Source organism: Struthio camelus, chromosome W (assembly GCF_040807025.1).
Source record: "Struthio camelus isolate bStrCam1 chromosome W, bStrCam1.hap1, whole genome shotgun sequence".
In the NCBI taxonomy this organism is placed as follows: domain Eukaryota; kingdom Metazoa; phylum Chordata; class Aves; order Struthioniformes; family Struthionidae; genus Struthio; species Struthio camelus.
The window spans coordinates 4,922,573-5,066,751 of NC_090981.1; the positions used below are offsets into that span (position 1 = coordinate 4,922,573).

General features: G+C 41.0%; 3 protein-coding genes across 9 annotated transcripts; 1 reads left to right on the forward strand and 2 right to left on the reverse strand.

Annotated features, from left to right (window-relative positions):
* Positions 1-1,644: 1,644 nt before the first annotated feature.
* LOC104147628 (carnosine N-methyltransferase) lies at positions 1,645-27,327 on the reverse strand. 4 transcript variants are annotated; one of them, XM_009680394.2, is made up of 8 exons: positions 26,921-27,327; positions 24,302-24,497; positions 23,107-23,270; positions 13,206-13,346; positions 7,836-8,014; positions 6,128-6,241; positions 5,073-5,176; positions 1,645-4,800 (listed from the first exon to the last, which is right to left on the reverse strand). In XM_009680394.2, exons 1-8 carry the CDS (start codon positions 27,232-27,234, stop codon positions 4,699-4,701), a joined length of 1,314 nt encoding a protein of 437 aa, XP_009678689.2. In that variant the 5' UTR covers positions 27,235-27,327; the 3' UTR covers positions 1,645-4,698. The 4 variants fall into 4 exon arrangements, 3 of the variants coding, with proteins under 3 accessions (XP_009678689.2, XP_068782281.1, XP_068782280.1); XR_011137567.1 differs by having other exon boundaries at positions 1,657-4,800; positions 6,132-6,241; XM_068926180.1 differs by lacking the exon at positions 6,128-6,241 and having other exon boundaries at positions 1,650-4,800.
* A 3,185-nt stretch (positions 27,328-30,512) lies between these two features.
* Positions 30,513-35,233, reverse strand: LOC138064307 (nicotinamide riboside kinase 1-like). Of its 2 annotated transcripts, none has more exons than XM_068926185.1 (4): positions 34,998-35,233; positions 33,951-34,041; positions 33,227-33,276; positions 30,513-31,794 (listed from the first exon to the last, which is right to left on the reverse strand). In XM_068926185.1, the coding sequence occupies exons 1-4, from the start codon at positions 35,231-35,233 to the stop codon at positions 31,791-31,793; spliced, it is 381 nt and encodes a 126-aa protein (XP_068782286.1). In that variant the 3' UTR covers positions 30,513-31,790. The 2 variants fall into 2 exon arrangements, with proteins under 2 accessions (XP_068782286.1, XP_068782287.1); XM_068926186.1 differs by lacking the exon at positions 34,998-35,233 and adding an exon at positions 34,508-34,882.
* Positions 34,640-59,547, forward strand: LOC104147627 (osteoclast-stimulating factor 1). Of its 3 annotated transcripts, none has more exons than XM_068926182.1 (10): positions 34,640-34,950; positions 45,240-45,286; positions 45,922-45,972; positions 46,054-46,117; positions 53,744-53,797; positions 54,253-54,360; positions 54,820-54,869; positions 54,972-55,050; positions 55,531-55,629; positions 58,523-59,547. In XM_068926182.1, exons 1-10 carry the CDS (start codon positions 34,917-34,919, stop codon positions 58,579-58,581), a joined length of 645 nt encoding a protein of 214 aa, XP_068782283.1. In that variant the 5' UTR covers positions 34,640-34,916; the 3' UTR covers positions 58,582-59,547. The 3 variants fall into 3 exon arrangements, with proteins under 3 accessions (XP_068782283.1, XP_068782285.1, XP_068782284.1); XM_068926184.1 differs by having other exon boundaries at positions 34,709-34,950; positions 45,245-45,286; XM_068926183.1 differs by lacking the exon at positions 34,640-34,950 and adding an exon at positions 34,965-35,369 and having other exon boundaries at positions 45,245-45,286.
* The last annotated feature ends 84,632 nt before the right edge of the window (positions 59,548-144,179 follow it).

Genomic DNA, 144,179 nt, shown 5'->3' on the forward strand with positions numbered 1-144,179 from the left:
CCTGGCTTTTACAACTCACTGTATCAAATCCTTTACTTTTAGTTAAAGGATCCAAGTGGGAGAAAAAGTGAGTTTACATGTATATCAAACTTCTATGTAGGTATGAAATTTAACTTAGCATTTTACTTTTGCAAAACTAAAACTTTCTTGGCACCGCTATTTTGTTTTCTGACCCATTATGTAAAATAGGGTCAAGGCCAGGGAGCTCGTACACTGTTTCGAGTTAATCAGAAACGAAGAATCAACTGTGCATTACAGTACCTCCTAATGATTAAATGACCCATCTTCTTCCCCTAACCATCCTCTTCACTAGACCTTTTGTTTAATCAGAGCTCCAGCATTGTTACTAATTACTCATCTCAAACAAAACGTAAAGGGAGAAAGCTATCCCGCATCATCAGCCTCGCCTTCAACCTCCAACAACAGAGACACAACCAACACGAACTGTTTAAACTCCCACCAACAACTGGACGGGGGTGCGGCTGAGGAGAGACTAAACTAAGATAGCCTCCAGACAGGCTACTTCCCTTCAATTTTTCCTACCGAGAAAAAAAAATAAAAGCGGCTAAACACGTTAGATCGTTTGCACGATGACTAGAAAAGCGCTAAGGAGGCCTACAGCGGTCACATAGGGGCCACAGCAGGGCCTCCCCAAGAGCAGGCCCCCCGGAGTCGGACGGGGGAGGCCCCTCAGCCCGACGGGCCCCCCAGGTGAAGGCGAACCTCGTCCGTTACCGCGCCGAGGTTGCATCCCCTCACCAGCCCGCCTCCAACACCACGCTGCCCCAGCTGTCCTTTTACCTCGGCTGCTGCCCGCTCCTTGCTGCGGCCCCCAGCGCCTCCCGGCGCCGCCCACTCACCCTGCGGCGCCGCCAGCCCCCCGCGGCGCCACCGGCCCGCCGCCTCGCTCTGCTCCGCCCAGGGACTGCCGCTACACAACCTAGGCCGCTTCCCCGGCGGCGCTTCAGTCTCCTCCAGCTTCCACTTCAGGGCGGCGCTCACCGCCTCAGCCCGGGGGCGTCGCTCAGGCGCGGGGGCGCGGGGCGATAGCAGCAGCGGTTCGGGCAGGTAGCGTTTGAAAGGCACGTGACACACCAACGGCTCCACACGCCGCTTAGCCATGGAGGAGCCCGGCCTGCGCGGCCCCCGGAGGCACAGGCCCAGCGGCGCCGCGGGGACGGCGCATGCGTGGCGCTTCCGGGCGGGGCAGAGCAGGGCACGGGCTGGACTGGGCGCGGCGCCCCACCCGCCCCTGGGCTCAGCGAGGCCGCCGCTGCCGCTAGCGCCACCTGCAAGCGGCGGGAACGCGGCGGCCTAAAGAGCAGGCTCCGGCTCGCGGGGAGAAGGCGCAGCTGCGCGTTGCTGGGGAAGCCACCGCAGGGCCGAGCGGCCCCAGCCCTCGCCCTGGAGTCTGCACGACCACGCTGCGCCTCATGGGAAACGCGGGCGCTAGGTGGCGGAGACGCTGCCACGGGGTCCCCCACCTCCCTCCCTGACGGACACCTCTCTTTAAGGGGGCTGCTGAGCACAGCACACCCCTACTACCCCCTCTTGGCAGCTGCAGCCTTCCCCATTTTCCTCAAAGTTGGAAACGCCTCACTTTGAGCAACTTCTGGTATTTAAAAAACAAACAAACACACCCCCACGCTGATGGTTCCACGAGACACTTAATCCGTTTATTCAACCAAACACTTAAGGTAATTGCTGATGGTAATCAGTCACTTTCAACGCAACAGTCAATTACAGAGCAAGTTGAAAAAAAGCACATAGAGAATACTTCAGCAAAATTTGCTTGCTAAAGAGTTAAGGAAACAAGAATTAAAAAAAAAAAACACAAAAAAACCCTTAAGTGATAAAAATCAACGATGAGGCTCGGAAGTCATACTGCAAACTTTAATATCCATGAAAAATCAAGTCCATTAGACACATTAAAAATAGAAGAAAATTCACACCGAGACATGAAACTTTCAACTCCTATCTTCATAACTGATTTTAGAATGTACTATATATAAATAAAAATACAGGATCAACTTTACATTTGTCAAACTTGCTCCATATGAAGAAGTATTACACTGCAGATTATACAGCATTTTATATTTTACACTCAATACCACATACAGTTTAATAGTGACCTAAGTTGTCTTGGCTTCAGCTGATAAACAAGTTGTGCATTTTTTTTTTTTGCATTTTTACAATTGAGGAAGAGAAGAATGCAATCACACTGAATAATACACATTTATCTCTGTCCATAAAAATACAAATGATGAATTTTAAGAACTCATAAAATAAGACTACAGGTAAAACACTAAAGTCATACAACTCATTCACAAGATTATTCTGCTTTCAACTTTTAACGCAACCATTACAAAAGGAAAGCATCAGGGAAAATTTGAAGTGTATTTTCTAAATTGAAAATAGAAGCACATCACTATATACCTGACATAAGTCAATAAGAACATATTTTCCAAAAGCAAAGCAAAAAAAAAAAGGCACTTTCAACAATGTGGGGTAGTGAAGAATAAAACCAAGAGAACAAAAGATACTGAGATTCAGCCAATGAAAAAAGTTCAATGGTTTATTTGAAAAAAACAATAGCACCCACATTTCAAGAGCAACTACAGGCTGCTTAAAAGAGGCAGACATTGGGCAACATTACAGATGTAACTACTCAGCAACTGCATAATCAACATTTACCTAACCTTGTCTTATTTCAAGGAGCTTGAAAATTGAATAAAATGCTAATCACTTTTTATCTAAGAAAAAAATCAGAATGAAGGCAAAGAATCACAAAGTTCATAGAAAAAAATTGAAGTAGTACAATATGGAAATCAAAGCAACAGAAGACTTTTGAGGTTTACAAGGGCTTATTTTTATATCTATTTATTATAATGGCAGTGTTTCAGCTTTAAATAGGTCTTTCTTGGAGTAGGGTAAAACTTTGACTGTTCATTTATGGAGCTAAATCTTGGTGGTGCATCTTTAGGAAGAGGAGACAGTTCAAAGATGACTATTTTAAGTAAAGCTCTAATGAGAACGTCTGTGGTCCAGAAGCCTTTATCCCTGATAAGGATTCTGAGCAGAAAACAGCACAGTACTGAAACATCCACAGGCACTCTCTCTTATACAGTGTTGAGACTATAACAAAGGTAAAGTTGTGTTTTTTCCCCTCCATGCAAACTTTCAATTAAAAAAAAAAAAAAAGGGGGGGTGAGGAGCGGCACGATTTTCCTACCTTAACAGGAAAAAAACCCAAAAGCTTATAATGGATATAGCCCCTATTAAAAAGATGCGATTAAGCCATCACCATGAAAAAGGGACTATAAATAACTGAGAACAAGTGAGGTTGTTTGAAAAAGGATGAAAGTGGTACTTAAGTTAACCATCATATTAATATAAACAAAAACCAAATGGCTAATATGACACCTCCTCTCAGCACAGTAATTATTAACTAATGTTTTCTTATGTATGTAACTTCTAAGTGACAGAAGCCTCGATCTCTCTTGTATAATGCCAGGTTTTGTAGATTAAATATCCACCTAAACCTTATTTGCCAGGAAAAAAAATAGGATAAGGAAGCAAGAGGTAGATTTTACAGTAACATGGGTAAACTGCCTTGAAGTTACAACCAAATTATCTACCAACTGGCCTGCACATGCCAACTCAGACAAAGAGGTGTTTTGGTTACAGTACATCTTGTTTACATGTAACTTTTTGCATGGGGGGGGGGAGGGGAGGAGAAAAAAGGATTTCCTTTCTCCCACCACCTGTTCATAGCATGGATAATTCAGCTATGCTACTAAAAAAAAAAAAAGAAGAGCTCAAAGTATAACAGGACTTTCTGTTGTTTAATTATCTTAAAAATATATATATTTTTTGCTTCCACATCTTTGACTTAAGCGATAGGCAGGTGACTCAAACCCAATATATTTTAAGTCTGCAAAGCATCCAATATTTCAGTTTCAATACCAACAGATTAATCACAATTGGTGTTAATCCTGAACTGAGGTTAGTTTACTGCTCCTCTGACATGTTCTTCACTTCGTATTCTGCTTTCACATAGTATTTCAAGTTGCCTACAGATTTTGTGTTTTAATTACATTTTTAACAGTCAGATTTGAAGATTAGCATTTGTACAATAGTCTAGTTTGTTCCTATTTCCAGTTCCATAGAAAATGCTGTAACAGTTCTGATGGTTATTATATTTTTCAAGAAATATTTTACTGCTTTTCAATCATTTCAGACTTCATAATTTATTTAGAAATACTCCCTTAAACTGTGACACAGCTAGTACAATAAGTACCTCTATGCATTCCTAACATCACAAAAATAGAAAAGAAAAAAATATAAATTTATGAAAATTGAGGCAGTATATGTGGAAAATGAGCATGGTTAGGGCAAACATTACATTTTATACTCATATATTTTTGTTTGTTTGTTTTTTTAATGCATTCCAAAGCACAAAGACAGCATATATGAACATTTCCCCCTCCTTTTTCATTAGTGTAGTACAAATATGCATGGCATAGTATGTGTCTGGATAGCAATAGAGATATTAAGAAAATAGACACTATCTAAATCCTAATTAGGAATAAGAAGGCACCACTGATTTGAGGTTGTGTCCAGACATCACCCAGTCAGTTTTGTTTTCAATTTCAGCAGTCGAGCCAACATTTTTTTGATTAACCTATTCAAACCACTTTATTCTGGTTTTCTCACGACAAACAACACACATTCATAGTAGTATTTCATCATGGAGAGTTCATTCACAGTGTATGTTGATAATACAGATTCTTTCTCTACCTGAAAATAAAAAGCAGAGAAAGTGTTTTGAAGACTTCTACAGACACTGTAGAAGTTTCTCTCAGTCAGAGAGAAATTGCTATATACCTAATACCAACAGATTTCAATGCTTTTTTACTCACCTTTTTTTAAATGAGAAAAGTAAAAATTTGTACAATTATAAGTATTTAACTCTTCTAAACATTATTGCTCTGTGCCATTAAGCTAAAGTACATTTAGGTTTGTATGAAGGAATTTGCCCATTCTATACCAATACTGCACATTCTTCTTACCTCGATATGGAATCCATACTGCAGTATAACATTTTTTATATCCTCATAGCTTAATTCTATAGAAAGTTCATTTGCCAAGTTTTCAAAGTGGTAAAGGAGAGGACCTAGAGTATAAGGAAAGAATGGAAAGGGATGTCAAAAAACAAAAAAAACCCACCCAAAACACTTGTTTAGAATCAGAAGTACATACTGAAAGTGCTAAGAATGCTAATATTCAGGCCCACTACATTCAAATACAGACAAAAAATACATATTTCTATCACTCAAATATGCTTTTTATAATGGATTTCAGAATCAATGTAAAATTAAAACAAATTGGTTCAACTGATATTGAACAACGAAGTCTCATTTCCTACCAAATCGTGTCTTCTGTCTCTTAAATTTTCTTCCCTTTCATTATTGTAGAATCATAGCTGCCTCTACCGAATCGGAGGCAGGACATGCTGTGGGCTCTACAAGAGCTATGTTCACATTTTGCGACTGGCCAGGACAGGTGTAGTGACTGACCAACTACTATACAAAATGTTTGATGTCTGAGGGTTTTTTTTCCTGCCTTTCCCTCACCATGGCAGAAATTTTAAGTCTCTCTTCCTTTGAGCCAAAGCATCCATAAATTTTATCCTTGAAATCAACTCCCGCTTACAAGCGTAGTACCAAATAGATGACAGATAAAGATAATAGAAAGGATGTATTTACAGACAGAACAAGTTTTATTTCCTTAGAAAGCCAGCAAAAAAAATACAGGACGCTACATTTGTCAAACTTAAGTAACAAATTTGCGATGCATGATTTCAAAACATGGCACTGGGCAGCTTTGATTCCATATATAAAAATCACGTGACATTGACTTGACAGTAACTTAACAAAAATAACCATTTGGACATATTGAACAATCCTGAGATGATTTGCAAGCCATAATTTTTTTTTAAAAAGCAGCTCTATAGAGTTTTCAGCACAGACACTTTCACTCCTATAACTCTTTTCAGGTACTAGGGGCCTGTTATGTGAGGAAACAGAACTTGGGGGTAGGGGGAAGACGGGTTGGTCACACTTGCCTACATTTATCCATATTCCTCCAGGCTTTAGTATTTTCCATATTGTATCAATATAATCAATAACGTTATGTGCTGTATCTATGAAAAAGCAGGTTGCTATGCAGTCCCATGTATCTGCACAAAAAGAACATATTATACAGAGATCAGTTTCAATGTTTCTCCCCCTGTAAAAATTTAACACCAATATTTGTTGTTACACTTAGGCTTTCCTTCAACTAATAAGGAAAATTGAACACTTTTCATGTTTACCAGAAACTAGTTGTGTTTTATGTAAATGATGGGCAGTAAGTTTGATTTTGTGGGGTGTGCATATATATACATATAGGCCCAAATGTGCTAATACTCATCTGTTTTTATGAGCTTCACTACCAGAACTGTTAAAAATATAAATGCAAAAATACCCAGTGACTTTGGGCCTCTCCAGTTACATTAAAACCTAGAACAACACAGGTCTGTACATTAAAGCATATTTTTAAAATTATATAACTTCAAAGCATTTTATCCAGTATCTGGATGTTTCTCCAGATGTTTTTTACTAGTGTATTTAACAAGCAAGATCTTTCAAGGACTTTCTTCTAAAGTATGAATCTCCCCATTTTTTGTCTAAACATGCATCTTTAAAATTGCAAAAGTCTAAGTTCTCTAAACTTAAAAAAATCTAAATTTATCACCAGCATCAGATAGCCTAATACAAGACAGATTAACCTGTAGAAAATTGAGCAATTATAAGGAAGGCATCCTCCAACAAAACATCTAGAAATTTAGCTGCACAAAGAAAAGGCTGAACGAAAGCAATTTAAGAAAGCAGTTTAATTCTGGTGAAAATAACTATGGGTCCAATAAGGACAGAGAGGTGGAAGCAGAAAACAGAACTTGTAGTTTTCTGTTCGATTCAATACTGTGTGTGTGGGGGGGGGGGGGGGAGAATGACCCCCTCCCCCTCCCCCCCCCCCCCCCCGAAATAGGCATACTCCATGTTTCTTAGTATTTGCTCTATTAGGATCAGAAGTGTTAAGGGTAAGTGCTATCCTTTGATCAAAAGCCTAAATATGTAATTGGTAGAGTAAGCGCTAAAGGAGGTAATCTTCTGCAGATTAATTCAACATTAGGTTAGTCATTAAAGATTACTTAATAGCTGCAATGAAGACCGCATGACTAATCTGGTATCACCAGGGAAAATAAGCGTATTTGTACTGACTGGAATGTCTCAATCTTTAATAATTACCATCCCCATAACGTGCCCCCGAATTACCTGCTACTGGCATTCAATAAGCATGTATTTGTTTCATTTGTAATTTACTACTACTGAAACAGTTGGGTATGTTTTTACAACAGAAAATACTCATCTTTATATTTCTTGCACTAAAGAAGAGAATGGACTCTCCATTCCACACTGTTCACCTGTTTAACATCACTTTTCTTAATCAAGTAAACCTTTTCCTAATTTTCCTGTTGTATTTATTTTGAAAGAGACTACTGCAATAATGTATTATTTTATAACTAAAAAGAAAAGAAAGCTTTTTTTTTTTTTAAAAGTTAAAAAAAAATCTTGCTACAGTTCGAAATGATCACAAATAGAGTGGAACTAAGCCTGTGATCGTTAAGCAAAAAAAGTACTTAGTTCCACTCTATTTGTGATCATTTCTTCTTATCTTATAGCTAATGCACTGAAGATACGTGGAAAGACTAAATATTTGCATTTACTCACTGCACTCAGAGTAAATTTCTTGAAAATCCCCTGCTGTCATAGAGAAGTTTGCACCAGAGGGAAGACTGTGAGGGTCAACATCAGGGAAATAAATTGGTCGTATCTGATCAGCAGATCTTCTGTTATTGCTAAACTGATGAATCCAGGGATAAAGTTTACATGAGTTAACTTCAGAGCATCTGCAAAATATGGAAGTTGGAACAACTCAGTTTCACTTAGCTATTCATGTATTATCTAAAAATGTAGATATCTTGATTATGAAACAATGCACAAAAAGACTTTCACCAACATCCATGATTTTGTCGATAAAGTTAATGCTACAGCTAGAAGCTTTCTAAAGCATTTTTATCTAGTTCATGACCCATCAATTTATGAACTGATCAAACAAAACTAAACAACTTCACACTCTAACATATAAAACTATCACTACTCAATAACTGCCCTTTTTTTTCCATTTTAAAATTTTCTTTTCCTCCTTTTCACCACTTTCCCCAACTTACTTTTCACTGAAAAGAAAGAAAGCTTACAAGATTCTTTCTGTGAGATGGACAAAATTTGTGATTCAGTAAATTCAGTAAAGCTAATAAGCCTTTCTGGATTGTCTTTTTTTTTTTTTTTAATTAAAAAGAAAAAAAAAGGAGCAACAATAGTTTCATGCTTGTCGTGAATTTTCTTGGAAATATTGTACTTATTCTAGGTTCTTCTGCCTTTTCTGAACCATAATCATAGGGGTTTTGAAGCACAGCAAAACAAAAGCATTTTTCAGATGCTAAATTAAAGAATGTATTTAACTTTCAAAATCTTTTTGTAAAGGTGTAGAAGTTTTGCACTAGATGTCTCTTAAGTTATTAAGATCTGAAGTGTTGCAATTATGCAAAGTAAACATGTCTTAAAATCTGTGGATTGGCATGACAAACTAAGTGAACTCTAAAAAGTGATGAAATGGTATTTAAAGTAAATAAGAGTAAATAAAAAAGTTTTCCTCAGTCCTGCAAACTTAATTTGTAACTTAAGAAAAGGAAAAAGCTTTCTCCCCCCATGCATCACCAAATTCTGCAGTCAAGCCCACTAACCAAAGCCATGATATACATGCATAACTAAATATTCAGGGATAACAGAGGACATTTGTTCTATAAAATACGTATCAACAAACACCTTTTAAACTGTAAGCAATTTACCAGTTTACATAAAATGCACTGTTTTGGCTTGTGGATAAAAAACATCTAAGGCAAAAATCTTTGAAATAAAAATTTTGACCTTGATGTCATGTTTATATTTTTAGTTTTCTCAGTAAAAACAATCAACTGTGTATGAACAGCAGTATACTGAGCTCATCAATTGTCTCCATATATAATGGACATATAAATATCAGACATATACAATCTCAACAGTCATAAAGAAAATAAACAGGGAACAAATCCTGATAACATGGGCATAATTTCCTTCAAGCAAGACATTTCTACTTGGGCTGACTTCATAAAATAACAAAAAATAATAATAATAAAGGGTCTATCAAATGTTTGTGTTAACCATTTCAGCGTTCTCCATGTGTTCACAGTCAATTCGTATTATCCTTAGAACACTTCTGTAAAACAATGAAGTTTTCAGACAAGCAAGGCAAAGAAACTAAGAGACCTGAGCAGATTGCAAAGGAAATCTTTTCTGAGCCTATCAGTGAACACGTACCTTCCAGTACTTATTTTTCTTCTCATTTTTGAGCACAAATTATTTACATGTAGACTTCTAGACAGTTCCAGCACAATTCCCCATTTACTATAGAAGAATGACCTTGCTCCATATTCAAGTTTGAAAAGCTTCTCTTTCCACCTTCCCTCATTTATACCTCAAAACTAAATACCACAGTCCTTTACAATTACCATTCTTCCAACAAAAGATGCATGATATAGTTTAGGTTAAAAATATCTAACATCTTTAACTAAGAGTATGAGGCACTTCACTTCTAACGAGGCAGTACCATTTACTGTGCAACGCAGTCTGAAAAGCTAATTCTGGAAGAGACTGTTAGGTCAAATCTTGTGAACATTGATTTCAAGATAAAATGCTTAATTGTTTTCATCCGAAGGCATTAATCAATATGCAAAAAGTACAACTAAGCAATCTTCTCAAGGTGTCAAGATTTATCTACAATGGCATTCCTTCAGGAAAGTAGAGATTAGCCAACCGTCAGTGCGACATACTCCAAAGCACTTTAAACCACTCCTACTCGTTTAGGTGCAAAGTGTTTTTATACTACTTCAACTCAATTTCCTCAAATATTCATAAGTGGGACTACTGCTTCTACTGAAGGGCTGTTGTGCTGAGGCTACTGAGCCTGCTCTGAACCTCCAGCTGCAAAACAAAGCAAGTCAGCAACTAGCTGCACACTAGATCAATCCTGTTGCACAGTGGAAAAATGAGACCATGTAAGAGCCCATGTCTCCGCCACATAGATATCACCCTGATGTTTTCCCTCCTATCAGATGTCATAGGGATGTAATGCATGTCCTGTGGCTCTAGACCACTTGAAAATTTTGGTATGCTTCCCAGAGGCAGAAAGACTGCTTATGATTTTTTTTTTTTTTTTTTTTTTTTTTTTTTTTTACAGTTCTTGCTCTTCCAAAGCACGTGAAAAATGAAGTACATCTGCACATCACCAGTGCTCACCTCTGCCATCTGTCATTATATCCAGGACTCTTCTAAACACAATAAAAATACACCAGCAATGCAAAAACCTTACCGTAAAAGAAAAAGCTGAATCTCCTATTTAAGGATTGCAGCAGCTTTTGAGCCGTTATAGCTTAACTCTCCAGAGCCACTTTGTTTTGGAATTGAAGCTTCCTCAATGGAATAATGCACTTTAACCAATATAGTTTTCAAAGCTGAGTTGATTCCTTTCAATTTTTCAGTGACCATAGTTACGCCCTGATGCACTTGTGTTCACTACATACCATGCTTTGAAATTTTATCCACAGCAAAGTAGATTCTCAATTTAAGAAAGTTCTTTCACATGTGTTAAAACCAGCAGATATCACTTTGTATACAGATTTAAGTCACTGTATCAAATCCAGAGGGCCCACTTTATTAGTGGGCTTGGTATTCAAGACAGTATTTTCTATCTCCCTAAAAAAAAATTAAGGTCATAGAAAGAAGGCAGATCAAAACTGCAAGCGTACACTAACAAAATACTCATGCCATTATCAGCTGAAAACAAAAACTAATTAGGAACTATACCATGCTGATTAAATATGAAATCATTTTTTGAAAATTTTATTCAGCTTTATAGTTTAACTTTTTTTTTTTTTTTAAAGTATCACTGAAATCACTAAAATAAACTAGCATTTCATTCAAAGTTATTTTCCTTGTTCCAACATGGAAAGACCTAGGCACCAACTCTATCCTCTTTCTGGATAAATTAAGAGGGAAAGAGGAAAGGAACTGTAGCTAAAGACTTATTTGCAAAATCCTCTTTTCTTACCACACAGTTGCTTAACTGATATCTTCAACTCATATTGATCATTGTTGTTTCTTTCAACTCCCTTGTTCAGGAAGGCAAACATGCCCATTTCAGACAGCTAACTGGGAACAGCCATTTAGGCCCGAAGTGAAAAGTCCCCAAAAGTCCCTACAACCTCCTTAATAGACATCCAAGCCTACAGTTATGTCTGCACCTCAACTGAACTGACTGAAATTCAGAGTCAAGTTAGCAGTGTTCTCTTCCTCCTAATACCACAACTTGTAATTGATAACTTGCCCAGGAAAGATGAAGGTTACAACAGGTGAGCAACATGCAATTTGACTGTCTAAAATTAAATACTGTTAGCAAATCTAACACATATACATCTCTTTGCTAAATATATTTTATACTAATAGGAAACATCACATGAATGTTAGATGCTAAGATTTATGAATATTAGAGTAAGTTCTAGACTCAAAGATTTTCAGGTGAATTCCACATATGGCCTAAAGATTCCGCATTTAAGACAAAAACATATTATCATAAGTAATTAAGGGTGAAGTTATACTTTCTGGTTTGAATCAATGTGACAGCTAATCAGTGCTACCAAACAGGGGAAGTGAATACTTTTATACTGCTCTGAATCAATTTAAAAGTTCCAAAGAGCATACCAGCCAACAAGGCTGTACAGTTAGGAATGAGAAGCACATGATCTCCTCCTATCTGTAGCTGCAAGGCATTAGATTAGCTCAACTGTAATATGCAATTTCACCACCAATGACAGTCATTTATGAATGATGTAAGGAAAAGGAGCAAATAAATCTCTACCAAATATCTGTTTTCATTACAGTGACCACTGCTGTCATATTCAGACATTCAGCAGTCACGAGAAACAATGTTGTCCCCTTGTTCTGTATTAGAATTTTAAGTAATAATAGATTTTGTATCATCTTCTGGTTCCCATGCCTAGCATGAGGGAAACAGGCCATAAACAGGGCTCCAAAGCACCATGAAAATATAGAGTATATAGGCCAGTATTTTAGGTGTTTTTACAAAGGGCTTATAATTTCAGATTGAAAAATCAGGGAACTCGCAAAATCTGTTTCTTTGAACTTGGTTTAAAAGAAGAGGGCAGGAAGGGGCAGGAAAAAGAAGAAATATCTTTGATACTTGTCCACTAAGTCTTCCCACTCCCATTCTTACAAGAACAACTGCATTTTACTGCCTTCTTCCTTCTCTAACAAATTCATTTAGCAATAATTTCCAGCACAAGTGACAATGCCGAACACAAAAACATCACTCTAAATTAAACCTATACAGTGAAACTTACATTACTGTCTTGCATTCAAATTTAGTACCTGAGTGCAATTGCAGAACTATTAATTTTATAATTTTAGCTGTTATTCAGTGACAAGACTTGCTTAGGAAGCAGTGTAGCATGTTTGGTTGGCTGCTTTCTACATAGAAACAGTGTCTTAAATTTTAATTCGGAATGTAACATTTTCATGAATTGGTTTCCTCTGTTAGTAATCATCATCATCAAGTATCATGCATATATTAATTAACCCATCTTTGACACCTGTGAGGTAGGTGTGCATTTTATAGAAATAGATTTGAAATAAAAATATAATTTATTCAAGATTATGCAGGAAATGTGTGGCAGAGTCCAGACAATCTTAAGTCTCATAACTGAAAAGGCATGCTTGCTACTATAAACTTAATAACTTACCCATAAGACTCATAACACTCCCCTCCTCCAATTATTCCACTTATATTAAAAAAAAAAGTTCTATGAAGTGGTTACCTGTATTAGGACTTAAAACTCAAGAATAGATTTATATTCATTCAAGTTTTTCTCATTAATAATTTTGCCTCCCTGTAGGTGTCAACCAGCAAGTAAAACATAAGCTATATACCTGTTGAGTACAAAGTTAGAAGAAAAGAGCATAAAGAGGCTCCATTCATTTCCTTGGCAAGCATAACCGAGCATAGCTATTTCCCACGCCAATCTACCTAGCCCAGCACCAGGTACCAGGATATTAACTTTGGAGAAATCCCTGCAACAAAACAAAAATAATAGTTAAGTCTTTATCTGATACCTCTTAACAAAATGTAAAGAGGTCCAGTCAAACATTTTCCCCCATATAATTAGATGTTATAATGTACTTCCTGTATTTTTAAAGGCAAACTGAGCCAGTTTTGATCAATTAATTGTATAGTCAAAAAAACCAAACACATACAGAAAAATGACTCATCAAAAGAATATGTGCACAGAATAAAAGTACTTACACCTATGCAATCCTTATAGTGCATCATTAACAAAATATTTTTTCTAATAACTTTAAAAGCTGAAGTGATTTGCAGAAAGAACGAACATGAGCACATATCACCATTTATTCTTCTGTGATACCCACTGATAATCAGTAAATATTCTAGAAATCAGAAATGCAGTTCTTGCTTACATCGCTTTATACTTGTCAAAATATTTGTTTATTTCTTACATCAGAAACACAAAGCAGGTGAAATTTCTATGAGCTGATAATGAACAATTCAGACTACAAAAAATTAGAGAGTCAACTTTTCAGCAACTATGGGTTTTGATTCCACTCAAGCACATAAACAACATTGGATTTCCTAAAGCAAAGTACAGTGCAGCTCTCTGCCCTTCACTTCTCATAACTAGACATCAAGTTGAAGACTACAGGAAGATGTCCAGCAGTGTTCAGTTACTGAGAGATTTAGACCAACTTATCTTTGGCTCACCTGTAGAGGTCTGATAGCCTCTTCACGCAGGAAAGATGGAACAGTCTAACTGAACTCTTCTGGGGCTATGTTTACCTTACTATACCTTCCTTCTGTTTCTGTAAAATAGGGCATTTAACATCACAGGCATGACATACTGTGAGGAGTCAATAATATGGGAGCTTTAAATTCTACCTATTCTCTACAAAAATTCTTGACCATGCTCTCTATTTAAATTCCATTTTATCATCCCAGATACACAGTGGTAGCAAAGGGTTAAAAGCTCTGCTAGAGACTTCTTATAAGCGCTTCTGACCTCTTCAAGTGATGGAGATGATCTGAGGCACTGCTTCTATTTTTACCAACAAGGAAACCTTTGCAAGTGACCCTCCAAAGTCATTCGAACAAAGACAATTCTGACAGTGGAGAAGCCAAAGGCTCTCCATTTATGAAAATATTACACACATTAATTAGCCTTGTGTCAAGATTCTCAGTGCATCTTTGTCCTCAATGAAGCTGTTCAGTACCAAAACAACCTGTGTCTAATATCACATACTGACATCACAACAGGCTTTATATTTGGAATATATTTTTATATTTGTCAGTCTTGACTGATACTAATGCTTCAGGCATGATTTGCTGCTAAACTCTCAAAGATTGAGGAAATCTCCATTCCTTTTCCATGGGACACAATCTACTTCACAAACCAATGTTTCTCTCTTTTATGGCAATGCTAAAATTGCCAATGAGAAACGCTTGCTATAACTTGCTTATATCCAGGATCTTGACTTATTGTGATAAGTGGTTGGACAACTTGCTGCAGAATTAGCTGTACAGAGCATGTCAGATACTAGGAATTTCTCGGAAGACTTGCTCTGGTGGGAGATGCCCCACGTTTGAGCAGCAAAAAGCTGTGAATTAACCTCTCCCAGCTTCCAAGTCCAGCAATTAATAAACAGAAGAATTAAGAATCTTAAAACATTCTACTCTTCCAGGTAGAAAAGGTAATATATACATATTCTAACTAACCAGTATGGTTGCATCACAATACAATTAAACCTGGCAGTGTAGGGCTTTTCATTTCATGATGCATACAAGAGAAGAGACCCATTCACATACAGGACAAACACAAATGGGAATCTTCGCTCTCAAAAGGAAAACACCTCCACACCAAACTGAAAATATGTATCATCTAAAAAGGAATTATGCCAAATAACAAAAGATTTTAAGAGGATAACACATAAGTTTGCAAGATACAGTACAGGATTTTAATCTCAACTAAATGTTTATTGCCATTTAGACCTCTATACTCCTTGCCGTGGGAAGCAAAAGGGTGAACGCGGCACAGATGCTGACTCAAAGGACAAGGCTATTCATAAGAATCTGGTCTTGCACATGCAGTCAAATGGAACCACCCAAAGTCACATGCATATGAAGAATGTAAGCACTTACGTATTTTAATATTCTCCAATAATTTTCCAGTTTTCAGTCCTGGACAGAACTTTCTAATTTCATATATCAAAAAAGCAAGGGTGAACATTCAGTCCTCCCTCCCTTTCCCAGTACACCTTCAAAGGCAAAACATCCGTGAATGAATTTAATACATACATGCAACTAAACGAAGGAAGTCACAATCTGCATTTAAAAAAAAAAAAAAAAAAAAAAAGGAGCAAGAGTGTGCACGCAAAACTTCTGAAAAGCAGTATTTCTAAAGATCATTAACCAAACACAGGAGAGAGAAAGTACTGGCAACCTATATATAGTTTTGTATTCTTTTCTAAAGGCCACACAAACTAACAAAGTGATTTAAGAGTGTCTTTTGGTTTGTGGCTTAACCACTTAATTGGTGAAGCTTCCCAAATTGAAAACCAAAGTTTTTTCATTCCTAATTTGGATTCCTTTCGAATTATAATTTCAGATTCTTTATTCTTTGATTAACAGGAAGTAGGAAAACAGCACTTTATTATTATTTAAAAGCACTTCTGTGAAACAAGAATTTACTTTTCTTTACCTCTCTTCTACAAGGAAGGCCAGAAGAAAGAATAATGAGCCAGCCAAAAAGTCCCACTGAAAAAAAAGGAAAGAGATGAATTCAAGGGAAAACTATTTGCCTAATATAAATTTTGAAAATAGGAACCCGAGAGGAGGGGGGTCCAAATCACTTGCTGGGAGAAATTAAAAGAACCTCAATCATGCAGCTGTTTATTAGCAGTGGTGTAACTATTCACCATTACTGCAACCATAGTTCCACCTCATCTATTTATTTCTTTACAATTTATCTTTATTTATGAAATATTTCAACTAGTTCTATGCAGATTTTTGCAACCCTATGTGGACACTTACATTTTACAATAACAGTGGCTTTAAAAACCGTACACCAATTCTAAGATGTCACGTGCTGATCAGAAAAGATACTCTTATATGAATAACCTACTGACAAGGAGCTATATAGGTATAACCAGTGTTCTAAATCTGCACCCTTGTTCATACTGACACAAGATAAAGCTTCATACAAGCGAGCTGATTTTAAGTTGTTTGCAATTGGCTTATATCTTTTTATTCACAAAAAATGTGGAAAAAGTTTATTTTAATTGCACTTTCCTCTGCAACTTTATTACAGGATTGAAGTCTGTCCGGAAATTTGTTAGCGATTTAATTCCTGTCTATCCTCTTTACATCAGTTGCCAGGGACTTGCACTGGCCATCAACTTCATTTCAGCATCTAGAGCACTGCTAATAGAACACAAAAATATATTCAAATCTCTGAATCCACTAACACGGACACTTGCCTTCCAAAATGGTACAAGACCATTTCTGTCATCTAAAATCAGAGAAATTAGGTATCTAGCAAACTCGCTGTGCAACAAGCAGGTAGGTACATGAACTTAGCTGTAACATCAAACTACATGTTAAAATCAGCTGAAAGAAGAGTCGGGAATCAGAATCGCTAAAAACTTTAAATTGCATAAAAATTGCTTTTTAATGGCTAAACAGTCATGAGTCAATTTAGGAGGCTAGAAAAACCCATTTTCCTATGGTAGATACATAATAGTAGCAGAAGCAGAGACAATTAAAGAAACTCCATCAGCCCCTAATAACAACCAAAGGTTATCTTCAATGAAATTATCCTTAAACTAGCAAGCAGCAGAAGCATTTCTAAGCCACAGATCAGAAGCGCTCTGGTACTGGTTAGGAACATAAATGGGCATTATGCTTAACCCCAGTACATCACATATTTTGAATATGAACATCTGCGGGGCATAAGGGGAGAAATATTGGCCTATTAACATCATAGGTATAGGGAAGAGGGCTAATGCATTGTTTGGGATAAATTATGTACATGCTGCTGCCTTTTAAAGAGACAGTGGATGAATATCATCAGAAATGCTACTAAAATTTGTCATGCCATTATTGTATCACATTTTTCACTTTTGATATATTTTCAATTTTTAAAAGCTTAATGCCATTACTGAAGACTTTAACATGCTATCAATTTTTCAAGGAAAAGTTATACACAATAAATATAAACTTCATATTTTATGCCCACTGAGTTTTAAGAGAAAAATCTGTAGGTGCTTCAGTCAAAATAAAAATATAATGGTGTGTGATCATAGATAAACTTCATTTTCATAAACTAAACATTGCAATTCAACATTATTTACTGATACAAACCTCTCAGAAGAGAGGTACCACACTGCATTTGTTGTTGTTACTAGAAGCATGTAAATTCAAAAATTAAACATTATATAAGTGGTAATGCATCTCTTCCAGCACTGCTTTTTTTTTTTTTTTTTAAAAAGCAAAGGCAACTACTTCAAGAGGTTCTTATATTGCCATGAAACAGTATACATCAGAAAAATACTCTCCGTACATAGACCACCGGTGGACACACTGTGGAACTTGTCGACGTATCCTTTCCTGATGTCTTATCTCTGTAACATTCATAAATTTAGATAGTGAACAGACCCAATTTTCAGTATGGTAATTTTAATTATTTTACTATTATCCTATTTTCAGTAACATGCTTTAAAATATAACTGCTTTTTAAATAAAGTAACGAAGACAACTAAAAAGTGCAATCAGTTGAAGAGCAATTCTTCTGCAAACTGCGTAGTTTAGGTTTATATACTTCCATTTCAGGACCTGCAAAGCCTTCAATGGACTGGAACAACACTGAAGACATCACTTGCTGATAAATTCAGTGTTTTGGAGGAAATAAACTCTAGGAGGACAAACACATTTTATATCAAGTTAAAAAAAAATTCTATGAAACAGAAGCTTTAAAGTCACTATAAATGTGACTCAGCACATGCAAAAAGTATAGCCAAACTCAGCCTTAAAATGAGTGAGATAAATTTTTCAAATAAAAAGGAAACTAAGTACCCATCACTTCTTTTGGGCAATACTGAAAATATAGTCAATTGCTGTACTGGGGTTAGATTTAAATTTCTAATGATAGAGGGTTCCATAGGCCAAGGCAACGAACAAAGAAAAAGCTTGAAGAAAATACCTAAAGTTACTGATTTTTGGTCATGGAATGATATTAGCTAAGTTAAAGGTTTAACATCTCTTTGGTTCCTTTTGGATGAAAAATTTGATCTTTATGTCCTTTCAGATAAATAGAAAGGGTAATAGAAGTAAAAGAAAATTAAGGAAGAGAAGGAAGAAGAGGAATTAATTAGAACAAAAAAATTATCTAGTTTAGAAAGAAATATTCACTGTAAAGCAATGCTCCTCAATACACTCAGCTAGATTTTCATTTTTTTTGTTTCTCCATAAATATGCTTAAATAGCCATGTTCAATCAAGAAATAAAATGTATCTGTGTTTCACTATTTTCTCCCACAGAAAACAGTGGTCACGCTCATTCAGACCAAAGAAATTCAGAAGGCTTGGTCAAGAAGGTGGACAATTCCAGAAATGCCAAACTGAATAATACAGAAAATCCATTGCTTCTTCAGAAAGACCTTTATCTCATGTAACTTTGTTTCAACTGCTTTGGTGATCCTACTAACAGAAAGAAAACAAAAATATATTTCTGAAGAGAAACAGGAGGTAGAAACAGCTTTTGTGTTTTTTTTTTTTATTTTTGAATGACAGTCTTGCCAAGAAACTGGACTGAAACACAAGATAACATTAGCACCTATTCACAAGACTTCTAATTTACAGCTGCTTTCCACTGTTGCTTGTTCTACATCCCAGAACTGCAAGCTTATAGAGCATTTAACGCTTTCTTTCCTATTCTTTGCATACCTACAGAACTGATGTAGGCTGATATTGCAGAAAATAGCAACAATACAATACCAGCGTGCATGGAGCTATAACAGCCACAAACATACTTGGATAGTTTCAAATTGTGACTTAAAACTTCTAATAGCAGATCATCTTTTTCAATACTTAAATTGATTGAAATACCATGCCCATATACTATTCCACAAACCTTCTATATTCCTTTTTTGACTCCAATGCATGGAAGCAATAGAAATGGTGTTAATTAGAAACTGCACAGTTCTGATGAAGCCATTAAAAATATATAGGTTGACTTGCAGTGACAGATTTAAATTTAGAATATTTATTCCTCTGTCACTTTTAATGCAGAATACATCTAGGCAAACCTGTTTTCATTACCAAATGCCAACAATACACTTTTTCCTCTAAGAATTTCATCACTGCAGGAAACTTCAGCACTTCACACTACTGAAGAGAACTCTAAAGAAATGCAAAGGTGCACTTTGAGGTTCCATACACAGGCTACCTTCCTACATGACCACCCACAGCCAGTCCTCTCTGAAGGAAACAGACTTTGCACCCACTGTATACACAACAGCCAAAATAACTTAATAATGGTCAAACTAGGCCCTGTCCATCCCTTCAAAATGAAGCAACTGATCCCCACCAAAACTTTAAAAAAGGAACCAGATTAGTGACAGCCTTCCCTGCCAGACAAGTTGTCTCCTTCCACAGGGTTGAGATGACACAGACAGTAAGTCTCATGATACATAAACAAAGAGAACAAGTACTTTTGAACTACTGTGCTTCTTGCCTCCTGAAAAGAGGAGCTTCTTGCCTACACGAAAGTAGGCAAGCCTCTGGACCCTGGCATACAGTGTGAGCTGGAGACAATAACTAACAATATATAAACAGAAAAAAGGTCTTACATAAGTGCTACCACAGCTCCATAACAAGCTTGAATATTAAACTTTTAAATAGATATGCATGCAATACACCCTTTTAAAATGCAAACATTTCACTGGACAGAAACTTAAACTCATAGTAGAGATGTCTGATGTAAACAGAGATATTCTGAGATTTCTATAAAGACGGAAAAAGAAAAAAAAAGCAACTGGTATTTCAGAACCATCACAACAGGGATAGAAGCAGTGTCATGTTTGTTGTGTCTGACGAAAACAAACAACAAAATTCCTAGTAAAAGTAGCACAAAGCTATCAACTAGAAATTCACCCAACTTGTTACCAATGTTACTTCCTAAAACCAATCTGAAGTTTTTAAAGTTTACTGATGATAAAGGTACAAGTCAAAACTTTCCAACTTCAGTCATACATCTAAGACTTTAGAAAAGTTACCTCTTCTGTAACCAAAAACTTTAAAAGCCAGCATACAAAAAAGTGAACTATTATTTTTAAGATTTAACAGATTAATTCCATACCTATGACCCCTCCTATAGATCTGCACTAGAGACACATCAGGTAACTTGTAATATATAATTCATTTTTATCTCATCTAGGGCACTATTAGCACTGAAAACCTATTAAGAATTCAAGAACAGTTAAAGTGTGAATAAGTCAATTCACACAGTATTGCTGCCTTAGGAAAATGAAGTGAAGATGCTTGGAGAATAAACCTGATTCTTGCTTCTGTTTCTTGGTTCAAATAGCTTGCTAAAAATGGGTAGGTTTTTTTAATATTACTATCTTGCAACCCTCTGCAGCTAAGGTGGTCTTCAGCTTTAGCCAGGGTAAAATACATTATTGTAATTCAGTGACATTACAAAAAGTTGGATACAAACAAGGTCTCTATCTGAAAAGAAATGTGATCTTCTCCTAGATGAACTGTAGAAAAAAATAAGACAGCACTACTTCTTCCTATAAAGAATCAGCAAGGTAGAAGTAAAAGCAGTAACTCTCCAAAAAATAATTCCTTCTGCCACATCACCTTTTGGGTTCCCTTTCACACCTTTGTTAAGCTATGAGCAGCTACAGCTGTCTGTAGTACATCTTTACAGTTACATCATTTACTGTTACACTTTTTAAGTTACAGAAGTTGAAATTTTGCATTTGGAACAGTGATTTGACCTTTGCTAGGCTCAAGAAATACATCGTATCTTACAAATTAAGGACTTGGTGAATATAAAAATAAAAATGTTGTAAGAAACATTTTGTATGACACATTGCTCTACTACTTCCAGTTTTAAATGTGTGTGAATTCACAAGCTGCTGCTCTCAGTCAGGATTTATATGTAAAAAGGCTTACAATTTTGTTCTATATATTTATAATAAGCTAGGAAAAATTACATTTAACACCACACTTGAAGAACAAAACTTAAGTTTTCTCCAGGCTTTATCCAACTTGTTTGGCCTTCAGACAGAAAGTCTTGTATCAGATATGCAACACATTGGTATCACCCATCTACAAACTAAGAACTAAAGGAGGATTTCCATGAAGTCAAAATTCAAAGCCAGTTTTAGAGACAAAGATTAAGTTTGATCAATATCATGTCTTCCAAGAGGCTCCTACCAAAAGTGTTTACATATAAACTGTAACACTTACAAAGGCAAAAAGCTTTATTTCTTGTATTTTTTCCCCTAGGATGATAACTCCTAGGGAGAGTTCTAAAGAAATAGTATCCCTTAAATGTGTAAAAACTAAACTGACTGTAGTTTTTTTTATACAACTGGAGATTCTTGAATGCCTTGTATCCAACAAGGAAAGGGCATTCAAGTTATATTTTTCAGTGTCCTGTAGAAAGCTCATTTTCAAATAAAATTTCTTAAGTGGTGCAGTAGTGTTCCACCTTGAGATAAGTTAACTCAAAGCAAAAAGGAAATCCAGCAATCTACCTGAACTTGCTATTTGACTGTATCAGAATCCACACCATGTTCTGCCATGTAGTAGTCCTCATTCACGAAAATTAAGAGATAGCTAGTAGAAGTTATTTGCAAATTAGTACAAGTGCGTTATTAGTAATCACTGAGAAAGAAACTCAAAGTAGCTTCCAGCTATATCAAACCTAAACTCTGAGATGTTGAGAGAGGAAAGTTCACAAGTGATATTAAAATAAATACAGTAATGAATAATTTTTCCTTTATCAAGTTCAAACTGCAAGATACTTTATGATAACTGGGCTGACTAAATGGCAGCATCACTAACGATAGAAATTATTGCTGTAAGAATTCTTCAACATACAAATGTTCCTCAGATTCTACCAGTATACTTCTACTTGAAGTTACATATAAAACCCTGCACTGATCACTATTTTGGTAGGGTTTCTTAACCAGGCAGTGCAGTTATAAAATTATGCACATACATCAAAAAGTTTTTTTAAGATTTGCATTGTAACATCTGTCTGAAACCAAGGCTAGGATAAGCTATAAGTGCAATAAAACTATAATGGGGAAAACGAGTATTGCCCTTCTTGGTGTAAAGAGAAAGGAGAGAAGACGACTCACATTTGCTGTCATAACCGCCTTTCCCTAATCTGCAGCACAAGCACTCTGAGTATCTGCTAACCTGCAAACTTTACCTCACTGAGCACCACTGGGTTAACTTTTAATGTGATAGTATTCAGAAGGTTGTGGAGTTATCAGGGATCCCATTATATCAAGCCACAGAAAACAAATATTTATTCCTGGCTTATTACATGTGAAGTTTATGATTCTGCTCTTATCCAATACTTTCTATTAAAAACAAACTTTCTTAATTAAACAATAAATTCCACAACATTCACAGCAATTGCTGAATTATTAAATCCAAGCTTTTTCTTACTTCCTAAAAAACTCTGTTACATTTGTGCAACAACGCACGCCCACATAAACAGTGTTTTAAGACTTAATTTTACCATCTCTCTTTTGGAAAGTTCTTTACAATTTCACTAATGATGGGCTGGTAGCAGGAATCTCTCTCAGGTTTCCCCTCTTCACTCCAGTCTCTTACAAATTGTTTCAAAGTGGATTTTAATTTATCCATGTCAAACGTTGAAGCTGGTGTAATCTTCCCTCTTCCCTGATTAAAGTGAGAAAAAAAAAAAGTTAGTGAAAATATATATCAAGTATCTTTAGTTTTGAAAAATAAAAAAAATAAAGTAGAAACAGACAAAAAGTCATGCTATTAGGGCTGTTGGTAGTTCTAGTTGATAAAGCACTTGCCTCTCACCTCTGGGATCAAGGCTCAAATCCTGCCTAGAATCCTAAATGAATCGAGTTTGGTGGTCTCAGTTCAGCCGCCAATAGGCCAGGGTTCACATCACAAAATCAGCATGTATTATGGCATAACTAAGCACAACTGGTAGTCCTTGTTTGGGAAAGGACCAGGGCTGAGCTAGTACAGAGACTGAACCTCCCACCCTGAGAGGGAGGTCCTTCTATGTCACTACTGAGGCAGCCTAGAGAAGCTCACACTGGAGCTGCCCAGAACTGTACGTAGCCTGCAGATACCAAAAACAGACTTCAATTTCCATCACTGCAAGTCTTTCAAGTTTGAGTGCAATTTTATGTGATAGAAATGCCACACTGAAAAGCAGGAAAAATAGTGCAAAAAAACACACTAAATTTTATATATGATAACGTTCAGAATTCTTGGCCAACCTAAAACTGTAATTGATTTAGGACGCCATAACATACAATAAGCTATAATAAAGCAGGCAATATCAATTATGGCCTATATAGCCAATTGAAAAAAATAAGATTAAAGCATAACCAAGGTAGAGCTAGAACTCCAGAGTAAAAAACACTGTTTTATTAAAAATGATTACTGACATTTGCCATAGATTCTCTATTAGTTTTCATAAGAGTAACTAAAAGGACTAACAACACCTTGTTTTATTAATTATCTCTGCAAGATGTGAAAATGAGAGTGAGAAAATGCAAGCAAACAGGAATTCATAAAGGAGAAAAGGTAAGAAGGACAAAAGGTAAGAATGCTGGAGGACAAAAGGTGTGGAAAAAAACAAACGCAGAAAATCTCAAAGCATGCAGAAAATCCCAAAGCATATAGAATTTAATTTTGGAGTATGAAGTAGTCCAGTTTTAACATACATCTTCTCCATATTCTTTATTTTCAAACATATGAACGCAGTCATTCACAATGGTCTGTAGTATCTGTTGATTATGATCAATGCACTTCCGAATCTTGTCAAGGTGAGGAAGGAATTGAGGGAGAAGACTCTGTTGGTTAGCTGGGAGAGATTTAAACTGCCTCTCTGTTCTGTTCACCCGTTCATGCATATTAGTTCTAGAAAGTAAAAAAATTAAGGTCTTTAGATACTTAGCAACATTACATATAATAAATAAATACAAAGAATTCACTCAAAGCTACTCCAATTACAACTATCCATTTCTTTAAACTCAAAAAGTGGTCAGACTTCATAATTTCCTACTAGGAAACAAAAGTTCTCAAGAATTTTATAGGCAAAATGATTGTTTTAAGCTCTAGTTCCACATTATTACTCTTTTAACAATATGTTATAATTTAAATACTGTTTTTACCTCATACAGTTCCATCACCAGCCACGCATTTCCAGCACAGGTGATCACTACCTCTAATACATGGATCTACAAAATGGATTCAATTAAATAACCAACCGACACACAAACCCATAAAAAATAGCCATGTTGTTTCACAAATTCAACTTAAATTGAATGAAACAGCTGAATGCTGTGGTAACCTTTGGCTACAGCAATAGTGGGATGTGGAGTGGGAATAGGGCTGTCAATCTGCTTGCATAACTGATCCAGGCTAAAAATAACTCTTTCCTTTCCCCAAAATAACAGTTCCACAGAAAAGGTGTGAAGCTACTGCCAAAGAGAAATGTCTTGTTTCTTCTGCTCTTCCTTTTCCTCTCCCAGTACAGTTCTGCCCTCTACTTTGTGACAGTTTTGGCACTCACCAGGCCTGCCACAAACCTGGTTTGACTTGTTAACCCAGCAGAAAGCTATTCAATTTTTGCTAGTTTAGCAAGTCAAGTTGGCCGAGCACAGGGTTGAAGGGGCTAGAGAGTGAGAGGCTATGAAACCAGGACAAGGAAGTAGATGATATGAATACTGCTCTTTTTGGCAACTGCAAATATTTTATCAGGTCAAGTCATACTGCAGTTTCTCAAACTCATATCAGCATACTGCAACATGGTGGTGAGAACTAGCAACCAGAGGTAGTAAGGTGCAATTGCTGTAATTTTGATCGCAACCTCAACCTACAAATTTGACTAGTTAAATGTTCTCCAACGTTATGAAAGTGCCACTGAGAAGAGCCTGTTTATTGTAATATCTACACTGGTTTTAAAAGACATTTAAGAACAAAAATCAGAGAAGGAACAGTAAGAAAAATAAACTAACTCTCTATACTAAACACAAATCAATTAGCTCTAAAGCTCAATTTTAGCTCAATTACTAAAACTGATTCTAGACTGCTTTCAAGCACTTCATTGTTGAGCATGAGGTTGACAAAGATAACAGTTTCAAAGGGTTTAAGGACAGAGGATACAATTACATCACTGACATAGCCGTAACAGACAACTTTAGTTAAATAAATACTTATATCCAACATAAAGACTTTGGTACAACCAAATTGAATTACAGAATTCAGTTTGGAAGGGACATTAGGACGTCATATAGTTGAACCTCCTGCTCAAACAACTCCCTCCCCCAACCCAAAACCCCATGATACAAAAACACTAAACAGGAGCAAGGCTCTAAATATCACCCACTCCTCCATGAACCTCACTGTTATTTAAATGTTATGGATATGCTTGTCTTACATTGCCAAAAAGAGATCAGTGCATAACAATGGTTCAGATGATACAATTTGTCAACTGAAGTATAAAAATACATAGTGAAACTGCATCCCAAGTCTGCTTCATGAACCTAATGTAATAGAAGACATTTTACCAAAATACTATCAAGGACTGGACTTCTTTCAGCCATGCCTATATGAAATTTGAAGCACTTTTCTCTTTCATTCTATGAATTCAAGTAGCAAATCAGGTTTTTTTTCTCTCTCACTTATCTCGTTCTTAAAAGGCCATCAAGCACTTTTCTCACTCAACAAACGTCTAGACAACTAAAATTGTAACAAAATGGCATCCATCGGTGCTATCAAAAAGCCTTATTTCTTCTGCAAATTAACCAGTCTTTCAAAAATTTCCCCAACAATCCAAGATTAAGTGAAACATCATTTGCATTTCTTTGCCAGTACAAACTACTATTGTATTTCGATACTTTACACATAGTGTCTATTTAACCACTTTTATCTTTAAAAAAACCAAAATCCTTCTAACCCCTCGTTTCAGGTGTTTGGTATTTTGAGGTTTTGAATTTTTTTTTTCTTTTTGGCTTCCTAGCTACCAAACAGACCGAGGCCGACTTTGTGCGTATCCAGAAACGAAAGGGGAGCAAAAATCCTTTTGCGACTCGAGCTTCTTTCCCCAGCTAAAGACAACACACCCCTGGCACAGCGCTCCCCGCGGAGAACAGGCCGACGAGACAGACACACACAGACGGGATCGGGGGAGGCAGGCGCGGGGGCGCTGTGAAGGCGCCCACGTGGACAGCGACCTCCTCACCCCAGAGGAGCGAGGCCGCTAAGACAAGGGCACATCTGAAGCGGGAGGGGCCAGGGCGGCGCAGGGCCGCGTAGGTGAGGCGACGGGGCTCGGTTACCTATAGTATCGGAAAACATTGATGATCCTCCGGAAATGCTCCCGCTCTAGCCGTTCCTCCTCCGCCTCTTCCTCAGCCCGGGCTGCCGTGGCCGTCGCCCTCGGTTCCTGCGGCTGCCGCCGCCATTGCCACTCGTCGCTTAGCGAGGCCGCCTCTCGCTCACCGCCTCCGTGCTCTCCCCGCCACGGCAGCTGCTCGCGCTCCTCCTCGTGGCTCCGTCGCGGCCCCCTGCACCTCGCTTTGGCCGGCGGGTCTCTCTCGCCGGGGGGCCGCGGCGGCAGCGCTTTGCGGGACACAGCCCACGCAGCCAACATCCCCACAACAACTGCCACCGACACACGCTCCCACTCTCGCTCACTTCCGGCGGGAAGTCGCAGGAGGCGGCCAGGCGCGCGCTCGGCACCGCCCCCCGCGCGCCAACGAGCAGGCGCGCCGCAACGCCTGCCGCCCCGCGCAGGGAGTATCGCGAGAAGACGAGGAGCGCCACAGGCGCAGAAACGAGCGCTGTCCCCGCACGGCCTGGGGGGTACTCTCCGCCTCTTTCGGCATTTCACGTGTACCCGACTGCAATCGTAGCTGCTGCTACGTCTCAGTTAATTTCGGCAAGGACAATTTGGCCAGATTAACAATAGCAAACTCCCCACCCCCCCCCTTAAAATAAGTAATAAACAGCCACCTCGGTTTTTTTTATCAGTTCCTTTGCAAATTGCTTAATTTCTTTATGTCAGCTATCACAGGCAGGGAGAGTAATTTCACTGTAGAATAGTACTAGTCCCAGTTTGTAGAAAATGGCATCTTCTTGGGGTTGTTCACAATTAGTCTGAAATGCCTTTTCAGCATATCTCAACACGTGCTTGCCAAGCTCCCCAGGAGCCCTCATGCTAAAAAAGTACAAGTTAGGCAATTAAAAACCCAGGTCTTGCTTGGCCTGCTACAGGCTCCATCTGGTTCACTACTTGTTTCTGGTAAGATACAGATCCAATCCCATGCAGTAACCAGCTATTAGCAGTAAGGCATTTAATGCTGACGAGAGGAGGGAACTGCAAAGGGAGCTCTGCAAATAATTACACACTGGGCTAAAGCTGAATTATGCTTTCTGAAAAAGAGCATGGGAACTAACTGCAGGGAGAAAAGCAAGGAGGTAAGTTATGCAATGTCTAACAATAGGTGAGTCATTATGCTTCAGATTTCTCCCCACACAAAAACCACTTTCCCCTTTCACCCTATAGGCAATCCAGAACATCCACCTCATCCTGACAAAAACATGTCTGAGCAAACACCCTCCACACATCCTGCAGCAAGTCCTCACACTCCTTTTCAATTTGCTTTGGTAACAGGCAGCTCTTACCAAAGAGGGCCTCCCTTGTAAGGATCAATCAATCCTCTCCTCAGACTGAGGACCTGAAAAGCACTACCATATACATCATTATTTTGTCAAAAGGCTGGCAGGAAATAACGGCCTTTTTGTAAACCAAGTGATATAACTGGGGAATGGAGGAAGAGAGAAGCTTTTGGGCATACCAACCTTCTAACTGGAAATAGGAGCATCAGCCTCCTAATGTAAACACTCAATTTTTTCCCCTCCTCTCTTTACTAACAGAACTACTCTTCCTTTGATGCAACTGTGGCACTGCTTCCAAAAAACATCATCTCTTCACCACTGGTTCCTGTCCTGCAGCTCTCCCCAACCGCTTTAGAGCTAGCACAAAAAAATAGGGCAGCGCAAGAGCAAGAGCCAGCTGCCAGGGCCAAACTAGATTTTTCCCCATCAGTGGTGGTGCCATCTTCAAAGCATTCTACCAACATGCAACATAAGTCTTGGAAAGAGGCAAACGCTGCAGGGGAGGTCTGTGAACTTTTATAACAGCACCTGAAATAGTTTCTGTAAGATAAGTGTAATGAACCTTTAACTTCAAGATGGACTTTGGATGCAAGTTGGAAGAACAGAACTGATGACACAGAGGAATTGAGTTCAGAATGCTCTAAAGGAAAAAGAAGATGTAAGCAGGAACAGCACTAAAGAGAATGTACTCAACTCAGAACAAACAGAAACTGAAACTAAACATTGATAAGGAGAAAAACATCTGTTACTAAATAACCTAATGTAATCAGCAACATCAAGAATGGCACTAATCAGCATTATGCATTAACCAATAGATTTGTTTAATCAACAATGATGTAACGCTAGCAAGCATATAAAAGAGGGAAAATAAAAATCGATGGGGTCCCTCTTTGGAGGCACCCAGCTCAAGCTGGTTTTTGTTACGAGTCCAACTCTTTATTCTCGACATCCCCAATTTTTTTTATTACAGTTTCTCTCCCAAAGAGACTCAGGAGAGTTCATTGTCTTTTCCCACTAAGATGAGTTGCCATAGCAACTGGCAAGAGTACGTGCAGTTTAGGCACAGCACATGAGCTGGGCCACTTTCTGCAGTCCATTCAAGGCAGGTCCATCCTGCCTGTTTCTTTTACTACACTTCATGGATCTGTTGTCCATGAATTTTCCCAGTCCCTTTTAAACCTGCTGGTACTGTCTGCCTCCTGTGGCAATAAATCCCAGAAGTTCACTATCTGCTGTGTGAAGCACCACCTTCATTTAACTGGTAGATCTGTTTCAAGAGATTGAAGAGTGCCCCCTAGATCTAGTATTGTCAGATTTGGTGAATAGTAGTTCTGCATCCACTCAACTCTTGTAAACCTTGACCATATTCCCTGTCTTCTCCTCTCCAAATTTAAGAGTCCAGCCTTTTTAGTCTCTCCTCACAAAGCAGTTGCTCGATTCCCTTGATTACATTAGTTGCCCTTCTCTTAACTCCACTATGTCTTCCCTCCAGATGCCGGAACTGCACAATACTGAAAATGTGAGTGCACCAGTTTCACATAGCAGCATAATAGTACCACCTGTCTTATTCTCAATACCTTCCATAAGATGCCCAATATTTTGATTGCTGCTCCATACTGTGCCAATGGTTTCAGAGAACCATCAAAGATAACTTCCCTGAGCTGTAACTTCCAGTTACAAGTTCAGCACCATGTACATTTAGAGAAATAATTTCAATTATTTTTCCATAGATACATAAATCTTTACTGAAGCTTATCTACCCCTGTTGCCTATAGAAGGATCTCACAAAACTAAGAAAGCAAGTTCCTTGCCACTGCCTCAACATCTGACTACTTGAGAAAGCTCAGCATCATCTGCAAGCTTGGGTGATTTCATTATTCATTCCCTCCTCTGAGTTGCTGCTAAATTTGCTGAATAAGACCACTTGGGGACTGCCAATACTAAAATTCTTCCTCCTCCTGAAAGCTGCCCATTAAGTCTTACCCTTTGCTTCCTATTTATGTTCCTCTGGAAACATCATATCACTTGAAATTGTACTCATACATTTCTCCATGTAAGAAAATACTTCCAAAGATTATCAAAAGGAGACAATAAGCCTGCAAGTTCTGTGCAGAGATGGGAGGGGAAACAACAACAACATTCCCCTTCTCCATGTATTAGCCAGTCTCTCACAGTTGCACCTCTTCCAAAGTTAAATAAAAACAAAAACACAGTTTAAAGCCAAATAATTCATCAACACATTTGAGCAAATGCAACTTGAAGTATATTTTATTGAAAAATAATTATACAAATTAGCGTTTGGAAATACTTTGTCTTAAACATAGCTTTACACAGCTCTAATCTGTTTAAGGTCTTTTTCTTTTTTTACAGTTTTAGGACTCCTATTGCTTAACAATAAAGCATTACATTTCAATCACCATGATCAGTTCAGCCAAAACATAATATGTAGTTTGCCCTTGTCTTTTAATGTATGTAGTTCAGTTTTAAAAGTCTTGTTTATCTGGCTGATAAAAATGTAAGAGGACGTTTAGAAAAAGTAAGAGCTGATTCACTGCTTATTCAACAATTGAAGCTGATTCTACTTCTTAGTTTATCTAAATATATACACAAACCATGTAAGAAAGTTAACATACATTTAGAATACCTGCTTTTTAAACACATTAATATAATTTCAACATGAGTTCTGAAAATTAACAAATAATATTTTCCTTCCTCCTCCCTTAAAGCATGTATTTATCATCTAGTACTTTATGCCATCCCAATTCTCAATCTTTCCATGATACATGTACTTAACCTTGTCAGCGATACATCTGTGTTCTCACTGACATCTTATTCCCCCATCTTTTCCAACAACTTGATTTCTCTTCAGTTTTTTTTAATATCCATTCCCAACTGCTCCAAATAATCGACAATATACAAATTACTTGAGAAACACCACGTAGGTATTTAGCAAGTCTAAATATGTTCACTTATAACATATCAGTAATAGCTTCAGTTACTGAATAAGCAATGTAACAGCTCATAACTATATAGTCTTAAAGTTACTATTGCCTTTTTTAACAACAGCACATAGCCAGTTCCTCTATACACATTTATCAATGACCTCCTCTCATATTTTTACTAGCTTCTAATCACTTTGTAATTCCCAAATACTATAGTCATTTGAAATTGCATACATCTATCTTCCAATATGCTTAATCATCAACAGAACTGCATTTTTTTCTATACAAAAATATTTGTTTATATTCTTTAAAAATGTAAGCATGCAATCAGATTTAAAGATTGGCATTTGGCTAAAGTATTACTGTTAAAAGGAATTCTAAAGAATATTGCACTGTTAATACTACTCAGCAATATGTGAGGCTTACAGAGTTAATAGTTGCTACAAATCCACTTGTGTTGTACGAACTAGTATTATGGACGTACACGTAACATCTGCTCAGTTGCCTTGCCAAGTACTACAGCATTCGGTTTTCAGTCCACACCAGAGAGAATCCAAACTTCCTACGTTATAATACTGTGACCTGCTTACCTGAAATAAATAAATAAGTACATGTCACCTATGGTGTCGTTTCTCTGCTTGCACACGATATGACTGTATATTAGAAGAAACTATCATCCCCAAAATATGTCTGCTTTCAATAATGTTTTGCCCCTCCTTCCCCTATTCTGGGTTGGGCTCCCCCTCCCCTTTTTAGTAGTGGATTCACCTATTATTTAAGAAAATCCAATTTAAATTAACTTCTTAAAAAAAGTTATAGCTTATTATGAGTTAAAGTAATAGACAAACATGTATAAGGACTGTGGCATATATATGAATAGATAGATATATAATCCATGCACAGTTTCCATACAGAAGGATTACTTTTTTGTAAGTAATGGCACATCAAACAGGACAGTATAATGCAACACCTTTACATGTCTATCTACAGACAGAAACAGAACACATCAGATAAGCACTGAATGATAGAGAGAAATGAGGCTTTCTCCTAACATAGGAGCAAATACATTTTACAGGAGAACAGGGTTTAGAAACTGATGCAAGACATATTTTTGAATAACAAATTAGAAGGCCATGACACAGTACAGATCCATAGGAGACAAATGTAAAGACATTGTAAGTTCCCAGTCAGTACTGGAATCTAGAATAGCAGCATTAAACCCAGATATTTGAACCAGAATGTCCAACTGATCCCTCTAGTTTCACATTCAAGTTTCATGATGTCTAGAAGTTGAGCCAAAAACTGCACAGCTGATGAAAATCAGTTTTCAGATAGAAGCTAAGATTCTGGCCAATATCAAGAAAGTGATACATTTTGTGGTTCCCAAGTATTGGAAGAGATTAACTAATAATAAATTGTTCATAGATATCACTTGAACCAAAGTGCTGGCCTAAAGTGGATCTGGATCTAAACGTTTAAAAGACTAAATTATCATGTTGAGCGAGTATTAACTATGAACTCCAAAACGTTGGGTCACCATGTGAGATCTGACATGAGATAAAGGTGTCAAGATTGTACCCAAATTTTGGGATGTGATCATGAAAGAGACTCAATGGTCATGACATCCCATGAGTTCATTATCCAAGTGAAAAATATCAATCACTGCACAGAAAGTGATGAGATTAAGCTTATGCCAGTGCTGCAAGCCAAGAAACTTTCAACTGAACAGTGCCACTTGCTACTGCGCCAGGTGCAAACCCAAGAAGTAGAGGAAAAGATTAAAAAAAAGAGAGAGAGAAAGAAATGAAAAGGAGAAGCACTAGCTTCAGCTATTTACTAGCTCAGCAAGTTTTCTGTTTATATTTTGGTGAACTGAGAGAAACTGAGCAACGGATCCCTCTGAAACAACCATTTGTTCACCACCTTGCTCTGAACAGAAGGGGCAGAGGGAAGAAGTATTAAAATTCTGCACAACAGACATTTCAGTACAAAGTTCACAAACAATGTATCAAAGTCACTGACCATCGTATAAGCTTAAATCCACATTGATCTGTCTCTACTTCAGACTCCAGCTGGAGAGAAGAAATGTAACGTTTTCAGGGCTGCTCTTATGAACACTTTCACAGATACATTCTCTTAAATTACAAACATATGAGTTATATACCTTTGTATCCTAAGTGATAAAATTTGTCTTCAAAATTAAACTGTTGTATACAACCATGAAAATACAATATACTTTATTTGGTCTAGAACAACAGATTCTTCAAATAATACCTCTTAAGTTCATTAGAGCTCCACTCTCTAGAAATAAGAGTGACTTCATCCTCTTTAATAAACAACTCCAATGTTAATGCAAGAGTTGCTTTTCTTTTTTAATTTGAAAAACACAGAACTACATACTGCTGCATGGATTTTCTATCTAGGATTAAGACAACAATATCATTAGCTTCATTAGCACAAAATATCTTGTAAAATGCATCCAACATACACCCCTTTATTTTAACAGAGTACCAAAGAATACAGTAAACTCCTTTTTGTTGAGTATACTCAGTCTTTTTTGGCAACTGAAAAGTTCTATTATCACAGTGCTCTCATTCTATTCCTCTTTTGCATAAAGTTAACATGATTACAAGCAGCATCCATTAAAAAAAATTTATCAATAGGAAAACTGAAAAGGGAAAAAATTGTACTAAAACTATATCTTAAGTTTACTTTTATCTATCAGGTCTTCCATCAATGCCTTTACCTTAAAGAAGTCATCCTGAGAGATTATATCACAGTTGGGAAGAATTTTCTTAAGCTTTTCTGCCAGTGTTGTTTTCCCCCCATTTGTTACACTAAATTAGAAAACACAGTAAACTCGTTATGACCATATCAGAGAATTGCTATTATCCTATTTTTACCGGCACAGCATGACAAAGCTCCAGCACATGGTAACGGCCAAAACACGCTTCCCGTTTGGCACGACCACTTCAACGCCTCCGGGGTTAATATTTACTTTTAACCACTGCTTAAAGACATCGCGGGGATGTCCCGAAGAAGCCATCCCGGCCGAATGGCTTTCACACAGGCAGAGCTCCTACCCCTTACGCGTAACTACGGAGCTGACCAAGGCGCGCCTGCCACCGGGCTTCACCGCGGAGCCAGCATGAAGCTCCTGTCACAGGCCCACGGCAGGGTCCCCCGAGACTCGCCCGCCACCCCCACGGGCACCCGCACACGCCCCTCAGACCTGGCCGCCGCGCGCACCTTCCACACAGCGCAATCCCCTCCACGCGCCACCCACCTCATCCACCCACTCACCCGCTCACGCCGCGCGAGGCGGAACGGGTCCACCGCGGCGCTGCCCCGCCCCAGCCACGCGCTCTGATTGGCCGCCTCCTCAGGCCGCGTTCCATTCCCCTCCCCCCTCCCGCGGGGGAGGGGGAGAGTGAGGAGTGGTGATGGGCGGAGCCTCGGCGCGCGCGAGTATTGGCTGTGCTCTGGCTCGCCCCGCCCCCGGCTCATGGCCGCTGGGAGGTACAGCCGGTAGCTCCCGTTCTGTCCCCTCCCCTTTTCGCCGCCGCGCACTGTTTCGGGAGCCTAGCGAAGGCTTGCGCCGCCGCCCTACACTGCACTGCGAAGCTGCCCGCAGCCCGCTGAGGTGGCCGATCACCGCCTCGACGTTTCTCTGTCTGCGCCTCGCCTGGCCTAGCCCCGCCCCGCTCCAGCCATGTCCAAGCCGCCCCCTAAACCGGTCAAGCCAGGTAAGGGAGGGGGAGAGGCCCGACCCACCGTCCTCCGGCCGCCTCACCAGCTGTGTCCCGGCCGGGCCGACAGCGCAGAGTCGCTGTGGGGTGCGGAGCAGCCCGGCGCCTCCTGACCACTTGGACGGTTTGGGAGTCGGGTCGGGGCTGTCAGTGCTAGCTCAGCCCCCGGCAGGGCCTGGTGCGCGGGAGGAGGGGGTGGGCGGTGCCTCGCCGCCATTAACCTCCGATCGACGCCGGCACTGGCGGCGCGAAGTGTCTCTTGTCGACTTAAAGCCAGCATGCTGGGGCTGATCCCGCGGAAAACGATAGTGGAGCTGCACTCGATGTGCCAGAATTAGTGTGGTGGTGGGCTGCCCCCAGAGAAAGTTCGAGAGCACCGTGGAGGCAGAGCCGTTACCGGGGCGGGGATGTGGCAGGTGCGCACCGGGGCCAGCTGCCCGTATGGGCCTTCCCTCACCGAGACCGCTGAGGTGCCTGGGGTGAGGCTGGCTGAGTGCCAGATGGGCCTAGGGCCGTGGAGTTAGGGTGGTGGTGAGCCCTGCTCATGACTGCTGCTCAGGGGGAAACTTGGGTTGGTTCAAATGCAAAAGGAATCTTTTAACCTATTAGGAAGTAGATGCTTAAATATTCTCAAGTTGGCCTTGCAATTGCATAGACAGAAATCTCCTGTTGCATAAGAGCAGTTTTGGCTGTAGTCACGCGTTGCATTCTTCTTCTGTGGTTTCTACTGCTTTCCTTTGAAGTGCTCCTACTGCCAAACTCACCATGTGGCCTTTAACGCTCTGCTGCAAATGTGCACATGCATCACCCTTTCTAGCACATCTAGGCATCATAATGCATAAATCTCTGCCCCTGCACCTACTTGGCTATATTTAGTGCAAAGTTAGTTTTCAAAAATTAGTAAAAATCAAGTATTTTTCTAAAAATATCTTTAAAATAATTGGGAATTGCACAATTTTATTTTTGTGCAACTTCCAATGATTCCCAATTTCTAATATTTGGAATAAAATGCCTTCAGATAAGGAAGCTAAGGCCTACCCTCTGTCAAAATTTAAACCATGAGGTTTTGGGTTTTGTATTTTTTCAAATAGGGAATTGATCTGGAAAGTGCTATTGCTGTTTACTGTTTTGGCATACCATCCCCCAGTATAAAAGACTGAATTCTTACTTTTAGTTAAAAATTCACTTTGAACATAATTAAGTAGATAAGACTAGCTAGTGTCTCCCAGAATATGATTATCTGACCACTAAAAATGTCCAATTTTCAATATTTTCCCCACTTAGAATATAGTTGAAATTCCTATGTGTTTTAGGAATACTTAAATACACAACATAATTGAGTATTTTAACTAGCCAACTTGTAAAATAAGTTTTAAATTTGTTTAAAATCAAGTAATTGCAGACCCAGTTTAGAACAGTTGCTTACCTACCTGCAGAAGTAAAATCTGGTGAAGCTCTGAATGTGGAGTTTCATCCTTGGGTGAGTTTCCTACACCCTGCAATTTACTAAGCCTCTTTGAAAATGGGGCTTATTTAAAAAGAAAAAGAAAAGCACTAATAGAAGCATTGCTGTTGTGGTCTCCCACTTAAAACCTGTACTGAGGAAATCTGTGGGCTTCTCAAAGGGTTTGGTGTGACTTTTAACATCCAAATATGTAAGAATAATAAATTTTTCCATTGAACTTGATAACTCAGTCTTCTAATTTGCAAAAAGATGTTAGACTTAAGAGAACAATTCTTAAGGAGTTAAAGCCTCTAGTCCTGTTTAACCTGCATCAGCTATGAGGCTAAATCAGATGTGATATTTCCAATATTGGGCATCCCTCCCTGGTTTGCTAGGGTGCAGTTTTGTGTTAGTTTCATCTGGTAAAAAGCAGACTGCTGTCAAAAGGGGAAGTTCCCTGCTCCCTTGCCCTCCTTTGTCACTAAATCCAATGGAAAATGTGACAAGCTGGATTGGTGCTCTGATACTATAGAATTCTTTTAATGTTAGGTTATTTTTCTATCTAATCAACTTACTGATCTGGTTTACCATGTGATTGCTAGACACAGCAAAAAGGATGGAGCAGAAAGGAATGGTTGAAGGACGAAGAGGATGAGAGTAAGACTTTTTTTGGTAGCGGCTCTCAGATCATATTAAGAGTAACGAGATTCATTTTGCCGAATCTCTCATTTTTGAATAGAGAACATCTCATGGAGGCTATTGCATTAAATTTTTTCAAAGGCATTTTAAGGAAGAAACTGTCTTCTAGCCTACTCGGCAATGTTTGTATTAAGGCATGTATGCCTGGCTTTGTTCTGTCTTTAATATCAGTTATGCCAGTAATACTGTCACTGTTCTATGAATCTCCTGGGTTAGAGATGTTAAAATGTATTAACTTAAAGACAAGTAGATATAACATAGGGACTGCATCTGGTGAAACAATTCCTACAGCATCATAATGCTCTCTGTAGTAGCAGCTTTCAGACTGCAGTTGGTTGCACGTCTTCTCAGTGCGTTTGATCAAGCTGTGTTAATTTTTCTTCACTGACAACTATCAGGTATCCAGTTTGCATACTGGTCTATAACCTATGTCAGGGAACAGCGAACCTTGCCAGTGAATTGTTACAATTCAAGACAGATAGAAGAGAAAACAAGACTTCGGCTACTGTAGTCCTTTAAGTAATGCTTGGGGGGGGGGGGGGGGGGGGAAGTGCAGGCTAGATTGAAGGAGTTATAGCTCATGGCAGGGAAGCATTTTTAGTGAAATAAATATTCATTCTCTCTAAAACAGTGAGTGTATTCATCACAGGGATGTTGGGAGATTACAGTTGGATGGGCAGACAGTCCTTTAAACATGTGAAAAAAGGAGGCATTAAGGGAGAAAAATAATTATTACATTAAATGTAATTTTCTTTGGTAACTGAGAGCTTTCTATCCGACAGAAAGCACTTCTAATAATCCTGCCATGTGTGCTGTCCATTAGGATTTCAGTTGCAAAGAGATGTTTTTGACACCTATAGACAATCACCTGATGTGTTTGTCAACAGTTGAGCTTGTATCTTGGAGTCTGTGGTTAGGTTCTGAGTAAAGGATCATGGTTGTTTTTAAGGGCTTTTAACAAGCTTTGAGATTTGCTTTTTGCTGAAGCTGTTTGTACTATTCTTGTTTTTTAGCAGTATTTTCTATTTAGATTTGCTATTGGTGATTCAAATGAGTGGAGTGGGAGTTTAAAATAACTGAAACTTTCTTCTATGTCAGCAATATGCAAGCGTAGGGTTTCCCCTCCATCTTTCAATAGCTCTATTGATGTCTCAAACTGCATTGTTCTTTGCAGAGTTCATTAACTTCTTAAACATTCTGTGCCCAATGTTAATCCTATTTACAAAAGTTACTTATTAAATTCTTTGAACCTGACAAGCAGTATTGGCTCCTGCACGTCGTCGTCTTGAACAGCGTTCCCTGTCTGATATTTAGAACCTTATATAGGCTGCTGCAACAACTTTTGGGAAGATGATAGTGTTATATTAATAATTAAAAGAAACCTTAATTTAATATTCTCCAGAGAGAAAGGTTCATTGATCCTAGCCTAGAAACCACACAACATTTTACAGAGAAAACTTTAGACAAGTCTTCATCCCAAGGAAATTAAAGTAATTCAAATTGAGAGGAAGGGAGGCAGGAGGAAACATACATATATGTAACATAAATGGTTGCCTTTGCAGCCACTAGTAGCTTTCACAATTAAAAATAAGCTTCTAAATATAAGTACTTAGTTTGAATCAGTCAAGTTCATTTCATATTACTGCTTAGGTAAAGTAGGAGCTGTGGCAGGCACCGTTCACAAGAGCAGAAGTCCTACACTGAGTCACATGGAAAAGGCCTGAGCAGTCAGTAGGCTCAAACTAGGCTTAGGTGATTGTTTTGGTTCCTTCTGTTGTCAAAGAAAGGTTTCTGTTAGACAGGGAGAAGTAAACATGTGAATGTGGGGAGTTATGCTACAGTCACCATCTTTGGGGTGGGGGGGAATCAGATGAATTCTTAAACAGTTTGAAGTCTGCTTTCAATATGAATTATAAATGTTTATTTCTGACCCCAAACCTTCCGCTTACTTGTGGCCACAGCAGCTTGCAGTAGCCTTTCTATAAGTGAAGACATCCTGTGTGCTTGCAGAAATAAAACCTGTAGTAAGTAGGAGAAGATTTCGGCATCAAACTGGGCCACTCACAAATCATTTGTGAATTATTTACAGCAAACATTAAGTGAAAATGTTCATGTACATCTTCTGTGAGGATATTTTTAATTCTGATTTTTCTGTAAACAAATGCTAAACACTCCTTCCACTCTAGGTACTGACAAGTACAGTCCATGACTGTTGCTGGGCTACCCCACTTTATCTACAATGGCACCAGTCTACCCTTTGTCTTTTCCAGGTGTTCCTACCCAGATTTTCTTAGACTTTTTGTTTTGTTTTTTTGTGCACTCTTCCCCCTTTCTCCCCTTTGATTTGTACGCCCTACATTCATTTGCCTTTTCTAATAAGTACTACTTAGAAGTGGAAGATGGCTCTCTAACCAGTGGGAACTCTACTTTTTTGTCTTGGTTGTGGCAATGCCTAAATGCTGTATTGTACTCTTTTGTGTCTCTGTGCAAGATCCTGAGAGCAAAATGCCAAAGTTGAAGTGACGCTCCTGTAAAACATATTTCTACCTTTTTTTTAAAAATCCCATTTGAAGGCCTGGGTGTAAAGCACCTTATTTTCCAATTCCTGAGAAGTTGGAAAAACACACATCTGTCTGGCCTTAATGCCCTTCTAATAAAATTGTCACATCCCCCAAGAGACATGCAGATCATAATGTGAACCTATCTATCCTTACTAAAGCAACCTGTAAGCATATTACAAATAATTCTGATTTGCAGTTTACCAATGATACTAGCACTTGACTAAAATTGCTACCGTGCTTTCTGTGAGGTCAGGCAGATGACTCTCTTGCTTCAGAGAAAATCATCTGAATATGTATCAGAATTCATGTTCCCAGTTATTCCTACTATTCCTCCATCTGGAGAAGATGCTGAAGCTAGCATAGGCCCTGAAACCTGCAAACTGTCCTTTTCTTTCCCCCCACAAGCTTATATGTTTTCTCTCTTTTTGGTCAAGTTGTTATAGCTGGGGATTGAAATTGGTTATTTTTAAGTCAGGTTTATGCTAGAGAGAGTCCCTGATTCTCAGCTGCTTCTATGCAGCCTTATGGGGACAAGGGGGAGGATGGATGGTGACAATTAGCCCAGGATTAGTTTGACCCCTCACAAATGCTGATAGACTTGAAGTTTTCTAATTTATGTGTAGATAACCGTGGCCCATGCAGATTTCCCACAGCACAGAGATTATCACTTTATCTGTATTACAGGCACTGATAGTGCTTTGTGACACCCAGGGAGTCTATTTATCTGATTCTGGTTTTATGGCAGTCTAGAGCTACTCACTCTAAATATAGCTAATGAAAAGCTGCTGCATCATGACAAATATCTGTTCTCCAGAACCTCTTATGTGTTAATGAGATTTGTTTGTATCTGTCTATGGCAGGAGAACCAGGGTGTGAAATTCCAACAAAAGACTTATGTCAGTTCATTGGGGCCAAGCCTTATTAGCTCCTGTGAACATTAGCTTACTACTGTGTTTATTTCCTTAACTGAAATAAAAGGCTCTCACATCTAGTACACATTACTTTTGGTTGAGGAAGTAATATAAATTGACCAGCTAATGAAATTGCTTTCTCTCCCCTGTGGCTCTGGAAGTTCAGCCTCACTCAAATGTTGAAAAAAGTAATGTCATGCACTGGGGTGGAACTCCCCCCCCCCCCCCTTTCTACTTAGGGGTGGAAGCAAATAAGAGGAAAGCAAAGAATGCTTTGGTGGCAAGTTTAGTAGAAGAGGGGATTTTAATGCTAGTGTCTACAATGGCACAGAGAAGCTAAAGTAAAAGAACAGGGGGGAAAGTGGAAAAAAAGCCTCACTGTGAGAGAAATAGTAACTCCTTGTTGAGAAAATACTAAGCATTTCTTTGAAAACATCCTTCCATTAACGATACTGCAAAACAAACCTCAAAATTGCTAGGAGGAGACAAAAGGTTTATAATCTTTTGACAAAACTGTCTTTTCTTTTTAACTTTGCATTACAAAGCACAATAGTGATCATCTTTTAGTTTACTAAATATCAGAAGCTGCATTTTTTTTAAACTATTGCTACCATGTAGCATCTCAATTTACTTGTATGCACTTCATTTGCAACTTCCAGGCAAATCAGATTTAGTTGGAAGAGGTCAATATTAGAAATCTGAGTTGCCCATTTCCTTTCCTGATAAAATCATTTTATCTTTATTTAAGAAGTCATCCAAAAGAATTCAAAGGGAGTGAGGTCAGTCCAACATGATAAAGGCATTTGTTTTATGTGGCAGCAGAATGTCACTCATTAGAGAGAATCGTTAGAAACTACTCTGGGTAAGTGAGTCAAGCTGAGGAGGGTTTTGTAAATTGTGGAATTGGAAGTTTGTATGCTAAGATTTATTTGTGTCCACTTAATATGCATAAGAAGTTATCTGACAGATAAAGATAGATATTTTGCAGATGTTTAATGCAAATTCCATGAGAAGGGAAAAGACAATCTTGTGGCTAAAGCATGGGACTGAAAGCAGAGAGAGTTTATATTTTTCCCTCTGCTTAAAAAGAGATTTATTGTGGAACATTTGATTGCACTGTGCCTCCATTTCCTTTATCTTTTCAAAAGGATACCCCTCTCATTAGTGAATTTGTTCTCAACTTGATTAATGTTCGTCTAATGCATTGAAATCTTTTTTTAAAAAAAAGTCTTCTGTATTTTAGTTATTTTGTACTAGAAATACATGGTGCGGAGGTAAAGTCAGTCAACTCCGATAAGTTCAAATCAATGCTAATATATTAATTCTCCATGACACAGATATCTTGCAAAGTGGTTAGCTGTGGAGAGGGGATAGTAAAGGGGAGCCGGAGAGTATCGTCAAGCTCTTTCTAACTTTTTTCTTGTTGCAAAGGACACTAGCAAATGAAAGTTGTAATTTTCTCTGCATGCCTAGGGATGTGCGTTGTTAAATAAGTGCTTCTATTCAAGTGATTCCAACTACTCATGTGCCCAGTTAAAGATAATTTGTCAGTATTTGCAGAATAAGGATTCTAGTTTGATCTGTCCTTTGAGTCCTTATATTTTATTATTTTGAATCTTTTAGACTGATTTTTTTTTGCATTTAAAAATAAGGTGCAAATTAATACCACGTCAAGTGCTCAAGTTCTGTTGTTCTTAGCTCTTAAATGCAGCACTATATAAATCTGTTTGATCTTTATAAATATTTCTTGATATTCAGAAGTGCCAGTAAGCAGTACTATTCAACTCCCATATAAAGTGCTGTAAAATTAACATGAACCAGACCTGCATTTTATAGATGCAGATCTGTACTCTGTACTGCATCACAGGAAGAGATTTTAGAATGTGCTGTGTTGTGACACCACAGCTGGATATTTGGGGAAGTAACTCCCCATTTCTGTTGTATAGACCTAAAAAAAAAACCTGCCAATTTGCCTAAGGTTTAAGCAACAGTTTAACAATACTTTTAACAGCATAAGTGTGTTCATTCTTCTTTTTCTCCACTTAAGGGTGTGACAGTTTTAGAAAAATCTGTTGATACAGATGCAATATGTTATTACAAGAAACACTCACTACACACACAGATCTGCATTTCTCTATTTTTCCCTGTTTTCTGCTGTCTTCTCATTTAATATTTCTTATTCTTCCTTTTTGTTCTCCACTTCCTCTACCCCAGAATTGTACTTAAAGAAAACATTGAAAATTAGCAAGTGAAGGTTAAAGTTGTCACAATGTATACTGTACAATTCTATTTTGCATTTTTCTGTCATCTATTTAGAAAGCTTGGGAGAAGGGAGGGAGGGGAACTACCCTTTATCACCCAACCCTTTCTGTTTCCCTTCCTGTTTTGTCATCTCTTGTTCTTTTTCTTCTTTTTAGTTGACTTCCTCCCTGCCTCAGTTGGAACATTTCATTCTGAAGCTCTTAAATCTAGGACACACTACCTTCTACGTAATGAACAAAAATGAGGTTTCATTTTAGCTACTACCACAGTGCAGGTATTTAGTTTCTGGGGCATAGATTTGAGAAGTATTGGACCCTTTATGTCTAAGAAATGGCTGTTGAGAGAGAGAGAGAGAGAACCAGTAAAGCCAGATTCAAATGCTATAGTGTTACTCAAAAGTAAGATTCAGAATTGTAAGGGTAAGGCGGGGGCACGGCCCGGACTCCCGGCAGGGACGGATGCACAAACACAAGGCACACCAGGGTCGATACTGAGCGTTTATTACCTCTGCGTCTGGGCGGGGGTTCCCCAGCGATTTCCCGATCGAGGCACTAATGGAGCGGGAGAGTCCCTGGCACCGCTGAGCGTCGGTCCAGGGCGAGGAACGCCGGGGGGGCACTATGTGAGGTTTTTATGGACGGCACACATGCGCAGCAAGCACATTGAGCTCATCGCTGCTTCCGATTCAGAGCCCAGGTGCAGCGCCACACTGGCACGGGCTCGGCCGTGTGACTGTGGGTCAGCGTGCCCAGCGGATGCCCCTTTTCCCACGGGACGGTCTGGCTAGCTTCCATCGCCTAGCTCCTCGACCTTCCTCCGCGTTTTCCCGTACAAGAATATAGGCATAGGATGTGGTTATGAATTGTAAGAAGAATCATATCTACAGTGACTACATGCATCTGGCAATTTAGAAAGCTTACACAGATTAACTTTATGGATAAACTATTATATATGCTTAGGCCCAAAAATCTTGAGATACAGGACTACAGCAATGTTTTGTATAGGAGTTATGCCTTGGTAAATGTATTTTCATAAATGCATGCTGTGGCATGGCTCTTGCTCAAGAACATCAAGAGATATTTGAACATATCTTTCAAGATCCAATCCAAGACTGGATATGTTGCAAAATGACAGACTGGTCAATATGGCAGCTTATGCAGTTGAATACCCTCCCCCCTCTTCTCAAGCCTGTCAACATATATACATTTAGATTGAGATTTCTAGAGCCCTTAAGTTACCGTTTTAAAATGATCACTCTTATTGTGTGAAGGCTTTTAGATAATAGGGTAACAAAGAGTGCCTACTCCCTTGTCACTCAATTCTAATATAATTTGTGTCTTAATATACTATGCAGGATTCTGTGTAAGCATATTGTTTATTTTACAGTACCAATCTTTGGCTTTGGCAGTAAGTTCACTGGTACCTCTGAGGATACAAAATAGCCTGGTCTAAGTATAGTCCAAGTAGTGCATTGTCCTGATGGACTAAATACTGTTTTGATTACAAGTTGATCTATATAACCATGCAAAATTTACAGTTTAAGAACCTGAAATACAGTATGGAATACCTACATACTTAAGACTTCGTTTATTTAAAAGTAAACAATACAGAAAAACCATTGAGTTCAGTGGATTTCAGCAGTTCAGCTAATAAAATTATGCAAGATAGTTGTTTCTTCTCCTGAACTCATTTTCTCCTTTGTATTCTTGAAATATACCTATGTGTTTTTGTTTGGTTTGGTTTTTTTATGTTTATATGGATGCTTCCTTTGCAGTTTATGCAATTAAATTTGTACCTCTCTGCATTAAGGTTATCTCTTCTGGGCTTAGATGACACTGACAGTCTCCTAAAGCTGCCCTATTAAAACAAACATTGCCCACTTAGTGAAACTGTAAACACTACAGTTTATTTTAAGCATCTAAACAGAACACCATATCAGTTGTACGTTACATAAATAGGACTTGGATGACCATTTGTCATTTTTCTTTCAAGTCCAGCAATAATTTCTAATTAATAACAACCATAAGTATGAAAAAATAGTGCAGACATTGGTCACTTATTTCTTTATTCTTTCTTTAATCCTGTAGCATTTGACTCATGTGATGTTATTAATAGAAATATATGTGCAGGTGGCTTTTTGTGTGACTCAAGCTGTACTTTGCCTGAGAAGTCAATGGTAACATGGTGAGCTAGGTGTGCACAAGGGGCAGGTCACACTTAACTGATCAACTGGCCCATTTCCTTCAGAACTTGTGCTGCTGGGTTGAGTGTTTTCATTGATACAAGCATACCACAAACTCATTCAAGCAGAATTAGGATTTAAGAAAAGGAGTTCAGTTGGATTTGGGGGCTGTAGGTGTATGTTGTGGTTAGAAAACATGATATTGACTTTTTTTTTTTTTTTTTAAGGGCAGGTTAAAGTGTTTAGAGCCCTGTATACATTTGAGCCCAGAACAGTAAGTATGTTTAGATTTTAGAGTTTGTATTTCTTTTTCTTAATCCTGCCTATAATAAAATCTTCCTGAGTTTTGCTTGGGTTGCCCTGTCAGACTTGCTGTACTACAGTTTCAATGCAAAAAGCCTCCAATGTTGATGGAACTCAGTTTTTAAATGTGTCCATAACTGCCTGATATACTGTTACTTTTTCTTTCCTCAAGTTCAGCTTTTTCTAAAAGCATCATGTCTTTAGTACCAGTTGCCTGCAGTCTAAGATAAGCAGACTCGGTGGGTTCCTCCCTCCTACCAAAGGCAATAAAGATAATCCAGAACAGAGAGATTTGATGAACTGGGACCAACCAAATAGGGAAGAAATTAGCAAACACTACATACATGCCACTGCTTTTGTTGCAGAGCTCTGTAGGAAGAACTACAGCTTTTTTTTGTTTACCTGTCAGGAGGGTCACAGATCCAAAAAGCTAGCTGTAGTTTGACTTGCCTACAGTATGAAAGACTCTCCAGGAAGATGACAACTGCCTGGCAATTTGAATTATTGTAACTTTGAAAGAAGAGCTGAAGGTACTCTGCTTTTCCCATGTATATGTTTTGCCTAGGTATATGCATTCAGAACTTCATATACTTTTTTTTTTTAAAGCCAGATGAACTGTACTTTGAAGAAGGAGATATCATTTATATCTCAGACATGGTGAGTCTGACACATTCCATATAGACCAAATACTGAAATGCAGCATTATCCCTTCTAAACTCTTTTCCCCTTTCTCTTCAGAGTGATACAAACTGGTGGAAAGGAACTTGCATAGGGAGAACTGGACTAATTCCAAGCAACTATGGTAATGTCTTAAAATATTCTCCTTTAAGGTCATTCATTTAGCAATTTCCTTTGACTGTGAAAGTTATTGTTGTGCTTATTTTCAGAAACTGTGATAGCAGTATTGATACTTATCTGGCCTCTACCAGAATATTTAAAAATTCTGCAATATCAGTCACTGCTATATGTTGGCTATGTACAGGTTGTCTTAGGTTTTTATAATCTACAGACAGCTTGAGTTTGGCAAGTTCATGTTTGTTGGTATGCAGGTACCAGCAAGAGAGGCCTTCAGTCCTGAGGGAATGAATAGCTGGGTGTAAAGGATGATTTTGAGAATGAACACTAAAGTGATAGGGTTATAGTCTTGATACCCTTACTGGATACATTCCTGCTTTTAAGGTCTTCTCATTAGCTGTTTCTCAGCTGTATTTTTTCAGTCTGCATGTTGTCTTTTTTAAGTAGACCTAATGGCAGACAGCCACAGCCTTTAATAGCTTGGAGATCAAGAAGTCTGACACAGCATGGGCTGTCTGTTTACAGAGATGAATAATCAATACTGGAATTTTTAGGCAAACCTTTAAACAGAAGAAGCTAAAGATGATTGTGAGTATTTCTGTAAGCCTCCTTTGACCTTTTCCAATTAAGAAATGGGGCTGTTCTGTTTGCCAGTTGTGGCTTCTTAATGAATCTATTGAGTCACAAAAAAACCTCAAATTTCTTAAAGCCACTATGTTACAACCATCTAACCAGGTAGATACATGTGAATAGTAATAAAACTGCAGAAATTGATGTATGACCTGTTGGGATGAAATAAACATTGCTTTTTCAGATTGAACTAAAACCATTTTTTAAAAGCTATGAGTACATGCAACACAGGAGAATTCTTCCAAGTCCTCCCAGGAAATGTAGGCAGAGTAGCAGCAGCATCACATGACAGATTGATACTGACATTGTGGTTTTGATGCAGAGTGCTTGCTTCATGTCTATCCCTTCCTCACTAGAAAACATTATCACAGAATGGTTGAGGCTGGAAGGGACCTCTGGAGATCATCTAGTCCAACCCCCCTGCTCAAGCAGGGTCACCTAGAGCACATTGCCCAGGATCGCGTCCAGACAGGTTTTGAATATCTCCAGGGAAGGAGACTCCACTACCTCTCTGGGCAACCTGTGCCAGTGCTCTGTCACCCTCACAGTCAAGATGATTTTCCTCATGCTCAGATGGACCTTCCTGTGTTTCAGTTTGTGCCCGTTGCCTCTTGTCCTGTCCCTGGGCACCACGGAGAAGAGTCTGGCCCCATCCTCTTGACACCCTCCCTTCAGATACTTGTACACATTGATCAGATCCCCCCTCAGTCTTCTCTTCTCCAGGCTGAACAGGCCCAGCTCCCTCAGCCTTTCCTCATAGGAGAGATGCTCCAGTCCCCTAATCATCTTTGTAGCCCTCCGCTGGACTCTCTCCAGGAGCTCCATGTCTCTCTTGTACTGGGGAGCCCAGCACTGGACACAGGACTCCAGGTGGGGCCTCCCCAGGGCTGAGTAGAGGGGCAGGATCACCTCCCTCCACCTGCTGGCAACACTCTGCCTCATGCACCCCAGGAGACCATTGGCCTTCTTGGCCCCAAGGGCACACTGCTGGCTCATGGTCAACTTGTTGTCCACCAGGACTCCCAGGTCCTTCTCTGCAGAGCTGCTCTCCAGCAGGTCAGCCCCCAGCCTGTCCTGGGGCATGGGGTTATTCCTCCCCAGGTGCAGGACCCTGCACTTGCCTTGGTTGAACTTCAGGAGGTTCCCCTTCACCCAGCTCTCCAGCCTGTCCAGGTCCCTCTGAAGGGCAGCACAGCCCTCTGGTGTGTCAGTCACTCCTCCCAGTTTAGTATCATCAGCAAACTTGCTGAGGGGGCACTCTGTCCCTTCCTCCAGGTCACTGAGGAATACATTGAACAAGACTGGACCCAGGACTGACCCTGGGGGGACACCGCTAGCTACAGGCCTCCAACTAGACTCTGCGCCACTGACCACAACCCTCTGAGCCCTGCCATCCAGCCAGGTCTCAATCCACCTCACTGTCCACTCCTCCAGCCCACACTTCCTGAGCTTGCCTAGGAGGATGTGATGGGAGACAGTGTCAAAAGCCTTGCTGAAGTCCAGGGAGACAACATCCACTGCTCTGCCCTCATCTCCCCAGCCAGTTGTCCCATCAGATTGGTCAAGCGTGATTTCCCCTTGGTGAATCCATGCTGACTACTCCTGATCACCTTCTTGTCCTCCACATGCTTAGTGATGACCTCCAGGAGGAGCTGTTCCATCACCTTTCCAGGGATGGAGGCAGGGTGAGGCTGACAGGCCTGTAGTTCCCTGGCTCCTCCTCCTTGCCCTTTTTGAAGGCTGGAGTGACCTTGGCTTTCTTCCAGTCCTCAGGCACCTCTCCTGTTCTCCAGGACCTTTCCAGGATGATGGAGAGTGGCCTAGCAACAACATCTGCCAGCTCCCTCAGCACTCGTGGGTGCATCCCATCAGGGCCCATGGATTTATGGATGTCAAGTTTGGACAAAAGATCTCTAACCTGATCCTCCTCCACCAAGGGAGAGTCTTCCTTTCTCCAGACTTCCTCTCTTGTCCCCAGGGTCTGGAACTCCTGAGGACTGGCCTTAGCAGCAAAGACTGAAGCAAAGAAGGCACTCAGTAACTCTGCCTTCTCTGTGTCCTCCGTTACCAGGGCCCCTGCCCCATTCAGTAGTGGGCCCACATTTTCCCTAGTCTTCCTTTTGCTATTGATGTATTTGAGGAAGCCCTTCTTGTTGTCCTTGACATCCCTTGCCAGATTTAATTCCAGCTGGGCCTTAGCCTTCCTTGTCACTTCCCTGCACACTCTGACAACGTCCCTGTATTCCTCCCAAGGGGCCTGTCCCCTTTTCCACATTCTGTACACTTCCTTCTTCTGCTGGAGTTTTGCCAGGAGCTCCTTGCTCATCCATGCAGGTCTCCTGCCCACTTTGCTGGACTCCTTGCTCATTGGGATGCACTGCTCTTGAGCCTGGAGGAGGTGATGCTTGAATATTAACCAGCTCTCCTGGACCCCTCTTCCTTCTAGGGCCCTACCCCAGGAGATTCCTCCAAGTAGGTCCCTGAAGAGGCCAAAGTTAGCTCTCCTGAAGTCCAGGGTTGCGATCCTACTCATTGCCCTGCTCCCTCCTCCCAGGATCCTGGCTCCACCATCTCATGGTCACTGCAGCCAAGGCTGCCCCCAACCTGCACATCTCCAACTAGACCTTGTTTGTTAGTACAAGGTCTAGCATTGCACCTCTCCTTGTTGGTGTCTCCACCACCTGTGACAGGAAGTGATCATCAATGTTCTCCAGGAACCTCCTGGATTGCTTGTGCCTTGCTGTGTTGTTCCTCCAGCAGATGTCAGGGTGGTTCAAATCCCCCATGAGAACCAGGGCCTGTGACCATGAGGCTACTTCCAGCTGTCTGTAGAAGGCCTCATCTACTTCCTCCTCCTCATCAGGGGGCCTGTAGCAAACACCCACAACAGTGTCACCCATGGGTAAGGATTAAAGGGCAGACTAACATAAGCTCTACGACCTGCTCTTCATCCACCCCTAGGCAGAGCTCCACACATTCTAGTTGCTCCCTCACATAAAGGGCAACTCCACCACCTCGCCTTCCTGGCCTGTCTTTCCTAAAAAGCCCATAGCCATCCATGACAGCATCCCAGTCATGTGAGCTATCCCACCATGTCTCTGCAACTGCAACGAGATCATGGCCCTGCGACCGCACACAGATCTCTAACTCTTCCTGCTTATTCCCCATGCTGCGTGCATTGGTGTACAGGCACTTCAGAGAGCCAATCGAGCATGCTGATTTCCCAGGAGGGATGCAAGAGGATTCCCCATAGTCATGTCTTGTAGGTACTCTCTTAGCTGCATGCACTTGCTGGAGGTATCCCCATTTGAGCCCTGTTTTGCTGTCTGGGTCATCTCCATAACTCTCCCCTTCCCCCATCTTTCCTAGCTTAAAGCCCTCCTTACCAGGTGGGCCAGCCCATTGGGAGAGACACACGTACCCCACTTAGTGAGGTGGATCCCATCTCTCCCAGTCAGTTGTCAATCTTCAAACAGGGTCCCATGGTCATAGAAACCAAACCCCTGCTGCCAACACCAGCTGCACAGCCAGTTGTTTACTTGCAGTATCCATCTACTCCCCCTCCCAACCTTCCCCCTCACTGGGGGGACCCAGGAGAAAATAACCTGGGCCCCCAGACCCTTGACCACCAACCCCAGAGCTCTGAAATCCCATTTAAGAGCGTCCAAGTTGCCTTTGGCAGTATCATTATTGCCCACGTGGAAGAACAGCAGGGGGTAGTAGTCAGATGGGTGGACAAGCCTCAGCAGTCTTCCCATGACATCTCATATTCAAGCCCCCAGCAGGCAACAAGCCTCTCTAGACAAGAGGTCAGGGCAGCAGAGAGGTGCCTCTGTCCCCTGCAGCAGGGAGTCACCCACAACAATCACTCACTGCTTCTTCCAGGTGTTCCTGCATGGCACAGGGTCCATCAGCCCAGCTGCTTCCCTTGAAGCCATGCCCAGCTCCTCCTCAGCTTGGAGGGCACTAAACCTGTTCCTCAAAGGCAAGTCTTCAGGAAGAGCAAGAGCCTTTCTCCTCATACAAGAAGTGACCAGTTTCCAGCCTTCATCTTCTATGGAATCATGACTTACTGTTTCACATGGCACAGAGCCCACCCGCATCTCCACTGCTGTGGAGGGTTGGTGAGACTCCTGAACCTGTAGGGTCTCTGAGAATATCCTATCTCTTGCTCATCTTCTCAGATGCCACATAGCCTGCTTACTTCCTCCCATAGCTCCTTGACCTGGCAATACAACTCATCAACCACAGCACACCTTCTGCAGGGGAAGCTGACTGTCAGCCCAGGCCTGACACCTGCAGGGCTGCATCCACTGCCAGAAGGTCTGTCTGGGTAGAAGCCTCTGACACAACAACTCCAACAGCTACTGGGGAACACACTCTGCAGCATGTCATAACCATACCCAAGGAAGCATACACTACTATGACTGGAGACAAAGGGGCCTTCTTGCACCCTGCTGCACAAACTGCTGCTTCTGTTCACTGCACTTCAGGAGCTGTGCTCTGGGCCTGGCTCTTATATAGGCCTCTCCCTAGCACTGACTCACAGGGTGCTTGACCCACCCTAATCAAGGGCCAGCTGGAACAAAGGCCCCAACTCCCTCTGATCAGGGGCAACCAACAGAGCTTGTTAGCAGCAGCTCCACCTAGCTAGAGCTTCCCAGGAGACATTAAGGTCTCCTGTAGCTGTCCTTGCCTAGCTCTTCTTCCCTGTCAGCAGCAAGTGCCCTCTAGTTCCTCAGAGGGTCCCCAGAAAGCCCCCCCAAGTTCCAGCAAGGTTCTCAGAAGTTCTAAGCAGAGCCCAGACACTGCTGCAAAAACTGCTGTGTCTGTTCGCTGCCTCTGTTAGCTGGTAGCAATGGTATGATTCCCTGCCCTAACCTGTAGTCAGATTAGGTGAGCTGTGTCGGTAGAAATCCACAAATAGAAGGCTACAATGCAGTTACTGAGAAATTTTAGCTTGTAGAAAGAAACTTTGTGACTGACAGACTTATTCTATTCTAGCTATCTGCCAGAGGTGGTCACTATTATGCACTAGAAGAATGATTTACACATGCTCACCTATGTTCTGATTTCTTGCAGACATTGGAGTATGCTATATTTAAAATAAACCTAGCATTTACTGATTCTGTTTGTATTTTCATTGAGATCATTTGGAAAAATTGGCTCCAGAGTGTTTTATTGAAAAATTATCTGAGCAAAAGTTTGCAACTTCCACTTCTGTTTTAGACTGGCGGGAGGTGGAGGGGGCTGCACATTTGCAAAAACTTTGTATGTAAGCAGAACAGGATCCTATGCAGACACTATGAATAAAGGGTATTGGGGACATAAAAGCAACGTGTCTGTACACAACAGCAAGTCAGAGGTGTTCTAGCTGCTACACAGTGCAGGTAGTATACTTGGTTGCATACTTACTGCATACAAGCATGTCTTTTGATTCAGACAAACTGCAAAATCCCTCAAAGCCTGCTTCTGCTGCTTGTCAGTCTTAGGACTGCCCAGGTTCAGTCCCGTTCCTACACTACTTGAAACACTGCATTCTCCTGTGCTCTTCTATAACCTTTTAGGGGAGCATGGAGACAGACTGGAAGCTACTGATTTCATGGTGGGGTCTTGTGCTCCATCTGCTGGACTCGAAGGAGCACATTTGGAAAGTAGACATAAATGGAAACACTGATGAAGCCAGAATCAGTGCTATCTGCATTAAAAATACTTATTACTGACTTTTGACAATAATTTTATAAGGACAAAGTTATTTTTAGGCTTCGAGACAGTGTTACCTGCAGAGATTAATGTTAATGCTTTCTGCTGTGCCCTAGAAGCACTGCTCAGTATGACTAGGATGTTCTATTTGTGTAATGGCTGTCTGCTTTGGGACCAGCTTCTCCAGCACTGCTTTAGGATTCTGTTCACTGTTTGCACAAATTTTTCTAACCTGAAATATCAGAATATAGCATTTGCATTTTATTTTACTCGCAACTAAAGAGATAGATAAACATGTGAAATCTTGCAATTATTAATCATTATGTGAGCAATACACACCAAAGAAAGAAAAGAGCTGGGTAGGTCATGATAGACTTGAGACTTTTACTTCTGGTGACTGAAGTACTTCATATTTGCCTGCATTGCATCTGATTATAGTAATACTTTGACCTGAGAAACACCACCTCACGTTTTGTCTACCTCCTCTAAAAGCAGTAGAGCAAGGGCTTAGAGAACCCACACATCTCAGATTGGATGCTGTCCTGCTTGCCTGTACCCATAGTAGTCACAGGCTTTTTCCTAAAAAGAAGTTTTAAAAAAGGAGTTTCCAAGTCACAGCCCCATTTCCAACTGTTCCACAGTGCTGTTTAGTTTCTTTTTGCTGCTGCAACAGCACAGTGACCAGGAATCTTTCCCTGCTCTTCTCCAATAAAACCTAAAGTTTGCGAGATGAAGAGAACATCTACAGAAGCCTGAACTTCAATCTGCCCGTCACTAAATTCAGTTTTGATTTGCAGACCTCCTGTAATTTTTCCAGGGGAAATACAAACCTCTGTAAAATAAATAGGAAGCCTATTGACAGTGGACTTTCTTAGTTACTTTTCACAGACCCCTTAAAAGTAATCCACTGATAACTACAGATGGCAAGCTATAGCCTGAAAGCCACTGCACTGCAGAACAATGACCAGCCCCCATGCAACTTCTCAAAAATAGTTTACAAGTACAGAAAGGCAAGGAAAAACCAGGATAAAATATTGACAGATTCCCAGTGGCTTGCAACCTCTGATCAATTTGAGGCTGTTCTTTGAAGTTTTCACAGATTCTTCTCTGAATTTCTTTCCCATACAAAGGAAATTGAAGTGTATCCTACTAGTCCATCACTTGTAAGTCCCCTTTCACATTAAGATGGGATATGTACTATTGGCTGTTCCAGAACAAAGCAAAGTTTTATTCCCAAACAGGTATCAAATACCTGTTCAGTTTCAGAACTGGTTAGAGTTTACTATCTGTTTCATTTCAGTGGCAGAACAAGCTGAGTCTATTGATAACCCATTGCATGAAGCTGCCAAACGAGGTGAGTTTGGACTGTGAGTTTGGACTTTGGTTGTGTAATGCTAAAGAAAGATTTGTCTGTTTTGTGCCAAAATGCCCTTAATTATATTTAAAATGAAGAGGCATGTTGTTTGTTTTGGTTATCTAGTATCTTGAACAAGTTATCTGGTAAAGTTTTGCTGCTTTCGGAAGCTGAGCTTGTTTACAGCCTAGTAGAATTGCCTTTCTATGATTGTATGCACAGCAGAAATGTCTTGTATCATCCAGTTAGCTGTACAGAAGTCCCATGGGAGTGGAAGAAGAGATGTTTGGTATCACTTGGACTGGTTGTTTTATGAGTTAAAAGTGTTGCTGCTAATCACTTTTTCTCCTCATAAGTTCATAGGAGGAGTGTGGTATTCAGAAAGAACTAAGTGGCCTTAATGGTTCTGTTAATTTTTCAGAGAAAAAGTCAGTAAAACAGAATTTGTTTTTTAGGCAACCTAAGCTGGTTGAGAGAGTGTTTGGATAACCGAGTTGGGGTCAATGGCTTAGACAAAGCTGGAAACACAGCTCTGTACTGGGCATGCCATGGAGGGCATAAAGGTATGAGAAAATTCATTTGAAATGACTGTCCTCTGATTTTCTTGACTTGCTAATTAGACAGACTGCTAAAATTGCAGTACTAAATAATAAACCCAGGATTGTTCTATGTCATTCTAATTTTCTAAAATAAAAGTTAAAGCCAGACGGGAGGTTCAGATCCATCAAATGTCGTGTTTTGCTGTTGTTGATATTAAAGCAGCCATTCTAATCAGTGTGACAATTAGAAATAGAGTGGGAGGAAGGACAGACCAAAAAATGTTGTTTTTTGGGGGTACCATATGCCTTAATATTTCCTTGTGATTGATGTTTTTTTGTTCAATGCAGTCTTGCTGTTATAGATTTTTGTTAGCTGATTGCATCTTTCCTTCATTGAATCTTAAATAAGATTATACTATGAATGCAAAAAGGTCTATTTTGTTTCCACTAAATTTTCCTTTTATTTTCTCCTGTTCCCTGTAGATATAGTGGATGTTCTGTTTACCCAGCCAAACCTAGAGCTAAACCAGCAGGTAGGACTCTTACACTAGAGATGTGATGTTATTCATCCTTGGTGCAAGCTGAGATGTTTTTGCTGTATTTTAATCCTGTTGCTTTTCCCTCTAACTCCACAGAACAAATTGGGAGACACAGCTTTGCATGCTGCTGCATGGAAAGGTTATGCAGATATTGTAGAGGTGCTGCTGGCAAAGGGTAAAGATCTTCACCAAGATTTCAGCAATCTGTGTGGCAGACTAGCTTCCTGAATTTTTATTAATCTGTATTTTTTAGCTGTTTTCCTATAACCCAGGTACAGTCCCTAGCTAGCTCACCTGCCTGACTTTGTAAACCTTACAGAAAATTCTGGCAGTTGTCTGGAAAGTAGATTTCTGACTTGCTCAAGATAAATTTCACCCTGCTTGGCAGACAAAATGCGGCACTTAACCGCAGAACAGCAGTGAGATCTGCTTCCCGGAAAGGGAGAGCAGCCAATGAGTTCCCTAGCCAGCTGTAGCTTATGGAAGAACATCCATAGCCTTTAGTCTGCTTCATATTGGTCCACAGATGAGATACCTTTGTCCATTACTCTGGTCTGTTTTACCCATATTACTGAAACTTGTATGATAATACCATTGCTCAAGAAATAGCTAAGACTAGCTGAGTGATTCATGATGGAAATTTTCTATTATAAAGGGGCAAGAACAGATCTGAAAAACAGTGAGGAGAAACTGGCTTTAGACATGGCGACCAATGCAGCTTGTGCTTCCCTGCTTAAGAAGAAACAAAGTGCAGGTATTTCTGATTTTTGTTCTTCTGATACATTTTCCCTTTTTAGAGGACAGTTAATGTTTCAACCAAGTATCAGCATGTTGATAGCCATAAAAACCAGTCTGGAGCTACATGGACTAAAAGTTGTGTTTGGAAGGAGAGTTAAGTAGCAGTTCAGCACAGGTATGGTAGAGGCCTGTGGTTCATCACATTCAGTGTTGATGACTCCACACAAAATACCCTCTTATGTCAGCAAGAGGCAAAGGTGTTCAGAAGATGTGGAAATAATAGTGGAAAGGGGAGGAAATGGAAGCAGGGCTCTTCAGGGTGGTGGGATGGAAGGAAAGCAAGGATGGAAACTTCCTGTAAGAGCAGTGTACCACTAGGGGCAGAACATGAGAGTGAGAGTGTGGTATGTTCCTCCTGTCTCTTCCTCCAAACTAAGCCAACATCAACAGAAGCTCCTCTTTTATCTACATCTCACTCCTGTTTTTCTTTCTTATTCCTATGTCTCTCTGCTTGACTGAGAAACAGAAATAAAGAAAATGAAAAAGCTTTCAGCTATTTATCAAAACAGTCTCACTGCTTCCCATGTTCATCTCTCCTAATAGCACAATAGCTGTGTAGAGAAGAGTTGAGCAGGTACAAGTCCATTTTTTAAAGTTGAACAAAGACTGAATTGTTCAGGATCACATAGGAATTGTTTCCTTTAGCCTTCAGAAGGGTGAAATTGGGGTAGAAGCCCTAGGTGAATTACACATGAGATGAGAAATGATTTAAAGACACAGGCAGAGTTGCAACTTGTATCAGTGGGATATGTAGTCTGGCAACTGTATTGCAGGGTTAGCATGGAACACGAGAACAGAGGGAATGCTAACGCATGGGTGATAGGAGGTTATAGGAATAACATGGTAGAATAGCTGGCAGTCCCTTTAGAGGGCCAAGAAGAGGGGTTGCAGCAAAAATACTGTCCAGCTTTTTGGTAGAAGTAGTATCAGGATTTTCCAGAAAGCCTTGACAAATTATTTCCATCAGTTTTGACTCCGAAGAAAGCGGCTGTGACTAATGACAGTTTCCTCTGTTTGCATATTTTTCCTAATATTAGTTAGTTCCTATTAGGAGCTCTTTTTATTTCATCTTCTCCTGTCAATTGTAGGCACCTGGTACTGGAACATTCTCTGTCTAATGTCCCTATTATATTAATATTTCATTTTCTGACTCTAGGAAGCTTATCTTTTATTTCTGGTGCATTTACTTCACTTCCTCTAAATTATTTTTGTTTCACAGCTGACTAATTTTTCGTCCATAGTCACTTCACCTATTACCAGGCTCTGATACTCTGACATGCTGTCTTTTCTTGTTTGCCTTGGTATAGTGTTCTCAGTTCTCACTGCAATTTCAATATTAGTTTTCTTGCTTGGTATTCTCTCTTAATTTTGTCTTCTATAATTTCTGTGACACTACTGAGCTGTGTATTTTTCTTGTATTTTCTTGGTCATCTGCATTCATTTCTTTTCCATGTCTGTTGATTGATACCACATTTCAGTATTTCCAGTGTCTGTCAGTAAAGCAATCTTTCCTTTTCAAAGATTCAGTCCTATTTCAGAAGTCTTTCTGTCCCCAGTTTCAAATCTGTTCCTATTTAGCTATTTCTTCTGCATAATCCTTCTGTAAAATATTTTATTATTTGCTCTGAAAAAGCTTACTTTACAATCACTTAAATATAGTTCTGTTTTATGCATATAAGCACTTATTCACAGGTAATGACTGCTAGCGTACCTTCTAAAAAGGAGAGAGTTCTTAAAATACTGTCATAGAAATGCAAAAAAATTGTCATTTATGCTCCTGAGGGAAGGAAGAACTATTATGTAGAAGCAATACAATTTGTCCTTTCCTGAAGTATGGCCCCTCTAGCATAGAGCTCTACAGTTTCTTCCTTTTGTTTTCTTCCGTCCTTAGACTTCTTTTATCAAAACAATTCAGTGGGTCAGTTTTAAATTTACTCACTTTTCTTCTTCCAGAAGTCTAGGGTAAGGTGGTTAGCATGTTTCTGAATTATGTCAATCTTGTCACATCTGTACCTGATATTTTTTATATATTATTGCAAGACTATGACTGACTAGGATCTGATGGTTCCTTGCTCCCAGTAGTACAATATAATATATAATACAATGTACATATTATACATTATAATGTGCTAAATAATTCATGAGCAACTATTCTGGCCCAGGACTCCCTTACAGTTAAGGAGTTCAGCCCCTTTGAAGATCTGTAGGAAAGTAATCACCTGTCACAAAAAGCCTTTCCTGTGTATCTTTGAACAATCCGAAAGATAAATGTACCTCTCCTGGCAATACTACAAATCTGGAGGAAGATACTTTAGTACTCCTGTTTTCTGTTGTCATCCTTTGATAGCATAAGCTCATAGGCTAGGCAAGGAAGGGAGGAGAAGAGAGAATAGATGGAGATGGAATAGATGTCTGATTTTAAGCAGAGAATGACAGCCAGCTAAGCACTCATAAGTTAAAAACCAACTCTTCCACCAACTCACCCATCCTTTCCTTTGCAGTTTAAAGGTACTATATACAGAAAAGAGAATGAAACATTCCAGCTCTGCTGCACAGCTTCCAGGGAGCCAGGAGATGGTTCCTGGAGGTCACTGAGGAGAAGTAGAACAGCAGCAAATTTGCTTTTACTGTGCTTTCCCCTACAGACTAAGTCACACATGTAGGAGATGTGATTACTGGCCTAGCCCTGCCTTTGAGATCCAGATCTTCAGCCCCAGCACCTGTGTATCTTAGCCCTAGCATCCCTAAACAGGAATTGGGTTTTGCAGATGGTGGTTTGCAAGCACTGCAAATATGAGGCTTTGTATGATTTTTTCCCAGATTAAGAGAATGCTTTTGATTCTTTCCAGATACAGTGCAAACATTAAGTAATGCAGAGGAATACCTCGATGATGAAGACTCCGATTAGCTTTTTTCATTCTGTCTTAAGAACTATAACCTCTGTTGCCTATGTCATTCCCAAATCATATCTTTGCTACTGTAAAAATATCTTATTTAGAGTATTTCAGTCTTCCAGTATAGCATATAAATAAGAGTATGAAATCATGCTTTCCAAAGGAAGAACCTTCATGTGTGCCAGAAGATGCCAAATTTAAAGTCAGAGTTCCTTTGGAATCATCAAACAGATGAAGAGTGGCATTCCCTAAGAGAGGGGGCCCTCTGTTGAATGGGCAAAGGAGAGAGTCTTCTAAACCCACAGTTTTCATCTCAGGCCTTCCCAATAAGTGCCTCGCATCTCTGGAATACACTCCTCAAACCTAAAGATCCCTCTGCGACAGCAGGACACCATTGCTAGCATTCCCCATCTCCCTTGGTATAGGTTTCTGTGAGCAGATAAGATAATATTGGCAGAGTCAGTACTAGCTGACAGATGTGAACAGAGATGCTGCTATAGAGTGACCACCTTTTGCCCCCATGGAGCCGGAAAGACAATGAAGGGTTTTGGGGGTTTGATTTTTTTTTCCCCTGTCACCCTCAGTGTATGGAGTAGAATGACATGGGAGGATCTGTCCCTGGATGGCTTTGTCTTCCCTACTGCTATGGGACCAATCCTGAAATGTTAGCTTGGGTGAAATGCTTGCTGAAGTAAATTTTGCTTGAGGAATATACTTAATTTTGGACTTGATTATTTTGCTTTTTGAAGTGCATTTATGTTGAAACTATTAGCAGTGAAAGGAAGACAGAATATTTTTCTATTTATCCTGCCTAAATTTTTTTTATTGTCTCTTGCTTTTATTTTTTAAGTGTTCTTATATTTTGTCCTAAATTACCTCAAAGCTTACATGTTTTTGAAGGAATGGGGAAGGTGTATTTTGAACATACCACAGGTATCTTCAGAAGAGATGTCCTAATCTGAATAAACATTTTAAAAATGTGTGGTTTCTTTCCATGAATTAAAGAAAGCTAATAAATAAAGCTACTTTTAAGTTTCCCTGCAGAGTTAAAAAACAAGTACTTCCTTCAGATTGCTCAAACTGCAGCCAAAGATTATACTCTACTGTGGGATACTTCCTTACTGTGCTGGTAAGAGATCTTACAAGTATTTGCGATACATACTCATTTTCAAATTTTATTGTTAAATTCCTTATTAGCAACTTTGACAGATTCAATCCAACACTCCACAGTCTGTGATACTTTAAGAAAAAAAATCAGCTCTTGCAAAAAAAGGGAGATAAATGAAAATCATAATTAGTATTTTATAGATTAAAAATAGTATAGACCACTCTAACATACTACTTCTAAAAATATATTGGATCAAATTTTGTATTTTTATTATCCTGGAAAGAACTAAAGATAAAGCTTTTCAAATGAATACTTACCAAAGAAGACAGTGTTGGATTGACCAGAACTGTGCAAGAGTGAGGCATTGTGCAAATAGTCATCTGCAGATGGTCTCTTCTACCGTTAGGGGCCCAGTCCTGGAAGAAGAGTTTGAACAGTCATAACATTTAATTTCAAAACTGTTTAAGTGTTAAACCCATTGAACAAATGTTTTGGCCCTGTGAAATACTGTGGTCAATTGAACAGTGCTATTTTGTTTATTTTGTGTGAACTGAAAATGAAAATCCTAGAAGGGAAGAAAAAAAAGCCACCAAGTTTTCTTCTCCCAGCTTTCATTAGAACAATTGTTAAGCATGACTCATAATAGACAGAGATTGTCCTGCTTCACATTTTATCAGACAGTTATTTTTACCACAGCCAGGCCACGTGTTATGCTGAATGCTGTTGATTAACATGATGCAATTTCCCAGTGCAGACAAAAAAGGACTTGTAAGAAGAGGCTAGAGAAGCAAACAGGTTCATGCGTTTGTTACAGGATTCTCCTTCTTACATAAAGGAAGCTCACAGGGTTAAAATTCTTCAACCTCCCAGGACTTGGAGAGAATGACCCTTCCCAAAATATATCATTTTCCCACCAAACTTTGGAGGCAGAATTTGCATTAATAAATAACTCTTGTCTGATGTCTTCTGCTGCCATGGGTTCAACGTCCTACAAGTTACTTGCAGCATTGGATTTAAAAATATAATGCACTCATATCTGTGGAATTAGCTGCAGCCAGAAGACTAGCTATTTTCACCCTGTGTTCCTTCTGCAGACAGATCTAGGTGCTCCAAGGTGAGGATGGTGACAGAAGCACACTTGGGCCCCCAAAGCCTCACTGGAATGTCCCAAAGGAGGCACAGTTACATCATATTGTGCAGCTAGTGCCGTAACAGGTTTCTAGGACCAAAATTACAGCTGTTTTTTCAAAACTTCATTTTTCCTTGTGCAACTGTATATTCATCTTATGAAATACAAAACCCCGTGAAAACAGGCAATAAATGACTTTCTGCCTAACTCTAGCAGTTAAGTTTTTATTAAAAAATAGGGCAACAATCTTACTGCTAGAAGGGGTTACAGCCAGAGTGAGACTATACCATATCTTATTAGTTATGCAAACCTACTAAATTTAAAAATCTCTCCAAAGAGAGCTAGATTCAGGTTTGTAATAAGAAGAAAAATATTTTTTTAAAGACTGGCACAATGGTAGCTCCTGATACCCCCTAATTGCACTCTTAGGGGTCAGTTTTGCATGTTTCTGGTTGAATTGTTTGTGCCTTTTCATTCAGAAGCAGCTAAGTTCCAGTTAAAAGTGCTATGTTTTTAGGGGACAGAAGTTGTTCTATTTTGTGCTTTTTTAAACTATAACAATTTGTGTAATCAAAAATCAAATGCTTAATCCCTGTTTCTAGAAAAGGAGAGAGATGTGAATTCTTACACCAATCAGTCCCTGTGGATAATCTTCAAGTTATTACACATTTTTACTAAGTTAAAATCTGCTTTACTTCATTTGGCTCTCAAACATCCCATCAACTGAAATGTAATTTGCTTAAAATAGTTAAGGTCACATTAAATGTTTAAATTCAGTGGCCCATTTTCTAACACACACTGCAATTTAGCCCCCACCCCCCACACACCCCAAACGTTAATTTCTAAAGACAGCATGGTGTTTCTTGTGCTTGAGTTTTGTATCAAGGACCAAAGATTGCTTAAAGTAAATGAGCCTGACCTTATGATCATTTGAGTTATGTACTACTAAGTCAGATGTTTGAACTTGCAGCATACATCACTGAATTAAAGATCTGTTTTTAACTGTTGCCTTCTTCTAATGAAGCCATTAAAATGGAACATAGGGATATGGAGCAGAATAGAAAATAACAGACCATCAACCTGCTACTTCTTGAGACAGACATAAGCTGAAGTTACACAAAGTGTTTCAGGACAATGTTAGCCACACTGCACTTTGATTGTCTCAGGAGCCAGAAACAAGTAGAAAAGGTTTTTAAGAACTTGAAACAGTCGTCAAAAGAAATTCATTTGATATCAAATCAATTTGATATCAAATCATGTATCCTCATTCCCTAAATAGATGAAAATCCAAGAGCTATTTTTTTTAAGCTACACTATTAAAAAAAAGGGTGGAGGTGCTAAAAGACTAAAAACAGTACAAAAACAGTTCAGAAAAATATAATCTTACAACATAAGTGCCAGGACAGAATTTAGACTAGTAATGTCTAGAGTTAAGCTTGTGGCAGAGGAACAGTTTTACCAGGTGCCAGTTTACCTGATGCTACTGTTTCCCTAGCTCATAATTGATGCTGAAGATGTGTCCAGTCTGCAGCCTCTCCCAGAAAGCTTCATTATGACCCTTTATCCCTCAGTCCAAGCTCGCCAGTCCTCGTTTGGGATGTCTAGGGCAAATCTGAGAGCATGCCAGAGAACTCTTTTCTAGCAGTATATTTCTGTGAGCCAGTCTCCAACTGACCCACAAGCAACATCACTGAACAAGCAATATGCTCCAGGCAATGTTCACGTCTCAGTGCAGACTACGGAAGCGGGGCAGTTTCCTGTGGCCATGAGCAACTCCAGTATCTTGAAAGCACTGGACTCTTTACAGGTCGGAGGCTGAGGAAGCATGTTGCAAAGATAACAGTATTTAGACACTCTTTCAATGCATGCAGAACAGCACAGATCTTGGAAGGATACTAGTGCTTAGCTGTTCTACATGGATTACATTTATGCAACCCAGAAAGGCTTCATAATTTACCCTGTTCCCTTGTTGCAAGGGCAGAACATAGTGATGGGATATAGTTTTTACTGAAACCCTCAAGCACATGTCAGAGGAGATTTTTTATATATATCTCATTGATCCATTTCCCCACTCTTTCTCTGGATGTATTGGGGCAATAGCTTGTATCTGTTCTCCACCAGCACTTGGGAGCATTTTCCTTTAGAGATGGATTATTTAGAATATGTGAAAAGTTATCTTTCTTAGCATTAAAATCTGTATTTCCTTTCCCTCCTCTCTGCAAAGACTGACTCCAAACTTAAAGGACTGTGATGAGATTTAACATAAAAGAGTTGTGGAGATTTTATAATACCACAAGCAAATTAGACACTTTACATGTTTAACATAAGCATATTTCTGATTTGAAGGTCTGAAACAAGAGTCCAGAAACCAGTGAAGATACATGGGAAATGAAGGTCCCCTGTTTTTAAGCTCAGCACAGAACCATTTTTGGTCTCTTGATTTGTGCCGCTTAATATAGTATATCTTTGCTAACAGCTTTACTGCAGTCACACCTCTGCTTGACTTCATGTCTACAAGGAAATCTCAGACTGAAAATAATCCTTATCCCTCTTTAGAGATGCACAACATAAAATTATAATTAAATCCTCAAAATTTATGTCCAATTTTAATAGATCTGGAGGCCTGTAGCTAGTGGTGTCCCCCAGGGTTCAGTCCTGGGTCCAGTCTTGTTCAATATATTCATCAATGACCTGGATGAAGGGACAGAGTGCCCCCTCAGCAAGTTTGCTGGTGATACTAAACTGGGAGGAGAGGCTAACACACCAGAAGACTGTGCTGCCATTCAGAGGGACCTGGACAGGCTGGAGAGCTGGGTGGAGAGGAACCTCCTGAAGTTCAACCAAGGCAAGTGCAGGGTCCTGCACCTGGGGAGGAATAACCCCATGCCCCAGGACAGGCTGGGGGCTGACCTGCTGGAGAGCAGCTCTGCAGAGAAGGACCTGGGAGTCCTGGTGGACAAGTTGACCATGAGCCAGCAGTGTGCCCTTGGGGCCAAGAAGGCCAAGGGTATCCTGGGGTGCATGAGGCAGAGTGTTGCCAGCAGGTGGAGGGAGGTGATCCTGCCCCTCTACTCAGCCCTGGGGAGGCCCCACCTGGAGTCCTGTGTCCAGTGCTGGGCTCCCCAGTACAAGAGAGACATGGAGCTCCTGGAGAGAGTCCAGCGGAGGGCTACAAAGATGATTAGGGGACTGGAGCATCTCTCCTATGAGGAAAGGCTGAGGGAGCTGGGCCTGTTCAGCCTGGAGAAGAGAAGACTGAGGGGGGATCTGATCAATGTGTACAAGTATCTGAAGGGAGGGTGTCAAGAGACTGGGGCCAGACTCTTCTCTGTGGTACCCAGGGACAGGACAAGAGGCAACAGGCACAAACTGAACCACAGGAAGTTCCACCTAAACCTGAGAAAAAACTTCTTCACTGTGAGGGTGACAGAGCACTGGCACAGGTTGCCCAGAGAGGTAGTGGAGTCTCCTTCCCTGGAGATATTCAAAACCCATCTGGATGTGATCCTGGGCAATGTGCTCTAGAGGTCCCTGTTTGAGCAGGGGGGTTGGACTAGATGATCTCCAGAGGTCCCTTCCAACCTCAACCATTCTGTGATTCTGTGATCTTTCCTGTTCAGCAGACTTTTATAACACAACTAGTTCCACAGTGTTAGTAAGTTTGTGCAGCAGTGTCTGGGCTCTGCTTGGGCCTTTTGTGGACCTTGTTGGAAGTTGTGGAGGCTTTCTGGGGAGCCCCGAGGAACTAGACGGTGCTTGCTGCTAGCAGGAAGGGAGAGCTGGGCAAGGACTCCTGCAGGGGGCCTTGACTCAACTTCTCCTGGGAAGTCCTAGCTAGGTGGGGCTGCTGCTAAGGAGCTCTCTGGGCTGCCCTGGTCAGAGGGAGTTGGGGCTTTTGTTTCAGGTGGCTCCTGATTGGGTGGATCAAGCAGCCTTGTGAGTCTCTGCTAGGCAGAGGCCTATATAAGAGCCAGGCCTAGAGCACAGCTCCTAGAGTGCAGTGAATGCAGACAGCAGTTTATGCAACAGGTGAAGAAGGCACCTTTATTTCTTGTAGTAGTGTATGCTTTCTCAGGTGTGGTCATGACACGCCGCAGAGCACGTTCCCCAGTGGCTGCTGGAGGTGCTGCATCAGCTGTGTCTGAAGCTTAGACCCAGACAGACCCTCAGACAGCAGATGCAGCTCTGCAGGTGTCAGGCTGCAGGGAGTGCCTGGGGCCTCTCCGTGGGGCCTGGGCTGACAGTCAGCTGCCCTGTGTGAGGTGTGCTGTGGTTGATGAGTTGCGTCACCAGATAAAGGAGTTACAGGAGGAAGTCAGTAGGCTGCGTAGCATCTGAGAAGATGAGCAGGAGATTGACAGGGTATCCTCAGAGACCGTGCAGCTCTGGGAGTCCCCACCTCCCACTGCAGCGGAGTTGTCAGAGGGCTCTGTGCTGTGTGAAACAGTACATCGTAACACTGTAGAAGGCTGGAAACTGGTCACTTCTCATAGGAGGAGAAAGGCTCTTGTTCCTCCTCAAGAGTTGCCTTTGAAGAACAAGTTTAGCACCCTTCAAGCTGAGGAGGAGCTGGGCATGGCTTCAAGGGAGGCAACTGGCCTGGCAGACCCCATGCCATGCAGGAACACCTGGAAGAAGCAGTGAGTGATTGTTGTGGGTGACTCCTTGCTGCAGGGGACAGAGGCACCTCTCTGCTGCCCTGACCTCTTGTCCAGAGAGGTTTGCTGCCTGCCAGGGGCTCAAATAAGAGATGTCATGGAAAGACTGCCAAGGCTTGTCCATGCATCAGACTACTACCCTCTGCTGCTATTCCATGTGGGTGCTAATGACATCAAGGGCAAACTGGAAACCATCAAACAGGACTTCAGAGCTCTGGGGGTGGTGGTGAAGGGTCTGGGAGCCCAGGTTGTTTTCTCCTCCATCCTGCCTGTGAGGGAGGAGGACGGGAGGAGGAGTAGATGGATTTTCCAAGTGAACAACTGGCTGCGCCACTGGTGTTGGCAGCAGGGTTTTGGTTTCTATGACCATGGGACCCTGTTTGAAGATCAACAGCTGATGGGGAGAGATGGGATCCACCTCATGAAGCAGGGCACGAGTGTCTTTGCCAACAGGTTGGCCAGCCTGGTAAGGAGGGCTTTAAACTAGGCAAGATGGGGGAACGGGAGTGGTATAGTGGCAGGAGAGTCAGTAAAACATGGCTCAAGTCAGGATGCAGCCAGGGGAGACAGCATGGAACATGGCTATGGAGGATCCTCTTGCACCTCTCCTGGGAAGCTTGCATGCTCGATTGGCTCTCTGAAGTGCCTGTACACCAATGCACGCAGCATGGGGAATAAGCAGGAAGAGTTAGAGATCTGTGTGTGGTCGCAGGGCCATGATCTCGTTGCAGTTGCAGAGACATGGTGGGATAGCTCACATGACTGGGATGCTGTCATGGATGGCTATGGGCTTTTTAGGAAAGACAGGCCAGGAAGGCGAGGTGGTGGAGTTGCCCTTTATGTGAGGGAGCAACTAGAATGTGTGGAGCTCTGCCTAGGGGTGGATGAAGAGCAGGTCGTAGAGCTTATGTTAGTCTGCCCTTTAATCCTTACCCATGGGTGACACTGTTGTGGGTGTTTGCTACAGGCCCCCTGATGAGGAGGAGGAAGTAGATGAGGCCTTCTACAGACAGCTGGAAGTAGCCTCATGGTCACAGGCCCTGGTTCTCATGGGGGACTTGAACCACCCTGACATCTGCTGGAGGAACAACACAGCAAGGCACAAGCAATCCAGGAGGTTCCTGGAGAACATTGATGATCACTTCCTGTCACAGGTGGTGGAGACACCAACAAGGAGAGGTGCAATGCTAGACCTTGTACTAACAAACAAGGTCTAGTTGGAGATGTGCAGGTTGGGGGCAGCCTTGGCTGCAGTGACCATGAGATGGTGGAGTTCAGGATCCTGTGAGGAAGGAGCAGGGCAATGAGTAGGATCGCAACCCTGGACTTCAGGAGAGCTAACTTTGGCCTCTTCAGGGACCTACTTGGAGGAATCTCCTGGGGTAGGGCCCTAGAAGGAAGAGGGGTCCAGGAGAGCTGGTTAATATTCAAGCATCACCTCCTCCAGGCTCAAGAGCAGTGCATCCCAATGAGCAAGGAGTCCAGCAAAGTGGGCAGGAGACCTGCATGGATGAGCAAGGAGCTCCTGGCAAAACTCCAGCAGAAGAAGGAAGTGTACAGAATGTGGAAAAGGGGACAGGCCCCTTGGGAGGAATACAGGGACGTTGTCAGAGTGTGCAGGGAAGTGACAAGGAAGGCTAAGGCCCAGCTGGAATTAAATCTGGCAAGGGATGTCAAGGACAACAAGAAGGGCTTCCTCAAATACATCAATAGCAAAAGGAAGACTAGGGAAAATGTGGGCCCACTACTGAATGGGGCAGGGGCCCTGGTAACGGAGGACACAGAGAAGGCAGAGTTACTGAGTGCCTTCTTTGCTTCAGTCTTTGCTGCTAAGGCCAGTCCTCAGGAGTTCCAGACCCTGGGGACAAGAGAGGAAGTCTGGAGAAAGGAAGACTCTCCCTTGGTGGAGGAGGATCAGGTTAGAGATCTTTTGTCCAAACTTGACATCCATAAATCACAGAATCACAGAATGGTTGAGGTTGGAAGGGACCTCTGGAGATCATCTAGTCCAACCCCCCTGCTCAAGCAGGGTCACCTAGAGCACATTGCCCAGGATCACATCCAGACGGGTTTTGAATATCTCCAGGGAAGGAGACTCCACTACCTCTCTGGGCAACCTGTGCCAGTGCTCTGTCACCCTCACAGTGAAGAAGTTTTTTCTCAGGTTCAGATGGACCTTCCTGTGGTTCAGTTTCTGCCCATTGCCTCTTGTCCTGTTGCTGGGCACCACGGAGAAGAGGCTGGCCTCATCCTCTTGACACTCCCCCTTCACATACTTGTACACATTGATGAGATCACTTCTCAATCTTCTCTTCTCCAGGCTGAACAGGCCCAGCTCTTGCAATCTTTCTTCATAGGAGAGATGCTCCAGCCCTCTAATCATCTTGGTAGCCCTCCGCTGGACTCTCTCCAGTAGTGCCATGTCTCTCTTGTACTGGGGAGCCCAGCACTGGACACAGTACTCCAGGTGAGGCCTCACCAGGGCTGAGTAGAGGGGCAGGATCACCTCCCTCGACCTGCTGGCAACACTCTGCCTCATGCAGCCCAGGATACCCTTGGCCTTCTTGGCCCCAAGGGCACACTGCTGGCTCATGGTCAACTTGTTGTCCACCAGCACTCCCAGGTCCTTCTCGGCAGAGCTACTTTCCAGCAGGTCAACCCCCAGCCTGTACTGGTGCATGGGATTATTCCTGCCTAGGTGCAGGACCTTGCACTTGCCTTTGTTGAACTTCATGAGGTTCCTCTCCGCCCATCTCTCCAGCCTGTCCAGGTCCCTCTGAATGGCAGCACAGTCTTCTGGTGTGTTAGCCTCTCCCCCCAGTTTAGTATCATCAGCAAACTTGCTGAGGGTGCACTCTGTCCCTTCCTCCAGGTCACTGATGAATATATTGAACAAGACTGGACCCAGGACTGACCCCTGGGGGACACCACTAGCCACAGGCCTCCAACTTGACTCTGCGCCATTCACCACAACCCTCTGCGCTCGGCCATCCAGCCAGTTCTCAAGCCACCTCACTGTCCACTCATCTAGCCCACACTTCCTGAGCTTACCTAGGAGGATGTGATGGGAGACAGTGTCAAAAGCCTTGCTGAAGTCCAGGGAGACAACATCCACTGCTCTGCCCTCATCTCCCCAGCCAGTCATTCCGTCATAGAAGGCTATCAGATTGGTCAAGCATGATTTCCCTTTGGTGACTCCATGCTGACTACTCCTGATCACCTTCTTGTCCTCCAGATGCTTAGTGATGACCTCCAGGAGGAGCTGCTCCATTGCCTTTCCAGGGATGGAGGTGAGGCTGACAGGCCTGTAGTTCCCTGGCTCCTCCTTCTTGCCCTTAATCCATGGGCCCTGATGGGATGCACCCACGAGTGCTGAGGGAGCTGGCAGATGTTGTTGCTAGGCCACTCTCCATCATCCTGGAAAGGTCCTGGAGAACAGGAGAGGTGCCTGAGGACTGGAAGAAAGCCAGTGTCGCTCCAGCCTTCAAAAAGGGCAAGGAGGAGGAGCCAGGGAACTACAGGCCTGTCAGCCTCACCCTGCCTCCATCCCTGGGAAGGTGATGGAACAGCTCCTCCTGGAGGTCATCACTAAGCATGTGGAGGACAGGAAGGTGATCAGCAGTAGTCAGCATGGATTCACCAAAGGGAAATCACGCTTGACCAATCTGATGGGACAACTGGCTGGGTAGGTGAGGGGAGAGCAGTGGATGTTGTCTCCCTGGACTTCAGCAAGGCTTTTGACACTGTCTCCCATCACATCCTCCTAGGCAAGCTCAGGAAGTGTGGGTTGGAGGAGTGGACAGTGAGGTGGATTGAGACCTGGCTGGATGGCAGGGCTCAGAGGGTTGTGGTCAGTGGCGCAGAGTCTAGTCGGAGGCCTGTAGCTAGCGGTGTCCCCCCGGGGTCAGTCCTGGGTCACTGGCACAGGTTGCCCAGAGAGGTAGTGGAGTCTCCTTCCCTGGAGATATTCAAAACCCGCCTGGACGTGATCCTGGGAAACGTGCTCTAGGTGACTCTGCTTGAGCAGGGAGGTTGGACTAGATGATCTCCAGAGGTCCCTTCCAGCATCAATCGTTCTGTGGTTGTGTGATTCTGTAATTTACCCTGGACTTTGTGTTTATTAACAATTTTCATTTTATCTTCTCATATTATTTCTCTAATGTATGTATAGTTATGGCACATTTCACATAATCTGAAATTCACAAAATGGTAGTACATTTCCTTCTCAGTCTGTCAGTTTTTACTTCGCTACAAAACTTAATTTATACTTCTCCCTAAGATTTCTATTCAAGCTATTTTGCTAGAAAATCCCACAGAGATCTGATATCCTACTGCCTAGCTCTAGGCTAAAAGCAGAAGAGGAACAAAGAAACAAAAAAAAGCGCCAGGACTTAATGCAGTTATACTGAAAGCAGCAGTGTGGTAAACATTTTGGTAATGAAAAAATTGTGCAAGAGGCAGGTTGAGTAGCAGACATTGCTCATATGAAAAACTTGCGTAGATTGATTAAAGCCCCTGAGCTAGCACTTACTTTGGTTTTAAGGACTCAGCCTAATCGGAGAAGGTGGCCAATTTGGATATAATAGTGTAAGTACTCATCTAAAAAATAGGTTCCACATGAAGTTACAGCAGCAGAGAGTGCAAATAGCAATCATGGAGTAATCAACATGCTTCCAAATTTCAGCTTGCTAAAAGACTTCAAGCTTCTTTCTAGTCAGACAAAAAGGATTTAAAAGCATGAACCACTGCAGAGGCTGAACCATTGCAAATAGTTTTTTCATGAAATTCATTAAACAAATAGCAATTGAAAGCTGTTACACAGGAGAAAATAGGTTGAAAGTCTCTGGTGATACTTATGTTTAACAAGGAGTTATTTCCACTGGGCTTTACCCAAAGCCAGGCTCTACCAGAAACAGTTTCAGAAAAGTGATGGATTTTTTTTTGGTTTTTGTTTTGTTTTGGTTTTTTTTAACCACTGCATAAAGATTCCAGTCTTACTCATATTATTTTGAGGAAACTCCCGTTTAGAGTTATGTTGTCATTTTAAGGACTGTTGGCTATTAATTAGCTGAGCGGTGGTTTTAAATTTTTCTAGTGACACCAGTTGTCTGGAATCTACATCCTGGTGTTCTTTGTATTTCAGACTAGTTAGAAAAGTCTAAATGAGACTGGATATTCTTGTGTTGGCCTTAGTTTTCTTTTTGTCCAAACTGGATGACCTACTGAAATGCACTGTAGTCCTTTCCTTACCAGATTCCCTTCAAAATTAAAGGGACTAAAATACATATATGGACTAGATGTATCTTGATAGTGAAGAGAAAATAAATTAAAAGAAAACTTAACACCTACTATATGAGCTTTATAAATATCATATTTTTGATGACCTATGGGTTAGTAACTCATATGTCTTCCCAGATGTAAAAAGATAAGAGTTAGGGCAGTACAGCATCTCCTTGCATACATGGTAGAAAGACCAGGTATTTAAGTATCTGCACACTGACATAATAGCATTATTTTTATGTAAATCCATACAGGCAACTTGAAATTACTGTCACCTGATTTTATAATTGAAGTGTGCATATATGTATGGCTTGATTTGGGGCTTTCTTAAAATGAAATGATTGTTTGTCAAAACTCAGTTTCTGGGTTCCAGGAAGCATTTACTTTGGCCTTAACTCCAAAGAGGAGGTGTAAGGGTAAGGCGGGGGCACGGCCCGGACTCCCGGCAGGGACGGATACACAAACACAAGGCACACCAGGGTCGATACTGAGCGTTTATTACCTCTGCGTCTGGGCGGGGGTTCCCCAGCGATTTCCCGATCGAGGCACTAATGGAGCGGGAGAGTCCCTGGCACCGCTGAGCGTCGGTCCAGGGCGAGGAACGCCGGGGGGGCACTATGTGAGGTTTTTATGGACGGCACACATGCGCAGCAAGCACATTGAGCTCATCGCTGCTTCCGATTCAGAGCCCAGGTGCAGCGCCACACTGGCACGGGCTCGGCCGTGTGACTGTGGGTCAGCGTGCCCAGCGGATGCCCCTTTTCCCACGGGACGGTCTGGCTAGCTTCCATCGCCTAGCTCCTCGACCTTCCTCCGCGTTTTCCCGTACACTCCACCCCCAAGATGGAAAGCTAGTTACAGGCCGTCCCAAGTTTCAGAAGGGCACAGGGTATGAGGGCAAGGGAGTTTGCAAAGCAAAGAAATCAAAACATAACATAATACAAAGCAAAGATAAACAAGCGTCCTCCTTGTATGAGGTGGCCCAGCCATCCCGTTAGGGAGCCAAACCAATTAGCCAGCCAGGCATCTCCATCATTCTGTCAGATATGTTGGATAATATCTGGTAAGTAGCTGACATCATTCTCAATAGACGCTGATTCATCAGTGATGTTAAAACAGCCCAGCCTGGCGAAGTCATGACATCTGTGGTTATGTCGCAGTAGGAGACAGTCAATCACTAGACAGCTTTGCAGTGTTCCTTGCCGTACTGCTCTCAGTTCTTTATTTAGAGAGGCAATGGCTCTAGATGCCCAATTTAAGCCTTGAGCTAAAGCACAGGCAACATGCTCTAACTGTTTATAATTATGCACCGCCACCCCCAGGATCCCAGCTAGGCTTAACAATAGGCCTAAGGCTTCTGCATGAGAAAATAAACTTACATGGGGGTTACAACTGGCATCTAGGATATGCCGTGGGGTCCTTCACTGCTCTGTCACAAAGCAAAGGATGGTTAAAGTAACACAACCTACAGCGCATGGGCCACCGGTGATGCTGGCCAGCACATATGTATATGCTGCAGTGCCCCACAGAAGGAACCATCCTGGTGGTAGCATCAGGTGAGCAGACACATAGGCAATATTCATAGTGTCATTACAAATTAACTGGGTATTGGTTACGTTCCGCAGAACAGAGGTAGCATTTACAAAGCAAAAGCAAATACCTGCTTTAGATAGGTTAGCTATACGAAAAGAGTAAGTCCAAGGTGTCAGATTTTGGGAAACAATACCCAAATTGCATACATTCATGGGAATAACAGAAATATCAAAATCTTTCAGAAAAGTGTAACTCGGCAATGCCACGAGCGGAGGTGGCACACCTATGTAACACGTAGTTAAGACATCATCCACTGATCGTCCTCCTGCAATACAGAAAGCAGAGAGGTTAGCTGATCTTTGTGCGAGCCAAATCCATGTATTCACATGGGAAGCTGGATGGTCTTGTGGATCAATGGCATCTGTCGTGGCCAGCAAGAGGCAACATCCCAACAGCAACTTACAGATGCCGGCGTGATAACCTGTTGATGGGAAGATAGAAAGGCTTGGTATCGCCATCAGGAAGAACTAGAGCAGTGGCTCCTGGGCCATCTGCTAAAACAGTGCCAGGCTGTTTTCCCTTTGAGGAGTTAGTATCCACACACTGGCTAGAGAGTGCACTGAGGGTGTTTGCTGAACTTGGGGCACTCCGGCACTGTGGATCAGAATTCCTCGCAGCATTGGTGCTCCCTGCGAGACATCCACTGGCGTGGATACGGCTACCTGGAAAGATAAGTCTTGAGAAGAGGTCAACAAGAGTGGGGCTATTTGAACAGGCATTAAAGGTGTAAACAGCCATACACACTGTGAAGGGCAGTCAAGTCTTAAATGTACGCTTACAACTCTTTGTTCAGTAATCATCAGTTGCTCGGGTGTATAGAGTTCTACCTCCCCGGAGGCGAGTATGCGGGGGCAATCCCCCCTTCCATTACAGATATCCGAGCGGGAATCGCTAGGGTTGGCTTGGCTTGTACTCGCTCATAGGGAGGAAGCGTTCCAACACGCCCGTTGTTAAGCATAAACGGCGCTTGTGGGAGCATGCTCGCCCACCCCCTTAACATCTGCGCGGTGGTAAGTTTCCGAATTTGTTCCTTCAGCAGGCCATTCATTCTCTCTATCAATCCACTAGCTTGAGGGTGGTATGGTATATGCAAGACCCAAGTGATCCCCAAGTCCTTTGCCCATTCTTGTACTACATGGCCTGCAAAGTGGGTACCTTAGTCACTCTGTATTTCTTTTGGTATGCCATGAGTATACATGAGCTGCTCTAAGCCCCGCACAGTAGAGGATTGATTCGCATGGGAGGTAGGATATGCATACATAAGGCCTGCGTAGGTGTCTGCAGCAGTTTATGTATACTTTCGCCCCTGTGAGGGGGGCAATGGGCCTACGTAATCTACTTGCCAGGTTGCAAAGGGTTGTTCGCCTTGCTCGATGTGCCCATATGTGCTGGTGAAAGGCACTTTTGTTATCTTCATACAAACGGGACAGCTAGCACATGCTGTCTTACACCAATGTAACGCCAACATGGGATGGCCTCATGCTAGATCCCAAGCCTGAGCGGTGATGGGGCCACGATGCCCTGATCGTTCATGCGCTTGCCAAGCTTGCTTTAACTCCGAGGGAGTTGCCATCTGGTCGACTGCTGTATTATGCTGAGTTTCGAGGGTCTCTTGTTTCTGATGAGCGTCAACATGTCGCACAGACACAGCTTTAGTTTGCAGTGTCCCAAATCCTTTCCCACAAGGGGCTCCCCCAGAGTTCCTTATCATGTATCTGCCACTGTGCGGTGGCCCATGTTGGTAACCAGGTCCGCAGACCCTTGTATACTCCCCAGCTATCCGTATAGAGGTAGCGTGCATCTCCCTCATCGCGAGCTATAGCTGCGGCCTTTAATTCGGCCCGCTGACTTGAGTATCCCGTTCCTGAGGCAAAACAGAGAGTATCCGTGGCAGGATTATATGCTACGGAGCGCCACGCTCGCTCTCCTGCCCAGGAATACGCTGCACTGCCATCAGAAAACCAGGCCCACTCCCGTTGCTCAGGAGATCACGTCTCGAAAGGAGGCGCCTCTTGGACAGGCGATGGCTCTATTGGGGGAGTGGGTTGGGGGGGGGGCGGCAGCCTCTCTGGCTCCAACAATAGAGGCATGTGCTCAAAACCTACTTCCCCCAACAAGGTTGTGTGCAGGGTACTCAGGTCCTTTCTCCCCCACCTTATACCAGGCTTGTAAATAGTGTTTCCATTTCCACTGAGTTGCAGCTTGGGCCACCCCCACATGGGCCCTGACTATATCATCAGTCACCCAGGCCTGGATGGGGATGGGGGTGTGTACAGTCACCGGGTCATGTCCTGTAACTCGTTCGATATCCTGCAAAGCCCACACCACAGCCAAAAGCTGTTTTGCCAGAGGTGTATACTTTGCTGTGGCCCCTTGCAGGAAACGGGACCAGAAACCTATAGGTTCCTGCCTTGCGTGAGCACATTGTTGCCACAACCCCCAAGACACCGTATCCCCCATAACCGTTACCTCCAGCTCAAAAGGTTGTCCCTCTTATGGAGGGAATAGTTCGGAGTGTTGGACCACCGCCTCCTTGCACAGATCAAAGGCTTGCTGCTGTTCTTCAGTCCATCGCCACTGGCTACTTCTTTTGGCCAAACGCTGTAGCGGCCGCATTAAATATGCTAAGTGGGGTATAAAGGTCCGCCAGAACCTCAAAAGGCCCAAGAAAGCTTGTAGTTGTTTTACAGTAGTGGGAACAGGGTACTGTTACATAGTATTGCGCACTTTCTCAGGGACAGCTTTCGTCTGCCCCCTCCAGACTGTCCCTAGGAATCGCACACTGATGTCCGGCCCCTGCACCTTCTTAGGGGTCACAGCCCACCTCTGCTCCTGTAGGGTCTGTACTAGCAACGATAGCTGCTCATGCACTCGTTCTTTAGAAGGTCCCATTATCAAAATATCATCAATGTAACGATGGATGGTACACCCTGTAAGGGGGGGAAGGAGATCAGCTGAGACCATCTGGTGGCAAACGGTGGGGCTATGTTTATAGCCCTGAGGAAGGACTTGAAACGCATATTGGTTGTTATCCCATGGAAACGCGAATTGATCTTGCGATTGCCGGGACATAGCAATGGAGAAGAATGCATTCGCCAAATCAATGACAGCTTTCCATTCCTGCAGATGTTTCCCTGCTCCTTCTAGCAGAGTTACCATGTCAGGTACTACGGCCACTAACGGTGGGGCAATTTTATTTAGCTCCCTATAATCCACAGTCATACGCCATGACCCATCAGGCTTCCAAACAGGCCAAATAGGACTATTCAAAGCCGACAGGGCAGGGCGTATCATTTGGGTATGCAATAAAGCGTCTATAGTTTCCTGAAACTCCTTTTCCCCACCAGGAATCCCATATTGCTTCACTTGCACCACAGTGGGGGGAACCGGTAAATCCACAGGGTCCCATTTTGGATACCCTCTAATCAAAGTGATGGATCACAACTGCGGTAACACAGGACTCCTTCCAAAGGAGAACAATCCTTGCAGGGTCTGAATATCTCTGCCCAGTAACACATCGATCCCCAAGATGTACTCATGAACCGGTGCTAATAAAACAGGGGTAGAAAATGGGGAGTTTTTGCCAACTGCTAATGTAACTACAGCCCGTACCGCTGGGGCGGCCGAACCTCCCAACCCACATACGTGGGTAGTGGCCTTCCCCAGAGCTACCGCGCTATGTAATACAGTAACTTCTGCCCCAGTATCTATTAAAGCCAGCACAGCGATTTCCCCTCCAGAGCGCCAGCGAACACGCAGGGGCACATAAGGGCATCAGCCCCCCCCCCCGATGGTAAGCCACAACTGGCGCTCGTATTGCGGGGAACCTGCCTCCCCCTCATTGTCTTTTGGCTGGCAGTTTCCACGCTGTGGCTGGGGCGGTAGGCTGTGTCCGATATTGCTGATTAGCAGGCAGCCACTGCCACTGCTTGAATAAGTCAGCAGCAGAAAGACCATTTATCTCATCACACAATACCCCTGCCCGCAGCAAATCAGTCCACATCTGTCACCTCGTTACCTTTCCACTCAATTTAGTAGTCCCTGCCAATCTTCTCACCTTGGAATTCCGAGCTGCTCTCGCTTGCTTAGTATCCGGTCCACCAACAAGGGCCAAATCCCTCATATTGTTTACCAACGCCCCTACTGACCCAGTTGCAGGCATTACTGTGCCAAGCAGTAACGCCTTTAAGGCACTTGGAGCCCCCTTTAATAGTTGGGTTTTCATCTGCCATGTTATTTCCACACCATCCGGTCCGTCCACATCTGCTAACCCAATTGCTACCCCGAGCTGCCGCAACACTCAAAAGTACGCCACGCTCCCACTGTAGTGGCTAATTCACCTGTGGACGGGTAAGCACCCACCACAGTGGTGCATAACCACTGATATAATGTTGGAGCTTCAATAACATTCCCTGCCCCATCCCGCGCAGAAGTTAATTGGGTAAGGCAATACTGTGCTTGAGCATCGGTTGATAAGGGGCTCATTAAGTTCAACTCCTCTCTTAAGAGAGTAAGCGATCCGGCACCTGCATCCCATGCCCTCACCAACCAGGCTAACAAAGGCTCTCCAGGCTGCTGCTGGAAAGTAGTTAAAAACTCACACAATTCCTTGGGGATATACGTCCGATTGCTCCACTGTACTCCCATCTACTTGCCTCTCCCCCTTCAATTGCACAAGAGGTCGGACCTGGGGAGTAGCCGGTTCTCCTTCTAATCCAAATTCAACCTCCGAGTCAGATGAACTGCTCCAAATATTGCCATCGCACTTCTCGGGGTCCCAGGAGGGTCTAGTTATCATTGCTCTCACCTGGGCAACTGTAGCTGAGGCTTTACCATAGCGCACACGGCGTTTGTTAGCCACTCGTAAAGCCAATCGCTCTACCCTGTGGGTTAATTCCTGAGTCTTTACCGTTTGGGTCGTAACCAACTCCTGTGCTACCACCTTCGAGTCACACAAATCCCCATTCTCCTTCTCCAGGTCTTTTACTCCTTGCTGCAAAGACGATACCTCATTATCTAAGGCTCGAATGCCCGTCAGCAGTGCCCGCCCTAATCGTCCAGCTAGCTCCTGAGCTGCTTCCGAAGCAGCACAGAAGGGCATAGCCCATAAAGCGGATTCAACCACCTTCGGGGTAACATTTTCCCCCTGTGCCAACTCTGGCCAGTGCTTGCAGACTGCCAGAGCGGCAAGCAATGCGGCTCGTGGCCCCCACCGCTCAGTCTGGGGCCACCCTGGCAGCCGCAGGCGAGCAGCCCCTCCTTGGCTCTCGCCCTCCCCCTTCGCTCTCCTCGGCCACGGCGTTGTCGTTTGTGTCTCCTGCCGACTGCACCAACTGCAAGGGTAAGGCGGGGGCACGGCCCGGACTCCCGGCAGGGACGGATGCACAAACACAAGGCACACCAGGGTCGATACTGCGCGTTTATTACCTCTGCGTCTGGGCGGGGGTTCCCCAGCGATTTCCCGATCGAGGCACTAATGGAGCGGGAGAGTCCCTGGCACCGCTGAGCGTCGGTCCAGGGCGAGGAACGCCGGGGGGGCACTATGTGAGGTTTTTATGGACGGCACACATGCGCAGCAAGCACATTGAGCTCATCGCTGCTTCCGATTCAGAGCCCAGGTGCAGCGCCACACTGGCACGGGCTCGGCCGTGTGACTGTGGGTCAGCGTGCCCAGCGGATGCCCCTTTTCCCACGGGACGGTCTGGCTAGCTTCCATCGCCTAGCTCCTCGACCTTCCTCCGCGTTTTCCCGTACAGGGGGATTTCAAAATCTCACATGAAAAAAGTCTAAAATGTTTCCTGCATGTTTGGTGGGTTTACATACCCGTAACTTCATGGCAGCAACAGTGCTGCATAACATGCACTACTGTGACTACCATATTAAGTCACAAGTTGAAATATTCTGCTTTTTACAAAGTCATTAAGAGCAACTAAGCATTGATCAATTAGATAATGGTATAACTGATTTTTGCTCTAATATATCAAACAGGGCTTTATTATTTAATCATTTTTATTTTATTTTAAATAACTTTATTATGTAAAATAGTAATTTCCTGCATACTGTGCTCTGAAAACCGATCATACACATGCCATAACAGACTCAAATAATTATCATCACATTCATTACCATATCAAGTGTACTTTGCCAATTATCTAAATGGTCCTCCTATTAGGGTTTAAAGAGTAAAATTGTATTTTTTCCTTTTCTGCTTTCCATGCCAGAACTAAAAAGCCTACAGGCCTCATTACAGCCTCTATGCATTTCTGTTTCTATGTTTACCAGGTCCTAATCATTACTCTGTACAAACTAATTGACTGCACAAGGTGGCTACACAAACAGACTTTGCAAAATGCAGCTGCATGTGTGAAGCAAATTGAAGCTAAAGAGCTTTGCCCAGTCTCTCAATTTCTGGTTTGCTGATGCAGCATAAGATAGACTAGAAATATTATTTGCCCATATTTAATAAACTGGGTGGATTTCTTGACTTGAATTCTTCATAATGCTTCTCTGTAAAAATGTGTTATATTTACATATTAGAGAATGAAGTCTGATTCCAAGAAGAATATTGTGATTGGCTTCCATGATAAAAACACGTGGAAAACTTCCCTGTGCTGAGTCCAGCTGCTTCAGCTGAGCAGTTTATTAAGCATAATCAGCTCAGTTTACAAGAATTTTGTCCTGTTTGCCCTGTGATTGCACAAATATGTTAACCATTCCTTCAGTAGTTTGCTTTCATTTTTCTGATCAGGGAAATATTACTCTTGCCTAGTTGGCCAGTGTTCTTATGAACATACAAACTAAACTTGTAGCAGTTGCAAAGCAGGATGTATAACTAAGTGTATTAGCAAATGCAAGACTTTCAGGCTTCAAATAGAAGTCTAAACATGATCTGAAGTTAATTCCAGCATTTCTACTACTCTTCTGAAACAGCACATTTTCAACTATTTTGCAGCGAGGAAGAGTACTGAGGTAGTCTCTCATGGAACTACATCCAAAAACTGGGATAAGGCTAGACTAGGAATGTGAGGGATTGTCTGAAGGAAAATTACCTGAATCAGCATCAAATACTAGATTTTAACAGAAAGGATAAATAGATATACATGCAGACAGCTCTGACTTCAGTATGGTTTCCCTGCTCAAATATTAATGTATGAATTCCACCTTAAGATTTTCATCACTGCAACATATTTGAGGCAGCTTTTAGCTAGTGGACTCCAACTCCAGTTTCATTCATGATTCCTTCTTTTTTTTTTTAAAGATATATAATATTATATGCAAATAATATAGACCTTTCTTTTTAGCTGGGGGATGAAGAAGGGAAAAAAGGGAGTGAAGGAAGATCCAAGACTTGGTTAGTTTATATTTAAACTCAGGTTGTTTTGTGGTTATTCATTCCTGCTCCCCTACCTTCAGGATATGCTGTATAGTCTCTCCTACATCTCCTTAAAAACTCTTTTCCTACTAATTTCATTTCCTAGCCTTCCATCAATTACTTGAAAAGATTACTTAACTCTCACTTTTAAAGGCAAGACAGCCATTTTATTTGTAGGCAAGACAAGTCACTGTACTCTCAGTAACCTTGACTTTATTAACATGGTTTAGCTGTTGCAAAAACCATCTGACACATTCCTAATGCAGCAGGCAATTATTGTGTTCAATTCTGCACTAGAGTGGATAAATAACATTGTAACAGGACTAAGTGAAAAGGAGGGTTTAGTTGATTTTGTTTATAATTTATAAATACAAATAAATACAAATAAGTGTAAAAAAATTAGAATAGACCAGAAGCATCTAAAATCTAATGAGGGCAGAGCACATAGGTCTACACAGGGCTCTTCTGCTGCTCACCCGCCATCAGGACCATACACACAGACATCCCCCATCACATGATGTAACACACAGCTGTACTCCACCACAGGACTAGAAAAACATATTCCTATCTGCTCCACTTCTCTTATGGCCCTGTTACTATGTGTATTTTCATCCCAAGGCCTTTCAAGAGAGAGAGTAGGCCATGGCCAATTCTCTAAGGGACAATTGCTCTAAGGCTGGCCATCCTAGAGTAAGCATGGCACAAGATGCAGAAAAACCAGGAGAGTTTAATAAATGAAGAAGGATAATATGCCTATATCATGATGAAGTATTTTCCAGCTCTTTATGAGTGAAAGGCTATCAACATTGTTAAGGAGGACCATTTAAAGCCAGAATACATCCCTGAACAGTAGAAAATTCCAGGCAGACAGACGAGAACTAACGTTGTGCCCATACTCAGGAAAGAAAAGCAGCTCAACTACAAGAAGCCTTACCATGCCCAGGCAAACCCACAGAGGTTTGATACGATGGAGAGTTCACTAGTAAAGGCTGGCAACGTAAAACTAGTAGAGCTTTAGCCTGAGCATTTCATCAAACAAACCTGATGACTGTGAAAGTAAAATAATTAATGCCTCAGAGGCCTTTGCAGGCCTGTCTAGCAAAGAAAACTCTGCAACAGCCTTGAGTATGACTCAATTATTGAAGGAACATATTGTTTGTAAAATAATGTACTGTCTGTATCGTTAGGGCTTCCTTTCCTGAAATAATTCACTCCCTGTTGTCACTTACTGCATCCTGCTTATCCATTGTAGCTCTGGGAAGGACAAGACGTATAACCCAAAGGTATATCAGCTCCGTGACTGCCTCACTTGGGCAGAGTTCATATCAGCAGGGGCTGTTCCTCTGCTGCTCGGTGGTCTCCCCTACAGCTACAGTAATAAAACTTCTGCTCTGACCTGAACCTAAACTGTATTTTGGTTATTCTGTGACATTATGTTCTTTGTGAACTTTGCCCGTTTGTTTCAGAAACAGTGTATCTGGTTTCATACAATATATAACTTAATACTACATGATATTCTCATTAAAATACATTTGTAATACAAAGTACATCTGCTAACTATCTGACATCTCAAAAAAGGTCCGTTTCAGGAAAGATCAGTTATATGCCCAAAACTGTGCAACACTTTTATCCCTTACATGAAACTATAAAATCACTGGTGAGCAGGTCTGTGAATGTAATAAAGACTGGCGGAACAGTAAATAATGATGTAGATGATTATTCACCAGGAGAAAGTCAAATAAAGTACATTCTAAGAAAGCCAAAAGCAAAGTTATGCACCTAGGATGAAGGAATGAAGGTTGCAGTTACAGAATAGGGAGTTGTGATTTTGCTAAGGCTGTAGTCTCTCCTTAAATAATATCAATTTCCTCTTCTCAGGGAGAATTTGCAAAGTATCCTTTGCCCTTTTCCCTCCTCTTACCAGTCCCTTCCTTATTCAAATGGGTGAGTTGGTCACCCCAGCTCCCTTTTGTCACTCAGCAACCTAGAACGGCAAATTTGTTGTGGGTTTTGGAATTTTTTTGTGTGAGTGTGAATGAGTTCTTATTCTATTTTCTCTAAGTTAGGCCTTATATATTGATCTGTAGCAGAAATATATTAAAAAAAAACCTGTAATATCACTGCAAAGCCAGTATTACAATCTCCCTTTATACAGTGCTCCTCCACAAATGCTGGAGAACCTGTTGCAACCCAAGCAATCAGATTTTGTGATAGAGTCTGGCTGATCTGCCTTAAAAGAAATAAGAACTAAAATGAGAAAAGGGCAGCTGTCTTTGGTGGAAAATAAAAGGAAAAAACAAGCAAACAAAAATGACAAAACTTTATATATCCTGCTCCCAGGTTTGTACCACATTCCTGCTAAAGCACCACCCCCACAAAGGGAACTGCACTTTCTGCCTGTATTTTCCTATATCTTGCAGGTGATTCATGTTCTTTATTCACTTCCCATTTATGTTACACCTGAAGTTTGTAAGGCTGTAAGGCCAAATATCACTTAGTCATATTTGATAAGAGACATTCTTTTACACCTCATTGTATTTTACCAATTTAATGGAAGCTTTTCATACTAATGTAAAAATAAATCCTCAGGGGTAAAACTCTACTGTTTCCAATGACCATTTTACTATGAGATGGCCTTTTTCTATGGTGATATATTATTGTTCTTGCAGGTATATTTTTCTGTTAATGTACAACATGGAGCGTTCTTCCCCTTTCTTCTCCTAGGTTAGTACAGCTTGCAACCCTACTTTGATGCATCTATTTACATTATAATAATTTTTTTAAAGCTTAACTGGTTCCAAGCTAAGAATCTTCTTTGAGGCATAAAAAGCAATTTAACTGTGTTTTAGGGGTTTTCTTTGTCCTTTTTTTTCTTGATGACCTCCTTTCTCTGTAAAAGCAATGAAAGCTTCTATATTCTTAGAAAAATTCAGATTAATTTTTCCATTCCCTCACCAGATACCCAAGGGTCTTCATCTTCAAGCAAGCCAGCACACATCTGGAGGTTAATAGTTGAAATAGCTTTTTCTATCTCATCTTGTAGGAACTTCTAAATGATTCAAGCAACTCTTTCAGTGAGGCTCTAGGGAAATACCATGACCCAAACAGGCTGCTTGTTTTGGACTCGAGCAGTGGATCCCTGAAGGGACTGGATTTGAGCACAGATCTTTTATGCTCTTTTGTGAAATCCAGTGCTTGATATTTTGTATCCTTTAACAAGTGTAATAATTCACCTCTATGGGTCCTTAGCACATGCTGAAGCAGCCTGAATCTCCTAGACTCCAAAGCCAAGTTTCCCCATGGCTACCACATAGAGTATTAGATGGCTCAGCTACTATAAACTTTTTATCTTTCGCTCTGCTTTGGGGTTCAGCTGTTCTGCAGCTCTTTGGAAAGTACATGATAATCAATATCAGTAACCTGCTGGATAATACCAGCCCTTCCTCACTTGACAAAAACGTCCAGAGGAACATAGCAGCCAAGTTTGGATGCCAGCTGCTTCCTCCTTTAATAGTCTCCTGCATTGTGCACATCTTAATCCAGTAGACACTACCAAGTTTGATTCAGGGAATATAGTCAATGCTAGCTTCCAAATCTTCTCTTTCAATAGTAGTTGTAACAAATGTGCGTGAAAGGTATTTCTCCTTTTATCTGACAGGTCAATATCCCAACTCACTGACTCAACTTGCCTGCCATGATAAATATTTCTTACCCTTTTGTAAAGGGTGAGAGTAACCAAACACTATCCTGCCTCGTGTGTTGCTAGGCTCACTTCTCCTCACCTTACTTACATCACATCTAGATTTTTTTTTGGTGAGGTGAGAAATGTCTGCAGGCTTTCCCCTTCTCTTTATGATGAATCCATTATACTGGAAGAATCTGAAGTCCTTTCCTCTCTGGTTTTCATAGTCAGATCTAATGTGTCATCAAGCTATTGTGTATATGCAAGTGAAGCAAACTCCAGTGAAGTTTGGTGGATCCAGAAGTTTGTAGGATTCAGAAAATGCTGATAAAAGATAAAGCAACAACTTATCTGTGTGCACAGGATCTGACTGCAAATATTTTTGTAGTATTCCTGTGAGGGACTGATTCATTTGCTACACTAGTCCATCTGCCTGAGGATGATAAGAGGTCATTTTAATAGCCTTGATCCCTTCAAAGTTGATAAAACTCCATTAGCAGAGATACTTGGAAGTTGGTTTGTGATCCGCCACTCACTCCTTTGGGATATACACACAGCTACAGAGTTTAACCAGTTCTGCAATTCTTTTGACAGTGGTACTGTGTAAAAGAATTGCTCCCAGTTGTGGGTCATACGTCAGAGATAACTATTGTATGTTTCCCTGTGAGCTCCCTTCCTGCAGATTCACTGCAATGCAAACAAAACCTCTCGCATGTTTTCAGGAAACGAGACCATGTCAGCGTGCCCATGGGTGGCCTGCAGCATGAAAACCCCAGCCCGGCACTCCACTCTTCCTCCTCAACTGAGGAAGAGCTAAAGTTTGTTTGGGGCTTTTTTTTTAAATCTCAAAGCACTTGTTTATAAGGTATGAGAGATTTGTGTTCAGTTCTCCTTTCTGCCTGATGTGGCTCCCACAGCCTGAAGAAATTTCCCCAGGCACAGACTGCTAGACACACTCATATGAGCCCCCTCTCCTCTGCAAAAGTTTGTCAAAAGTGATTCATTTCTGAGAATTATTCTGGTTTGGATATAGCATTGTATTCTGCCAACATTTCATTTTGCAAGCTCTAATTTATGTTAATGTATCATCAGGAATGTTCTCAGCTCATTAAATAAGTGAGATAGTATGAACACTGTTTAATTTGCTGTGATTCAGTCACTTACCCAGCTTATCACAGAAACAAGCCTACAAGCATCCTAGGTAAGAGATCACGGTGAACTGGTTTGGTTCACTGGGATTTTAACGTAACCTTTGTTTTGGCATTTTTGTTATCATTAACACCTACAGTACAAGACTGTGACATTTTGTTGGGAGAGTAGTTTAGACTTCAACAAAGTGCCAGGAATAAAAGCACAGGGAAATGAAACAGTTCCCTGAAAGGAACAGTATAGACATAGAGAAAATGAGAACTGAAATTAATAAAAATAACTCTGCTCTCCAGTTTTATACTGCAAAATGTCTGAGAACAAGGGACCTCACTTTGAAGAGAAAGCACAAAGCATGTAGCAGCGAGGAGCAACCTCCCCTGTCCCTCTCAATATTGCACATGACTGCGCTTCCAAAAGCTTTAAGAACGTTCGAGGTGCTCCCAGCCACACAGCTTTTCATTTACACTGACAGTTCCCACTTACTCTGACAGCATTTCTGCTGCTCGGCAGCCGAGTCAAGCAAGATGTCACAGTGCTTGAGAAACTGTGCGTCTTCAGTCTTCACCATGCAAGCAGCCCTGGGCAGCGGATACATCTTCAGATCCCCTTGTGTTTCCTAGATCGAGTCCCCTGTCTGCCTGCATTCAGTTTTATGAGCTCCTTGAATGAACAGCAGACCTGTTCGAGGCTTTCTGTAAAACAGATGTTGATCTCCTGGCCCTCTCATGTAACCCCAAATCCTATCCGTTGTCTCCCTCAGCTTTATTACCACCATAACTGTTTTCTAGAAGGAAAGCCCTTCTATTCAGACAACTCTATTCTGAATAAAAAATGAATTAAAGGTGCTTTGATAAATATCTTGGCTCATTCTGGGATATTTTAGTATATATATGTAACTACTCCTTATAATCTATCTTTGCTGTGTCTGAACTAGACCATAAACAGCTTGAGTCCGAGACTGATCTTAAATAACTGGGGAGGTATGATGGTATGTAGGAAATGATAATTGAACTTTTATTGCACTTGCTACAATGTCAACATGCTTTGGAAATGTAAAGGCCCAAACCTTAAGAAAACAGAACAAACATCTGAAAAAGAAACCTTAAAGGGTCAAGGTTTTGGAATCAGGAGAATTTATAGACTATTATAGCTAATAAAAAATACTTTTGGTCAAATGTGAAGCCTAAGCTATAGTACATGAGCTTATTCAATGAATATCAGAGCTCCTAACCTTGCTGGCTATTCTCGGCATCCCTGGGGTGACATTAAGCTACATACTTTTACAAAGAACATTTAAAAATATAAAGAAAAGCAAGAGCAATGGTCACTGAAACTGATTCAACTATATAACAGGAAAGAAAAGCGAAGGTTGCATCCAGACTTGTTTCTTTTCAAGGAAATAAGCTCTGAGAGACAGAGAATGTAAAATCAATTCACTTTACCAACAGTGGACTATGCTGATAGAATTTATAGTTACTCTACTGTATCATTCTTGCACAAGGTGGATAAATTGTGTTAATATGCAGTATTTTCACCTGAGTTGATAGAAAGGGGCCCAAAGGGTTGGTGGGAGAAAGGGCCTTGCTGCTACATTTCAGACAGATTGGCAGCCATCGTGGGAAGCTGTTTTTTGAACCAGATAGCCCATTTGGACAGAACCTTACATTTCACAGGGGAAACATCATTTCCCAGCTGGCAAATTTGTATACGAGTTTTATTGCCTGAAGCCAGAAGACAGAGTGAGCCTCCTCAGGTTTATTCGTGTCAGTTGAGGTGAGGGGTCTGGTTTGAGCTGACATTGAAGTTGCTTCGAGTGACAGTAGAGCCAACGTCACTGTATTTACCCTGGTGATAAATCCATACACCATCAACTGACAAACCAAGCATTTGCCATTTATTGATGGCAACCCAATCTATGTCTTTGGAGCTGTTAGGGTAACATTTTCACCCTACTTTTAATTTTTTCCATTTACCATGTTTTTTGCTTACTTACAAGTTCTTGCTAGCTGTTGTGGCATGGTAGGAAGACTTATCAAGACTGTTTTCTTCGTGCACTACTTTTAGTCAGTGCACACTCGATTAAACAACAGCAAAAAAAGAAAACTGCTGGCTGGAACACCAAGTGTGTCAGAAAACTGAGAATTTCAGACCTGAGCTGTTTGACCTGAGCACATTAATGATGAGCTACAGTAGGTTTTCCTCTGGTAAAGAGGGTATTTTTGGCTGCCACTATTCTGACAGCTGCGTGTGTTAATGACCCATCCATCAAGCACTCTGAAGGGAGCCTTTCCATGCTTTATTTTTGGTCTGCCTAAGAGCATATGCTGCAAGTGTGCTTGTTCGCACATTCATTTTTCTAAGTGATGGCTCAATTGGCTGCTGCTATATTATAATTATTATTATCACACTTGCAGAAAAGTATGACCTTGCAATATTCCCTGGGCAGGCTCACAGAAAACAGGCAGTTTAAGGTGCAACAAAACTTTCACTGGCGCTTCTGTTTTTCAGTGCTCTGACACACTGCAACTATTTCTGTCGAAAAATACAGCCAAATGATCTGTCCATTTGACAAGCCTCTGGCATACAGGACTTCTTAATTTTACTTTGTGCCAGCTACTTCAGTTTTGACTTCCCTGTCTAGCTGAACCTAAGCTTGACTTACTCAGAAAAGAAACCTGCCCCATGCACCCTCACCATGCTCTGTAGTGAAGAAAGAAATAGCAATTTTTCTCCTGTTTTATTAATTAATCTTTATATTCTTTTCACCCACTGGAAATCCAGCAAAGCCAGTATTCATTTCAAAAGCTTCCTACTTCTGATATGCCTAAATCTGTTTGGCTCAAATAGACTTTTTCATTTATAACTACGATGGGCAGGCTCCTTTCCTACCTCCCTGTTTCACTCCCCATCATTTAACATCTATCTCTTCCGAGTCAGATATTTAAAAGTTTCCTGCCTTCACTGAAGGATTTTAATTCTCTCACTTCTGCCCCCCTTTTTTTTGTTGTTGTTTCAGTTGTTCCTCTTCCCAGCATTGAATATTACAGGACAAATTTTTAGAATAAGCTTTATCTCCTAGGAAAGGTTAAGTGTATTGTTTCCTTGTGTGCTCTAAAGCTCCCATGCTAACTGCTGTTTCAAGTGTTAGGAAATTAATCCTTAAAGGGTCAGAAGAGGCTTACAAAAATAGCCACTTAGGAGAAAACCAGACTTCTAGAAGTAATGGTTTCTGGCAAGACTTGTATCTGCAAAATTCCAGCAGCGATAAGGGATTAGGAATAAGTAGTGTGCTTACATTCTTTAGTTTTAGCCCTTTTTCATAGAGTTAATGCCTATGCTCGTTGAACCACTGACATCTATGAGGGCACGCCACAATTTTTCCAGAATTTAACTCTTGACCTGGTATTGCTAATTCCCTTAAAAAAATGGTGCAGCAGGTCTAGCGTTTTCTCCCAGTGCATTACAGACAGACAAAAATCTATGACCCATTTGATAATAGCCATCATTTTGATATAAACTTTTCAGTCTACTTACAGAACTTTTATCATCATAAAGAGATGAGCTGCTCAGAAAGATATGCTTGGAATATGTTTACCAATAGTTTCTTTGAAATCTACAGGACAGTGCCTTTTGTTACATGACTTTTTAGCTGCTATGGTACTGCATGTATAAAATTTCCATTTTCTATAACATGCTAGTTGAGACGTAGTTATTTTTAAAATAAACAAAAATATTGCCCTTGCAATAAAAAACAAAATACTTCTCAACGTTTCAGTATGAGGGGGTCAAATATTCAAGTAGTTAGATGAACTAATTCCAAATAAAGACACTACAGGAAAAAAAAATCAATTCCTGCCTTACTGCAACAGCTGCTGTACTTTTGAAGTACTTGAAAACTTGAAGATGAACAATCTGGAAGTTAAGGCAAGTTTCCTTATAGAGCTATAGAACCTATTGGATGCCCCCATAAGAGTAAAGTACACTGGCTGCAGTACTTTAAAGTAGCTTCAGAATTATTTTCTGAGGACTTGAAGAGCACTCAGTAGTGCTTAAGTACTACGAGAGGATTTTCTTTTGTGATCTCAGACATACATTTTTAATGGTTGCAGATTTTCTACATCCTCTTAAAACTGCTCTACGAAAGATGCAAATTTGACACTAAGTTACTGTGACCGCTCATCCCTTATGTTAAAGAACATCTGTGCTACATTCTTCTGGTCATATGAGTGAGAAAGCAGAAGCAATAAACTCTTTGCAAAGCCACACTAAGCAATGTAATGTTTGATTAAATCTTGGTCTCAGTGTAAAAAAACAACTGAAAAAAGAGTGTCTTAAACACCACGCACAAAGCACTAGTAGTGCTTTCTTTGATCTCTTTTTGCAGTCCTAAAATGGCAAAGAATTACAATAAAAATCTAAAAAAACCCCATAAAATCACGATTGCATCTCTATGTTCAAAATTTTACCTGTTCATATAAATTACTTTGGTTTTTTGCACTTGTAATCCAGGTAAAGAAGCTGGACTACAAGGAATAAAGCTTCTGGAAACTTTCATTAAACGATCCCACAAACCACCATCTGGTGAAGGGTTGTCCAATATACAGACTGGTACAGTTTATTGCAAAGATGTGGTGAGTACTGTTTGTCAGGTGCTAGTTTGAAAAACTGAGCTAAAATTCACAAGGTAGAGGCCTCCTTGGAGCTTTCTGCACATTTCCATCCATGCCCCAAGGATACCTCTAGCCCTCGGAGACCTTCCCTGCTGCTGTGTCGCTGAGCCCCAGAGAGATCGAAAGAGTGACATGAAGACATTGGATAAAGAAACAGGCTAATTTTGGAGCACGAGCTGAACAAATAAATGTCCTTTCTCAGTCCCTCTTCTCCCAGTTGCCTGGTTCTCCCTCCTTCCTAGCTCCCCCTGTCCCTGGGAGCACGCGTGTCCTACCAAGGCAGCAGAAAGCTGTTTTGGCCTGTGTCACTCTCTTCCCTGAAGATGCTTTTGTTTTCCCAAATCACTCATCCTTTCAGTTTATTTTCATGCAGCACTTTTACCCCCAAAATGGTCATACATCAATTTATAGACATTAAATATACAGAAATGGCTTTCCTTACCAAGGAGAAGTTTGAAAAAATATATTTTCCAGTCTAGCTAAGTATGCTTCTAGTCTAGGCCAGTTCAAGTCTAGCTAAAGGAAATGCAGCTGGAGCAGGGCTCAGTGCATGTAACTGCCTGGTATCACTGGTGCCATTCCTGCATGTAGGGAGTGACTGTGGCACTGACTTTTCCATCAGAAAGTTCAGGCAAGACACACTCCTGAACTGCACCCCTAGAATAAGTGGAGAGGTGGCTTCATTTGGGCATGCAATTGTAGCAGTAGTTGTCATACTGTCTTCTGTATATAATGCAAAAGAAATTCCTCAGAAACTCATTGTGAGATGTCAAATGTAAAACAACTTGCCAAAGAGAGGATCGTACAACTCTAGTGTGATATCTTAGACTGACTTTCTTGAATCTTTCTTTTTAAGAAACCTAAAAACCCAACAAAAGGCAAAATGGCTGCTTTGAAGAGCTACAGGAGTATGCCATAATAGTATCCATTCTGAATTGTATAGGTTATTTGCCTATGATAGCAAATTAAATGCTATTATTTTTCAAGGTTTATTTACCATTAAAATGACACATCAAAATAGGATGAAGACTATGTGTCTTGCCAAAAATACCTTAAAATACCATAACTCTTCTTTCAGCTGAGAAAACAGAGATTTGGCCATGACGGGCATTTTTTTATCCAGTGATCACTGGTGCTTCAAAATATGGACATAGCAAAGCAAAACACTTACAACAGTTTTTTGCTACAGCAGAGCTGAAAGGGATATAGTGCTTTGTCTATTTTCAAGACAGCAAAGACATGTCAATGTAAAAAGTGTATCATACTCAAATGGTTTGATATTTTGACAGTATCTTACCTTGCAATTGAAGACATTTAAATTGAACTTTCTGAGACAGCCTAAAATTTATGGAACATGAAAATGAGTATTTGCTTCCAGATAACTGTCTAGATGTCATACTTAAATGCACATAAAATGCAAATTATGCTACAGATAACTAACAATTTGATGTTAAAGGTTGTATAAGAAACATCTTCAACCACTTTCTGGTCTGGTATTAGGGTTTCAGAGCAGAGGAGAGACTCAATTTTTCAGCCTTAAATATACAACAGTATTGAGCCATGTCTCCACTACATGGTTATTACCATACTCTGCAACTGAAAGCATCTTAAAGTGTTTTAAAGCTGCTAGTTACTTCTGTACATTACGGGAAGATTGCCTGATTGCTTGCTTTAAGGTTGATAGAGCCCAAACAAAACTTTCACAACATGCTAAAAGTTTATGACACAGTTTAAAGTGAGAACAAATGGATCTGGAAGTTTAGGATATGAATGTATTCACTGAAATTATAGCAGAGAATTAAGAATAAGTTATTTGCTCATAGACATGACTTGTCTAAAAATCCATCATGGCAAAGCAGAAAAAATTTGAAAGATTATATCTGGTGATGTACATTAGCTTTCCCATACCTGACTTCATATTTTGATTTCAGTATAGCAGTCACTCCAAACTGATTCAGCTACTTTTTTTGAAAAAACAAAACAATCCCCCCAAAACAAACAAAAAACCCACTGAACTTTCTAAAAGCCTGAACACAGTTGAAGGGTTGAAAGTTGATGGAGGATGCTAGATTCACTAGAGTGTGTAAATGCTTCATGAGCCTTGTGTTAAGAAACAATCCAGTGTTTTAAGAACCTGAGAGAAGCAAGATTTAAAGATAAAATGTGTGGAATTTATTATGTCATTCTTATCTCAGTGCAGAAGTGGAAATAATATTTCCCTTCTGTAAAACAGACATGAACAGAGCATGGAAACCTGCAAATACTGATTATATTGGGGCTGAGTTTCAAACTAAAAGTCAATCTCCATTAGTCACATATGGAATCTTATGAATAAGCCAAGATAAGATTTAAGTGTAATAAGTATTTTTTATAATACAATCAATTAGTGTAGAAAGCAATTATTTAAAAACACTTGAAAACTGATTGCATATTTGAGGGCAGTAGAAATTCATGTTTTGGAAGAAAAACAGAGGATATGCTAAGTGGAATAATTTCCCCCCAAAGGCTCCGTAAAACAAAGTTTTCCTACATCTTCATGTGCATTAGACTGCTGGCATTTTAAAAGCTACTTTATCTGAGTGTGTTTCACCACAAGCAAGTATTTACTGCCATTAGCTGTGCATTATCCTCTCCCCATAAGGATTCTGCATCAACTCTGTTACACTATTATTTGAATCTAAAGACACACTATTTGAACATTTGACTTTTTCTATGGACTAATTTCTAGTCCTACCAGTTCCTCATGTTCCTGCTCACTCACAGTCAGAATTTTGATCTCTAGGAAAGAATTGCAGGGAAATGCTGTCATCTGTGTTCAAAGATCAGGAAAAAGAAGAAGAAGAGAGATTTGCCCATTGCCTGATTTGTTTCAGTGTAAGAGCCAGAAGTAAAACCCACGTATTGGAGACACCAAGTAATTGTGAAATCATCTCATTAGAACAGATTCCTTTTACAATGTCAAGATGTTGATGCTGTTTGTCATCTGTGCTTGGTTGGGACTCAATCCTGTAATCCTTAACCACATTTCTAATTCTCCTCTGCAAATAACTCTGGCAAAATCAACAAACACTTCTATAAAAGTACAAGCTGTGGGATGAGCCCTATACATTATAAACTGCTGTTTGTTTATAAATTATAAATGTTTATAATTTATATATTATAAACAGCTGTTTGCTGTTTTGTTACACAACAGCTGAAGGGTGACTTGATTTACCTCTATATATGCTTAATAACTAAGGCACTTTTGAATGCATTTTACTGTGCCTGAGATTCTGCTCCTGCTGCATCAGCCCCTTTTCAGTATTGCTCCACAGACACAACCTGATGTGCTTCTTCAAAGATCCTTCACCTGAAAGAACTATGATTTGAAATAATTATGAAAGCTATAGAGAATTGAGATGAAAGTAGATTCATTTTACTTTTGTTTCTCTTCTTTTTACAATCCATTTTTTTTCCTAGCATGGAAGCATCATCAGTTGTCTCAAAAACATACCTGCACTGTGCAATGAGCTCTCTGAGGAAGGGATTTTGCACAGACCGTAATGACTGTACACAACAATGATGCAAAGTTAATCACTATTACTGACTGAAAGCTTGCTCACTTAGAACAAAATAACCAGTTTATACAGCCTCTGAAAAACAGGATTGTAAAATTATTTTTATTATAAATTGCATTTCTTAACCTATTAAACAAATTCACATTATAAAGTGAAACACAAATCAACTTTATATAGACTTCTGGATTAGCTGTATGAATTAAAAGGAGCTTTGCACAAATAAAATTAGCCTTGATCCTGTAAACAATTTTGTAATCTTCTCTCTGCTAAATGCTCTTCAGTCCAAATGACATGCAATGCTAACAATACTCTTGCTGTGGGAAGCCATAAAACTGCCATTAATGCATGATCCTGATTCATGTTATGCAAAGAAATCCCCTATTTTATGGAATTACCCAATGCTTAACAGATTAGCAGTTCACTTTCATACCACCTCCATTTAGACCTTCTCCTCAACTATAGTAACACCATAAAAAAGCATCAAGATCCTCTTGATGTTAATCCTCAGTTACTTGTTTTTCCATCTTTCTGTTTCCTATTATTTCTTTCACCTTAATTAAAAAAAAAAGGACACTTCTCTAAAAGAGTTAAGTTTGCAGACAGGAGATAATCATCTGTGGAAAATTGCAGGTAAAAGTACAGCAACACAGAAAGAAAGATTTAAAGATGATGCACACTATTGCATCGCCAGCTATCTCAATTTTCATGCAAGTTCTGTGATATTTGGCTTTTTTCCTTTAAAGCCTGAGCTACCAGAAATCAAGATGTTTTAGAAGAATCTCAATGCACTTTGTATTAAAAGTTCAGATATTTTTAGCCTTCATAACTGAAAAAACCCTCCAAAGAGCAAAGAAAGTGCAAATTTAAGGCTAAAAAACAGATGAAAAGAAGATATTTTCCTGCCATTCCTACCATCAAAAAGCATAGTATATTTAAAATTAACAAATTTTTTTTAGCATTGGCAGTAATATTGGCAAAAATTAAACAAATCCTTTGAACAAATATTGTTCTCTTCATATTGTCATTTTTTCAAAGAATCTGTTGTTTCAAATACTTTCCATCTTCTAAAAAAGTTATAATTAGTCCCATTTCACACATTTAGGTAAAAATCAAAGCACATTTCCCAATTAGAAAACTCTAATGGGGTGGGGGGAGATAATGTCAATACTTGCATGCAACCATGCCTATTCCTTGTAGCAAATCGTAACCTCTTGGCAGAAGCACTGTATTTTATACTCACATCACCTAGCACCCACAGCTAAACCTAAATATTCAAATTCCTAGCCTTACACACAGAATTGCACTCACACATCTGTATTGTGAACATTTTTTTGATGTTCTCCAGTCCGAGCTGAGCATTAGCTCTGGCTTCTATGAAAACATAGCACCTTTAAAGGCTAGGGCTCTACATTTATTTCAGCATGGCTTAGAGCAACTTTTCTATAAAAACAAACAAAAAAACACACACAAAAAAGCCTCCCATACTTTTGCCCTGGAACTACGGACTCCTTCTGCCCTTAAGTTTCTCTTTACAGGCTATAGAGAGCTGACTTTATATATACTTTCTGGTTGTCCGCTGGCTTTCACGTCCCCAACCAGCCTTCTAAGGAAAACTGGGCCATGAGCCATCGTTTCTTTGGCCATAATTGCATGGTCACTTTAATCCAGCATAAATGCCTGCCACTGCTGGCACACACACAAATCATTTTCAGATGGATCAGTTCCTTTATCTGGCTCCACATATGGCCCCACAGTGCCAGCAAGAGAGAAATGAGTGGCAGGGAAGCAAGATCACTCCTCTTAGAATTAGTATGGATTTATTTTGGATTAAAGGGACTCAGTAACCACAGCCTCTAGCTAAGCAACAGCAGAGCATGTCTCAAAGAATGACACAGTCTTTGGACTGCAGGAAGACTTCAGTGACAGAAAAACACAAAAGAGAATATGGGACCCAAAAGAGGACAAGGTGAGCTTCAGCCCTCCAATGTGTCACACGACCTTGTCCATTTGTACTGTATACACTGCTTCCTTGGCAGACCATCCTGTCACATACATTTCCTGATAAGTGTCAGTAGTCAAAGGTAGCTTTCTAGTGCAAGCATTTTACTGGCATAACTCAGAGCTAGATAGCTGTGGTGGCACCCATAAAATCCAATGGGTATACCTGGTGTCTCTTGCCCTGACCTACAGCTGACCCCCACCTGGGTATACCTGTTGGCCGACAGTTTTCTGCCTAGCGACTGGATGGTGATTGGAGGAAACAGCTAGCCGTCAAATCCCACGTGAGCACAGCAAGTGGCACCTGTCCGTCAAAGAACATTCGAGAACATGCCAGAATCATCCTGAACCTGTCAGAGCCACCATGTAATAGTATGACCACACCCACCATTCGATCATAGCTATAAATAACTGCCGTGGGCCTCTGAACCCAGAGGTTGCTTCATCAGGTATAGCTGGTTTGCTGAAGTGGTAGAACTTCCCCTTGGATCAGGATGCTGCCCAAGGAATTCCTGCTGGGATTTAAATCTGTCTCTGCATGGTTGCGTGAGTGTTCGGTGCACCTACTGGATGGTTATTGTCCAATCTATAGAAGCAAAGCTCCTTTGGGAAAGGGGACTGTGATTGTCCAAACCATGGAAGTGATAGCTTCCTCGTGCTTTATTGCTTTTCCATTTTGAGAGTAGCTACTTACCCTTCCTTTGTCTGTTATTTTGTTTCTGTTCCTTTCTTTGTGCCATAACATATGAATATATGTAAATAGTTGGATAATGCATGTACTAGTTAATTACTTGTTCTCAAATCCAATTGTTAATAGTAGAAATGTCTATACTGACATCTCAAATCTGTTATGGTTCAATAAACTGTTTAAGATGCCTTTGAACTGATTTGGCACTCAATCCTTCTGTGACAATACCAAACACTGTTATCACCTTTTGCTGAGGTGTTTTCCAACTTCCATCTGACAAGTAGCTGCTTTGATACAACATATATCAGTGTATATTTCCTATCTGTGGATAACTCATGTTGGAGAATGAAATAATTCAGATGGCAATTGTAGGACAGGAAAGGTCTAACTTTGCCCTTATCTGCCTCTCTGGCATGCAGAGGATGGATGCAGCTGGAGCTGTGTTCCCCAGTCATTTAGACATTATGAAGCTGTCAGCCTTGAACCCTTCCACTTCTCCACTCCTCTCCATCTACCCACAGGCAGCAACACAACTGCCAGTGTGCTCTCTCCTCATGCATGTATATATGTGGAAGTAGATTCCTCCTAAAGTGAGTTATGTATCTAAATTAATAGGAATATCTTGAGGGACTTGCCTGGACATAGTAGTAACAGGAGATAGGCAAGGTGACTCTTGCTGTCTCCTAATATATCAGGAGGTGTTTGCCTTGTCATACAAACAAGGAATACATGTACATATATGTATATACACACAAAGTACAAATACACATATATCCACATAGGAACATGCCTACACAGTACTGTACCACACACATTATTAATGCATAGTACTTAAGCAGGATCAAATTCACCTTATGTCCCTCCAAGGGGGAGGGGATTAAACTTTTTTTCCAGTCTTAGGCCAGCAATGTTAATTTTCATTGAAAGATATTGCATCTCTGTCTCAGTCTGTCACACCTCATTCTCACCTCTGTCAAATGTGCTATTTCTATTTTCTGCTTGGCATTTAAATTCTGCTTATCTCGGTGATCTCACCTTTTCAGATAATTCTGGTGTTGATGTAGAGAGTGGACCAAAGAGGTGATTTCCCTCCCCTAGTCCCCCTCCCTCCCCTTAATGGCAAAAAATGTTGATCTCTAAACCCCTGGGCTTATAGATATGGTCCCTCTGGAGAGGGAACCTCATCACATCCAAAATGACTTAGTGGATATCAAATAGCTCCTTATGTGCAAGACCTGTTCTGCAGAACAGCTCATGGAGGAACTTTTAATGGGTTTCTACATATTCTCATAGAGAAAAGTGCACTCACAGAACTGTCAGAGGTGAATCAGAATGGAAATCCCCAAGAAAATGACTTTGCTGATATTTGCATCAAAGCAGTGCTGTATGGGTTCAGAAGGGCCACAAAGGATGAGTCACAAACAAGACTGTATGAGGTAATCCCTTAAATACTGGGACTACTTTGTTTCTCACATCATCTGTTCGCTTAGGTGTTTCCAATATCACTTCTACCAAATGCAGTGTCTAAATACCAAATCTTTCTCAGATGTTTCTGCCAAAATGTAAACTGGGAATATTCCAGATGTACTGAAAGGTCTTTATTTCTTGCAGAGTATCAAAGGTATGTTACTTAAAAGAATGATTAAAGTTTTACATTGCAAGTTATGTAACTGCCTTCATAGTCAGGAGATTTCTAAAATCTGTGTTGACTTGCAACAGTGTAAAGGTAGGGGAAGAAGGGACCTTAGAATTTCTTAAGCATCTGAGTTCCCACAGCTGCATGCTTACCTCTAAGGTCCTGTTCCCACTGGGAAGGCTTGAAGGTATAATTACTTACATAAAGTTATAGCAGTGTAACTTACGCATGCACACATATCAAGAGCAGATTATCCACAGAGGATTTATGCTGCTGTAATTCTACTGGTAATTTTTTCCTATGTAGACAAACCCTAAAGTAGTAAGCTGATGATCTACTGTTTACATCTGCTTTTAAATGTGGAGATCTTGATAAAAGGTTATTGGTTCTCTATGCATTTTCCCCCTATGGAGCATGGCATCTTTAGAGAACTCATATTAACCAAGTACTGAAATCTATGCTCCCTTCCTTCCAGTTGCACACCTTTTACAAGTTATACAGTTTTCTATCAGTAGATGGCCATGTCATGTTACAGCTATGTTCTCCTTCTGATTCCCTGCATTAAATGTTAGAAAGACAAAAGATTGTAGCTGGCCTGATGTGATCTCTTTAGGCAGCAAATTATTAGAGGCAAGGGAGTTGTATCATTGTAGGACATGCATACCGCAGAGCTTGTCAAAGCCTTTGCAAATGAGCTTCTTATGAAAATGGGTGAGAACCTCTCTCCCCAACAGAGGTTACTATCTCTCCAACCACAGGCCCCCTGCATGTACTTCTGTCTGATTAAAAATTATCATGCTGTATCAAATTCTAAAAGAAAGGACAGCAGGATCCATAAAAAAATGCAAGGACCAACCTATTAATCCTAGTACTTCCACCACAAGGTCAGCCACCTTTTGAACACTTGTCAGGTTAGGTTTTGCTACATGAATTCTATAAATATTCAGTATGAACTGCAGTATTCCTCAATGATAAGGTTACAGGCAAATACTCATAAAGAAAATAATGGTCAGGCATGAAGAGTATCCCTAGAAGCTTGGAGCTTCTATGTAGAGTTAGTAGGAATATCAGAAATCCATCTAATGAAAAACAAGAATTAGCTTTGACATTTATTATACTCTGAAATATCCTGAGAAAAAGACTTTCCAGAATATTTTCCTGACACCAGTGAAATACCTAGTTGGTAAGGTACTCAGCTGGGATGAGGGGAAGCCCTGATCCCAAACCTTTGATTTCAGCTGATCAGAGATCCATTCCAGGCCCAGAAAACCCACCTAGGACAGCTTTCACTCTAAGAAACACTTTCATGGAAAGGCTTGATTACACTGGCTTTCTTCTGATGAAAATAATTGTGTTAAAATACAAGTTACCAATTACTTCTACATTTATGTCCTATCACCACTTGCAAATATTAACGTAAGCATCCTCAGTTCTGTCTGCTAATAGGGACCCCCATATAACTAAAAGTTATGTTTCAATCTATAATAGCATTCTCAAGTTACAATGCAACATTATGTATTCTTCTACGAGCTAAACACATTTATCTAAAGAAAAAATCTCTTATTTACTTGGAGATCACTTTCTGTTTTATTGCATGCAGTGTCATCGACGAACCTAGCATTGCAATAGGAGAACTGGTTTATTGGACCTTATGCTATGCAAGAAAAACTGCAACAGCCACAAGCTTGGCCCTGCTGCCTGCCTCCCTATCAACCCGTGGACTGCCCCTGCGAGTCTGCCTGAAGGTGCGCGCTCATGGCATTAGGTATCCTGGGGCATGCGTCATCCTGCCCCTCTTCAAAGGGTACAACTCGGCCGCTCCCGAGGCTACGCTTTCAAGTTGGCAGCATGATAGATATGCATCTGGGCTCCAGGGCGGCCCCAAGGTTGCTTTTGGCAGATTTTGTATTCATAGCTGTACAGTGTTACTAGGGCAAACCCTCCTTTCTGTAGGCTACAGTTTTAATAATGTAAACATCTATATTTTTATACAGATAGCAAAAACCTTCACAAGATGCAATTCAGGGAATAAACCAGGACTTTATAGTAACACCTCAGGTAATATTTCCCAATGCTTTCAATGTGGCCATGTAAGCTACATAAGCACTGTGGAGCACTGTGCATTTTGTATTCGGAGTGACTTCTTCACTCACTGAGTATGTGGAAATCATAGCGTTGCACACAGGTCTGCTTTCACATTAGCACGTCTGGGCTTCCAGCTGTCAAATAGTGACAGCTGAATATTCACAATAGACATTTATGTGGGATTTTTTTTAGGAACACAAAAGCAAATAAAGGAGGCATTTCACTCCACAGGTTTTCTAAGCTCTGCTGAGTTACTACAAATTGCCACTAACATGTGCAACTTCCATTACCGAACCATTTGGCAAGCTAGCTCTGTTTCCCTCCCAGCTTCGACAGCCCCCTGCTCTCCCTGTAGACTTTAAGGAGCTCCATCAGAGCAGAGACCTCACCTGCACAGATCACTCTGCCATAACCTCTTCACCCCATACAAGATCTGCTGGAAATGAGCTCAAAGTTCCTTCTGAGGGAGGAAAAAAAGCCAGTCCAAATTACATAAAATAAACACTAGTGTGGTACATTGAAAGATCCTTTACAGACAATCTTAATGTTACGTTCATGATCGACAACCAGATCCTACTGAAGCAGGCATTAAGACAAACAAATGCAAGACACAAAATGCTGTATAGGAGCCTCTTAAACTCTTGAGTAAAAATGCTGAAGTTTTTTTTTCTGAAATAATCCAAACTTCAGATAAAGTATACCTCTGCAGAAACCCAAACTCCTCATCTGTCATCTTTTCAGGGCATACCCAATCACAGTCTGCATACAGTCACATCAGCTGCAGGAAGATGGACAAGAACCATGCCCAATGCGCAACAACCCTTCGTCTCAGAAAACAAACCAACCCATCAACACTCTTTGGATTCACTGTGGTCATAAATTACGTTCCTGTCTGGGCAATTCACATATCAGGTGAATTTACCTCGGTGATGTTAGGCAAAGATATGTTTGCCCTGCTCCCTAACGGTTTCTTCAAGGCATGTTTCTATTGGGAACGCCACATTTATTAGTGGCAACAGACAGACGAAGCATGTTCCTGCTGTCCAGGTAGCAATACCAATGCCTGAAGGTACTCCAATCCCATGTGGAGTCTAAACGAACAGAAACCATAGCTGTTTTATGCCATTATGGCCCACACTGGAGGAATAACAGCAACAGCGGTAAAGGAAATCCTGCAACGTATCGCACCATTCTGCAGGGTCTCTTATAAGAGGGCCTTTGATGACCATCTAAGGTTAACTTCAAGGGGAGCTCTTTCTTCTCTGTCCCATTTCTGTTGGCAGTGCAGCAGAGATGGCCAAGCAAATCTGGATGTCAGAAATGTCCTAGCTTGGTGTCTTCTGCCAAGAAGCAGAAAAACTACATTCTAACATAAAGCTTTACTTCTGCTCTGTCAATAACATACTAGAGTTGCTGGTCAGGTCCAAAAGATTCATCAGTCATTTGAACTTGTCACCCTGTGTTTAGCTTCTGACACAAGCATCATTTTAACCATTTGCTATTATAATCCACTGGGCACGAATGAACTGCCATTCAGCCTCAGCTCTGAAAGGCATAGTTTGCCACCTCCAAAAGCAGTTGTGCTCACACATGCAACAAGCACTATATGCATAACTAGGGCCAGGATTTTAATTGTAAGATAGTAATTGAAGCTCTTGAGGTTTCCTCTGAGGAGCTTTTGTAAGGGAAGATTTAGAAGATGTTATTCAGTCTGGGCTTTGAACTCCCAAAGGGAAAATGTGCAGATTTTTCTTACCCAAGACAGACATAAAAGCTTTCACAGCTCATGCCCACAGGGGGAGAAATGTGGTTATGAACTGTACCCTACACCTGCACACAAACTACTTTGTCTCACCAAACACAGTTTCTTGCATGACCAGGAAATTAGAAGAACAATAACTGGGAAATAGTTTGACCTCTCTCCTTTCTGAAGAGGACCCATAACTTTCATTACCAAGCTATTTCTTCTGGCTCAGTGCCCCTTGCAAAAAACTGCTCATTTCCTCTAAGTAAAGATAGTCATTAAGAGCAAGTTTCATACATCCTTCTGTTCCTTCCAATTCATGTTGTACATGCAATGTATTGCACTGCAGCTTCATCTGAACTGTCAGTTGCAAGCCCATATGGTTCCTGGGTAACATTTTCAAAATGGTTTAGACCTGGACTTAAAGACAAATTCAGGCCATTTAGCTCCCATTACTCTGTTCTAAAAAAATCCCAGACCTTTAAGCATTTATGAATCTAAATTCTCTTTAGGCCCCAGTGTCTTACTGAAAATTGAGTCACATTTTAAAACTTCCTTCCAACCTTATTCTTATTTGACTTGTTTCACACAGTCAGCTACATTTACAAGGCATACATTGTCTTTTAGGTAAACTGCTTCCTAATCACCATCAGCTTCTCCAAAGAAGGCAGCTGCAACTGCCTTCACTTAACCTTTCTATTTCTCAGTTGCAGTTTGTCCTTCATTTACTGCTCCCCTTCTGTGTCAGAATAGCATCTGGGTGTCTCCTGACTCCCTTGCTATCAGCCCCATGAAAACTGGATTCCTTTTCCAAAATATAGAAACAGAAAATCCCATGAAGTTTGAACCGATGGATTGTGTTTGTTTTATTTGCACCTCAGAAGCTAGAATTTCCCATGTGGGGAGGTATATAACCCAAGCACAGGCAAAAGTGCTAGCAAACCCCAAATTCTACTTCTGGATTCCTTAACTCATCTGCAGTATCTTTCATATTTCTGCTTTTCAGTTTCTGCCATACCAGGGAGAATATTCAGTTAACACTTGCTGAGAGTCAAGATCTATAAAGTGTTCTGCAGGCAGCAAGTATTGTTATGCACTGTGCCACCTCAGTTATGCTATTATAATACTTCACTGCTCCTTCCCTTTCCCATCTTCCCTCCCAAAGGCAAAACATTCTTTATGTTTTGGATGAAGAGATCATGGATTTACAAAATTCACTGTAAAGTCTTAAGCAACATCATGTAAAGCTATCATGCTTTTTTTTTCCACTCCCCCCATCTATACTCTTATTCTCTATATGCTGTTTTTGGCATATCCAATAAAACTTGTAATTTCTGGAATGTGCATTTTGTTTTACAGTTGTGGCACTTGGTGGGGAAAGCAGGGCTGATGACCTACTAGCACTGTGGTTGATTATTTCAGCCAGTAAAACTCCAACATCTGTTTCTGTAATGAAAAGTCAGCAAGAACAATGTAAATCATTTTTCACCTTCATTTCTCCAGTACTTTAAAAGGCTGTTCATCTACAGTCATGGTTCTGGTCCTGAAATAGATCGTAGTAGCTGAATTCGCGCTATGGAACGAAATTAATATCTAAAACTGTCTAAAGGCCAATAGAGCAGGCAATAAATGAATCTCTTGCTTTTCTGGACCTCTCAGGTAGTCAGATTGTATGGGTGGGGTTTGTACAAAGCTACTATGTATAATTCAGCTGAACAAAAAAATGCTTTCAGCTTAACAAGAGACTATGTTAATGGGCTGGTAGTATTATCTGAGATATGCTTCATGTGGAAATTGCAATCTCCAACTAGACGGCTTGTGTAAAGACAGAAATCCCACCATGATCTGTCATGTTTTAAAATGCAGTGATAATTCACTACTGTAATGTAAACTATTTTTGTGAAAACAAAACAAAACAAAAAAAGCAAGGAATAGCTCTTGGCCTCAGTGAGTGCTTAACTCAGTGACACATTTGTTTTGCTCCTTCAAGGAACTGGATACAACATTCCCCCCATTCCTGCAGGGGTTTGATTTGGCCCCAACAAGATATGAGATGCATTTTGCATTGAGCAGTAACCAATACTCAGGCAAAAAAGGCAGCAAAGGCCTGGTCCTAGGAGAGCACTGGAATGCTGTTGATGATCAGATGACTGATCTTCAAAATGTTCCAGTTAAAACTTATCTCTTTTCCTTTGAACTGTCTCCTCCAGCTCCTTCCTCCATGGCTTTGAGCTAGCCAAGACCATCATCCAGTCATCTGAATCTATAATATCACTCTGCAGACCATGGAAGTGTTGACACACTTATAAAGTACTAGCTCAATAAAGCGGTTGGCTTTACATTGCTTGGATGCCGCGGTGCTTTAACCCAACGCTATTCTCGATCAGCATCTCCAACACCAACGCTTGGTGCTGCTCACCGCGGCATTTCGTGCCCTCTGCGCCCACCCTGGCACTGCTGGCAGGGTCTTGCTCCTCCTCGCTCCAACTCCATTGAGGTGCTTGGCCCCGCTGGTCTCTGGGGCAAGCACGGCTCCACCTGCAATGCCCCACCAGCAATCCTGCTTAAGCAGATGCATAAATCCACGCGCTTAATCCAGATAAGCGCATGAGGAAGGTGCATGAATGTTTAGTGCTGTGCAAACCCTGGTCAGCATCACGGAGGAGTCAGGAGAGTACCTCATTGGCACATTTTAAATTAGCAAACTTGCTTATAATTGCGGCATCAAGGCAACTGCCTATTTCTGCCGCCCCAGGACAGGAGTTGCAACCTCTCATCTTGCCACAGCCTATTCACTAAAGCCCTTCAATTACTGAGAATGTAATTTGGCCACTACATCTCATGTTGTAGTGATTCCCTTGGGTTATTTTTAATTCAGGCCCAGTTCACTGCCTGGCCCCACAAGATGCTGTATGGGACAACTGGGAAGGGGCGGAAGGGAGAGCTAGGATTGCTTAAAAAGGACCCAAAGGGAAATATCTGAGGCTCAATCTCCCACTCAAGATTGCCAAGGCACAGGCATGGCAACTGTGATTGTGAGTCTAAATTCTGAGCAGTGCAAACCACACTTTCTTCTCGATTTCCTGGCATCACAGTGTGAATTACCACTCCATCTGTCCACTGGACAACGTGCTAAAATTAAAAGTTACCTATGAAACTGTGTGAAGCATCAAGTAGTAATAATTTTCCATTCCTGTCAAGCCAGGTTAGGTTTGAGAAGGCAATCCAGAACTGAGAGATTCAATTCTTTAATCATCCAGCCCTTCTTGGAGTCACATATTTTGTTTGCACTCAAGTCAAAAAAGCTCCCAAAATCAGTTGTGAGACACATGCACTTAAACTCTCTGCCACAGAAAGACAAGAGCAAAATAACAGTCTACGCAAACAACTGGGAAGAATTCATGGTAAGTTTTAAAGGAAAACCTATTCTATTAATGTGGGCTAATTAACCATCCCTTATATTTGCACTCTAATTATGATGCATAAACAGAAAACTTACATACAATAGTCTTAAAATCTCAGATCCAGAAGAGGCATGTTTAGTTACGTGGAGGCTCTCTCCTCTCCTCCACAGAACAACTAAATTGTTTCTTGGCTTGCCCAGTGCAACACTACCAATGTGCACAGCATGAAGTTGAGGGTAAAACATTGCCACACAGTGATTTGTACACCAGTTCCTGGTGTGGTGGATTGGAAATACATGTCAGGGAGAGCCTGGCTGTATTTCATGTTTTCATTTGCTTTCGTCTCTCCTTAAAAATAAGAGAGGAACAAGGTCTAGAGCTTTGCACATAGTGTATATACATCAACAACATGATCTTTTAATCCTAAGTAAGCCAGAAAATGTATGTTATCTGGTAATTGCAAAATTGGCACTAAGAACATGAACAATTCTCTTTTCATTACTAATGATGCGTCACTTCCAAGTAGACCCAATCCTTTAAACACAGACAAATGAGATATGCCAAAGCTTAGCATCTGACAGTCACTGTGTGAAGAGTCTGCTCCAGACAGATCTACGCGCAATTTCAGTAGCAAGATGTGGCTGTATCTATCTCAGTCACTGAGCACAATAACTATGTAGCATGTATCATCTGTTTCATTCATTCTTGTGAATCAATTAACACAGATAAACCATTTTTTGTGCAAGGCTTCTGGTGAGCAGGTTCAAATTGACAACAACAAAAAACAAAGTAACTATTTAAAGCTTCACTCCTTTCCTTTGAAGCCTAGGCAGATTATCAATATATTTACTGTGGTAGACTGCAACACATCATGGAGATACACACTTTAAGTACAGGAAATTTTTCAGAAGAGGGAAAATACATAATAAATATTGACTTTTCCAGTTTACCAACTATACTGCAGGAGTGAACAAGGACCTACAGAATATGCCTGTGCCTTGATATACTGGGGTGGGTGTGTGTGCGTGTGCGCGCGCACGCCCCAGGACTCGGGTACAACGTGGGCAAGGGAAAAGTGCCACATCAGCTATGTATCTTCACTGTTGCTTTAAATAAGACTTCTTGGGGTGAAATCTGAAGGTGGTGCCAGGGGATTTTGGCACATAGCTCCTCTGAGGTTAGTACGATATACCCAGCTAAATCCCTGCACAGTGATTTGTATTTATAATCCTTAGGTTTTTCCGTGTGTTTGTTTTGCCATTGCATTTTGCTGTTGACGGTGTTACTGGGCAGGTCCCCTAATGAACACCTTAACCTTGCACTATGTTTTACTGAGGTGACCCTCAGAAGGCAGTCCTAGAGCTAGCAGCAGCTTGACCATTATACTGCAACCCGACAAAAGACAGGTAATAAAGTCTCAAGGAAGTGTCTTAAAAATTGATTACACTGCTTCCAGGAGCTAAGGCTGTACCTCTGCAAGGTGCTACCTAACAAAATACCAGGCAATAAGCCTACTACACTGAGCATCTCTGCATTGCACAGCACAAATATATGACTAAATGCAGACATCCATGGGCCTGAAGAATGCCTAATATTGGAAAAAATAAAACTATGATGTTAGGGTAGGTAAGGACAAATATTTCATCCAATGTTTGTATTTAGCTGGATAACTACAGCTTCAAAAAATCTGAGATAATTCCACCTACTTCAAATCCCTCTGCCATGTCAGCATGTACAACAGGAGCTGCAACTCAAGATCAGATAGAGAAAACATGAGCTTTTGGGTCAGAGACACAAGGTTTCCTGTCATCTCACTACCTGATAAATATTTGATGCTCTATTCCTTTTAAACTTTATGGTAGATGGACTATGACGGTTTGTGGGCCATGCTACAGCTCCCTAAACTTTTTGCATTAATCCACCCATGATTCAGTGAGTCTCTAATATTAGCACAAGGGACCAAAATTATATTATCGATATGCATCCAGTGTTAGTGTCCCTTCCTTTGCACCACTGATGAAATTCTAACTTCAATGACAAAGCTGCTGTTTTAGATGATATAAGAAAGGTAATGGCCCAATTCATTTAAACTGATGGATTCGTTCTCAAAATAGTTGCCATTGGTCCAGATTTACCTCCTCATAAATGACAAGAAAATCTGACCCATGATCTAAAAAATGATAAATGAAACAATGGCAGCTTTAACTGCAGAGGAAATGCCAGTGGTACATTTGTTTTCTGCCACTCTCCAAAATTTTGATTCATGACTTGTGGTCTGGATTTGACATCACTATACTTTTCAACCATTGTCTTCTTTATCTCCCCATGCAATAATCTATCCTTGCTGCATGATTTCCTCACAAATGCTGATACAGTAATAATAATAATTTTTGCTCACAACTGAAAAGCAAAAACTAAAATGCAGTCTCAGGGATCTTTCTTGCAATTTAATTTATGTAGCCCCCTGAACTGTGCTCTCACAGTTGATGATATTAACTAGTAATGCCTCTGGGTTGAATTACAGCTTTTTGTGCTAAGCCAAGAGCTATACATTACCAGGGATGTTTTTCACGTATCTGAGATTGTTCTGACTTTGGGAGATTATACTCCCTATCTACTTTCATTTTAAAACAGCAGTGTCCAAACTCTGCAACATTGGTAGCCTTGTTAGTTAGTAAGCTCCCAGACTCAGATGAGCCATGTCAAACTGGTGAAGACATTGGTTCATTTTCCCAACTTTGTTTATTATTATTCGTAGAGTCATGTCCTCTGCTTGCACTTTTGTCTTTCTCGATTGCTCAGAAGTAATTGCTTAATTGCAGTTCAGCAGCAATGAAATCCTGGAGCTAATGAGTTATGTTTATCCTATTATAGGTTACCTTTTAGGAGTCTGCTGGCCTCCTTCGGTTGTAAAAATGCATCCTGAGCACTACTACTGTTAAATAAAACAATAAGGGGAGTTTAAAAAACCCAAAAAACTATTTTCCCCTCCACAAGGGATTATATGGCATAGCAAAGCTCCTGCATTTGAAAACTACCAATTTAGTTCAAAAGCTGAAGCACAAAAGTAAGGAAAAACATTATATGGAGTGCTATTTTTGCCTAAACAAATTGACAGAAAAAGGTAAAATGCATTTTGTATTGAAGCAGGTGTTCCATTTAACTGGAAATTAAAAGCTCTCCTTTTGGTACAGCTTTAGGAAAGCCTATGGAAATGAAAGCCCATTTTTTTAAGAATAGCATGGCAGGTTTCCCACCGATTAGGCGTTCGCTCTGGATCACTTCCCAACTCTGAAATGAATGCCTTAACCCCCAAACTATCCCAGTAGGTGCTGGTAACGCTGCATTACCCGGTCCATGGAAATATTTGTCAGGCACAGGCAAGGGCACGCCACTGCCTCTCTCCCCAGCATGTCTCGGCAGCCTTTGCTCTCACCCCTTGCAGCACCTTCATCTCCATCATACACCCCCTGCTGCCCCGTGCATTTCAGTGAGGAAATCTCTGTGGCAGCAGCTGGGAGAGGCTGGAGATACTGCAAGGAGTTGCAGGAGGAAGGGCTGTACTCAACAGGAAAACAGGGAGCAAGGGCAATGCAGGTTTTACTGGAGGAAGCAGAAAAAAAATTCAGACAAAGGCTTCAAATCAATGTCTACCACTTCCCAAATGAGTGTCTTTCTTTGGGACTTGTCCACAGGTGGATACTCTGGAAAGCTAAGAGAAACTAGCTTAAACAAAACTTTCAATACCACCACTCATCAGAAGACCCCCCAGGACCACCAGAGCAACCTCACTTATATGCATAGTGTAGGCAACTGCACCCCATCAGAGATGTGGTCAGGGGCTCACAGCTCCATTCCCAGCTGCAGAAGGGAACTCTTCCATCTAGTTATCTTTAAAAAGGCTGCACTAGTCTCAGTTTTAGTTGTTTTTTTTTTTAAGTTCATTTTCATCTCTTTATTTCAGGAATTATTTTCAATTGAATGCATTTTATTCCTGAACATGCATTATTCAGAAGGAATATGTGCTTTCCAATCAATATGGTAGATCTGAAGGTGGTGGCTACTTTCTGAAATAATAATGACTGCTGAACTGCAATTGATGGTATTGCTTTTTCTGCTGAGAATTTGATATATTGACATTTGTGAAAGCAAAATTCCTCAACTTTGCAACATCTGAAACTGCTGAATGACTGCTGTGACCTGCAACAGATAGTTTTAAGTATCAGGGTTGTTCAAGCTATGTCCTGCAGTCCAAAAATCTGTCTTTGAAAGGGACAAGAAGATATACAATATGTCTACTACAGAATTAGCTAAAGCTAATGCAAAGAATAGCATTTCTCTAGCCTACAACACTCTTAGCTTTAAAAATAATGTACATCATTAAGAATTAAATCCTTCTATTACCATTTTGTGGAAAACATGAGGCTATATTTGTAATAATTTCATATTCACCATGTGTGGCTCAGTTTCTCTGTGTGCTATTTCTAGGAAAAGGAATAAGCCACAGTCTTGTCATGGCCAGAGAGAGAAGTCTGTGCGTGTTTGCATCTCATTGTCTGATTTGGAGCAAATCGGTCACTCTGAACCAAAGTGGCCAACACACCTAAGGAGAGAACTTGTTTGAAGAGACTACAAAGTAATGAAACTTCCTGCTACATGGGTTTCAAAGACGACAAATAATTAAAGGATGGATAAAGAAGATAAAAGAGAGCGCCAGTGACTAGCTAGATAAAATGCGGCCTTCCAGAGCTAACAATTGCTTAAGGGATTTCAGGAAAGATCTCGAGCAGTTGCTTTACTCTGTGCCTGACAAGGGTTGATTGAGGGTGGAGCTCTTGGTGTTGCTTTCCATCAGTTTGGCCAATGTGTCCTGCAATGCATCTTGTTGTATTTCAAAAATTTAATAAAAAGAGAATTATTAAAAAACACTAAAAATTACATATACTCTGCCCACACACAAGCTATTCAATAAAGTAGATTTCAAACTGGTATTCTGATATTTCATATCAACACAGCCACCATTCAATTTTTCTGTTATTAAAAATAAGCCAAAAACAGGCACTGCACATTTTCTCCTGCACATGAGGTTCTTTTAAACACCTCCTTCCCCCTCCTCAGAGCAGAAGAGAAGGAAAGGTGAAGTGGGAGGAGACACTCAGGAGCCAGGAGGCCCAGAGAGCGTGATGGCTGTCAGGGTGCAGCTGCGGACCTGAGGCAGGAGCAGGGTAGGTAAATGTAGCCATCTTCTGCTTTCCTCAAAAATACTGAGAGTGGGCTGCTCTGGGGAATTTGGGCTTTTTCTCTGCATCAGGGATCATTACAGTGAAAAATGCAGCCTGGCCACTCCTGGCCAGAAGATCAGGTACCATCTCCCACTACACAAGCCACCACTTGGACAGGGCATTTTGATTAACTCTTGGAGCCTGGAGGCCAAACTAAGCAGATGTTGAACAAAACGGAGTGCAAGGCAGCTTCATGGCTCCTGTCCCCATGCCACGTGTGCTCGTGCCTTCACAGGCATGGCAATGGCACACTCCCATCGCACCACGCAGCCCATCCAAGGGGCCGCCGTCCACCAGTTTCCAGGAAGGCTTCATTCCTCGCATTTAATTTCTGAAATTTCACCACTTTTGGGGAGGAGGATCAATTTTAAAAGCTCTTCTTGCTGCCCCCTCATTCCAGCAGGCAAAGGCTGACCGAGTTTCATGAGCAGAGGTAAGCCTGCTGTTGCCTTTAGTTTAAAATAAATAAATGAAATTAAAACACCCCCCCCCCGCCCCCAACTTGCAGCACTTCAAGAATTTTAAAAGTTGGATTGTGACTTCAGTAAAGAGTACAGCCAAACTCTGCATCTGGCCCACACACATTTGCTCATGTCTAGACTGATTGGCCCAGACATCAGCGCAGCCACATGTTTTCAAATTAAATTAGACCTTTTGATCAAAGAACTGGGATCGCTTAAACAATGCCATAATTTCTTAATGATACATCTTATTATTTGATTGGAGTAAGACTTAACACAGTGTCATTCAATAATTTTGTGCCAGAGGGAATGGATTCTCATTGAGACAACAGCCCTGAGCTAAAAAAAAGAGCCATAGATGCTCAAAGAACAGTAATCATAATAATAGTAGTAGAAAAGGCATCCTATTAAGTACTCAGTTTAAGTGAAATTTGAGGACAGAAGTGAGTGACAGCTGAGTGTATCAAAGCCTGGTAGAGAGAGGGAGAAGGATGCTTTTAGGTCAGCATCACAAAAAAAAAAAAAAAAAAAAAAAAAAATCAACAATCTCCCTCCTCAGACTATCAGCAAGAGGAAAAATGCTTTTTGGTCAATACAGACAAGCAGGGTAGCTAAGCCAGCATGTGAAAGATTGCCTTGTACATCAGAGCACCCTAGCAGCCCCAAACAGTATGTTAAATCCAACTATTTCAGTGTTAGAACAACGTGATTTCATTGCGAAAGTTTTACAAGTATAACATTTAAGAATCTCTGTGCAAACAAAGATTTTATTTAAGAAACAGCCTATTCTGTGCCATCGAATCATATCCTTCAGCCTGCTTTTGCAGGAAAGGCAGAGCCTGTCTCTCAGCCAGCCCAAATTTGTCCAAGGTTCCTCTTTCCACAGAGCTTGGAAACAGCCTTGGAAAGATGTGCCCTGCTCCCAGCGTGGGGAAAATGGCTCACCCTACTCAAAGCAAAGACCTGCGTGCTTTCAGACAAGCTCACTTCCACTCACTTGCAAACCCAACAGTACAGGACCCTTTATACCCAATACACCCCATTACAATAACTGGAATTTGTACTTGTTTATGGTGCACAAGGACCATAGGCTGGGATCAGGATAATGCCAGACAGGTTTCGTACAAATATTTATAACCCTGGACAGGATTCTTGGAGGAAGAGCTGACTGACTCAGGCAAATGAAGGGCAGAAGGAAATAACAGCAACTTGCCTTGAAAATAGGATATGTAAAAAAAAAAAAAAAAAAAAAACTTTTATGAAGAAGAACATAAAGTTAGGCTTGAAAGAGCACGAGTTCCTTGGGATTTCTCCCAGAGCCTGAAAATTATTGTCTAAATGCTGGCAGACATCATGGCAAAGGTGGACACACAGTTGATTCAAAGGAGGAAAGTTTTGCAGGTTAGCTTCAAAGTAGCAGCATAGGAGACAGTTCAAATAAATCAGTGAGGTTCCCCTGGAGGTAAACAAACTACAGGATGATGGTAACCTGATAAATAAAAACAACAACCAGGAAAGTAAAGTGTTGAGTTCAGATAGGGCATGGCTTAGACTTTCTTCATTTTATGAATGGCATTGCATACTTTTCAGCATTAAAAGTACCACCATCAGAACAAGCAAGCCTCCACGATAGACAGGCACACCCATGCACATGTTACTCTAAATAGCTATCTTGAGTTGACTCTTAGACAGCAAGTGAAAATTTAGAGGTGTAATACATGGAAAATTTGAGTCATAACATTTCTTTTATATTGACCTAGCTACATGTAATTCTCTGTCTGGTGCCAATGGCAACAACACAGACTGGGTTCACTCTGCGTGGGGGTCCTTCGCTGAAACAAATAAGACTATTGCTTGAGCCCTGACTCAGAGCTGACTCCTATTTCTAGCTCCACATAACCAAGCTCTCATCACTCGCAAACCCTCAGGATCCTTGGGAGAACCAAAATACTCACACCTTCCCCCTTCTCTCCTCCCAGCTAAGCTGCTATAGCCATGTCTGGTAACATGCGCTGATTGCATTTTGCTCATTTTGTGCTCTTGGGAGTTGTAATTAAAGGCTAGTAATCGCAATTTGCTTGAGAGCAGGTGTTTAGTAGCACTGCAAACCTCGCTGACCTAGACAATGACCCTCAGTCCCAGTCAGGTTTGTGGCAGCGGCTCTCCCCTGCCAGCCCCCTCCTGTTGCACTGCCTGCCCACCTCATTCGGGACACTGGTGCTTTTTCCACCACTCGGATGGGTCCGCACCGTACAGCCACGTCAGTGCCAGCTTCCTTGCAAAGCTCCTGCTGCTCTGATATACGTCACTGCTACTGCAGCTTTGTGCTGCTGCAAACTTTCTGCCCAGCTCTGGAAAACCATCACTGACTGCCTCAGGGAAGGCAACAGAGATGTGGAGGGAGGCAGGATTTCCAGATAACCCCCACTCTGCACATGAGGCCTCCAGGGCTCCAGGATGAGCTCTCCATACTGTTGAACTTGAAGCCCCTGTGAAGTCCAGCAGCAATTTCTGACCCCTGCACAATGTCTATGTCCAACCATCACTTACACATCAGCCACACCACCAGGAGAAACAGCACGCGGAGCTACAGACAAGCAACGCAACAATTCATGCGAGAGATGCTGGCCAGAGCTGTTTGGTCCCCTATCAAGGGAGCAAAGCCTCGTCAACCCATCTCTGATCACCTCTATTATATGTCTCTTTGTACGTAATAGAGTTACATTTCTGGTTATTTCCTTTCTCCCATTCTTATTTCCTCCTGTGTCTTTCATCCATTGATGAGAAGAAAATGGATAATGTTCATTTCTACAATTGTTGATGGTACAAACATACTAATAAGTGTTTTATCGTTGTAATGGAACAACACAATTTAAAAATGGATAAATCTGGGGCTATCCTCTGAGTATACCAGCATCTGGTGACCTAGGCACAGCCAAAAGGCAAGGGGAAGCAAATCTCCAAATCTGATGGCACCTTTGAACTCCATGAGTGACAGTTCTGAGTTTAGTATAAGTGACAAGCTGCATGGATGTTATCAATGGGTTAGCAACTAACACAGTGCAGCCCAGTTATATCTCCAGCCCTTGTTTCTGTGCACATCTGGATATCTCAACCCCCTTAAAACAACCCAAAACAATCTAGTCTGATAGCATGTACTTTTGACTTTTTCTGTAAGCAAAAGGTTTGAAATTAACCAGGATTTAGCACTGCAGAGCTAAGTTAATCTTCCTGATTTGGGAGAGACTTTGACACAGTTTCTGATTGTGTGATCTCTGCAATAAAATTTCCTGAAAAATTTCCCTGAAAGCAGCTACAGAAGGCAAGTCAAGGGATTAGGCTGCTATTCTCAGTTTTGCCACTGTATTCTTTGTGAGTCTAAAGAAGTCACTTAATCTATCTGTGGTTTACCTTCTTCAGCTGCAAAGTAGGAACAGCCTGATCCGGTTATTGAAAGCACTACATAAAAACTAAGCACCTCACCTTTCCTGAGGAGAGCTGATCAAAATTCAGAATTTCTGTTCCACTATTAATTCTGATATTTTGGAAAGATGAGGAAGAAAAATGAAAAGTGGTGAAACTTACCATGAAAAGAAATTTGGGGATGGGGGGAAGTATCCCAAAATGGTCCTAGATTTACAGCCTCACCTTGGAGCAGGAATGGGGATATCCCTGAACACCATTCCTGCAGGGCTCCCAGGGGAGCAGGTGCCGGGAGCCCAGCATGGCTCCAAGGGTGCAGGGCAGCATGCTCCCGCCTGCGGCTCTTGAAGCACCGAGCTTCGCGGTTGTCTGCCAAACACTTTGGTGAGAAAGCCGACAGGTCATAGCTGGGAGTTCAACATCTTCCCCATTTTTATAAACCACATTTCCTTTCTGAAAAAAGGCACTTTTTGAGTAGAAAATGTTTTATGAGATACCAGTCTCTCTCCTGAGCAGAACCAGATACCAAAGACCTGCAATGTTTCTTGAGAACAAAAGAGAAACAAATGGAGTATCACATCATACAGTGCCACTGAGCATATTAACCTATGGGCAAACTTTATACACACCTGGAAGAGGGGCAGCCAAACACTACAAAAGCAATCCCTGCCCCCCACTCCCTTTTGGGAACTCTCAGCTCACATATAAGGTAGCTATTTTTTCCCCAATAATTGAATACATGCAGGGAGAATAAAACAGAAATCAAAGTCTCCTGCTATCTGCTTCCCTCTGCATAGATCCACTTACAACAACAGCACTTTACTTCAAAGAAAGTTTGCTTATATGTTAAAAAAACAAAAACAACTTGTAAACCTGCATGACCAAGCACCATCTGGCAACTCTTGTCATAACAACACTATTGTTTGTTTAGGTAGATTTCTTTTAGGGTTTTAATTACACCCCTGCAAAGAAATCTCCTGATCTCAACCCCTGCAGATGTGAGCTTCTTTTATTTGACTTTATTGGGAAACATGTCTATTACAGAACAAGAAAAGAGGTTCCCAGTGTTTTAACATAGCTGTTCATCTACTAAAGGAGTTTTGATGTCATTTCTTAACTTCATGGCTTAAGCCTGACTGAGGAGGAGTTAAGATCATTTTAGATTTCTTTTTCATTTTTTAAAGTTTGGCCAGGAGAGCAGCTCAGATATGTCCTCAACACAAGGAGCAACTGGTGGTCAGAAAGTTTTAGATCTGATTCTGCCACAATAAAATCTAATGTTGCAGATCACTTTTTAGCTTGTTGTTTAACCCACAAAAACATAAGATCTTTTAAACATACATAATGTATATTAAATCCAGTGAAAATACAAATTATTCTCTGCAAAAGGAGACTCACTATCATGCAATTCCTTTGGTATAGGTTGAAATATTGCTGTTATATCGTTAATTGGTTCAGACCAAGTTGTCATAATTAAACAATATTAACTGAGAAACATGCAATTCCTAACTGGGAGCTCCTTGGCATCAATTTTGGATATTACCACTACAGAGAGAGATGATGATGCCACCAGTAACTCTCCTGTTTTCCTTCTCAGGATTATGTTTTGGACTATCTGAGAGTCTGGATATAACACACTGAATATTAGCCAAGCCTGTAAGGAGTTCCCCTAATACTTGCTCAGATGGTCCTTTGCTTGTATGTGTCACTTGGAACTAAGTTCAAATGAACACAAGCAGTGTTCAACTTTAGCCTTGCAGCACACTCACCACATCATTCCTGGTGGCGTGTTTGCACTCCTTTGCCATTCTCAATAACCATGAAGAGCAAATTGCCTCTTCTGGCTGGAAGTAGGTGGGCACATGTCTTTGATGCCCAGCCCTGCACCGCTTGCTGGGATGCCGCAGTCCGCGATGGCACCAGGATCAGAGCTAATCTCGGGACCTACGAAGGCTTCTTCCAAGCCTGTGGCTCCATTATCAGAGAGTATTTCTAAGTCACGTTAGGTTGTTAGAGCTTTTGTTAGTTCAGAGAACCTAGACATCAAAGAGTCTTATTAGGACACCTAATCCACATCTCAGCCAACACATCACTGTCATCTACCACATCCTTAAATGATCTGGAACATATTAGTGTTCAGAGATAATGCTCTTTGTTGGCTCCATACCAACGAATAAAGCAATCTGCAGTGAAGATTTATGACTTCCTTTCCATGTATTCTGCACCTCCTGCATTAACTCTGGGTACCCCACAAACCTGCTTACCAATTAGTTTTTAACTGTGATCAAAAACTAATAGTCCAATGTGATCAAAATGAACATCAGACTGTAATCAGACAGTTTTTAGGAATTCAAAAAGCAATAACAACAGTGTTGAACCTATCAAAACTTTTTCCTATAATAGACATAGGAGTCTGAACAGACTTTTTGTTAGACTGCAATGCAATCTTCAGTGCTGCGTATGGAAGAAAAGAGGAGTACAAATAAAAAATGCAAGAAATCTGCTTGGATTGAACACAAGAGGAATACATCACAGCAAATCATGACATTTCTAAGATGTCATTACACACAGAGGGACAGAGCTGTTCAGGCTGTGCTGTTTGAAAGTAATGAATCCAATGTGTTAATTTCAAAATCAGAGAAAGGAAAGGAAGAATTAAAATATAAATTGTCACCCTGAATAGGCAGAGACAACTCTTATTGGTTATACCATTTATACAGGTCCCAACTGAACTGAGGATTTTATACATAGTTCTGATTTATGTAAAGAATAAAATCAAACTTGAGCAAAGACCTTAAGATCTAATCACCAATTTCTCTCTCACGCAATAGCATTAAGCACAATTAGTCACTAAGGCAACCTTTACAGTTTAGCATGGCATTACAGGACTTCTGCCACTTCCAGCCTCTGCAGAGGTAACAAAAAATTTGATCCAGGCTCATCTCCATCTCTGGATATCATCCTATGGAGTCCATGTTTGAGACAGGACAAAACTCCCCCTCCTCCAGGCTACTTCAGTTTTCCCTGTTCATCACACCTTATTACAGGAATCATCCTATAAACACACTAATCTCGACCCAGCCCCCCTTGAAACTTGTTTTACCAGCTGCTTCTAACTGCTTATTTACTCACCACTAGGGAGTAATTAGCCCATTACTAATGATAATGGGACTCTGCCATCACATATACAGACTGTCAGCTTGTTATATCACCTGAATACTTGCTATATGCAGACCACAGCAATTGTTTTAAAAAAAGATGGCTTCAGATTTCACACACAAAGCTGATGCAATTATTTTTCACTGAGACTTTTTTTCAAAGGGATGATTTAAAAAAATTTTTTTTCTTAACACTAGCAGTTTGGGATTTGAAAACCAGAATTTGAACCATAATGCTAGAGATTTTAATGAGAACAGCTTCATCTTGAAATTTAAAAGATTCCTCCTATTTTTTTCTTGTAAAAATATATGACCACAAGAGTTTGTTCATTGTTTATGCACACTTCAGGGATAATAACTGACAGTTTCAACTGGCTGAAGTAGTACTTTACCAAGGTATAAGGAGAAAGAATAAGGATAAGGACAAAGTAATATTAGATAAGCAACAAGTACATTTCTATCACCTGAGCATCCCATGGATAAGATATGGAGATAGGGAAGAAGGAAATTTAATGTTCTGTATAAAAGAGTACTCTTGATAAAGTGTCTGACACCTTCAGAAATGCATGGAAAAATACACACCAAAATAAGCATGGATCCATATACTTTGCCTGTGTAGACTGCCAGTCATAACTGAAGTAATGTTTTTGCCATATGGAAATCACTGAGATCTTTCCCTGACCTGTCCCTTCATTGGCAAAGTAAACTCAGCTTCTTGCTACGTGTCCCTCCTCATCCCCAACCTGCTATAAGCTCAAGAGCCTGCCTCATGACAGCCTCACTCACCCATCTGTGGTGAGTCTTATCTACTTGTAAAACCAGATCAAACACAATTCCTTGGAATTTGAAATGTTCACCATTTTTCCATAGTTTGTCCTATGTTTGTGACAATTTTAAGCAGTTCTTTTCGACTCAGTGGTTTTCAGAATCAGTTGTAAATGGGGAATACTGGAGCATCATTAACTTGTTAATACTTTTTTTTTTAATTAGTCAGTATACAGCTTCAGACTCAAGATTTTATGGAGTGAAGAAGCTGTGTGCCAACCTCTCTCTGCAATGTACTGAAAATGCAATCCCCAGGATGCTTTACTGAACTACTCATAATTTTGAAGATTCCTCCAAGGAGTCATGTTTTTCCTTCTTCCTTAAGTGGATACAGTGTGCAAAGCAGATAGCTGCCAAGTATTTTCTTCTCTGCCCAATTAGGTATGAAATGCTAAATATACCTTATAAAAATGATTCTTTTAGCTGATAAATTCTGCCAAACATTCATGAATGCTCTCATTCTCTGCTTTCCGGTCAGTAAAACATCCTCAACAACCAAGGAGACAGCTGGTAAACTTTGCAGTTTCTTGATTTGTAGCTCAAAAACTGAGGAAAACACACAATTGTTTTTGTAGTATGTACACTGCACATGTGTATTGTGTGATTAACTGAAGATGCACACAATCCTACAGATTTATCATCACTTCTTGCTGGTGTCCTTTGCAGGCTCTGGGCTTTCAATGACCTTCAGGAGAAATTCCTGTTCTCATAATGGCACTAACCTACTCAACAAGATTTATCCCATCTGACAGATGGGGAGCTGAGGCACAGCCCATTGCAGCCCACAAAACAGAAGCAGCCCGCTATGTCCCATTTCGGTGCTGGACCTTTGTATCTGCCCATACTGTCCCCTCATCTCCTGTCTAAACAGAGGCACCTTCACGTGAGTGAACTTGAGGACTGGGATCAAGCACTGCAAACTGGTGCTCAAACCTTATGTTTCATTACATGTTAAGCCCATCCTGACAGCAGGTGATACTGTAGCTTTAACCATCTAGTTCCTCCTTCTACCTGCACAATAAATTGTTGGGTGTAAAATGCTGTTGCTTTTAAAGAAAAGAAGACAAGATTATTGTAAAATACTTTGTATGCGCAGAATAGATGGTTAGAAAAAAAGGGAGCTGCAACATTGTGGTACAGGGTTTCAGTTGGTAGGAGACTGTGCTGTTTACCAGCACTTTTATGCTTATTACAGGTGTTGGTGTTGGGGCTGTGGGTTGGAAACCACCGGGCCTGGACATCATATTTACAGTGTTGAACTGAATTCAGCACCTGTGGGAAAGGCAGCAGGTACTGCCTGCCTGACTTTCCCACACAGGAGAAGGATCCGGGGGTGCTCCCATTCCTGCCCAAGCCCCAGGACTCATAGCCAATGCTTAAGAAGAGTAACCAGCAGTTTTTCCTATATGTAAAATTGTCAGGTCCTTAAAATCTTTATGGGAACCCAGGCAAAGATAGAATCTCAGCCTTTTGATAAAATATGTAATACTAGATTTTGCCAGGGCTAAAAGATATCAGACTTTAATTTAGTGGTATCTCTCCAGAGTTGGAAATGGTTTCAGGTCATTCCTGGAGAGGATTTTGACAGAATCACAGAACGGTTGAGGTTGGAAGGGACCTCTGGAGATCATCTAGTCCAACCCCTCTGCTCAAGCAGGGTCACCCATAGCACATTGCCCAGGATCCTGTCCAGATGGGTTTTGAATATCTCTATTTTCATAGTTTTGTTTTAATTTTTCTTTCTCTCTAAGCATGTACACTTACAGTTACAGCAACCAAGCCACCAACTTGATCAAGCTGAGAAGACAAAAGGCTATTCATTTGAAATGCTCTGAAAGTGAATAAAATATTTGTTGCAGTGCACAGTCTATATATGTATTCCAGAATGACTTATAGAAGTTTATCATAACTAATACTTAAATGAAAAGAAAACTAATTACTGTTCTTGCACTTTTGTGCAGTACTCTTAAATAGCTAAACTACTTAAGGGGTGATCATCTAGGATGACTGACAAAGTAACTTATTGTTTTGACTTTCACAACATGTGTATACAAGCACTTTTGTATGTAGCATTTATTCAACTGCAGTTTGGTGTCTTATGTTTATATACAGGTTTGGAGAACATGGACAGAATGTTGATATGTGGATAAAATTTACCATTTAGTTTCAGGGCAAACTGCAACTTGTAATTAATAAATGGTATGGGAAGGGAGGGCTTCACTTTCCACTCCCTTTTGATCTCATGTGAGTAATTTGTATTTCAGGAAACAAAACACGCCCTCCCAAAAGAATATCTGTAAAATTTGAATGCCTTAAGCTTCATTTACATTCACTTCCTGCTCACTATTTGACTTCATTTTGTGGGGACAGATGATGAAGCCCTAGTGTCAGACTTGTTACAGTTTCAAATTTAAGTACATTCTTAAATTTGAGCAGGTGAATAACCCCACAGTGAAGCTCCAGGATCTAACACTTTAAAGAAAAGTGGAAAACAATCATTCCTATCCAATTGTGCAGTTTGTGTCAGAATAAAAATAACTCTTCCTTATGACTGTGGCAATGCCAAAAGCTGAGATTTGACTATCTTCATGTAATCAATGATAAAGCAATAAAAATTGATTTTACAGTGTTGACTGGCACACTCAAAATTCCCTTGAACTTTAGTGAGAGTCCGATTTCATAAATAGAGGCCTGTGCTCTGAGTGTGGCAGCAACATTTCAAAATCTTTTTGTTCCAACTCTATCACACCTATCTCATTTCACTAGGACATCGTGCTACTTCCTGAAAGTGTCTTATGCTCAGATTATCTACATATGAGATAACGAGTGTCCTTGAAAACAGAGCTGTTGTTGCAACGGGTCTGTACAAAGGCTCACACAGGAGTCTCATAAAATTTTGCTGCTATTACAGTGCAAATTACAAATAGTGACGTCCTGCGCACTAGAGGAGGATAGACTCCTGATGTTAAAATGGAGGAAAGGAAGCCTGTACAGTCATATAACTATACCACAGGATATGCAAGAGTAGGGCACCAGACAATGCAGTACTGAGGACGCTAAAGCCACTTGTTATGCCTTGTAAATCCATGCCTGGGGTCCACAGAGGAGAGACCACCATTCTGAGCCTAAATTTTATCAGTGATGTTGCTGGTTGAATCTAGGGTCAGCTGCAGCAATTAATCTGAGAAGTGAGTACATCATCTGTATCCCACCGTTGTCCAGAACTACACCCATAATCAGTGAGATCTCTATTGACATAACTCTGTGCAACCCTGGTGGTAGAGCTTGCTTTTTTGCCAGGTTAATCTGGTATAACTGAAATGGAGTTTTCACTCCGTCACAAACAGCACAGCAAATTGTAACAATTGTTTGTTGTTTGTATGTTTCATTTAAATGGATGCACTAATAAAAAAAAGTTAAAGATTTTAATTAAATACAAGAGGAGAAAAAGACACAACTATCAGAAGCAATTCTGTCAGTATTTGAATGCAACGAAGAAGGGCAGTGGGAGAGAAAGCTGGGAAGGAGAGAAGCAGGTTCACTTGAATGCATTCAGAGGCTCACAGCTCAATTTTCCACTCTGTTATGCTACTATCCTGCCACTGAAATTCTGCTGACATCAGTGAAGCCACACTGGTGTGGAAAATTGCATAACAGTAGAGAGAGATCAATGGTGCTTCCAGAAAGTGCCCATTGCTGGTGGTGCTGAGCACCTGGCATAATAGAGGAGTACAATTAGCTCCAGTGGGCTTCAGTGGGAGCTAAGTGTCTCAAGGTGGCCTCTGAAGAGCTTGGCATACATCAAATTGCTTTATTAAAGGATTTGGTTGAACAGTTTCTGAAGAGCTGCCTGATCTGAGAATCTAGGCTTCAGTAGCCATTTCTCCAGAGAAGGTGTCTTTTTATGCTGGAAAATAGGAGAGGCTAAGGAGCAAGACTCCTGGAAGAAGCACTCTTTCCTATAGAATAGGTCAAGCTTCAGTCCTACTCAGGAAATATCTACTGCAAAGCAGCCATGGGGGAGAGGAACTTGAGATCCAGCCCTTACTGTAAGCCAATTAACATGCAACCTCTTCTTCCCAATTTATTTTTGTCTCTCTTCCTTTGCCCTACTTTATGTATCCATAACCAAGGGAATTGGTTTTGTCTATTTGACTTCATTGGAGCTGTCTTCCTTTATGCCCTAGCTAAATTTCTCATCCTTCATGCCTAACAGTGAAAACTAGGTTTATAAGTCATATTTAAATCAGCCATGACAAGGAACAGGCTGATTTGTTTTTTGTTTTAAAGTGAAGATGCAAGTGTGGCATTGGGATTTACTGGGAAAATAGACAAAGGGATTTGTCATACCTGTGTATAAAGAAACATAATGGTCTCTCTGTGTCAGGATTGTCTGCCTTGCCACTTTGCACAGCAAGTGCAGTGCCAAGCATGGGGGGGGGTGGGTACAGATAGAACATCTTTTAGGAAGGGCAGCCAAGAAAAGAAAAAGAAAAGAAAGACTTGAATGTGGTCTTCTGCAGAAGCCTAACATTTCAGCAAACAGAAGACTCAATCCTCCCTCCAGCTGCATAAAACTTTCATAACCAACCAAAATCGCTATACTTAAGGGTGAAAAAGATTAACGAACCCATCTTAGTACACAGCTATTTTATACACTGTTTTATGTCTCCTGGGAATGCTGCCACGATCTATACTGAGCTCTCATTTGTTTGTACAGAGATTCAACAAAACCAAATAAAATCCACGAAACTCACCCAACTAAAGCTTATGGTTCCAAGAAACCAATAAATGGGAATGAAAATGTTGCAAAATCAAGGGATGTTCCTACAAAGTTGTATCTATCTCCTTGATTTCTGCAAGACCCTAGGTGTCACAGCATTTTGCAAGACTTGTTCAGCACTTGACAGCACTAATCTGTCTGGGTACTACCAACAATAACCTTGGTGTCTCTTTGCTTTGCAGGAGCAGGCTGTAAGCACCCAGAAAGCTCTTAAGTCATGAATACATATGATTTAAGAAGAGGACACTTTCCCAGACCCTGAAGAGAAGGCAAACTGGAGAGTGATTAATAAGACCTTGTTGTGGTCTTATTATTAATTCCTTCTGCCCTTTTCAGAAAACATAGATTTCATTTCCTGTATAAATAGCTAACTTGAAGATGATCCTTTCCTTTTGTTTCTGGGTCGGAGGCACCCTTGATGGCAAGATACTCATCCAAAGTCTTTTTTTTAGGCCTCCCTGAAATGCTAACAATTCTCCCAAAAGTACCATCTAGAAACTTGGTGCCTGAGAGATTTTTAGGTAGCTAAAGGATTAGATGATAGCTAATTAGGGAATCTGAGATGCTAAATCTAAGCTTTTGATGTTTAAAGCAGCATTTAGATGCCTGATTTCTGGGGGTGAGGGAGGATGAAGAAGATATAGCTTATGTGAAGGTTTCTTTCTTTGAACTTCTTTCCTTAACATATGCATATGTTACCTAGAAGGAAACCCATAACCAGAACCATTCTACAACACATTTGTCTTCAGGGGAGATAAATGAAGGTACTAAGATGTGTAAAAGGCCAAAGTGTTGCTCACTACAGTACTGGAAGGCACTTAGATGTTACTTTTGTGAGCAGAGGACCAGGCATACAAAGTGGTTAGAGATGGAGAAGAGATTCCATTGCCCCACCCAACACTAATTAGTTCCTTACACAATGCTGCTTTAATTGTCTCCAGCCTGTTTTCTCTCAAATCCCATTTACTAAATCAAGTTAACTCTCTCTAGAGTGCTCTCCAAATTGAGATTGTTACAGCATATTCTATGCAGCTCTGAATTAGGTTCTCCTAGCATGTTACAATAGCTGTTAGAGGCAAGGAGACTGATTATCATTGAGATAAGGATGAGAGACCAAAGGCTCTCCGTTCTTATCAGCAACTGGATTAAGGTGAGACTGAGAATCAGTCTTCATGCTCAGGAGAGTCACTGCTTTGTAAAACCATGGCTAAGTTGGGCTCCTGCATGCCTGTAGGCCTCGAAAGTGCTTGTGGAGGAAGAATTCCCGCTTGGACTTGGGATACCAGGATCCTAGACTCTTTGCATAGCAGTCTATCCAAAGGTAGGACGGCAGCTTTAGGAGTTGTTTAACAATGTGGGCTAAGGAGTTGTTTAACAATGTGGGGCTACAAAGCAGTTTGTGTAGTTTTGGCATTACTATCTATCAGACTATTATATACAATAAATTACATGGTCCTCATAAGAATGCTGTGGCTACTCGTATCATATGATACAAAAGATGTCTATTTGCTTTGCTGTTAAAGCTTTCTTGCGTTGTCAGGAATTTTTATTTTTCCTGTTGAGTGAGTGCATAATCTTCAGTTAACAGAACAATGCTAAATCTATTAGCTTATGTTATATATAATAGAAAAGTCCCCTAGCAATCTTCAATGAGATCCAGACAGCAGTCACTAATGGCAGAATCTAATTTCTAAGGCTATGTAAAAACTACTGGCCAGAGCACAATGATTTTGGCCTGTTTGCCTATTGTCCCTGCTTAACCATAGCCATAATTAGTTCATTACCATGTATAACTGCTCCCTGCAGTCAAAAAGAACAGTATTTTCTATTTTATTCTACTGAATAACTTAAAAAAAAAAAAAAAGCTCAACCTAAGAAGCTCACATCTGTTCTGACTTCCTGACCTTGGTTTTACTTTTCTACATTGAACATGTATAATACTACATTTTTCTTCCCTCTTCCATACTTCTTTCAATGTGTATAAAACAACTGTGAAGACAAACACAACTCACAGGTTCCCAGTCCTCTTTCCTGACCCCAATACTAAGGAACCTCTTGCCTGCTTTTTTTTAATTTTAGATCAATCACAGTCAGCTTATGAATTATGTTTCTGAAAAGAAAGGTAAGGTAAAAGTTGACACTACAGCCGCTTTCTACTTTTGATAGTAGTCTCATCCCTACAATTGTTCCTCATGCAGTCCAACTTCAAAGGGAAATAAAAACAGGGTTTTCTTCTTGCTTTTTATTATTAACTATTTCACATTATATTATAACCTTCCAAAAAGGCAATACGCCTCTCAACAAATATGGAAGAATTAGCAATGCTATAAACAGAATCTAAAAATCAAGGTCCCACCATATATGGCAGTGGGTAAGCACATAAATGAAGATAGGCTTTTAACTTCTGAATAGATGACAAGGAAAAAATGGGGAAAGAAGGACAACACAGAGAAATAAAGCAGGTTGCCCATAGCCATTCATTAGTAGAATTTGGGTCTCCAAGAGGTGATGGACTAAAATCACTATTGGTTCTCTAGCCTGAAATCTGAAGTCATCTAAAGTTAGTTTTATACTCACAAATCAAAGGAAAGGAAGAAAATGAAGTGGAAAGACAAACACATGGTCACACAATATGGCCTTAGTCTTACAAACCGGACAGTCTTTTTGCTGCCCTGGTGGAGCAGACTGGGGACACGCAACCAGGGTCGGGGGTGCTAGGCCCTTCTAAACATGCAGAAAGAAAATGCAGATGCTCCTAGTAGGGCATCTGATGCCAGTACTTTGTTACTCCATTGCATAAAACAAGTTTTCTAATGTATTTGAAGTAAAATCTTTAAAAACTCCTCCCCCCCCCCCCAAAAAAAAATTTCTGCTTATTGCAAGTACATTATGCCTATCATCTCTCAGACACTTGAGTCCCTCAAAATCTTTAAACATGCCTATCCTCACATCTCTGCATGATAAGGAAGTATTGATATATCCATTTTACACCCAGAAACTGAGGCCCAAGAAAACTTGGGGAGGAATCTTAAGAGGAATGCATCTCTAAAATTCAGATTTTCAAACATCTGCTCAGCTGCTACCTTTTCACTGAACAGACTGCTTGAGCGTAACTGGATGCTTCTGTCAGTATCCTGGAGATTGGTAAAAATTGATACTGAAGAAGTGACTCAAGACTACAAAGATGATGTTGTCATAGCAGGACCCTTAATAGATTGAAAGTTATGCTTTGGATCTGCTAGAAAGGTTTTATTTGTGGTTTGTGTGTCCTGTCAATCATGCTGTCCTTTGTGTGACCCTTAGTTAGTTAACCCTTGTGTCCCACCCTTATGTTGTCAAATCATTGGTGGGGAGTGACTGTCAATCAAGGGGAACATTCTGGAAGGGGAGCGGGCCTAGGCGCTGGTCGGCAGGTGGGTCCACATGCTGGTGACGGATCCGGAATGCACCAATAGGAACACGGATCCAGATGGAGTGTGACCAATGGCAGTGTTTGGATGCCTGTGGGCACAACGCGGTCCATCTATAAAGAGCCACGCGCCCTTATATCGGGGGGGTTTTTCCTCATTAGTGACCTGAAGAAGAAGAGAGCTGGAATCATGAAGACGACTGTCGGAGGGGGGAAGAAACCCTGGCGGTCTTTTTCAAGACCTGAAGCAGCCAAGGGCATATTCCCCGATTGAAGACAGCTCTGCTGGAGGCTGCAGGACAGCCAGCAGAGGAGGTGCACCCCCAACACCAGGCTTCAGCAACGCGCTACGCTTTCCTTCCCCCCCCCCCCCCCCCCCCGACCTGGGAGGCCAGGTCAGGGCTTCAGGATCCTGACTTACTGTGGACACGTGAGTTAAGCCTGTAAGGGCGAAGCGGCACGCTCTCTCTGGTGTGGCCTGCTTGATCGTAGGGCCTCTGGCCACGAGGCGGCACACTCCTTCCTCCCCCCCCCATTTGGGGTGTGGCCTGCTAAGAGCTTCTCACTGTGCAGTGGCCCCCTCTGCGGAGGGTGGCCTGCTTAGAGTACAGGTCCCTGGACCTGGAAGCAGCGCTCCTCACTCCGGGTGCGGCCTGCTTAACCCTCCCCTTCCCCCCCCACCTTACCGCTTTTGTGTGTATTCGTTGACTGTCTTCTGAACTCAAACCTCTGTATGTGTAAATATATAATCATTTCTGTTTACTTCTATACTGAAGGTTCAGGGATGCCATTGTAAATAAGTTAATACTTTGTGGTTATTGTACATTGTTACTATTCATTAAACTTTGTTACTTGCCTGTTACAATTGTGAACTCATTCCTAAGGAGTAGGGACACCTATACAACCACCTGAACCTGTTTAGTGTACAGAGCCTGCTGGATTGCCTTACTAGGGCAAAACGTCTACCAACTGGTTTGGTTGCTCTGTAGAGGCCTCCTGACACAGATGTCAAGAGGTTTAAGGGATCCCAAGACTTTTTTTAGCAGCTTTTGGTTTACAGCATGTGAAGATGAAAAACAATATTTTAAAATTTCCTGTGTTCTCTGCTCCCACAGTCTGCCACTGTCCAGATCTCTTTCTAGGTTCCAGGGCTGCTGCTTGCCACTGTGATCTAAAATGAAAAATTTTTTTCATCTTATTCCATGCTGATACCAAGTGATCTCAGTGCATTTAAAAATAAAAAATAAATTAAAACACATGTTTAAACTGAAACATACTGTTAACAAAGCCAATTTTTTATCTCTCAGGCAGAATTCCTGGTTCCTTTCTGTACAACATACTTTCCTGAATGGTAAGACAATTAAAATACACTCAACATAATGCTAAGAGCATCAGCAATTAAGAGACAATAATGGTAAAAGAATACATTTTCTGAGGAATGAGAGTAATATTCTCAGGAGAAAAAATCTTTGTTGAAAAAGAACTCTCCTTTGACCCAGCAACAGCTGAACAGCAGAAGGAACAACTTCCCCCTTAGCTATGAATAACAAACCAAGGGCTAGAAGATTTCAAGGTTGTTGTGGCTCAATGGGAAGGTCAGGAAACATCTCTTTCAATTACTGATCTTTGTACTTGAGCATTTCTAGGTATTTAAAAGGCAAAACATCTGAGTGTTTTAAGGGATGCTGACACTGCCTTCTGCCACACCCCTGCAAGGCCCATAAAACCTCTCTAAGGTCAGAATCAGTCAGGAAAAACTGAAGATCTCAAATAACTTCTCTTAGAAGAACACAGGATTTGGCCATCCTTACTACCTTGCATAGTGCCTAATTCAATGACCTGGTCTGATTAATTATAGGTGTACAGTGCATTCCCTGAACAGTTGTCTTGTTCATCACCATGTGAAAGGGCTCACCAAAATGAAATACCAGCTATTTTTCAAGTCTAGCACAAACTACTAGGTAGTACCTGAAACATTACAGCAGGTTAAACCTACCCTGAATGCTTGGAAGATTTTTTTTTTTTTTTAATACTTTATTGCCTTGTTTCATACTTCCAGTTTCTCAGTCAATCCCTGAGTTTGCAGCAGACAATTAGATTCTATTCAACACTCTCAGGATATTTCTACAGGCCTAATACAGCTCTCCGCAGAAATACCTGAACTTGATTCAAATGAACAAATATAAGTATTAGCAGTAGTCAAGCTGTATTAGTTTGTTGTTCTTTTTAACAAAACAGCATTTCTCTCTATTTTTGACCTTGGAAAAAGCTTAAGCTATTTGGCTGAAGTTTTAAAAAATTGCACAAGGCAGGCATCCAGCAAAAATTTCAGTCTGCTTGTTATATTTTGCCAAAGTTATAGGCAATTGAAAACTAGATCTTATAATGGGAAGAGTTGGGCAATCTTAATGAGAGGTGATGCTACAAACCCTGCTTGTGATAACTGAGAAAACATACAGCTAACAGACATTTGAAAAATCACATTCTGAAGTAACTGTATCCTGAGTAACGTTTACTCTCATTTTGCATCATTGCTTGCTTGTTTGATGTTAAAATATAATTCATTTTTATGAGACCATGTTCTCTTCCTTTCATTAGAGAGCAAATTGCCACATGGATTATGTGATAGGTAGTTATGCGAGGGTGTACATCACATGCCAATGTTGTCACTATGTGCTTGGCTTTTACAGTTGTAGATTGAGGGTTATGGTCTGCTCCCATATGCCTCATCTGAGTCAACATGTAATGCAGAGTAAGTGAACTGTCAAGTGCTGCTGCTGTTTTTATTGTGTCAAGTTGCTAATCCACATAATAATGCTGAGGGTGGTCTACAGTACTTCTTGAATTTTAACTATAGAGTAATATCTACTGCATTGGATGGTTCTGGGATAAAATAACAGGTTCAAATCAGATTACTGTATAGTGTGGACACCTGTTATGTTATGAATAGCCTTATAGAATATATCAATAGAGATACAAATGCATCAGTCATTTCATATCAAATCACCCAGCAACACTGTAATCCTCTTTCACGTTGTATCTGCATATCCAACTCCAGTGCTCACCAGGGTCATGGACAAAACCACTTGAAAACATTTCAGTTTTTAGATGACAGTAAGATAACATCTGAATACCTTTTAGGAAAACTTTCAAATTCTTTTCTTGGGGATTTTCTCAGCCTCATTCTCTCCTGGGATATGCATGTGTAATGCAGGCTGAGGGAAAGGGGAACTGAGTTTTTCTTATGCAGAGGAGACAACTCTATCCTTCCTGTAGCCATTTAACTGCAGCTGAGAGGAAAAGGCCAGAGTGTGTTATGCGACAGCCTTGCAGGCACTGGAAGAGAAGCAGCTGTATGTGCAGAAGGAAGTAGAAAAGACCTCCTGTTTTGTTTGCATTTTGGGAATTCTTGAATTAACAGATTAAAACAGGAAATGCAATATGGTGCAACAGATAAGACAGTAAAAAAGAAATTCAGAAGATCCAGTTTATAGCTAAGCTTTGGCTCCTGAGCTGCTGCGTGACTTTGAGAGAGTGGCTTATACTTTCTGTGTTATCAGAGATAAAATCCTGAAGTCAATAGAAACCAACATTTCTTGGCATCAGTGTTGACATAGGGCCTCGCACAACAGGGTCTTGATCTCACTTAAGTTCTAGATGTGATTATAATTCTGTTGCTAATAATGCTATAACTTGAACATATTCGGTAAGCTGGTCAGTCTAGGCAGGCTTCCTGGGATCCTACATCCTAACACAAGCAGTAACGGGTGTGCTTGGAGTGGGAACAATTGGTTGTGAATCCCGTTGAAACCTTCATCGGATTTTATGCTTGCCATGTGTTCAAAAAGACATTCATTTGAAAGGAAGAATGAGAAAGGGAGAAGCAAAACACTGAAGAAGTATTTTCAGGAGAAAAAAGGAAATCACAAGACTCAAGCTATTTATGGCTTAATCAAGGCAATACATAAATATATGTTGCTTCAAGCATGTGGTGAACTTTTTGTTTGATTTCAGGTTGCATAGCATATGTCATTCATTGTGCAGTGGCATTTCTATAGCATGCTTCATCAGAAATCTTTAATCTGGAAAACTATGTGTTCAACTAAATTTCATTAAATCCACTTTCCTCACTAAGTCAAACGACTACTTTGATCACTGATATAGTGTGATGGCTTAGGTGGAGAGATTCAATATTGTGAAAAGAGTAAGAAAGATGCTTTTCTTCCCCCACCCTTCATAAAAGACAAAGCCAATGGCAGCAGAGTTGTATTCATGACTGGGCAGTTGAAGAACAATATCTATTCTGTTTATATGCATTTCAGATGGGGAGGACTTCAGTTAGGAATCAGGTTTCAGTGGTATGATCCTAAGGGAAATTATTAAAAACAGCAGTGTTATAAAAAGATTTTTCAAATTAATAATGATAAAAAAATACTATGACAACATCTTTTTAATTGATAGCTGAAAAAAAACACTTGCTTCCAGTGTTTATTTAGTCTCAGAAGTAAAATAAGAGTAAGGGGAAACTTTCTTCCTTTTCCCAAGCACAGTATGAAAGCAATTTTGGAATAATCTGCACAGTTGTTATGCAAAGAAAGTCAGAAACCACAGCTGAGCTGATTACCTTCAGAAGATAGATCTAAGAGTCTGATGTTAGTTTTTCCGCTTATTAAGTTTTTTCAGTGGAAAAACTTGAGCTTTTCTTTTTTTATTTCATGTGTTGCCATTTTTTTTTTAAACCAGGCAAGTAGAGAGTAGAGGCTGGGAAAGTGTGAAGAAAGTTCTCAACATTAATAAAACACTTCTTTTCTGTTTCCTCGGGAAACCGAAAGAGAGATTTATTATTTTTATTTTATTTACCTGTTTGGGTGGAACTGAAGAGGGACCAATACTGAAATGAAACACAAGTTTTGAAGAAGAATAAAAACTGCCAAAATATTTGTTCATTTTGTTGGGGTGAGCTATTTCAACACGGCCTTGACATGGCGATTTCTGTATTCGCTGAATATCTGAGAATTAACTTTTGGTCTTTTTGTTTTACCCAAAGCCTGATATTCCAGGAACTGGGCCCACAGTATTAAGCCTGCTATGACATCATGCAGTCATACCTCATTAGCTAAACAAATGATCCTAGTTCAACACTCAGTTCCAGAAACAAATGAATTCTTTTTACTGCTTAAGACATCACAGAAAATGAGACTCACTCTCATTTGACAAGCCCTCCCCAAGCAATGTTATTCCCCAGTATAAAGAAAACCTTTCTCAACAATTATTTTCCATCATAATTTTTCTTGCACTAAATTCAGCTATCCTAACTGCAAGCTGCACCCCCAGAGCCTGGGAGGAACCACTAAGTCAAGAAATGGGACCCTAGCCCAGCTGTTGGAGCAACTACCACTAAGAAAAGGCACTACCAGACAGCATACATTGGACAAGGCTTAAATACTTTTTCTCCTTTTTCCTCTTGTTATTATACTATAATCCTCCCTCACCTTCCTTTAAAATAGAATATATTATACAACAACTTCTGAAAACAGCCACCTACCTTTTTCTTAAGGCTCCTCATTCATTAGGAAAGAGCAATGCTCAAGCAGAAGTGTGAACAGCCAAGTTACAGGACAAAAGTCTCATCCTGGTCAAAAGGACCAGGGTTATATTTGTTAAAACGCAGGAGGTCAGTAATGGAACCTCTCTCAATTAGGATTTACTTACTACACCTAACAGTAAGCTGGGCATGACTTGCCCAGATCTATACTAACCAGTTGGTGTCAGCTAACTTACTACTTAAAAAATCCCAAACATCCAGAATGGAAAAGACCCATGACTGCCACTTCTAAGGAAGGGGTGGCTTTATAAGATACTTAAGGTAAACAGATGCTTTGATGATTGTAAAATTATAAGGAGAGAGAAAGCAACTGCTAATTCCAAGGCATCTACTCAACTGGGTACATCATACACCATGAAATTACAGAGCTATTCTGCAATATTTCCAATAGCATTTGTATTAGGTGATAGAACATTTCTATTTATTTTAAATGAGCTGTATCATTTTATAATAGCCTGGTGCTTTAAATTAGCAAAAATAATGCAAAGCAAGGAAAAAAAACACCCAACCCAATAACCTCTGATTCAATAGTACATCAACACAAAAAGAAAAAAAGGGGGAAAAAAAGGAAACACACCATCCTGATGATTCTGAGTAGCCGGTTAGTTTAAGCAAAAACTCTGTAAATGGTTTCCCGCATGCCACTTATTGGACAAATTGGAGATTTCTCAGTATTAGACACCTTGGACTTTCTTTTTTGTTTTCAGGACTCAGCTGAACAGACTCCAGACCACCTGAAAGACAGATGGATGCTTTTGTGAAGTTCCCTTCCTTCTGCCTTTCCACTGAAAGGCAGGTTTTTCTGCAATGATGCCAACATTGTTCTTCTTAGACATCAAACCCATAATAAAGTTGGGCTGCTATTTTACTTCTCCTCCATACCTGGAACACAATGATAACGCAGCTGTTGATCAGCTAATGTGCAACACTAATTGACAGCAAGTAGAGAAATTATTTAACATTTGAAGTACTAGGTTCTGATCTGCTGAAATCAGAAACAGGAAATATCTGTCTAAAAGTTACATGAAGGCTCAGTGGACTCAGAAGTCTGTTCAGTATGACCAGAAAGTGGATGACCTGCATTTCTTATCAGCTGACAAAGTACTTACTGGGAAGCCTCAAGAGAGGAGAAGACTCAACATTGCATTTGTATTTTGAGCATCCAGGCATCTATGATCCAACCAGAGTAATGAAGCAGTTGCTATTAGCTACCTTCAACAATGCACAGGTCGGACCCCATTACATCTAATAAAGTTAACAAGACCCTCCACATTTTTCCAGGCCAAAACAGAGAAATGTATATTTTATATAGTTCCTGAAAATAAGTCATAATGCTAAGAAACAGACAAACTCTACTTGTGCAATAAACCTACATAAAATATTGATTAATAATCAAGGTCTTGCATTTGTCTAGACTGTCCAAAAGAAGAGCAGTCAAAAAGTCACCAAAATGTTTTTTTTTTGTTTAGATTGATTTTCAATCCATTCTTCTTAAGGAATTGAGTCCACTGATAGTTTGAAGGTCAAGTATCTCTCTTATTTCAAGAGCTCTAAAGGGATTCCCCCAAGATTTTCTTTCACCCAGTGACTTGGAACCACACATTTGCTTTCCACTGTCCTTGAAAGTTTTCAGAGAACACTATATTCCTATCAAAGTTAGCTATTCTGGTATGCTACTTTGGGGTTAAATGGTAAATATAGGCCACTTCTGTTAAATTAGATAGATAGTGCTGTCTTTGCTCTCTAGTGATTTCCCTGCAAAATAATGCAGTTGCTTTTGGGACTCAAATTCTACCATAAGGTCACTCTCTGCCAGTTCCTTTACAAGCAGTTTGAGTGATCCCCTTCACAAAACACCCTAACTGGGAGCAGTTTTCTCTCTGGATGGCTTGCTTTATTGTTAATTTCTGCTTTTAAACCTTTAATTTAATCAGTGCTGGCCTCCAGTTCCCTTATCTCATTTATTAGAGAATTACCTTCTGAGACTCCATTTCTCTTGAGAGGAAATGCTGCTTCACTTTTCTGCTTTGTATAGGCTAATTGTTCAGATTCAACTTTATTTCCTTATCAAAGGCATTCCATTTCCTAACTTCATTTCTCTACTCCATTCCTTACAGCAGCATGAGCAAGTAAGATCTCATGTGCAAATGGATTATCTGTTAAGTAGCACCACAAAACAGAGTTACTCTGTAATTATATCAAAACTGAATGGAGAAATAGGTTTCACACAAAAACATGGCCATTCGTTGTCACTGAAGCTGGTTTTTGTCAGCCAATACGTTGTCTCAAATCAAGATCATAAACAATGAAATACTGTGTTTGTGCTCAGTTATGACTACAATCCTTCCTTTCCTTCAATGCTCTCTGTTTAAATTATACTTTCACTCTGTTAAATCAAACTGCTGCATCTTAACTGTCCCTCAGTTGGAGGTTTCCAATCTGCCTTACTACGCAAGAGTCTTTCTCCAAAACCCTTATTCTGATTGTGGTGTCTTTCAGTCCCTTTCTTGCTCTTCTAAAGCTGCAGTTCTAGAATTTATACAGTTCCTGGATTTTTCAGCAATTATCCTCTTTTGCTGTGGTATACATAATTGTACCATACTATTTTGTGTCTTTAGCAAAAAGAATTACTTCTACTCCTTAGCTTCCTTACAACATGTGGGTAAAACAAAGTAGCTTTTTCCTATCATTCTATTGCAATCTACTAGGGGGTGCACATGCTCAGCTATACTTTGGTGAAGTATTTGTGAACTATGCAAAAAACACTTTTCTGCTTTCAGTTATTTCTAGCATGTTTTACTGGGACAATGCACAGCAGGTTTTGCATTAGGTGGTTTCTTAGATTCTTTCTTAGAGAGAAAAATACCTTCTCAGTTCAGCCTGTCCTGACTGATTCAGCATACATTACACCCCTGATAGCCATTTAAAATTGACATTTAAAACGGACTATTTTAGAAATGCTTTTAGAGAATAACACACATACAGAGCCTTATGCAAACCTCATTGTTACAGTCTGTTAGAACAGTCTCTTCCGTGGCTGTGCCCTGCTCCCTGCTCTGTTTCTTCTGTACAATCCTGGGCTTTAAGGAACAGGGGAGGGGAAAAAAAAAGTTTTGCATTCCGTATTGTACTTTTATCTATATATTTAGGAATGTGTTTGTGCATATATGTATATGTACATATATGCATGTGTGTGTATGTTCATATACATACACATTTATACACAGTCTAAGTTTTGAGTGCTGTACAAACTTGTCAAGAAGATTACACACTAGTGACTCTTAAATAAAGATACATCACCTAAATACTTGTTCCTTAGTTAAGTTTGTCCTTTTGAACACTCACATGAACGTTATAAATGGAACTATTAGTTCTTTTTATTTCTACTGCACAATTACATAAGTTGAACACTTTTAAGAGACTCAAGCAATCATGCCAGCAAAGGAAAACTTGAGCAACTGTTACCATATTCACAGCCTCTCCAGCAAGGAAGAAGATGCAAGGTACAAGCAAGATGAAGATGAATAAAAGCTTTCAGTCATCTCATCCTCAAAGTCAATCTTAAATACATCTTGTTAACCCTGAGCCATCAAATGTACCCATTGATTAGGTACTTCATCACACAAATATTTGTACTGGTTAGTGTCAGGCATCCATTTTCATATATTAACAGTCATAATGTTGCCAAGCATCAGCTTTGCAAATATCTTAAAAACATGGCCTGACTTCACCAACCTCTTATAATGTTGTAAATATCTTTATTAATCAGTTTAAAAATATGTAAAACATGAATGCAATGCAAGATCTTTTTACTCCATTAACACAGGCTATATACCTTCTTATGTGAAGATAGATCATTATACTCTTACGAACATGACAGCAATTTCTGCTGCAACAAACTGTTATGTGGGTTATAAAACCTAACAAAATTTCAGCTAGGTCGCTCAGAAGCCTAATTGATTTCCCTTTTTGTACTTCCATGACTATTACTGCTAAAAGCCTTAAACAAGTGTCAAAGCATAGCTATTTTGAATGAAATGGTTACAAACTTAAGTAAGTGATATATTTCTAATTAGAATGTCCTGTGTGAGTTACTATATTTCACTTACAACTTAACTTATCTAGAGCACCTCTAGCACTTGAGTGTACGCTCAGCTAACATAATTTACCTCCTCAGCCCTTAATATTTTATCTCCATTTTACAGATTGGGAACTGAGGCACAGTCATGCAATAAACCAGGACTAGTACCTGTTTTATTTTATCAGTCTCTCCTGCTAATAGCCACTGACAGAACTATTCATGTTTCATAACATAAGTTGCTGCTTTTAAAACATCTCAGCACTGTGCAAGTCTAGGACCTGTTCTTACCTCACTGATATAATGACAGATGAGATATCCAAGATAACTTAGAGGAAAGAGAAGACATCTATTAGATGATCTTTTAGATAAAAATAGCCTAGAAGGAACCAGAAAGCCAAGGGCAGGGAGGCACAAAGTTCAATAAAGATCCAAACTGCATAAACATTTCTTGATCATTCACCCAGATAAAAAATAAAAACCTGGACCAGTTTAATATACCTGCCTCCCTATATGACATTACCAATACTACTATAATTAAATGATTCCTCCGCCTTCCTATAAAAACATCCTGACACAAACATAAAGAAACCTCTGAGGCTTAAAATGTGCAACCTGGGGGAGGAAGGTATATGTGTCTTATAGCCAGCTTGCTGGGTGAACATCAAGGAATTTCCTTGTTTGTAATTGTGAAGCTCTCCTATGAAACAGGACAGCCTTTCTTTACAAGCCGTTTATTTTCAAAATTCTATATTTCAGAGAGTTCTAGAAACATGGTGCATTTCAACACATTTTTTCTGAACTTGCCATACACAGACACCACACAAAACTTTTACCAAGAACAAACCTTTATAGAGTCTTGCTAGAAGTGACTAATAACATTTACGCTAGTAAGGATAAATCCATGCAAGGAACAGCAAAACATGAAACAGAAGTTCAAGATTAAAACATAGCAAAGCACACTTAAAATGACTTGCAAATCTCTCTCTAAAAGAAAATTCAAAATGAAAATGGCAGAAAGATTTTTCCTGCTCTGTTTATCCAGAAAAGGTTATTGATTTCCATTAGTCTTGCATTAACATCCTTACTGACACCTCATTCCTGATGTGTTTTGATTTTAACATCTTTCCATTCTTTGAAGGTTCAAGGTATGTGCACCAATCTTGAAGTCAATTAATGCGTAAATGGGTTCCTTAAGCAATTCCCCTCCTTGAAGAAATCTGTGACTTACAAAATATACTCATCTGCTGTTTTACCCCAGTATGGCCACATTTCACCTAATGGTCAGAGAGCAGAAAAGTCAGGATTCCTCTGCTTCATGGTACAGATCTCAAGCTTCCAGCATCAGAACTTTTTATTCCCTTAGAGGGTCTGCTGCTAAGAGAAGCTGGCTAATATTCCTGTTTCATATTTTACCCAGGGAAAGATAGGATGCTTACATATTATTTCACACATTATGCACACTTCAACTTTGCAGTGAGAAGTCACATAGACTGAACAGTTCTTGCCAGGGGTGAAGGTTGTCACTGTTAGAGCATCCAGTCTCCTCTTGACCTGACTCCATTACTCCCAAGGATGTCCAAGACTGAATTGCTTCTTTAATTACAGTTCACTTGGAAAGCATTTGCCCTGTCTCCCCATTTACCTTTCAGAACTAACAATCGTTACCAATGTCAGTTCACATGCAAAGATGAGCAGGGCAGGGATATATAAAGCGTTAAGTAGGCAATGTTTTATGCATCATTTCATATGACCTCACCTGCTGAGCAGCCACTGTCTGGATGTGGGGTCTGGGGTGACCAACTACTCCATGTTCCTGCACAACTGCTCCCTGAAGGTTGAACTACAGGTGTTATACACCTGTGGGAATTTTAACCAGCGACTGGCCTAAGAGGATAGCCATCTGGCATGTGTGAAAGGACTTGAATGAAGGCTGCCCTCAGAGGGAGCCTGCGCAGTCCTGTCACAGTCAGAAGCTTTTACACCACTCTAAACAGTCCGGCTTTAATTCATAGGGAGCAAATCAGGTTGTAAGAAGAAATGCAGAAGCACATTAATCAAGAGGCCTTGATTAACAAACAAAAAACATTTTCCCTGAAGGAAGAAACTGAAGTTGAAGCTGATGTTATTTTCCATCCTCATGAATGTATATTTCTGAGTCATGCTGTATTCTCCAATGATATTTAAGCTTTGAGAAATATGCAGTTGCTTTAAGATATTCTATTATTTTGATGATACCCTAAGGTTTATATGTAAAAATGCATGAAGAGTGGAGATACATATCTCCTAGGGTATCTCTTCAGAAATACCACATGTTATTCGGAGCGCTCGTCCCATGAATCACTAGCAGTTAATACACAATAACAACTCTGTAAGCATAATGCTGTATATGCAGATAGAGCAAAAAAACCCCAGTGAAACAAATCACGAAGCAACAGAAAAAAACATCAGAATAAAGAGAGTTAAGAGCTGTAGAAAACAGAACTCTGCTAACTTCATCATTTTGATGTTTTTAAAGTAAATGAATCTCTAGTAAGTACTTAAAACAGCAGTAATTGCTTACATGGATACAAGCAACTAACTTTATCTAGAAACAGTCAAAAGAAAGGATGGACTAAATCAAATGTAATGATAGCAGTCAGGCTGCTCTCAGATGAAGTACCCATGCCATATAGTGAAACTTATCCGAGAATTCAGGTGACTGAGCGGAGTCTGGAGAAAGCAGTGCCCTGTGATTAATTTGACTGATGGGAATCACTGCACGGAATGAAGTCAGACACTGTTGGGCGCATCTTCTCTAGAAAAAGATGCCACGTTCCTTAACTCGCGAGTTGGAAAGCTGAGGTGAGCTCTGAGTTCTTCAAAAGTCTCTATGCTAATCCACACTAAATCTATAAACTATCTTGAATAAACCTCTTATGCACAATGCATGGTGACCAATTGCTTTAACAGTCTCACTGAAAAAAAACCAAACACATCACGTCTACATTGCTGAGATGCTCAATTCTTCCTCAGTCCCTTGTGGCTAATTTACAGCCATAATATATGCTTAATTTATCACCATTACAGCGGTTAGTGCAGGAGCCATAGCTCTACAGAATCACAGAATCACAGAATGGTTGAGGTTGGAAGGGACCTCTGGAGATCATCTAGTCCAACCCCCCTGCTCAAGCAGGGTCACCTAGAGCATATTTCCCAGGATCACATCCAGACGGGTTTTGAATATCTCCAGCGAAGGAGACTCCACTACCTCTCTGGGCAACCTGTGCCAGTGCTCTGTCACCCTCACAGGAAAGAAGTTTCTCCTCATGCTCAGAGGGACCTTCCTGTGCTTCAGTTTGTGCCTGTTGCCTCTTGTCCTGTCTCTGGGCACCACGGAGAAGAGTCTGGCCCCAGCCTCTTGACACCCTCCCTTCAGATACTTGTACACATTGATCAGATCCCCCCTCAGTCTTCTCTTCTCCAGGCTGAACAGGCCCAGCTCCCTCAGCCTTTCCTCATAGGAGAGATGCTCCAGTCCCCTCATCATCTTTGTAGCCCTCCACTGGACTCTCTCCAGGAGCTCCATGTCTCTCTTGTACTGGGGAGCCCAGCACTGGACACAGGACTCCAGGAGGGGCCTCCCCAGGGCTGAGTAGAGGGGCAGGATCACCTCCCTCGACCTGCTGGCAACACTCTGCCTCATGCAGCCCAGGATACCCTTGGCCTTCTTGGCCCCAAGGGCACACTGCTGGCTCATGGTCAACTTGTTGTCCACCAGCACTCCCAGGTCCTTCTCTGCAGAGCTGCTCTCCAGCAGGTCAGCCCCCAGCCTGTCCTGGGGCATGGGGTTATTCCTCCCCAGGTGCAGGACCCTGCACTTGCCTTGGTTGAACTTCAGGAGGTTCCTCTCCACCCAACTCTCCAGCCTGTCCAGGTCCCTCTGAATGGCAGCACAGCCCTCTGGTGTGTCAGCCACTCCCCCCAGTTTAGTATCATCAGCAAACTTGCTGAGGGTGCACTCTGTCCCTTCCTCCAGGTCATTGATGAATATATTGAACAAGACTGGGCCCAGGACTGACCCCTGGGGGACACCACTAGCCACAGGCCTCTGACTAGACTCTGCGCCACTGATCACAACCCTCTGAGCTCTGCCATCCAGCCAGTTCTCAATCCACCTCACTGTCCACTCATCTAGCCCACACTTCCTGAGCTTGCCTAGGAGGATGTGATGGGAGACAGTGTCAAAAGCCTTGCTGAAGTCCAGGGAGACAACATCCACTGCTCTCCCCTCATCTCCCCAGCCAGTCATCCCATCATAGAAGGCTATCAGATTGGTCAAGCATGATTTCCCTTTGGTGGCTCCATGCTGACTACTCCTGATCACCTTCCTGTCCTCCACATGCTTAGTGAGGACCTCCAGGAGGAGTTGTTCCATCACCTTCCCAGGGATGGAGGTGAGGCTGACAGGCCTGTAGTTCCCTGGCTCCTCCTTCTTGCCCTTTTTGAAGACTGGGGTGACCTTGGCTTTCTTCCAGTCCTCAGGCACCTCTCCTGTTCTCCAGGACCTTTCAAAGATCAAGTGATATTGGAATTTGCTATAAAGAATCAGAAAGAATCATTTGTAAGGTGCCTTGTACAAAATTAATAACCTCTTATTTGCCTCACCCTTGTAACACGTTCCAGCAGTTAAGCTTTCTTATAAAATTTTTCTGTTTGCTTTAAGTGCCCCTCAAATAATTTTATCGCAATACCCAAGGTAGCAACCAAATAATTGCAAATCATGGGAATCACCTTTTGAAAAAACATGCATGATCTTAACTTTCTCATAATTGAGAAGAGCTCAGAGCTGACACTGAGAATGACTGCTTTCTGTCTGCAGCATATAACTGTGGGGAAGTCACTGCATCAAACATTTCAAAAGCAAAAGGTTGGGTTTCCAGTTATGCAACTCAAAGCATTCTTATAAATCATTGATGCTGCTTCAGTCTGAACACAAAACAGTTTTCAAACCGCCTAGGTGATGTGGACAGCTTTCTGCAGTCTAGCTATTTCTGCACCTGTACCAAACTCCGTTGTTCATCACCTAACACAAAGTACATTTACATATTGCCTGTCTGAAATATAAGAGAGGCACTGTTTGGGCTCACTCCTGCACTTGGCTTCACACAGTACATATGTCTGGCAAAAGAATAACGACCTGGATCAAAGGGAGAAGACTCTCTGGGAGCTTATAAGTCTCTTGTGAAATATTGCATGTGCTTGTCCAGTGAGCAGGTGCTTCAAGTTAAAAGATATGGTGGGGCGATCAGGACGTGAACTGTAAACAGTTCAGTTTCTCTTTGCTGCCCAGACACAGCCTTTTCTTACAGCTCAACACCAAGATATTATGCTAGTGATTTTGTACACAGATGCTTTATTGCTAAAATGACATTAATAAAATATATCCTTGATGTGAATAGATAATAAAGGAATATCAAGCTGGAAAGACAGAGTTAGGAAGCTATTAACTAAATAATATGAGTTATTAATAGACACTGAGACAAAACTTGTCTTTACAGACCAGAAAATGTATGGACCTTTTAAAAGTAACCCAATTTTGTTATAGCATACAATAACTACATATTTGCAAGTGTACATACAGGATAGAGGAATATATATATTTTTCCATGTCAGTGATTTTCCTCTTTCCACTGGGAGTAATAGCCTTGAGTACTTCAAGTGCTGAATAGATTTCTGTTTCTTTTTCTAAAAAGAATTAGAAGTGGACAGCTTCAGGTGTGGGTATGACGCATGGGAGTAAAAAGGTCCCTCAAAATTAAGATCTCTTGTGACCCACAAGTAACTCATGCCACAAACATGTCATCCATTGATCTATGGATTCATTTTCCTAAATAAATAAATAAATAATAGTGCTAATAGTGAGGAATTCACTAAGTGTCAGAAAGGCAGACAAATGTTCATTATATAGAAGTACCTATTGGTCACAATGTGTCATTTTTGTGCACTGTTTATCTTATGATAATAAACTAACCAAGAATCCTGAGGGAAGGAACTTAACAGCAATACGGCAGCATCACTGAAAATTGAGTGAAGTGAGGACTATCTGTTGAGCAAAGCTAAAATTAGATGACCCTACAGCTGAACAGTCATCCATTAGTTTTCAAAGAGCTGAAGAGTGAGACATCATTTGCCTAGACAAACACATCCCTGTATGAGCATTTGCAAATATTTGTATAATCATTTGGACATTAAAAATGGAAGCAATAGTCTAAAGAACAACCTTACTCTTACTTCTTACTGGGTGACAGCATCATGGGCTTCCACATGGTTAGCTCGTGAAAGACTGTTCAAGAGAACACTATTTAATGCCATGCATATATATAACCAGATTTACAAGCCATTTGGATGTCCTGAGCCATCTGCTGTTCCCCTGTTTGAAGGCAATGGAGAAGACTAAATAATTCTGACAAGATAAAATGAGGCATGGGAAAGAGCTACTATATAAAGTATATGAAGTAACAGAAATTCTAAGAATGTGAGTGTACTGAATTGTTTTGTAACTACCTGAGACTCCCTTGGCATAGGTTTACTTAGTGGGTATTTTTAACAGTTATTTTTAAAAGGCCCTTAACACAGCTCAGCCCTGATTCTGGATCAGAGAATCATATAACAATTTAGATTGGAAGGTGTGCCTGGAGGCCATCTGATCCAAACCCCGCTGAAAGCTAAAGCAGGTTGCTCACGGCCTTGCCCAGGTTGGTTCTGAGCCTCTCCAAGGAAGACGACCCCACAGCCTCTCTGCGAAACTTGTTCCAGTGTGTTACCACCTGCTTTTGACAATATTTTTCCTAATATCTAATTGAAATTTCTCTTGATGCAACTTGTGTCTGTTGCTTCTTTGTCTGTCACCTTGTCCACACACCTCCAAGAAGAGTCTGGCTCTAGGATCGTTAGGCAGGGGATGAAGACAGCTATAAGGTCTCCCTTTAGCCTTCTCTTAAGGCAGAATAAACCTGGTTCTCTCGGCTTCTCCTCATGTTTAGGGGTCTGGAGCACATGCCATCTCCTCCACTGAACTTGCTCCAGTATATCAACATCTTTCTTGTACTGGGGAGCCCAAAGCCAGACACAATACTCCAGATGCAGTCTCACAAGTGTCAAAAAGAGGGGAAAAAAATCACTTCCTTTCACTTGTTTAGTGTGCTCTTCCTAATACAGCCCAGGATGCATTTTGCCACCTTTGTTGCAAGGACACACACTGAAGCATGTTCAACTTGTCCACCAGGACCCCTTGGGTTGTTTTTTGCAAAGCCACTTTCTGGTTACCCAGCTTGTACTGCTGCACAGGATTATTCCAACCCAGTCACAGGACTTGGCATTTGCCTTCGATGAACTTCAAGAGGTTTCTGTCAGCCCATTTCTCCAGTCTGCCAAGGTCCCTCTGGGTAGTCACCCTGTTCTCCACCATAACACCTCCTCCCTCCAGTTTGGTACCTTCTGCGAGTTTGCTGGGAGACTACTCTGTCCCATCATCTGGGTCATTAATGAAGAAGTTAAACAGTATCAACCTGTGAGGAACACTACTAGTAACTGCATACTGGTCAGACCTTGTACCGCTGTTTACAACCCTTTGAGTTCAGCTAACTTGCCACCCATATTATTGTCCACATCTCACCAGTTTGACTACAAGGAGGCTACAGGAGACTGTATCTAAGGCCTTGCTACCATCAATGTATGCACAATATCCATTGCTCTTCCCTTGTACACAGAGCCAGTCACTTCATAGATGGCAACCAGATTGCCCAGGCAGGATTTACTCTTGGTAAATCCAAGCTGGCTGATGCCTTCCAGGAGGATTTGCTCCAGATTCTGCCTGGGTCCTGAGGCCAGGCTGACTGGCCTGTAGTTCTCCAGATCCTCCTCCTTCCCCTTCTTGAATATGGGCATGATAGTAGCCTTTCTGCAGTCCTCAGAAACCTTCTGCAGTGCCATGACCTTTCAAATAGAAGATGGCAGCTTCTCAATGACACTGGTCATTAGATAATACTAAGCAAATCTAAAGTTTTGTGAACTTCCATAAGGTTAAAAAACAAAACAGTGCAAGAAGCCCAGCCTCTAGCACATGATACGAGTTTGCAGCAGCCTTCAGTCATTTGAATGTGGGCCCCTCCACAGCCTCTCCTCAGTATCTCACATCCTAAACTTAGAGAATACCAGTAATGTTAACACAGTCTGGAAAATGAGTTTCCACAGACTCCAGTGAGGGCTGAATGAGAAAACTCCCCAGGGGTCTGAAGTCGATCATTTCTAGGAGGGTTTTTTTTGGGGGGGTGTATTTTTTGTTGTTGTTGTTGTTGTTGAAGACAAAACTTAGTCTCCTACTGTGAACAAGGTCCCAGGGCCACTCAGACACAAATAGGACCACAAGAATTGCCGCAAGGTGCACTTCATTTCCAGCTATGTCAAATTCCACCCATTTCTCTGTAGCATACAAAGAAACCAAAGTAACTCATCAGTATGATTTCTGATGTGCTGAAATCCCATTAAAGATATAACATGCACTAAGTGGGCACTGAGAAAAATGAATCTTTAAAAATAACTAAAGAAAACCAAGCTGAGACATTTCTGTGAGTTAGAAACTAGTAACTAATCTAAGGGAACAGTAGCATATTTTGAAAGCAAAAACACAGTGTAAAAAATAAATGGAGAGGCAGGAGGTTTGCATATATGTACCAGCTGCTAGGACCTACTGACTCACATTTACTGTTGTTATCCAGATGGTCTTTTCAGAGCTTTAGTGGATGTTAATTCATTATACCTGATACTATGGCAAATAAATCTGAAACCTCAACC

Bases quoted from the DNA above. Each gene is read 5' to 3' on its own strand.
- LOC138064307 (XM_068926185.1), bottom strand. From the start codon at position 35,233: ATGCTGGCTTTAAGTCGACAAGAGACACTTCGCGCCGCCAGTGCCGGC. The intron at 34,042-34,997 runs GTGAGGCGGCCG...TTTCTAATTTAG, and splicing joins GCCCGGCCGGGACACAGCTG to TGTAACAAATGGGGGGAAAA. The intron at 33,277-33,950 runs GTAAAGGCATTG...TCTTCTCTCCAG, and splicing joins CTCAGGATGACTTCTTTAAG to CTGGAGTCTGAAGTAGAGAC.
- LOC104147627 (XM_068926182.1), top strand. From the start codon at position 34,917: ATGTCCAAGCCGCCCCCTAAACCGGTCAAGCCAG. The intron at 45,287-45,921 runs GTAAGTATGTTT...TTTTTTTTAAAG, and splicing joins ATACATTTGAGCCCAGAACA to CCAGATGAACTGTACTTTGA. The intron at 55,051-55,530 runs GTAAAGATCTTC...TCTATTATAAAG, and splicing joins AGAGGTGCTGCTGGCAAAGG to GGGCAAGAACAGATCTGAAA.
- LOC104147628 (XM_068926179.1), bottom strand. From the start codon at position 27,234: ATGTTGGCTGCGTGGGCTGTGTCCCGCAAAGCGCTGCCGCCGCGGCCC. The intron at 24,498-26,920 runs GTAACCGAGCCC...TTTACTTTCTAG, and splicing joins AATGTTTTCCGATACTATAG to AACTAATATGCATGAACGGG. The intron at 23,271-24,301 runs GTATGTTAAAAC...CACTTTAATCAG, and splicing joins ATAAAGAATATGGAGAAGAT to GGAAGAGGGAAGATTACACC.